Here is a 144179-nt window from a genome sequence, read left to right as displayed (position 1 = left end):
GGCCAGAAACCCCTTTCCCATGGATTTTGCAGTTTATAGACAGATCTATGATCAGACTCATCAATAGCAATATAGATATCTGTAAAAACAGCTTGGCCAAAGTTAATGACCAGTGTGGCAATTGTGGTAAGTGACCAAGGAACCTTGGAAAACATGTCCAACTTTGTTCCTCAGCATCTTATGGGAGGGTGAAAGAGCCCACTACCTCCCTAGGCTCTTGCGCTTTTAAAAATGTCTTGATTGTTGGGAAATGTTTCACTCTATTCAATTGAAATCTCCCTCTGTACCAAGTGTTAAGACTTGAAATTCATCTTTATTTTATCTTGTTAGATTTGACCTAGTCTATACATGAACTCTTTGGCAATCTAGTGAGACCTATAGCCCCTTCTCAATGTTAAATGCATAAAATGTGGAGAATTGAAAAGGAAGTCAATCAGTTATTTAATTATTTAAAAACAAATTCACATACTCTGAGATAGAGACTTCTCTACTAAAGCAATCAGTTTTTTGGTAACCTGAGACAAAAGGCAGGAAATAACACCAGAACAAATGCAATGACCAGTTTGGTACAGGCCTATACAGTTGTAGTCTTGTCCTTGTGATTAGCAATGTTAGAAGAATGTTAGTCTTCTCAGGAGGTGGAGGGACAAGTCCTCAAGAAGAGTTTTCCTTTGGATTTCTGTTCATGGGAAAAGAATACAAAACAGAAATGGGAAAATGGACAGGAGAAAGGGCAGAAGATCATTCGAACTGGCATGTCAGGTGAGAAATGATATTATCTTAGAAATCTTTCACTAGCACTTTATTTGTAGCCAGAAAGATGTATAACTTTTTTTGTTTTTTAGTTTTGTGGTATTGTGTTAGAAGTGGCAGAGAGAGCAAATTCACCTAGGTGACTTGAGTCACAGTCTTAAGTAAAGGATGCTGGCTCATACACCAGGCCCAGGTCACCTACCAGGTACTACTGCCTGTCTCAATCAGTTCCATCCTGCCAGCCCTAGGTAATGTTACAGGGGGGCAACCAAGGCTCCCTCTGAAAGGTCAGCTGCTGGGGCAACAGCCCATCCTGCCTCCTTTGTGCCATATACAAAGCTAGATACTGTTGAACTGGTTGCTGTAATAATGACAAATTACTACCCAGCTAGATAGCATAAAAAGCCTTTCTGTGTACTGTATAAACTTTGCTTAGATTTCAGCTAAGTGTTGGTCAGAACACATAATTAGAGCTTTAACCCTGCTCTGCTATAGAGCACCAGATCCTGATCACATGCTTCCTTTGTGCATGTGAGAGGAGACTGATTGGCTAAGGGTCACCTTTTTGTGATTTTAGTGATTAGGACTATGTTAAACCAATTGTTTTAGGACTGGGTTAAAAAACAAAACAAAAACCAAACAAAAAAAACACTAAGTTCTTTCTAAACTCCTGCGAAGGTGAGTAAAGAACCTTACTTAAAGGAGACAGTGTTTCCTAAACAACTGCAACTCTGTCCTCTCTAGCCTCTAGTCATTCAATAAATACCACTTTTCCAGTTTACTAATCACCTCCCTCCTTCAACCCCTTGAGGAAAAAGTATGATGCAAACATTTCCCCTTCCTTTGCAGTTCCAAACCTAAACTTGCATTTTAAGTGACTGAAGTGGGCTTCAAATTGAATCTTGTTCCTGGTGCAGGACTTTCTGGCAGTCTTCCAATTTTATCCTTTCTAGGGAAAATTCTGTTCTATGCCCACTATCTCTCCACAGGAAAGCATCAGCAAGACTGGACAAAGATGTAGGCTAAAGGGATTACAGAATACTGAAGAACCTACTCCTTTCACTTGGAGAAGGGTCTAGCTAACTCAGCTATTAAAGCCTCCCTTCATGATCTGGTAACATTCCAGGTATCTTCAGTGCAGAGGAGATTATAAAAATCAGTTCCCAATTTGTCTACAAGATTTAAACATTTTAACAATGCAGAAAAGATTTGTTTCTAATTGCAATTAATAATTCCCTGTATCACCTTAACCTCCCATAGATTGTAGATGTGGTCCTTGTCTTGGTTATCTTTCCTCAACCCCCCCCCCCCAACCTGGAAGACTATTGTCCACCAGATAGATAGAAACACTCCCCTGGTTGGTGCCACTTTTCAATGGACTTGAAAAATCCCATTCCTTGACTAAAAATCTTATTCTATCTATAGTGCCTGAAATTCCTTCTTTTGGGGGAAAAAAGTATTTTGTAGTTGAATTAAGACATAAACTGGGAGGGCCAAGAAATGAATCCTTATTTTAAAATCCTAATTTTAAAAAGTTCAGGTCATTGGACCTGATTGTGTGCAGGATATTTAACTTTGCTAGGGAAAAGGGCATCCTAGGAAAATAGGGTACAGGTGGAACATGGGGCAGATCAGGAGTAATCCTTCGATGTTTCATATACATATTCTTCCCCCCCCCCACCAAAAAAAAGTAATTCTGTATCCTAGGTGGTTGAAGTTATCTGTGAGATTCATAGAACTTTACACCAGGGAAGGATTTACAAGTGTTTGCCCAAATTGGTTTCCCAGGGCCCTTTTCATCCAGGGCCCTATTTCATCATTTTATCTGGACTCACACACAATAGTTTATCCACTAACTCTATCCTGCTTTCTCTCATCCCTCTGTCCCCCAGCTCTGCTAATTTCTTTTTTAATTTAAATTTATTTATTTGTTATTCCAACTACATACAAAGATAGTTTTCAACATTCACCTTTTTGAAGGATTTTAAGTTCCCACATTTTTCTTTCCCCCCCTTCCCCTTAACACCGAACAATCTGATATAAGTTATACGTGTATAACTATATTAAACATATTTTCATATTAGTAATGTGAAAGATGAATCAGAACAAAAGGGAACTACAAACCATGAGAGGGTAAAAAACAACCAAAAGTATAAAACATTTTAAAATGGAAAATAGTATGCTTTGATCTAGACTCCAAGGTTCATTCTCTGGATGTGGATGGTATTTTCTATCACAAGTCCTTTAGAATTGTCTTTGATTATTGTATTGGAGAGAATAACTAAGTCCATCCTAGTTAGTCATCACACAGTGTTGTGGTTAATGTGTACAGTGTTCTGGTTCTACTCACTTCACTCGGCATCAATTCATGGGAGTCTTTCTAGGTTTTTCTGAAGTCTCCCCATTCATGATTTCTTACAGAATAGCAGTTCTTTATCACATTCATATACCTCAATTTGATGGGCATCCCCTCAATTTCTAATTCTTTGCCACTACAAAGAGAACTGCTATAAATATTTTTATATATGAGTCTTTCCCCTTTTTTTATTATCTCTTTGGGATATAGCTCTAATAGTGGCATTGCTAGACCAAAAGGTTTGCAGAGTTTTATAGTCCTTGGACAAAGAACCAGATTGCTCTCCAGAAAGGTTGGACTAGTTCATGACTCCACCAACACTGCATTAGTGTCCCAATTTTCCCATATTCCCTCCACCATTTATCATTTTCCTTTCTTGTCATATTAGCCAATCTGATTGGTATGAGCTAGTACCTCAGAGGTGTTCTAATCTGCATTAACTTTAATTTATCTGAAAATTTCCTGTTCATATCCTTTGACCCTTTCTAATGGGAATCTTGATCCCTAGACAATTCAAGCAGCAGACTGGGAGAGTCCAGCTGTGTATATCACCTAGTGATGTGGAAAGTGAACTACAAAGTTAGCTATAGGCACATTAGTACCATGGCTAGAGAACTGACAACTGGCTCCCCTCATTCTCAGTTTTGCCAACTGAGCATTCTTTAGATTATAAACTCCCTGAGGACAGGGACCATCTCTTGCTTCTTTTTGTATAAATATTGATTGGTTGATTTGATGTTATAGTTTGTGCATGATTCATATATTCTTGGTAGGCTATGAGCTCCTGGAGAAAAGAGATTATTGCTTTCCAAACTTTGTATCTCCTGTTTTAAAAGCCTATCACTCAGAGATCATTTTATTCATTAGCTAATGTTTGGAGGAGGGGAGGGGAGAGGAGGAAAACCCAAAGATTAGATCTGGTAAACCTCCCCTTAAGGAGCTTAGTTCAGTAGAGGAATATTATACCTGTATAATAATTGTTATCACAGAATTAAAATAAGTATCATATGAGGTCCTCGTCAATGCTAGAAAGCAGAGAAAGTTTCAAAGGGGAGGTGACATCTGAATTGTACTTTAAAGAATGGGGTAGAATTCAACAGTGAGTCAAGTCACCAGACCTTGAGAACAGCAGGTATTTGGAAGGAGAAAAAACTCTAATTTTTTTGACTATTTTGTTTTTTAAATTAAATGCATTTATTTTTTTCAATTATATGCAAAGCTTCTTTTCAACATTCATTTTTTGTAAGATTTTGAATTCTACATTTTTCTCCCTCCCTCCCTGCCTCCTTTCTCTCCCCTTGAGAGTGAGCAATCTAATATAGGTAATATATGTATAACCATGTTAAACCTAGATCAGAACAAAAGGGGAAAAAATCATAAAAACAAAGCAAGTTTTTAAAATTGAAAATACTATACTTTGGTCTGCATTCAGACTGGTTTTTTTGCTGGATGTGGATGGCATTTCCCTTTTCAAATCTTTTAGAATTGTCTTTGATCAATGAGAAGAGCTAAGTCTATTATAGCTGATCATCACACAATGTTGCTATTACTGAGTACAATGATTTTTCCGGTCCTACTGACTTCACTCAGCATCAGTTCATACAAGTCTTTCCAGATTTTTCTGAAACTATCCTGATCATCATTTCGTCTAACTGACAATAATATTACATCATAATCATCTACCACAACTTGTTCAGCCAGTCCCCAATTGATGGACATCCCCTCAATTTCCAGTTCTTTGCTACCACAAAAAAAAAGAGTTACTATAAATATTTTTGTACATGAATGTTTGGGAACATCCATTTATAAAGTGCCTACTATGCGCTAAGTGCTTTGCAAATATTATCATATTTGATAATAAGACTGAGAAGACCAGGTAGGGCCAGATTTTTCATGGTCTTGAACTCCAAGCTAGGGAAGTAGAATTTGGCTCAGTAGACAAGAGAGGGTCAGTGACAATTTTTTAGAGCAGAGTAATGACCCAACTGGACATAAGCATTACAAAGACTCTCCTAGCAGGCATGAGAAGAAGTGAATTAGAGTGTGATGACAGTAAGGATTGTAAAGAAGTTATTTAGAAAAATTACATAATGAGATAACAAGTTTTCCCCCTGAAATTGAAGGTAATAAACTCTACATTTCTTTCTCTGGAGACTGATGGTATTCTCCATTGCAGACAGCCCAAAATTGTCCCTGATTGTTGCAATGATGGAATGAGCAAGTCCATCAAGGTTGATCATTACCCTTATGTTGCTGTTAAGGTATATAATGTTTTTCTGGTTCTGCTCATCTCACTCAGCATCAGTTCATGCAAATCCCTCCAGGCTTCCCTGAATTCCCGTCCCTCCTGGTTTCTAATAGATCAATAGTGTTCCATGACATACATATACCACAGTTTGTTAAGCCATTCCCTAAATGAAGGACATTCACTTAATTTCCAGTTCTTTGCCACCACAAATAGAACTGCTATGAATATTTTTGTACAAGTGATGTTTTTACCCTTATTCATCATCTCTTCAGGGTATAGACCCAGTTGTGGTATTACTGGACCAAAGGATATGCACATTTTTGTTGCCCTTTGGACATAGTTCCAAATTACTCTCCAGAAAGGTTGGATGAGTTCATAACTCCACCAATAATGTATGTGTCCCAGATTTCCCACAACCCTTCCAACATTGATCATTGTCCTTTCTGGTCATATTGGCCAGTCTGAGAGATGTGAGGTGGTACCTCAGAGATGCTTTAATTTGCATTTCTCTTCCTTAAGGATATGATTTTTCTCATCACATTCAACTTAGCTCAATGTATACCATGGAAACAACGTAAAGACCAACAGACTGCCTTCTGTGTGTGTGCGGGGAGCAAGAATGGGGGGAAAATTGTAAAACTCAAAATAAATAAAATCTTTCTTAAAAAAAGTTATTTAGAGCTGGAAGGGGTTCTTGTCTGGAGTAGGGATGAGGAAGATAAAGGTTTTTCCTGTCCATTTTCTACTCCTATCCTCTACTCAGAGCCGCAGTTTTGAAGGGGCCCTTGGGTTTCTCTTTCTGCCTATTTTTGGTTTTCTGTCTTCTTTGCCAGTCTACCACTGAGTCTGAAGAAATGGGCCCCTCAGTCCTTATCAGGATCCCTTTCTGCTATCTGCCTTGGCCAGCAGGCTGCCTACCCCACCCAGTGGTGTGAGGACCCTCCCTTCACCTTCCTGTGTTGTTCCACTGTTAGGTGTCTATACTGAGTTCTAAAGATCAATAGATCCAATTTTACTCAGGAACAAAGTTCTGGTGATGGTAGTAGTAGTGGTAAAAGTAATGATGGTAGTGGTGGTAGCAATGGTAGTAGTATTGATGGCAGTGGTGGTAGTGTTAGTAGCAACAGCAATAACAGGAAGCAGTGATAGTAACATGTGGTGTACAATTCTCCTTTAATGACTATAATTGCTATTTGGCAAACCTTGTATGATTTTTCTGTGTAGACTAACTTAGCAAGTCTACCTTTTTCATCTTGTTTGCTGAGTATTTTTTTCTTAGTAGACCTAAGAAACAGGTTAGCATGGTGTCTAGAGCAATGGGCTTGGAGTCAGAAAGATCTGAGTTTAAATCTTGCTTCAGATACTAACCAGGTGTGATCCTGGGCAAGTTGCTTTACCTCTTTCTGCCTCAGTTTCCTCATCTTGTTTGTAAGGATCAAATGAGAGAACTATGCTAGATAAATGTTAATTCTTCCCCCGCCATCTTTCATTGTTCTACCATTTAGTGACAATTCAAACCACCATCATTTTTTAAATTATCTCACTACATTGTCATCACAACCTTCTGAAATATGGAATATAAATATTATCTCTATTTTACAGTTTAGGCCACTGAAACCCAAACAGGGTAAGTGGCTTGTCTATGGTCACACAGCAAGATAGGGGGAAAGCCAGGACTTGCGTTTGGTCTCCTTACTGACAGTCCAGGGCTTTTTATTAGATTATTTAGAGATAATTTTATTTCATGTCAATTGATTAATATTTAATTTAGAGATTTATTAGAGATTATTTTATTTACCTCCCAGGGGTCTTTTTCTAATTATGAGATGTACCATCACCAACCTGTCATGCTCCCAGGGCACTGCTCAGAGCCAGAAAACAGAGTGGGGAGTCTGATACCCCCAGAAAAGACTCCCCAATAATTAGCAGCTCCCAACAATGAAGGGAACAACTTACCACATTTGAACTTGAAGTCAGAAGACTTGACTTCTCATCCTGGCTCTGCTACTAATGAGCTATTGGACCTTGGGCAAGTCCCTGAACATCGGCTGGTCCTCAGTTTTCTCATCTGTAAAATGGGAGTATTGGACTCATTGTAGGGCTAACGTTCATTCTTAATTTGAGCCTTCAGAAGCATGACCACTTCACCTTACCTCCAGCAAAGCAAAGAGACAGTTAACCAAATTCACAGTTAGTCATCTTCCCCATTCATGTAAATGGATCCTAGGCACAGACTCCTAGGAATTTTAGAAGACATCCGTCATACTCTCGCTGTACAGAGGAGAACTGAATACACTGTTTAATGATTGCTGAGACAAACCATTGGGTGAGCCCCAAACCCCTTGCTCTCCTGCAAAGGGAAATGTATAATACCCATATATTCTTGGATAATTTATTTGTCTTTATATGCATCATATCCCTCTGTTAGATTGTAAGCCCTATGAAGGCAGGAACTGTGAGCTTATTATATATGGGCATATGTGTATGGATATGTGTATAATACATACACACATTTCTAACAGGATTGGGTAGAAAAACCCCAATAGGAAGGAAATACCATTTCTAGAGGGGACCAATGGGTTGAACCTTGTGAGTCTGACTCATAGGCTAGGGAAGCCCAGACAAGGTCAAAATCAGGGGATTTTGATCCTGAGAAGGGTCATAGAGGTAGAGAGGAGGGTAGATTTACCACTCGGTAGTAAAACAGCCCCTGCTTTGTCTCTCTACTCCTGGTTATGTCTCCCTAGTGTGCTGTCCTAAAACCACATTGCAGTACTGAGGGGGGGGGGGGACCTACTCTGACTGTCTTCAATGTCCTCATTCCCTAAGAGTCTCTCTCAGTGGCAAACTGTTTGCTTCAGGTTCACAGGAAAGACAGATGCGGACAGGAGCTCCTTAAATTTGACCAGAAATGGTATCCAAATTGGTTTTAAAATAAAAAAAATAGAAGCTATTTAAGAATCTTAGAAATGGGATTTAGAGGAGGAAGAGATGTTGACTGATCATTGAATACAGGGATTCTGTCTTGGACCCCTTTGATGACATTGTGGAACCTTCAAATCCTTGGGAAAAAATGCTTTTAAATAATTGCAGGAAATGATCAATTTTAGTTAGAGATGAACGAAAATAATGATGTTATCCCCCCATCTATTAGTTAGTTTCTTGGGGTAAAAGCCCCTGATTTTGTCTAACCCCCTTATGTTTTACAAATGAGGAAACAGGTCTGTAAAGTGTAAGGAAGGTTATCTTCTATCCTTTGCAAGCTTGCTCGATCTGGGAAATGAAAGGGGAGCTGGAATGAGCCCCTTGACCTGGTTCTGTCCAGATTTCCCCACTTCAGACTGGTCCTGGCTGCAAATCCTTGCTGCTAGCCCCAGCTTGTCCCACATCCTTTGCTGAATGTCTCAGGAGCAGCCCCTGCCCAGACCTGACCCCTCTGGCTGGGCTTAATCCTTCTTGAAGCTGCCACCTCAGCCAACCTCATCCTTTTTTTCCTGTCGATCACAGCCAACCCTGGCCCCTGCCTCTGTCACCACCTCCTCACAAAGCTCCATGTGTCCTTAGCTTAACGGTGTAGCTCCTGCCAACACCCAACCCTTTCCTCTGTTGCCAGTCCCCTCCACCCCCAGTCCATCTGCTGCCAAGGCTAATGCCACCCCCTGAGGCTTGGCGTACTTCTGAGAATTCAGCCTCAGGACACCCAAGATCTAGAAAAACAGACAAAGAGCTCTGGAGAATAAGGCAAGATTCCCCTGAGAATGACTAGTTAGAGAGAGTAGTAGGCTCAGGAGAATGGTAGAGGGACTGAGGCTTTACCCAAGTTCCCTCACCCCATATTCTTCCCTCACATGCCTTCTGACTGTGACTACCATCTACCAACCAACCCTGAAGCAGACCTCACTATCTCACACCTGGACTATTGCTAAAATTTCTCCTCTATTCAGACATCAAATTGATATGTCCATGCCATTCCCCACAGCCTCTCTAGAAGCTCCAGGGGCTCCCTATCACTCTCGGATCAAATACACCTCCATTTGTTATTCAAGGCCCTTCATAACCTCCCCGCCACCCCCCACTATATTATGGTTTCACACCTAACACTTCTTTAGAGTTCTCCAACAGGCAGTAACACCCCCCCTCTTTGTTATTTGCCAGATAAGACCCTTCAACCCTCAGCTCCAGTCCTTTGCTTTGTCCATCCCCCTTGCCTGGAACTTTCTCCCTCCTCATCTCTGCTTCTTGGATTCTCTTATTTTTCAGTTGGGTCCAATTTTCTGTGACCCCATTTGGGATTTTCTTGACAGAGATCCTGTAGTGGTTTGACATTTCCTTCTCCAGCTCATTTTACAGGTGAGGAAACTGAGGGTTAAAGACTTGCCTGGGGTCACACTGCCAGTAGATGTCTGAGGTCATATTTGAACTCAGGAAGTTGAGTTCCTGCCCCAGGCCCAGGGCACCAAGCTGCCCAACTTACATTTATTGACTGGAAGTTGTTAATTAAGGATCTTTGAAAAGTCCCCCTTTCCACTCTTAATGATCCACTGACTTTGTGAAAGTAGATAGAATAAGACAGTCTCTGCCCTCAAGATGCTGATAGTCTAATCAAGAAAAGAGATGAAGGATTATTGGTTTTAGAGGCTGGGCTAGTAACTTTTTGCACACAAAGGTCTAATGAAATGCAAAATTAGAAAGAACAATGAAATACAAAGGTCTCTAGGGCAATTTAGAAATGGAGAGATAACTTTCAGTCTGGGGAAAAATCTGGCAGATGGATGCCAAGAGACCTGGATTCAAATCCAACTCAGATACATAGTAACTGGATGACCCTGGACAAATTGCTTAACCCAGTTTGCCTCAATTTCTTCATCTGTAAAATGAACCAGGGAAGGAAATGGCAAACTACTTCAGTATCTTTGCCAAGAAAATTCCCAAAAAGAGGTCACAAATAGTTAGACATGACTAAAAGTGACTAATCAAAAACAAACTGAAGATTCACTGGCGTTGGAAAAGGAAATTGTAAGAACTAGGAGGACTTTCCAGGCAAAAGAAATTATGTGAACAGAGGTAGGAAAGTGTGGACCCCTGGTGGATAAATGGTCCAAATTGGTTGGAGGAGAGGTCTATTTGAAGGTGACCTCTCTGATAAGGCTGGTCCCCAAAGGCTGATTTAAGGTTTAATTTGCTGTAGGTCCTTATGAAAATATGAATTTAATCCTGTGAAAGTATTTTAGAAACTTTGAAATGCCAGATTTATGCAAGGAAGCACTCTTGTCTGTGACTTGACTGGATGGAGTAGCACTCAGTTTCCCCTTCTGCAAAAGCTGGGGTTTAAATCTCAGTGACCTTCCTGTACTTGAAAGAGCACCATCCCCCTGGCTCTTGGACCTTTGCTCCTATTTCTTACCTGTGGGACCAAAGGAACAAAATCTAAATTGTCTTCCAAGTGATAACAATCAAAAATATTTGAAGTCTTATCTTCTCCATTCTAAAGGGTCCCAGTTCCTCCTACTCCTCCCCACCCTTCAGTATCTTGGCCATCCTCTTCCTTTTGTTCTCCGGCTGGGTGGTGTTAGGATTAGGGCATGGGACTGGTTAACCTTAACAAAAAAAAAAAATCTTAAAAAATATAGCAAAGACAGAAAATATAGTTTAGACCTGAAGTCTTATTTTCTGGGATTTACCATTAACTCCTAAGTGAAGGCCATTCTTAGTAATGACCACCCCAGGTTGAGGAAGATCAGAAAACTTATATGGCAGCAAGGAGAGGAGAACAGAATATATCTAACTAGAGGAGACAAAGCCTTAAATTTCTATTATTTGATATCAGAGAGAACCATCCTTCTACAATGTTATCTTACCTGAGGAAAGTAATATTTTTTATGAGTTTAAGGATCAATGGGGCTGGGCAAGTACTCCTTTCCAAGTTTAAAGGAGGAAAATTCTTCCCTGGACTAAAGGAGGACACATTCCATTGCTCACAATCACTAAGAAAATCAACCTTTGATCAGGAATATAGTTGTAAAAACTTAATTATTATTATTATTATTACACTTTGACAGAACTAGGAAGGGCTGAGTTCCAATTCCATCTCCAATATGTGTAACTCTGTGTGAATTGCTTAATTTCTCTCTGCTCAGTTTTTGCATCTGTAAAATAAAACTCATTCTACTGGCATTCTTTTAGCATTTTAGGGTCTTGTTCTCATTTTGCAGATGAGGAAACTGAGGTAGGTAGATTGATAGTACCCACTTCTTAGAGTTGTGGTAAAGATAAAATCATCTTAAAGTAGAGGTTATATTAAAGAAAAATGTTATGCCAAATATTATTTTCCTCTGTGTTAGCCATGCATAGCTTGTAGACGTCTGATTTCCAATCCTTTGTTATCTGGGTAAATGGTTTCCAAACTGGGAAACTATTCACTGAAAACTAGCCCCCCTAGAGAGGTAGAGTAGAGACACTAAGATGTAAATATCTCAGCTCCTTTGAGATGTAATCTCACTGATATGGTAAGACTTACCTCCCCAAAAAGAGGAAATGTAAAAAGATGTAAATACCCAGCTTCTTTCCAAAACTCACCATGAGAGCTATCCCACAGAAAAGGGGTGCTGGGATGTATGATGGGAATTATCTCAACCTCTTTCTCAAAACTGCCCAAGAATATACAAAATTCCTGGTTTTTTTTTCCTTAAAAGACATTCCCCACCAATTTTGCTAGATTTCCTTAAGGGATCTAACATTTATTACTAGTTAATTTAGTAACTTCTTTACTTGTTACCTTAATAGCTAGCAGGATATATAATAAACTTTGTTCCTATATCTCTGAGTCAAAAGTTGATGTGTGGAATTCATACCTGATTTTCTAAAGAACCTGGAGTTTTTTCTTGTCTCCATCAATCCTGTACCATCAAAATGAATCTATCATCATCCAGCAAGGTGGATCTCATATTCACTAATTCTCTGAAGCTATGCTCATTTAGAATTCTGGGATATGAGAACTGGAGGAATTCCTTAGAGGTCGAACCCAACTCATCTCCAATTAACAGACAACTCTATTTCCTGGGAACAGCTAGGTGGTGTAGTGAATAGAGTGTCCAATTTGGATCCAGGAAGACTTTTTTCGTAAGTTTAAATCTGACCTTACACACATACACACACTAGATTATGACCCTGGGCAAGTCACTTAATTTTTCTGCCTCAGTTTCCTCATCTATAAAATGAGTTGGAGAAAGAGATAGCAAAGCACTCCAATATCTTTGCCAAGAAAATCCCAAATGGGATCACAAAGAGTTGCATTCCAGAAAAGTGGTCATCCAGGTTCTCCTCGAAGAGCTTGTATGATGGAGAACTCATTACTGCTAGAGGCAGTCAATCCCACTTTTGGATAGTTGGAATTGTTAGAAAATTTTTCCTTATGTTGAGCTAAAATCTGCCACTCTGTAGCTTCTTCCCTTTGTTTCTAGCTTTCCTGCCCTGGCTAAAAACAACATTAGCACAAATACTTTAGAAATCATCTTCTCCCCCTTTTATTTTCCCCTTCTCCAGATTAAACTCATTCATTCAACAAACACTGTGTGGGGAACCACTGTGCCAGGGGATGAGTAAAACCCTCAGGTAGGATAGAGAAATCACATGTACACAGTCAAATGAATTCGAGGATCTCTCAATTGATTCTTTTCTAACACAACTGTCCTGGGAGCCTTCCTTCCAATGAAGGCATTTTTGTTCGTCAATATTCTCCCTAGGATGTGGTTCTCAGAATGGATCACAATAGTCAAAGGACAATCTGACCAGTTCAGAGTGAGTGCCCTGACCCTATGATCTCCCTTAGACACTATGATTGTTTGATTATAGCCAGAGGTGACACTGGGAATCCTCATGTCCTAATGGGTTTTCAGATTGGTACTAGGGGTCAAAGAGACTGCATTCAACCTCTGACTCTGATCTCAACCGTCTGTGTCCAGCTTGTAGACTCTTGACCCAGAAAAATTTAGGAGCAAAAAAAAAATTTTATTTACATATTGCTGTGGTTGGCAGAAGCTTAGGGGAGAGAGATTAGTGACAGCAGCAACAGCAACCTGCTGCCTTTATTAAGGGAATAAACAGAAAGGAAAGATATAGGGGCATGAGAGTTTATTTGGGGGATTGCACTCCCCAAGAGTGGACTGGCTTCTGAAAGGAAGATGAGGGACATATAGATGAGGGATAGTAACTCAAAGGGCTAAGATGAGGTACCTAAGGATCTGTAGAGCAAGTAACTCAAATCTTTTCAGACTAGGGCAGGAATCCATGGTTATGTTGATAGGGGCTTGTCTTGTACCGGGGGAGAACTTGCCAGTCTGCTCGACTTGGAGGGTCATATTCTCTGACAGCTCCACCATACTAGTTTCTCAAGATCTTTTTGAGTCCCAGTTGTGTTGTCTACTAGCTTTCCCTCTCAGCTTCCTGCTATTTGCATTTTTTTGGGCGGGAGGAAACAATGGGGTAAAGTGACTTGCCCAGAGTCACGCAGCAAATAAATTTGGGACTTGAACTCAGGTCTTCATGATTGTAGAGCCAGTGTTCTAAATGTCCCCATTTGCAAATTTGCTAAAGATTGTATCTATTCCAAATTGTGAACAAAGCTGTGGAACAGAATAATCAATGTCAATTGATAAACATTTATCTACTATGTCAAGCACTCTACTTAAGTGCTGGAGAAGTATATTTAGGGAGACAGCATGCCAACAACTACAGAATGAAGAGTTGAATTCTGTGATTCTGGAGAACTTTTTTTAATTTTTTTCCTGAATTGCCACAGATGTGATTTGATATGCTCAACCATGTATTTATTGCAAGGTTGTTGTTTTTCCTTTCTCTTTTATACTGGGAACTGGGGATGAGAGACAGGAAAAACAAATGTTTGTTAATTGAAAAAATAAAATGCAAATCAAATTGACATTGACCTATTAACAGCTACTCTTTGGGTCCAGGACTGAATTGACCAGTTGTCCTATCATCCATCTCACATCTTAGATAAGCAACTGATTAATCAATTGATGTTTCTTTAGTGTCTGCTATGCTAGGTGCTGGGGATAGACAAGACCAGACAGTTGCTGAGATCTTTTAATTTAGAATGGGGAGGGACATCTGAGATCATTGAATTCAGCTTCCTAATTTTGTGGATGAAGGAACTGGAGGTAGAGAGAGCTGAGGGTTTCTTCATTGCAAGGTTAATATATGAAACAGAGTTCGTCAAATGTTTTGAATCCAGGCATGCCTTGTTGAAAGCATTCCCCTTTCTTTTTTAGTCTAGTCTAGTTCAAATAAGGTGATCTGGCTTGCCCTCAGTCCCCAGACTAATTAATATAATTGCAATTAGGTAGCTGTGATTTAATATGGTATACTTTTCATGCAAGAGGCAACCATCCAAGTATGATAATAAAACATTTAAATTTTTTTTTTAGTTTTTGCAAGGCAAGGGGGTTAATTCACTTGCCCAAGGCCACACAGCTAGGTAATTATGAAGTGTCTGAGGTCGGATTTGAACTCAGGTACTCCTGACTCCAGGACTGGTGCTCTATCCACTGCACCACCTAGCCACCCCAAACATTTACTTTTAAACAAAAAAAATAAGAACACCGAGCCTACTTTTTTGATACCGAAGCATCTTGGTTGGTTGGCTGATTCTTGTCTTTTGTTACTGAAGGAGGTCAATGCATCTATATCTGGTTTGAAAGAGGTCTTAGCGATGAGAATATTTGTCGAAATTTTTGCATATTTTTCACTGTTTACATTGCTTTGTTCAGACAGTGTTTAAAGTGATTTAAGTAATTGTTCTTAATCTGAGATTGCCCCAATTTCAGTTTCATTTGGAGTGCTGTCTCTGAAACATATAATTTATTAGCTGATTTTCATCTTGGAGATGGGTGTTCAGTTCTTTTAAATGAGCAGTGATATCCACCAAATCAGCCAACCAATTCTCATTTCAGGTGCAGGTTTTCCTTTTAAAACTCTGAAACTGTACAATGTTAGTTATGTAGAAAAATTGAGCTGAATAAGTTAAAGGTTAAACTGCTCTGTAATGTTGCGATGTTGGTGAATGCCCTTAAACATTAGTTTCTTCATTTTCTAGTTCCAGATGTGAGCAGCATGCCTGGACTTTGACGGCCACATACAGGTTGGATACCCCTTCTCTGGATAATGAAGGGTGCTACTCCCTTAGATTAATTATCTATTGAGGTGATGTACTGTATAGAGTGCTGGATCTGGGATCATACAGTTCACATCAGATCTCTATCTGTCTCAGTTTCCTCAAGTGTAAGATGGAAGCAATGATAATTCACATGATTGTTGGAAAGGATAAATTAAATCATATTTATTAAATGCCTGGGCCATAATAGAGGTTTATTTATCTCCCTCTGCTTCCTACTTCTGACAGTTGGATGGTGGACTCAAGGAGAAGAACGGGTACATTTTCAGATGCTGTCAATTTATTTTACTTTACTAGAGATAATTGTTAAACGAGTTTTTTTCCCTTTAAAATAATGGTGGGAAAGGAGAATGTTACCTTAGTAAAGAAAAAAAGCAAAGAGGGTCATTGTAGTCATATTTAAAAGAATTCACAAAAGAGAACAGGAAGAAGGAAGCATAGAAAAGCAGGGCAATTTTGAAATGACACATTGAATTGATTAGGTATTTTTGTAATAGGGGCATGCCCAGACCTCTTATATGGAGGCCCTGCTTCTGAGAGAAGACAGCTGGCATTTTTCTACTATGTGAATGCAAACAGCCTCTTGTGGTTGGTTGCCTAGTCAGAAAAGGATGCCTCTTTAAAAACTGCAAGACTTGGCATCTAGTCAGTCTATCAAAAAATACTAAGCATCTACTAAGGGCCAGATCTTATGCAAATTACTGAAGGGACAAAGAAAGGCAAAAGACAATCTCTGCCCTCAAGAAGCTCCCAGTCTAAAGTGGGAGGCTATGAACAAACAAGATATCTATGAGATAAATAAGAAATAATCAATAGAGAAATGGCACTAGAATTCAAGGATTCAGAAAGACTTTTTAAAATTTCTTTTTCTTTTTTTGTATTTAATTTGTTTTTCCAACTTCATGCAAAGGTAGTTTTTAACCTGTTTTTTTTTGGCAAGATTTTGAGTTTCACATTTTCTTTCTTCCTCCCTTCCTTCCCCCCTCTCTCTGACAGAAAGAAAATTGATATACATTGTATATTTATAACTACGGTAAACAATAGATCCATACTGATCATGTTGTGAGAAAAGAATCAAATACAAACAGAAGAAAGAAAACATTAGAGAGAAAAAAATGACATAATATATAAGAAAACTTTTTAAAAATTGAAGATAATAAGCTTTTGGTCTTCATTCAAACTCCACAGTTTCTTCTCTGGATCATATTTTCCAGTCTTTTAAAGTTGTCTTTGATGATTGTACAGCTGAAATAAGTCCATCGTGGTTGATCATCACCCCATGTTGTTGTTAGTGTGTGTAATGTTCTTCTAGTTCTGCTCATTTCCTTCTGCATCAATTCATGCAGATTCTTCCAGGCTTTTCTGAAGTCCCCTCCTTCAAAATTTCTTATAAGACAATAATGTTCCATCACATGCCTATACCACAATTTGTTCAGCCATTCCCCAATGGATGGGCATCCCCTCAATTTCCAATTCTTTGCCACTACAAACAGAGCTTCTATGAATATTTTTGTACATGTGGGATTTTTATCCTCTTTCTTTATATCTTCAGGACACTGAATTGGTAGCGGATTGCTGGCTCAAAGGGTATTTATTGTTTTATTGTCTTTTGGGCATAATTAGAAAATACTTTTTAAAAAAAAAGTGTTTGCAAGCAATGGGGTTAAGTGACTTGCTGAAGGTCACATAGCTAGGTAATTTTTAAGTGTCTGAGGACAGATTTGAACTGAAGTCCTCCTGACTCCAGGGCTCTCTATTCACTGCACCACCTAAGCTGCCCCTAGAAAAGACTTTTTAAAGATGAGATTTAGCTAGAACTCAAAGGAGACTTGGATTCCTAAATCAAGATATATTTATTCAGACTTAGACCTGGCAAAAGATGAGCTGTGTGACTTTGAACAAGTAACATCATTTGTATTGTTTACTTCTTTTGGGTCCCAAAAATGGAATCCCTTCTTTAATCAAAACTCCCACACTTTGGTTTCAGATAGTTGGGGATGAGATGGGACTAGACCCATGATTTCATTGATAGAAAGACTCATGTTAAGGAAATTTCTCATGCCAATGTAGCATTTCACCCTCTCTGAAATGGATAGAGACTATTAGTGTTAAGCCAGAGAGATAAGACATGATCACTGGTTTTCTTGACTTCAATTGACTCTCTGTTCACTTGGCAATATTATTTCCCCTTCAAGTAGGTATTACAAATTAAACAATCTGGTTAAAACAATTAATATGTAAGTGTAAATGAAGCTTTGGTCTTCTCATAGATATTCACATTTTTAAGGAGAAAAAAATTTTTTGTTTGTTTTTTCAAGGCAATGGGGTTAAGTGATTTGCCCAAGATCACAGGTAGGTAATTGTTAAGTGTCTGAGGTCACATTTGAACTCGGGTCTTCCTGACTCCAGGGCTGGTGTTCTATCTACTGCACTCACTACCTAGCTAACCCAGGAGAAATTCTTTTTTTATTTTTTTAGGTTTTTGCAAGGCAATGGGGTTAAATGGCTTGCCTAAGGCCACACAGCTAGGTAATTATTAAGTGTCTGAGGCTGGATTTGAACTCAGGTACTCCTGACTCCAGGACCAGTGCTCTATTCACTGTGCCACTTAGCCGCCCCCTCCAGGAGAAATTCTTAATGAAGATTTAATTAGATTTATGCTAAGGATCTTTTTGGCCAGAGCCAAAACCAGGGTAGGCCACAAAGACTTTCTTCAAGTGCTCCATGATGGAAGCATGTACTATGGGGATCCCACTCCTCCAATGTCACCTTGCCACACATTTCTTCCACTTGGACTGTCCCTCAATTCCCTGCTGCTCCTCCTTATTCCATTTGAATTTACCCTGTAGTGGAAACTCCATCTGTCCTTGGCTCTCTACAGTCTCAATGTCCTCCTAGGTTAGAAGAAGAATTAGACTCAGCACCTGGACAACACTTTTCTGAAAGGTTGACAGTTTTAACTCTAAGCCAGGGTGGAAGAAGGCATGACAAAGCTAAGAAGTTTTGAGGGGTCATTAGCCAGATTCTTTATCTGGCCCTTTATTCAACCCATTCCAAAGAATGGATAAATTCTAATGGTGGGAGAAGCATGGATTTATTATGGTTGCACTGCTTATTCATTTGAAACATGAGGTTAATCACTCACATACCCATGGACCCACATATAATCCCTTGACACACTGAGATTCATGATAACTAGAAGGTAGGAATGCTGATAGGCACGGTTATTTTTGTTTCTTTAGAAATGCGAGACAGATAGGTCCTATCAACCTTCATTTCTCACCTCCTGCCTCCTCTTTTATCCCCTTCCCATTTGTTAGATGGCTATGGACACTGGCCAGATTAGAATTGGAGGGTTGGACTGGTCTTTGTCCTCTGGGTGAGTTTAGGATTCCATTTGGATGAGGTGGCAGATAATTCTGACTCAGGCTCTGTGCTAGCCTATGTTACAGGGCAAGGTTTGTTCCCTGCCAGTCCAAATCTTTTGTTTTTGTAGCCCTTGGCTTTTCCTCCAGGACTGTGTCACAGGATAAGGCTCTTTCCCTATTCCTCACTGCCCTTAGATCCAATTTCTCCTTCCTATCTCCCTCCAGTCCTCCCCCAAGTCTTAACACTTTCCTATGGAGAGTCTCCATGGGAAGGTTGCCATTATATCTACCATCTTGGAGGAATTTGAAAGACCTGAGCTGGAAGGGTTCTTAGAGACTATCTAGTCCCATCCTCTTATATTCCAGATGGGGAAACTGAGGCTCAAAGTAGCTAATTGTCTTGACCAGGACCACACAGTAACTTTTGGAATCTGATTAAGATCCATACCTTCCTCACTAGAAAACTGGCACTCTATCCACTAGGTGACATTGCCTCTGGGGATAGTTAGCTCTGAGAAAAGAAAAGGGTGGAGATTGAGATAGGCATGTTAAGATAGCTATTTCCAAGGAATGGAAGGACTGTCTGGTGCAAGAAATATTATATTTGTTTTGTTTGCCCCTCAGAGGAAAGAATGAGGAGCAATGGATGGGAACAATGGATGGGAGTGATAGAGAAGCAGATTATTTCAACTCAATATCAGAAAAATGTCTCAGAATAGAATGGGACTTCCTTGCAAACAAAGATTGGATGTCTACTTTGGAATGTTACAGGGGAGCTTTGAGATCAGGTATATGGTAGGTTGAATAGGTAATAAATGACATTCTGAAGTCTGAAATGCACTTTATATACATGATCCCTGTGAAGTAGCTACCATAACTATGATTATTAATGTTTGACATATGAAGACGATGCCCAATGAGATGAAGACACTTAACTGTGGGCATGCAACTAGTAAGAGAGAAAGGGAAGATTTGAGCCTGGCTTTTAAGTCTAGTGTACTTCCCACATGGCCATTGCCATTCCTTCCAGCTCTCTGATTCTGTGGCTCTTCCCAGATATCTCATTATTTGTCAGAATCCCAAGATTCCATCCACAAAGTCAGGTAAGTCAAGAGGCAAGGATCATTTGTTGAGTCACAAACTATGGAACAGACATGGACCCTGACCTTGAGGGGCTTACAATCTTAACACCATCCCAAGGATGTCATTTTTTCCAGAGGCATGACAGCAAACACATAAAGAGGGACACAGAAAACCAGACTAATGGGTGAGCAGAAAACAGATCTTTCCTTTTGTCCTTCAATCTGTCTAGCTCCTTCATTGACTCAGGGCTCACCTCATCTTTCCTTTATCCTTTCCTTATAGTCTGAAGCTAGATATTGGGACATTCTTCTGTGGAGAAGTCATCTTAACTTTTCAGATGGGTCTACCATTGGGAAAACTTTGGTTCCCCTTGGGGATGGGGTCATACTGAGGGCTCCCAGAGCCCTGGACTTAGAGGAAAGAAGTCCTAAGTTCAAATCTTGCTTCAGGTGCTTACCAACTGACTGTGTAAGCCTCTCTGAATCCCAGTTCCTTCATTGGTAAAGTGAGGCTATGAGTACTTTCATAAGATTGTTGTAAACTCTCCTCAAATTTTGAAGTTACATTAAATATGAGCTAGTATATTATCCATGTAAGGTGTGAATTAAGAAGGCACTGGTCTTTGTCCCCTTTGTTTCTGACTTCTTATGGAGGTGAAGAAGAAAGATGGGGGCTCATAAAAGAGAGAAGTGGATGTAGTCTTGGATGTGGAGTGCTCCTTTATTGCTTTCTGTGTTTATTTTTCTCAATTACATGTAAACAATCCACTAATTTGTGACTTAGAAAATATTCTCATCTCTTGATTCACTTGGCTTTGAGTTCAGGCCCTCATTTTACTAATTATATGATTATGGGTATGTTACTTAACCTACCTGAGCATCAATATTCTCTTCTGTAAAATGGGAAAATAGATGAAATGGAGGCCCTGGCCAACAAGGGCCTGGTCTATGGAATGTGCACAATAGTCTCTGCTTGTTGCTGTTTCACAGGGAGACTTGGAGAACCTGCTCTCAGAAATACAGGAGGGAAGGGTCCTTCCCCTGTTTTAGAACAGATACAGATATTCCCTGATATTTTTCCTTTTGTCCTACTGAGCTAATGAAAAACTCTTAAACTGGCTGCTGAGATGGAATGAGTATACAAATACTAGGTTACTCTGAGAACTCTCTCTTCCCTGGAGGCAAGTGAGGAAAGAATTCTGCTTACTGCCTTTTTTTTTTTCCACTTTGGTGACCATGAATGCATGGAGTCTCTATATTTTTCCTTTCTGTTGTGTTTATTTTTTTCTGATCTTAGGTGAATGAATATTGGAGGTGGAATGGACCAGTTATGACCTTGTGAGCTTCTAAAGGTCAGGAGAACCTTCAAAGGTCTCCTTAATTACCTAAGCTTGTGTAATGAGGACTCAGACCTGAAAAGTGACCTACTTCACCCAACCTAGCAGTCAATTGAACCAGCTTCCAAAGAAACATCACACTCAGAAAAAACTTGGGGGGAGAATGTTTTGTAGCAATCACTTTATATTGAATTTTTATTTATTTATTTTTCTCAATTACATGTAAACAAAAAAAATTTTTAGTTTGTAACTTTTGTTTATTTTATTTTAAAATTTTTCTCTCAGCTATGTGCAAAAATGCAAGTTTCAACATTTTCTTCTAAAATCTTGGGTTCCAAATTTCCTTATTCCTACCCTACTCTCCCCATTGAGAAAGCAAGTTACTTGCTGTAGTTTAAAAATGTGCAGTCATGAAAAATATTACTACAATAATTATGTTGTAAATGTAAATATAATCTCCCCACCCCCAAAGAAAGAGAAACTTCAAGAAGAATATAGTGAGGGAACAAAAAAAGTGTGCTTCAGTCTGTATTCAGATATTATCAACTTTATCTTTGGATTGGATAGCAATTTTATCATAAGTCCATCAGAGAAATTGTTTCAATATTTTTTTCCCCACAGTTTCTATTTCTAGCTGTATTTACCTCTATCCTATTCCCCCTCACCTATTCTATTCTCCCTCTCTTTGCACAATCCCTCCCCAAAAGTGTGACTATCCTTTTCCACAATCTTCCCTCTTTCCTTCTTTTTCTATTACCTACAACCCACCCCTTCATTCACTTTGTCCCCTTTCTCCCATCCCTTTCCTCTCCTATTTTCCTCTTGGGTAAGATATATTTCTATACCCAATTAAGTGCATGTTATTCCCTCTCTAAGCCACTTCCAATGAGAGTGAGGTTCACTCATTCTCCCTTATCTCCCCCCACTCCCATTCCACTGCATAAACTTTTTCTTTCCTCTTTTATGTAAAATGAGTTACCCTATTCTACTTCTTTTCCTTTCTCCCAGTGCATTCCTTTCTCTCCCATTAACTACATCTTTATAATATATTTTCAAATTCAACTCCCACCTGTGCTTTGTCTAATGTATGCTTGTTAGCTGCCCTAATAAATGAGAAAGTTCATAAGAGCTATCAGTATCATCTTCCCATGCAGGAATATAAGCAGTTCAAGATCATTAAGTCTCTTATGATTTGCCTTTCATGTTTACCTTTTTTTTTTTATGCTTGACTTGAGTCTTGTATTTGAAGATCATATTTTCTGTTCAGTTCTGGTCATTTCATCAGGAAAGTTTGAAAGTCCCTTATTTCACTGAGTGTCCATCTTTTCCCCTTAAAGAGTATATTCAGTTTTGCTTAGTTGTAATCCAAGCTCTTTTGCCTTTTGGAATATCATATCCCATATCCTACTAACCCTTAATGTAGAAGCTGCTAAATCTTGTGTTATCCTGACTGTAGCTCCACAATATTTGAATTTTTCTCTCTGGCTGCTTGCAATATTTTCTCCTTGACTTGAAGGTTGAAATTTGGTTATAACATTCCTGGCAAATTTTCACTTTAGGCTCTCTTTCAGGAGGTGATCAGTACATTATTTCAATTTCTATTTTACTCTCTGTTTTTGGGCTATCAGGGCAGTTTTCCTGGATTATTTCGTGAAAAAATGATGTCTAAGTTCTTCAGGTAGTCCAATAATTTTAAAATTATCTCTCTGGGATCTGTCTTCCAGATCAGTTATTTTGTTAATGAGATATTTCACATTTTCTTCTAGTTTTTCATTCTTTTGGTTTTGTTTTTATTGTTTCTTGATTTCTCACAAAGATATCAGCTTCCCTTAGCTCCGTTCTATGTTTTAAGATTTTTTTTTTCAGAGAGCTTTTGTATTTCCTTTTCCATTTGACCAATTCTGTTTTTTTTAAGCATTCTTCCCCTCATTGACCTTTTGGATCACTTTTTCTATTTGACCCAAACTAGAGCAAACAATTTAATATAGATTATTTTTTGTACAGTCATTCAAAGCATTTCCATATTAAACATGTTGCAAAAGAAAATACAAATAAATCCCCTCCAAGAATAATAAAGTAAAAAAAGATATGCTTCAATTTGCATTCAGACCCCATCAGTTCTTTCTCTGGAGATGGATAGAATTTTCATCATAAGTTCTTCAGAATTGTCTTGGATCATTGTTGCTGAGAACAGCTAAGCTATTCATAGTTGATCACTATACAATATTGCTATTATTGCTATTGTACATAATGTTCTGGTTCTGCTAATTTCATTTTACATCAGTTTATGTCTTTCCTGGTTTTTCTGCAAGTATCCCGCTCCTCATTTCTTATTTAACACAATGATATTCTATCATAATCATATACCACAACTTGTTCAGCCATTTCCCAATTGATGGGCATTCTTTCAGTTTCCAGTTCTTTGCCACCATAAAAAGAGTTGATATAAATATTTTGTGCATTTAGGTCCTTTTCCTATTTTCTTCTCTTTAATCTCTTTGGGATACAGACCTAACAGTAATATTGCTAGGTCAAAGGATATGATTATATGGTTCCAAATTGCTTTCTGAAATGGTAAAGCAAACACTTTAAGTTTCAGCCCAGAAACTGAGGTGGCAGAGGAGAGGGTCTCCAGGTTTGAAAGATTATTACATTTGAATTCTTACTCTATACATTCTAATTTTAATAAATATCCCTTGGTATTGGAGAGATTTTAACTGGGTGATTGATATGAGAGGACACACTGAATGGAGGTTCATGAGTGATAGTATTAAAAAAAAATTTAGATACCTTATCTTGGAGTGGAAACATCCTTGAGTTCTTGAAGGGTATGCCAGAGAGAGCAACCTGTAACAGATCTGACTTAAATGGAAAAGTTTTGAGTGCCCATCTAGTGATATCTGTCTTTTGCAGAAGGGTTTAGCTGAGAGGCTCATTCCCATATTGTGACAAAGTGACAGATGAATTTTTCACCTGGAACAATTTATTGAGCAAAGTTTACCTTCCATCTTCTCTATATGAAGTTTTAATGGATTTCTTACACAGAGCCTTCTCCATTAGGATGTAAGTTCCTTGAGCAGTAATCATCAAAACAATATGATTAATAATAGAGAGATGGATTAGTGGTACAAAAGCAAATAAGTAAGTACAGTAACCCAGAGTGGAATAAAACCAAAGATCCAAATTATTGGGGCAGGAATTCACTACCAAAATTGTTGGGAAAACTAGAAAGCAGTCTGGCAGAAACAAAGTACAGATCAAACATCTCACTCTGAAGAAGATAAACTCAAAAGAAGATAAACTTATATGACTTAATCATATCACCTATCTTACAGAGTCATAGTGCCAGATACATGGTACATCTGAGATAAACATTTATTCCCTTCTCTCCTCCTTCCCCCATAAAGCATAATATCATAAACAAATTAGAGGAACAATGAAGAAATGACCTTGGATCTATGGATAGAGGAAGTGTTCATACCAAATCAGAGATAAAGTGATTAACAGAAATGACAATGGGCAACATGAAAAGGTATTTCTACATACAAAAACAAATGCAGGTAAAAGTAAAAGAAAAGCAGGCAGATGGGGAAAAAAATCTTTGCAGCAAATCTCATTTCAAAGATATGTAGGAAACTGATTCATATGTATGAAGCAAAGATTAAAATATTGAGCAATATTTAATGAAATAAATAATAATAATAAAAATAAGCAAAGAATCATTTTCTAATTGATAAATGGTCAAAGAATGAGAAAAGTTAAGTTTCAGAGGAAGAATTCCAGGCTATCAATAGCCATATTTAAAAATGTTCTAAATCACTAACAATTAGAAAAATGCAAATCAAAACAACTATGAATTTCTACCTCCTATTCAGCAGGTAAAGCTTTAAAAAAAAGAAATGAAAATGACAATTGCTAGAGAAGCTATAGGGAACCATGCACATTAATTAATGCACTCGGTGGAGTTTTGAAATGGGTTTGCCATGCCAAAAATAATTTGGAACTATGGCCAGAACAGCCTAACAATGAAAAAACTTTGACCCAACTACACCACTTTTAGGTCTGCAGACCCTGAAGGAAATTAAAGAGGAAAAAGTGGGGAGGAAGGGAATTAATGTTTATTAAGGACCTGCTATGTACTTAATAATTATTGTTTATTTTGATTCTCTTTTTGATCTGTCACAGGGCTATCTTTCACAGGTGGATCTTTCACAGGTACTATCACTGTCCCCATTTACAGGTAAGGAAAGAGTTTAAGTGACTTGTTCAAGGTCTTGAAACTATAAATGTCTGAGGCCAGACCTTCCTGACTTTAGACCTACCTCCCTCTCTGCACCACCTAGCTTTCCCTATGTGCTTGTAGTACCTCAAAGCATAAAAATTCTTATAGCAGGCCTTTTTGAGGTTTCAAAGATTGGAATTCTAGGGAGGTGCTCATCAGTTGGGGAATGGATGAACAAGTTATGGTAGATGAATGTGATAGAATGTGATTTGGATGGTTTCAAAGAAATCTGAGCAGACAGATGTACTGATGCCCAGAAAAAGTGACAAGAATCAGAAAAATAATGCATATGATCACAACAATATTGCAATGGCAAAGAACTTTGAAAGGGAAGAACTCTGCTTAACACAATGACCAACAAAGATCCTAAAAGACTCATGGTAAAACATGAGACCCACCTCCTGATAGAGAGGGAAAATGGAAACATTTTTTTCACAGTTTTTTGGATATGACTGATGAGGAAATTTGCTTTGCTTGACTATTTACATTTTGGGTAGCTAAGTGGCCTGGTGGATAAAGTGTCAGACCTGGAGTCAAGAAGACTCATCTGCCTGAGTTCAAATCTTGTCTCAGATACTCATTAGTGACTCTATGCACTCAACCCTGTTTGCCTCATTTTTCTTATCTGTAAAATGAGCAGGAGAAGGAAATGGCAAACCATTTCAGTATCTTTGCTTAAGGAGATCCCAAAAGGGGTCATAAAGAAGTGGACTTGACTGAAACTAATGAACAACAGTAAGTTTCTAATCCTAGGTCCAGCAAGCTATCCATACCAAGGAAAATTATTCCAGAGTTTTTGGTCTAATGCAAGAAAAGGATCGTATACCATGTAACCATGGTCAGGATCACTCAAGATTATACAACAAACACAAGCAAAATAAATAAATAAAAATTGGAACACAATGTATCAAAAAGAGAAAAGATAAGGGGCGGCTAGGTGGTGAAGTGGATAGAGCACTGGCCCTGGAGTCAGGAGTACCTGAGTTCAAATCCGGCCTCAGACACTTAATCATTACCTAGCCATGTGGCCTTGGGCAAGCCACTTAACCCCATTTGCCTTGCAAAAAAAACAAACCTGAAAAGATAAATAAGTACAAACAAATATAATTTATCCTACCTGAGCATCATTTTATAGGGTCAGGGATCACTTTGCCTGTAGTACAGAGCAATAATAACAGAATAAAATAGTAATGAATGCCACTAAGCTGCATATTGATATAGAAAACTACATATTAATATTATCCATGTTCTATTTTATTTTTATTTATTTCATTAAATATTTCTCAATAATTTTAATCTAGTTTGGGCCCCACTTAGGAGTGTTATTGGCTGTAATGCCATTTATGGGAATTAAGTTTGATACTTCTAAGCAAACAATGTCCTTCTTTCTTGGGGATCTGGGGGATTGGAGGCTATAGGCACCAGTAAGCTGGAAATGCCAAAGAGACCTGTCAGAGGAGAAGACAGAAATAATGAAACTGTAGCTGAGTAAAGATTGAGGATGGGTGTGAAAGGAGGCAGATAGCATATGGCAGTTTTTAGGAAAAGAGAATATTAAAAAAAAGACAGAGAGAATATATCCCTTGAAGCTGACTCCTTTGATGAACAGATTCATGAGATGCTTAGGTTGTGATAAGACATATTTCACCATTCTATGATTTTGATATTTGGAGAGGGAGTGAACATTATTTGTCCTCTGCTAATGACTTCTAGTAGCATTCTTTCCTTTGTGAAAGCAAATGTATGGGTTTAACCATTAACTAGCTACTGGATGGTAGCTGCTGATGGATCTGGAAATGGCAGCTCCTTTACTTCATCAGTATGCTACCATTGACAATTTTATTATTGTCTTTAATTATAATTTTTTTCAGTAAAGATATTCAAAATGAAAATGGGGTGGGGAATGTTTCCTTTCAGGTCATGAGAAGTGAGAAAGAAGAAGATAAGAATCTTAATGAGAAATGAGGCACAAGCTATAGTTTTGGACATTTTCCTGTATTTCCAGATGGGGGCAAAGTAATGAGCCAATTGTGACAAATTTATGGATTCTTGGATGAGAATGAGATTACATTTTAAACCTCAGAATAGACAGAACTGAGTGGAACTCAGTCCAAGTTGGAGGAGGTAGGTGCTTATTGAAGTTAAGACAAATTCCTGAGATGATAGATTTAGACCTAGAAGGAAGACCATTTAGTAGTCTAACCCCCTCATTTTGCAGATGAGGAAAGTGAGGTGAAGTGAATTGCTATTGGTTACACAAGGTAATAAGTGTCAGAGCTGGGATTCAAACTGGGACTGTGACTCTGAATCCAATGCAGTTTCTCCCTTATGAATTCATATTCTTTGTAGTTCTAACAACAGTCTCTTACTTTTGGAGTTTCTTATATAACAAGGACTGGTTGCATGCTCAGATCATATCAGAATGCTCGAACTAATGCAAATTCATTGCTTATAAAAGTCTGGGGAGCTTGCTCCTGGGATAATCAGGATGACATGTAATGAATAGTTCCTTGGAGAGGCTTTGGATTATGCACAGAAAGATGTAACAGATCCCCTAATATATATTTAGGAGAACCTGGACCATTTTCATTTTATTTGGTTAATCAATCAATCACATCTCTTTGATCCCTTCATTTCCTCACAGTATTTAGGGAGAGACAAATATGGAAACCTTTTCTCCTCTGAGGTCCTGTGACTCTATGAACACAGTCTTGTCTCTCTCTACCTTGGCATTTCTTTCTTCTCATTTTAATAAAGGAATTGGAAAGTGATCTCATGAGTTCTGAAAGTTAAGTAGAGTTTGCTAAAAGTTTAGTATTGATGCCCAAAAGAATGAGAAATAATCTTCAGGACCCAATTCAGAGTGGCAACAAGAAGGGAAAGAACCTACTAGTCATGCTATATCTGAACTTTGAGTTTGGTGGGACCAATGTTAGATAGCAACTGAGCTAAGTCTGAGCCCACTCTAGACTCTGGGGTAATAAAGGAGAACCTCTACCATTAATTGTGTTGGGGAAAATGTTTGTACTTGGGTTCTTGGTTCATCTTTGGAACATGTCTCCCTTTATAAAAGCTAATTGATGTAAAGTAAAATAGAAATGGGGGGGGCTAGTTATTGGCATGTAACTATGTGGAAAGGGGAGAACAAAAATGGTGAGGGCTCAAGCCTTTGGTATCAGAGATGAGAAATTTCTGAGTCTCTCAGGGTACCCCTAAATCCTTGAGGAGGTAATGCAGTTTAACGAGGTGACTTTGGGATGTAGACCAGAGCATTCTTCCTATATTTCAATAATTTGAATTGGGGGTCAAGTAAAACTCAGATAGGGTATTCTTTACAATTTTATACTTTTAAGGATCTCTGTCACCATTTCACTAAAAAGTAGTGTCCAGAATGAACAGCATACTCTAGATATAATCTGATTGGGGAAAATGACTCTTTTTACTGAGAAACAAAATGAAAGATGGGAGTGTTGTGAGGTGATGGGGGAGATGGGAGGGTTTGGGTGTGGCCTCCTGGGTCAGTGTTTTCCAGTGTTTCTGATGGGGAACTGACCAGCTGGACCCTGCTGATAGTGTAGAGCTGGCAGGCAGAGGAGAAGGTCAATTTTTGTCTTGCCTCTGGTAGGAATGGCCGGTTTGGATCATGGAGAGCTCAGTCAAAAAACCGAAAGCCTGGTGTCTTCCTGGGGTCTAAAGAAGGACTGGAACAATCGGTGAGATGATGGATATATACGGGTTTGAGGTTGGAGCAGAGGGAGGGAAGTATATATACCTTCCACTTGAAAATGATACTCTCTGGCTTCTCCTCACATACTGGATCACACACACATATGCACACACATACATACACACACTCATCTCTCTTTTATCCACCTATACCTAGGTAAAGTCACACTCACACACAGATATCCCATGTACATTTCCAGCTTGCCACTTAAACTCCTGCAACACATAAATATAATAACAGCTAATTCGTAATTATAGACACTGACATATCCTAAGGGCTACACACCAGAATTTTACATTCATAGAGCCCTAGCAATAGTGATATGTACTGTCAACTGAGAAAGAGTGGAAGGGGTGGTCATTTTCTAGAATGACCTCCACTTTAAAGTTAAGAGGTAAGATCTTAGAGAATAGAAACTTAAAAAACCTAACCTATATTTTCTGCCATTTTATTTTAACTCTATATTTTAAGGTTTTTACAGTTTTAGGGTTGACACTACACATCATAAAGGTATAATAGCTGAGGACAGAAAAGGGGTTTCTAGATGGGACTAGACATCCTAGTCATCATGGCATAGAGAGTTGTGAGTCTAAGCTCTTTATTTTATGGAATTTTATTCAATCAATTAAAAAACATTAAAGGCTATCAGGAAACTTAAGATTCTCTTAGAGAAAGTATGTGTGTGTGCATGTTTGTGTATGTGTGCATGTGTGTAAGTCATCAGGGGCCAAAATACCAACCCAAAAATGTAAAGGGGGAAGTCATAAATTATAAGAGAGGGCTTCTAATAGGGATGGGAGGCTTGAAAACCCCAGTTCACACCAAAGATGCTACAAGCTCCAGGGTAAGGATTTGCATTTATGTCTTCATCCCCAGAGGCTCCTGGGAGGAGACTGAGAAGGAAAGTGATAAAATTAAAATTGATCAGGGAAAGGGACCAGGAGAAAGAGTCACCTTGGGAAGGAGCTTTTGAAGTCAGAAAGAGAGGACTTGGGAAGAGGTTTATCTCTTGCATTTGACTCCTTCTTCCAGATTCAAAAGGCTCAGAAGTCGGTGCTGCCTTTAGGGTGATTAGTTTTAATTTGCCAGGTTTACCTCCCTTCTTCCTTAGGGGATCTTGTAAGCAGTTGTTCCTCTAGGGACAAAGGGATAAGAGCATTCTATGCCCTAAAGGCAAGTCCTTTGGATTGTTGGTCTCTTGATGAGCAATTAAAATATTCCAGGTTGGGGAATGCTTAGGTAGACTTGAAACCTCTTATATATGGGGGTAGCTAGGTGGCAGCTAGGTGGCAGCTAGGTGGCGCAGTGGATAGAGCACTGTCCCTGGAGTCAGGAGGACCTGAGTTCAAATATGACCTAGCTGTGTGGCCTTGGGAAAGTCACTTAACCCCATTGCCTTGCAAAAACCAGAACCTGTTATATAGCAAATCTTCTGTCTTTTTAATCACCTCTTACCCCCTCCAAGTCCTTTTAATTTTTTTGCTGAAATTTCTCACCAGATACCTCCATTTGCAAAAATATAGATAGAATAAGTGCAAAATAAACAAATAAAAGGTAATTTGCAGTGGGAGGAGGCAGTAGCACTTAATGAATTTGAGGGAGAGCCTCTAGCTGAATTTTGAAGGAGGTGAGGGATTCTAAGGGGAGTAATGAATAGAGCTCTGGGCCTGGAATCCTGACTTGTCTCCCTAAGTTCAAATCTGGCCTCCGATGCTTACTAGCTGTGAGAACTTTGTTTGCCTTATTTTCCTCATCTGTAAAATTAGGAAATGGCAAACTAGTTGAGTATTTTTACCAAGAAAACTCCCAATGGGTTCATGAGGAGTGGGAAAGGACTGAAGAATGGGTGAATGGCGACAGATTGTGAGAGGAGGAGCTGAAGAAGAAATGCATTCAAGGGAGCCAGTCCAAAGGAAAGCTTGCACAAGTGAGGTAGGAAATGGAATATCACGTGTAATGAAGGAAATAAGGATTTCTTAAACACCTGCTGTGAACCAGGTACTCTGTTAAAGTCTTTTCAATTCTGATTTTCACAACAATCTGGGAAGGTGGGAGATGTGATTATTTCCTTTTTGCAATTAAGGCTACTAAGGCAGACTTGCCAGAGTCTCACAGCTAGGAGTGTCTGAGGCTAGTTTTGATTCCAGACTAGTGGGTATCATCTAACTATAGAAAGTGGACCATTTTAGCTGGACGGTGGAAATCATGAACAGGGACAATGTATGATAACCTTAGAAAGGTAAGGAAGGAAGGACAAGGCTGGTGCTCCTAGCTGACTTAGAGACAGCCTCCAGCTGTGGTCAAGAATCCACTCCCTAAAGGTGACACTCACTCTGTGGCTTCCTCCCACCCAATGTCCTGGATTCCTTCTACCATACATCCTTGTGTATCCAAGAAGCAGCACTCTGCTCCCCCAGCATTCCTGACTCATCTCAGGAGAGAAGGGGGGGATACGGGGAGGAAGTCACCAAGGGGAGAGCTGGTTGTTTGGTGGCAGCTGAGCACCCACACACTTCTTCTCCCCCAGGATATTTGTGAACCGCAGCCTGGCCCTGGGTAAGATCAGATGTTTTGGATTCGACATGGACTACACACTGGCTGGTAGGAACTCAGGGCTGGGTATTGGGGAGATTTAGAGATGCAAGAGACCTAAAGAGCCATCTAGTTCACTACTTTCATTTTATAGATGAAGAAATGGAGGCTCAGGAAAGTTAAGATTCCCCTTGTATTAAGTGGTGAGGGCAGAATTTGAATCCAGGGCCTCTGACTCTACATCTTTTCCCTATCTTATTCCTATTCCCACATTCTATTTTAAAAATTTATTTATTTATTTATTTTTCCAGCTACAGCATGGTGTCTTCCACACAGTAAAAGCTCAATAAACATTTATTGAATGAACATGACTGAGACATTATCCATTGGTCACAGGTAGCTACGACAAGAGGGCGGTCCAATGGATAGAAAACTGCTCTTGGAGCCACTTCAAGTGCAATCTCTGCCCTATGACCTAGGGGAATTCACTTAATTTCCCTGTTTTCTAGACAACTCTGTCATAAAACTCTTAAGTGCTAATCTGTCTTGGTGGAGGGAGTTTCCTGATCTGGGACTTCCCAATCCTAAGGAAATCACAGATCCATTCCCTATCTCTACATAAAGGCTGAATTAATTAAACCAACCAGCAGTTGGGTAGATGAATGAATCTCATGTGTGTGGTCTAGGGCATCAGCCAATTAACATTACTCTTCCATCTTGAGGGACTAGAGATATAATAAGTTCAGGCATAGAAAGGACACTAAGTAATTTCATCTACCAACCTCACCCATTTGTTGCTTCTCTTTCCTCACTGAGTATGTGCTGGGTGGAACCTGTGGACACCCATGATTTAGGGATGAAGACAAGGTGTGGATTGAGTCAGTAGGGTAGGGTAGAATAGTGACTGACCTTAGATCTCTGTGGATCCAGCATGAAAGGGGGGGGGGTGTTGGTCAAACCTTTGAGGGAGTCTAGCCCACCTCCTGTGTAGGGAGGAGTCAGGAGGAAGGGGTCAAGGAGTGACTCACCTGGACACACCTGGAGTCAGGCATCCACTTGGGTAGTTAAGAGCTAGGAAGGGGGCTGAGGTTACTTCCTATTAATTTGGTGAATTTACAGTTGAGAAGAGGAATAAACTGAACAATGGAGAGGAAGTCAGAGGCCCACAGAAATAGTTCTTCAATATTACAGGAAAGGCTAGACAAATATTTCTCTAATATTTCTCCTTCAACACTTCCATCCTTTCTTCTTTAGTGTACAAATCTCCTGATTATGAGGCCCTGGCATTTGAACTCCTTCTGGAAAGACTGGTCTGCATTGGCTACCCTCATGAGATCCTCCGCTATGTCTACAACCCCTCTTTCCCAACTAGGTACTGTTCTTCCTTGGTTTCAAGGTCCCCTTCTCCATCCTGGGCCCTTCAGACTTCTCACTACCTCCCCTAGGGAGGGGCAGAAAGGTTAGAAGGGGAGCAAGAAGAGGGAAAGACTTTGGTTTGGGGAGGGGAAAGAAGTAGGCCAGCTTTTCTATAAGGTCATCATCTCCTTTTAGGCTTATTCTATTTTTCTGTATCAAGCCCCATCCTCCCCCACCCTTTTCTCTTGCCCTCCATCTCTTTTCTTCATCTTTTCAGGGGTCTAATTTTTGATGTACTCTACGGCAACCTGTTGAAGGTGGACACCCATGGGAACGTGTTGCTGGCTTCTCATGGCTTTTCCTTCCTCACTGAGTATGTGCTGGGTGGAGCCTGTGGGGCTCTCATGATTTAGGGATGAGGAGAGCAAGGGATCCCAGGATGGTTCATGAGGGAGAAATCCCATTTTTTCCTCTAAGCTAAGGGGTGGAGAGCTCAGTAGGCCTTAGGGGAAAGCAGCTGGATATCTGTTCCATTTGCTCCCTTACTCTGTCCCTCACTTCCCTCAAACTCCACCCCCACCTCAGGGCTGAGATCTGGAGTTATTACCCCAGCAAATTCATTCATCGGGATGACCTGCAAAGATTCCATATTCTCAATACTCTCTTCAACCTTCCGGGTGAGTAGAAACAGGACTAAATCAATCATTCAGGCAACAAATTTGCTACTAGGCCAGACAGTCTAATAGACACTAGATTTATAGAGTCAAAAATGAACTAGGTTTAACTTTCAAGGAGTTCAGAGGGGAGGTAGCTGGGAGAGTCAGATAAACCTGGGCAGGGAAAATCAGAGCAGTGAGGGTGATCAAGTGATGGAAGAAGGATCAGAAAGCTGGGGAATCAGGAGAGAGGATGAGAGAGAAGTCAGAGGAAGAAGCTGAGAGTTTAGAAGAAGCTAGGGGAGTCAGAGGAGGGGCACTCCAAGAGGAGACAGCTGGGGAGATAATGAGAATGAAGAAAACCAAGATTCAGTCATTTAACAAGCACATATTAAATAGCACAGAGGGATCTGAGTAATGCAAGCACAAGTTGTTTGCCTCCTTCCTCCTTAGATGTCTGCTTTTCTTTCTGTCCTTGGTTTGAGTAAACTGGGGCCTGCCTCATCTCTCTCGGGTGTGAGTGTGGGGCGCTGCTCCATGTGAGGATAGGGGGCACAGGTTCCCAGATATGACCAATTCCTTTGTGCTCTCTCTGCAGAAACATATCTGTATGCCTGTCTTGTGGATTTTTTTACCAACTGCTCCAGATACACTAAGTGAGTCTCAGAATCTCTGAGTTTTTGTTTTGGGGCCTCAAATGATGTCACTGAATGACAATTCCTTGGGCCCCCTCCCTCAGCCCTAGTCAACCTTTCACCTTGTCCCCCTCTGTGAGGCATCAAGAGAGAAGCTCCCTATAACGTCTCTAATAACACAATCACTACTCATGGGTATGGTGGCTGAGAAGATAAGCTAGAGTGTAGCCTGCAGTATAGCCACCTCCATGTGTCCCACATTGCATGCCATGGTATAACTGTGTTGTACAGTCATGTCTGACTTTTTGTGACCCTATTTGGAATTTTCTTGGCACTAGGTTGCCATTTCCTTCTCCAGCTCATTTTACGGTTGAGAAAATTGAGGCAGATAAGGTAAAGTGACTTGCCCAAGATCACAAAGCTAGTAAACATCAGAGGTCAAATTTGAATTCTGGTCTTCATGACTCCAGGTCCAACTTTGATCGGCAGTACAATTCTATAAGCCCAGTATAACTTACTTTGCTGTAGTGGGCAACACCCTTTTCCTCTCTCTTCTTTCTTGAGAAAGTTGGAGGTTTCTTCATTTCCCCAGACTCTCTCTTGAATCCTCATTGATCAATAGTGTCATAATTCTAGAAAGACTGTCTGGGGCCTCTGATCCTATCTCCAGAATGTATCAGAGATAGGACTTGAACCCAGGTCTTAGGATCATGAGATCATTGATTAGAGGCCATCTAGTCGAAACCCTTCACTCTATAAATGGGAAAACTGAGGCCCAAGAAGATTATGACTTGTCCAAGGTCATGTAATGAAATCCAAGTGAATAAACAATTATTAAATGCTTAGCTAAATACTAGTAGCTCTACAAATAAAAAGAAAGACAGTTCCTGCCCTCGAGGAGCTTACATTCTAATAGGGGAGACAACACATAAAGGCTAGTCAGCATTAGACTCCACAGTCAGTCCTCTTAACCCTGTGACATGCTGTTGGTTCTCTATCTGCCTATTTTTCCTAGCTGTGACACAGGTTACCAGCATGGGAACCTCTTCATGTCCTTCCGTAGTCTCTTCCAGGATGTGTCTGATGCCATGGATAATGTCCATCAGTCGGTGAGCAGTCCCTGTGCCCCCTCCCACCCACCTTCCAGTTCTGTCTTCATTTCTCCTCTCTTGGATTTTTCATGTTTTTGAGAACCTTGAGTATCCTCTTCCTGTTTAAACCTTCTCTACTAGGCCTCTCCCCATCCAATATTTCTTCTGAAGAAGGGTCTGGCCTGGGTCTTATTGCCTTGCCTCCCTTCCTGTGACCTCCCTGCCTCTGGCCTCCCTTCACCTTCCCTCCTTTCCTCAATACATGTTCATTCCTCTTTTTCAGGGCTGCCTAAAGGAGAAGACCTTGGAGAACTTGGAGAAATATGTGGAGAAGGATGTGAGTGCTGACTCCTTTGTGCTTAGTTTTCTGGAGGTGGCTGTGGAGGGTGGGGAAGAGGACTTTTGCTCTTCCTCATTAGTCCCATCCTGTAGTCTGATACTTGTACTGATGAGGCTGAAGACTACCAATAGGGGCCCAGGGGAATCTAGAAGCCTTATCCTTTACACTGTACTTTCTCTCCGCCTTAGGCCTGCATTCCTCTCCTATTGGGAAAGATGAAGGAAGTTGGGAAAGTGTTTCTGGCCACCAACAGTGACTACAACTACACCAATGTGAGTATTGACTGCTGTAGAGGAGGGGGAGAAAGGCTGACCTCAGCCTCTCTGACTTTACAGGCCCATTTGTGTGGGTGGGGGAGATACGGAGTCAGGAAGACTGGTTCAATCCTTCTTCAGACACCAGGTAGTTTTGTGACTTTGAGGAAATCTCAGACTTAATTTACTCATCTATAAAATGGATATAATCATGATGATATTTGTCCTTCATTCTTTTTTTTTATTTAAGGCAATGGGGTTAAGTGACTTGCCCAAGGTAACACAGCCAGATAATTATTAAGTGTCTGAGGCCAGATTTGAACTCAGGTGCTCCCAACTCCAGGATTGGTGCTCTATCCACTGAACCAGCTAGCTGCCCCGTCCTCCATTCTTGAAGAAGACTATAATCTCAGGGAGGTGATGCCATGACAAGCAGATAAATTAGATTTGAGTGAGGGGTTTGCTGTGCTAAATCACCAACCTCACTTTCTCCTCCAGAGTCATCTGGGTCCAGAGGCCTGATATAAATCAGGCGGATGGACTAGAAGTCTCTGAAGTTGAATTCAAACTCCCCATCCTTCTGACTCCACGTCAGGGCTCTATCCATTGTGCCAACCTAGCTGCCCAATATAATCATAGCACCTATCTAAAGGAGGATCAAATGGGATAATATGTAAAGTCCTTTGGAAACCTTACAAAGCTCTATAAATGCCACTATTATTGTTGTTGCTATCATCATCATCATCATCATCATCATCATCATCATCACTGAATTTGTGAGGTATCATGACAGTTCAAAGAGAGTTGACTTCAGTACTGGCTCTGAAGTCAAAGGCTCCAGTATATACTAAATGTAGCCATTCTCCTTATCCCTGGGCCTCAATTTCCTCATCTGAAAATAAAAGCCCCCAAGGTCCTTTCAAACTCAAGATCTATAACTGAATGATTCTAAGCACTGAATTCAAACTGTACCTATGTCCCATACCGACCTTGTGACTCTAGGCAAGTCTCTAAGAGTTGATAGTAATCTATATTGGTCAAAGGGATTTCTTCACTGGGAATTCCTTAAATGGATGTGACCCCAAAAGAAACTGACCCAATTCTATTTTGCTGACTCTGCTTCTTGATGCATCATACCTGTCCTGAGGGTGCTTACCACCAACCCTATTAGACATTGATAGATCACTGGGAATGAGGTTCAAGTCTTAATGTGGTGCATCTATGTGCTGAGGTGTTTGTGGGAAGGCATATGTGTGGATGTGTCCCCAGGTGTGGAAGAAGGTCTTGAGTGGGATAGGAAGCATGGGGAGATAGTTTGGCAGAAAGGTTCCTAGATTGGGGTGGTCAGATGGGGTGAGGGGACCTGGCTATGTGCCTTGGGCTTTTGTTTCCTTCTCTATGAGGGGATTCATTAAGATGGGTTCTTTTAGGTCTCAAAGTCTGATTTTTGAGACATAATTTCCTGGAAGGATTGCAGGGAGGAGGCAGAGAGTAGGCTTGGGCTATGGTGGTTGTGGATTGCAGACTGACTGATTTACCTCTGGCACCCTGACTTTGCCTCTTGTCCCCTCCAGGCGATCATGACCTATCTGTTTGACTGTGATCAGGTGAGTGCTTCCTTCCTGGGGTGGGGCTAGGGCTGGTTGGGTGTGTTTTTGGGGAGGGAAGGGAGAGTGTAAGGCTCAGGACCTTCCCTCTGTGTTCACAGGTGATCAGCCAAAGGGAACATTCTTCTCAACACCCTAGTTAGAGCCCTCATGTGATGGGGGTGGCCAAGATGTGATGACAGATATGGTTTTATTGTAAGATTACTGGCTAATGAGAAAGAGGATTTAAGTTCAAAACTTTTTTTTTTTGTGAGGCAATGGAGTAAAAGTGACTTGTTCAAGGTCACACAGCTAGTAAGTATTAAGTATCTGGGATTGGATTTGACTCAAGGGCTGATGATTCTATCCACTGCACCACTCAGCTGCTTCTTGGGTTCAAATCTTAACCCTAACCCTAAATGCCTCTAACTCTACTCCTAAAACCCTACCCTGTATGACCTTGGATAAAATACTTGGCCTAAGTTTTCTCCCCTGTAAAATGAGAGGGTTGGATTACATGGAATCTGAGGTCCTTCTAGGTTCTAGGGCCAGGATCCTTTCCTTTCCCCTCTCTGCCAGGTCATGGGAAAGCAACCTGGTGGGGAAACGCCCATAATTGCCACCTCATAAAGTGATTTAAGTGTCAATGGGGCTTTTCTGAAATCCATGGGCACCATGATCCCATAAAACCAAGCAGAATTCGACACAGGTCCAAGGGAGGAGGCTTGACTTTCTAACTTCCTCCCAGACTGGCTAGCGTGGACATCAGAAAACCGGTGGAAAATTTGTAGGATTGTAAATGACCTTGTGGGTCCCTGTGTGTTTAATGGGTGTGTCTGTCTGACTGGACTTGTAGAAATGAGTGATAAAGACCTAATGACACTTTATGGATCATCCAAAGAAGCCTGGTCATTTAGAGTTGGAAGGGGTCTCAGAAACCTAGATCTAATCCAACCTTATCCCCTCCAACCCCCATTTTGCTGATGAGGAAACTGAGACTTAGGGAGGTATATGGATTTGTTCCAGAACAGGCATTAATGGTCACCTGGTTCAACCTCCTTATCTTACAGATAAGGAGACCGAGGTCCAGAAAAAGTCACTTATTAGTGCCAATTAAGGAGTCAGTTAAGATTTGAGCCTAGGATCTTTCATTCTAATTCCAATGCTCTCTCCACTGTATACCTAACCCTTGGGCCTCAATTTCCTCATCTAAAAATGAGAATACTATTACTCAAGACACCTATCTCATAGGCTAGTTGTGAGAGAAGAGCTTAGCAAAACTTAAGTTACGAATTTGGGACATAGCACAATCTAGGTGTTAGCATTAACTTCAGCAGCCTCCCTGGAAGCTGGGAGTGTGTGTGTGTGTGTGTGTGTGTGTGTGTGTGTGTGTGTGTGTGTGTGTGTGTGTGTCTGGGCTCTCTGAATCTGGGTCCCCAATATCTCCCCGCTACATAGGTGGAAGCCTTGCCTCAACCCTGGCAATCCTATTTTGACCTGATTGTGGTGGACACACAGAAACCGCGTTTCTTTGCAGAAGGGACAGTGCTGAGACAGGTCAACACGGTAATGAAGTGGGGACAGAGAATCGTGTCAAGGTGGGTGGGAAGAGTCTAGCTCCATCCACTGTGACTCTTGAGTCAGGGGATTATGATGACTATACTTCCTTTTGGGGAAGTCTTGGTTCCTGCTAATGATCCCCAAAGCTGCAGAGGGCTGATTTAGACCTCTCGTTTGGAGAGGAAGGGGTGAGGCTAAGAATTTGGAGCCCTTCATTCTGTCCAAATCTCCCCATCTTCTCTCTAGAGCTGCAGCTGAAGCTAACTTAATTCATTCTCTCTCTCTCTCTCTCTCTCTCTCTCTCTCTCTCTCTCTCTCTCTCTCTCTCTCTCCCTGTGTCTGTCTCTGTTTCTCTAAATTAATTTTTTTTACTAACAAGCATTTATTTTCTTTCCCTCTCACTAACAAGCATTTATTCATTCATTTCTTTCTTTCCCTCTCACTTTTCTATACCCTTTGATAAGGAGGAAAAATGGAAAAATAAAACCTTTGTAATAAATATGCATAGCCAAACAAAACAAAAAAAAGCAAAGGCCACCTTGGCCATGTGCACATATGTATGTCTCATTCTGCACCCTGAGTCCACCACCTCTCTATCAAGAGGTGGGTAGTAAGCTTCATCCTTGGTCCTCTTGGATTGCGGTTGGCCATTGAGTTGATCAGAGTTCTTACATCCTTCAAAGTTATTTGTTTATACAATGATCTTGCTTTTGTATAAATTAATTTCCTGATTCTGCTTATTCTTCTGCATCAGTTCATATTAATCTTCCCAGGTTTCTATGAAATTTTCTCTTTCATCATTTCTTATAGCAAAATAATTCCCCATTACATTCAGATCCCCCCCCTTTCAGATCTCCCCATCAGCAGGAGTATCTCTTACTTCCTCAGGGTTTGGGGCTCCTGGCTTTAATGACCACTTTGATTCCCCTGTCCAATCTCTACTAGGACTCAGGAAAGCTACGAATTGGGACCTACACTGGACCCCACCAACATTGTGCAGTCTACTCTGGAGGTCAGATTTCCTTCTCAGCCATAAGCCCCCTTGATCCCTTCCTCAGACACTGCTCCATAGCTTCTACCTTTATTGTCCTGGCTGGGGAGGCGGGGTGAGGTATGTGGGAGGAAATCTTTCTTTACAGACTGCCTCTTCACAATACTCAGAACTATGGAAAATTCCCATATGTTATAGGGTCTAAGGACCCCTTTGCAATTACATCAGTCCCAGAGAAGAAGGGTGCTAAGGGGAGGGAAGGTAACCTCTACTCCTTCTTTTGGGAACCAGGCTCATCAGATGTTGTATGTGATCTGCTTGGAGTAAGGGGGAAGGACATTTTATACATTGGAGACCACATCTTTGGTGATATTCTTAAGTCTAAGAAGCGGCAGGGCTGGCGTACCTTCCTCGTGGTACCTGAGCTGACCCGGGAGTTAACTGTCTGGGCCCAGGAGAATGGTGGGTAGAACTGGAGAAGGAAGATGGGGAGGAGAGAGTGAGATAAAGAGGAGCACTTAGCATTATTGAAGAGGGTGAAGGTTGGAGATTGGCCCTTGGACTTTGCTACAGGAAGTTGAGGGTGAACTGGTGAGGTTAGGGCCAGTATGACAAAGGACACCAGTGTATCTCATTTTCCAATATGCACCTGAAGGGTTGGGTGGCCAGAAGAGAAGGATCTGAGCACTCCAAGGGCTCAATTTATGATTCACCCTAGAGACATTTTTAAGAGGGGGAGAGGTGAGGAATTGAACACAGTATGAAAGATATGGCATTCCAATATTGTGAGATTATTTATTACTCATCTCCTTAGCTTCTCCTCTGACTAGGCAGACTGGTGGAAATGTAATGTTTCTGAGATGAGAAGTAGATAAAATTCACTATACAATTCAACAAACATTTAAATTTTTTTTAATAGTATTGATATCTATTGTTTTTACATCATCTTCTTTTGTCAATATCTCTCCCTCTCCTCAACTCTTTCCTTGAGTTCATCCTTTAAACAGAAGGTGTGTAATCTCCCCCTTGGAGGGGCTATAGATAGATAGACTTTAGGAAGGCTTGGTTTGGAAAAAAATTACAAAAGAAAAAAATTATAGTATTTTTATTTTTAGTTTTTGCAAGGCAATGGGGTTAAGTGGCTTGCCCAAGGCCACACAGCTAGGTCATTATTAAGTGTCTGAGGTCAAATTTGAACTCAGATCCTCCTGACTCCAGGGCCAGTGCTCTATTCACTGCACTACCTAGCTGCCCCAGAATGTTTTAATTTTCACTAAACTCTAACTAACACTTGGCATTTCCTTCAATTATTCAAAGCATTATTCTGAGAAGGGCCCCATAGCCTTGCCATGTTGCCAAAAGGGTCAGATCACAGAAAAGGTGAACTCCTTCTTCAAGCTAACGAATAAAAAAAGAAAACTGAAACAAGAAACAGTTCAACAAAATTAATTAGCACATCTGCTAAATGAGATGGTTCAAATTGCATCCCTTCTAATATCCCATAGAGATCCTGGGTGCTTCATTTTTACATTTACTCCTACCCCAAGGCAGTGAGCTGCAATGTGCAATGTGGAAGTCTGAGCACTTCCACAAGTATAAAGGGGTTGGAGGAGGGGTAGGGCTTAGACAGAGTTTGTTTGAAAAAGACCTGGGGTAGTTAGTAGATGGCAAGCTCCATAGGAACTGACTTGTGTTATTCAAGATAGATAATGAGATCTTGGTCTTCATTAGAGGTATAATGCAGGTCATAGGACCAAAGTCTCCTATCTATTGCACTGTGCTCAGGTCTAGGTATCACCCTTTACAAAGGAGGCTGATAAGCAGGCAGGCATGCAGAGGAGGGCAACCTGCAAAGTGAAGGGCCTGCAATCAATGACACATGAGGATTGATGTGATGGGAGAGCTGACTTTGAATAAGTGGCATAGGTTAGAACAATGCCTTGCCTTGGAAGGGAATGATTTTCCTCTTCCTGGAGGTCTTTGAGGAAAGGCTAATGGAATATGAGTTGGATGGGCTGTGTTAGGAATTCTTTTTCAGATATGGGTTGGATCAGATATGGGTTGGATCAGATATGGGATGGCTTGTTGAGGTCTCTCCCGACACTCAAGTTCAGTGATCTCGTCATTCTCCTGCAAGCAGAGTTGGCCTGAGGGCCAAGTTGGCCACAGCAGTAGCAGCAGGAAGAATAGGGGGTACTGGGAGGGTAATTGGGAGCTTCATCTGATCCCTACTGATTTCTTGTTATTTCCCAGAGCTGTTTGAGGAGCTGCAGAAGCTGGAGATGTCTTTGGCGGAGTTGTACCAGTGAGTGAGCTTCAAGGTCCTCCTTGGGGAGGAAGATAGATTGGATGGGGAAGAGATAAAGAAAGGACCGAAAGGGTTAAAGGGATAGTCTCCTGGGGATGCCCTGTCTTGCCCTGATCCTATCATAATCATGTTTTTAAAAGCATAAAATTTTGGGGGCAGCTAGGTGGCACAGTGAATAGAACACTGGCCCTGGAGTCAGGAGGACCTGGGTTCAAATCTGATCTCAGACACATAATAATTGCCTAGCTATGTGACCTTGGGCAAGTCACTTAACCCCACTGCCTTGTTAAAAAAAAGAAAAAGAAAGGAGGTGGGATTTTAGATTTATAAGGATCCTAGAATTTCAGACAGAGTGGGAACAACCCTTAGAAGTCATCCAACCCAATCTCATACCGCCATTTTATGGATGAGGAAATGAGGCTAGCCTTGTGAGGAAGCACCTAGACTCAGTTTAGGTTGCCTTCTCCCTCCACCCACTGATGAGGTCTCCACAGCCACCATTTTGGAGTTCAAGCCAGACCTTGGTGAGAAAACCAATTCTACTAAAATTCAAAGAAGGCAATGAGATCTTGGTCTGCACTAGAGGTGTAATGCAGACATGAGGAGGTAATATTCTCATAGGACTAAAGTCTCCTATCAGTAGCACAAAGCAGGGTGATAAACGGCAGGAGAAAGAAGAAAGCTGTACTTGATTTGGAAAAAAAAATACCAAAGAAAATTTGAGCGATCAGAGAAAAGCAATTCTACTAAATCACAATTCTCCAAATACTGATTGAAGGGCCCTTGCTCTAGTGTGAAGCCTTGAGTTTGCAAGATCAGGGACTAGGAGCTCCAAGCCCGCGTCTTCATTGTACAGAGCAAAGGGCAAGAGGATAGGAATGGATGATAATGGAGGTCCTAAATCGACTAGGAAATAGTATCTTCTCTGTCTTAAATGTGGTCAGTGAGCTTGAAGGGGAAAAATATCTTTATTTTCAATAACCTTGAATTGAAATTAAATATTTTCTTTAACTTTGGCTTGGGGGGAAACCCCCAACCCAACCCAACACTATTCAGAGAAGGGGTCCATGGGTTTCAGAAGATTGCCAAGTGGGTCTGTGACTTCAGAAAGATTAAGGACCTCATCCTAAAGAGAGTGCTGGAAAGTTAGATGTCCACCTGGGTCACGCAGACCCTTGTATCAGAGGTGAGACTTTCACTTAGCTATTCCTTGTTCAAAGACCTGATTGACTTCTCTATCTACTGTAATGAGCAGCCTCTTTGAACAGACACAGGCAATAATCAGAATAACTGACATTTTTACAATACTCTGATACCTGAAAAACCTTTAACTTAGGATAGTTTATTTGGACCTAACAACAGCAGAGATATTTTAAGTGTTATTCCCAATTTAGAGATGGAGAAACTGAGTCTCAGAAAGTTAAAAATGCATATGTATAGCCCACAGAATTCAGTCATACATAATGTGATTCTATGGGAATCAGGGAATGGAGAGGTGCTTCCAGGGGCCTTACTAACAGCTATTTGGGGGCAGTGATCTCTGAGACCCATGGTCACTGCCTTTCTTTCCTACTAAGGCACATGGACAAGAATTGCTGTGAGCAAGAGGACATCAGCTTCACCAAGAGAGAGATTCAGGTAACAGCCTGGGGGAGCAGTGTGTGTGTGTGTGTGTGTGTGTGTGTGTGTGTGTGTGTGTGTGTGTGCCCATGTGCTGATCTTCCCTTAAGCTTTCATTTTTCCTCCGGGGTAGGGGACCTTGCTGGTCAGGGAGTGAGGTTGCCATCTGCCTCTCCTTGACTGCCACTACCCCCTGCTGGCTCTATAGTCAAATAACTTCGAGCTTCAGACTGGTCAGGAGGTTCTAAGATTGAGACCTTGCTGTGTGGCAAGCCACTTAACCCCATTGCCTTGCAAAAACCTAAAAAAAAAAAAAGATTGAGACCTTGAAGGACCAAGAGGCCCCTGAACCCCTTACTAAAATTCAGCACACTTCTCACTCTGCCCCAGGTCCCAAAGTGGGACTCAGGGTCCACAACTGAGTGTGGCAAAGTGAGATTTTTGGCTCCATTTAGCTTCCTAACAGTCTTGGTTCAATGGCAAGAGTTTTTATAGCAGTTATAGTTTTTAAGATTTGTGAAATAATTTATCAATGTTTTCTTATTTGAGAGGTAGTGAGTGTGTTTGTACATCTATCAATCCATCCAATTGGTATATCCATCCATCTATCCATCCATCTATCCATCCATCCATCCATCCATCCAGCCATCCAGCCATCCCTCCATCCATAGCACTGGCCTTGGAGTCAGGAGGACTGGAGTTCAAGTCCAGCTTCAGATACTTTACTATCTGTGTGACCTTGGGCAAGTCACTTAACTCTGATTGCCTCACATTCTGAGTCATCCCCAATTGTCCTGATTCATATCTGGCCACTGGACTTAGATGACTATGGAGGAGAAAATTAGGCTGGTGACTTAGCACAGTACCCCCTCACTCAAGTTCAATTTATGTGTTTGTCATGGCATCACCTTCCTAACGTCAAGGTCTTTTTCAAGGTCTGGCTTGAACCCCAAAATGGTGGCTATGGAGACCTCATAAGTGGGTAGAGAGCGAAGGCAGCCAAAACTGAGTCTAGGTGCTTCCTCACAAGGCTAGCCTCATTTCCTCATCCATAAAATGGCGGTATGAGATTGGGTTGGATGACTTCTAAAGGTTGTTCCCACTCTGTCTGAAATTCTAGGATCCTTATAAATCTAAAATCCCACCTCCTTTCTTTTTTTTTTTTTAACAAGGCAGTGGGGTTAAGTGACTTGCCCAAGGTCACATAGCTAGGCAATTATTATGTGTCTGAGACCAAATTTGAACTCAGGTCCTCCTGACTTCAGGGCCAGTGTTCTATCCACTGTGCCACCTAGCTGCCCCCAAAATCCCACCTCCCACAGGAAGCCTCCCTAGCCCTTCTTCATTCTGAACCTTCCCTCTGTTATTTCCTGTCCTCTAGATGGCTTGTTTGTCCGTACCGGTTTGCTTGTTGTCTCCTCCATTAGATTATAAGCCCTTGAGGATAGGAACTGTCTTTTGCCCCTTTTCCTATCTTCAGTGCTTAGTACAGGCCTGGTATATAATAGATGTTTAATAAATGTGTATTAGTTGCTTGATGGATTGGTTGCTGTAGGTATTGTCATTCCCACTTTTTGGATGATGATGATACTGAGGCTAAGAAAGGATGAGTAAAATAGGCCACACACCCAGAAAGTATCTCAGGTGGGAGCTAAACCCAGCACCTTCTGACTCAGGGCTCAGCACAATGGGCCAAGGACTTGTGGGTTCAGGCTTAGGTAGGTAGATCCCCAGCAGGTAGCTGGTGCAGTGTATAGAGTCCTGAGAGCCAGGAAGATCTGACTTCAAATCCAACCTCAGACACTTGCTGGCTGGACAAGTTACTTCACCCTGTTTTCTTCCATTTTCTCATCTGTGAAATGGGAATAGCAGTGCCTGCGTCCCAAGGGTTGTTGTGAGGATCAAATGAGATCCTAGCTATAAAGTTACTCAGTGTAGTGTCTGACACATATTAGATGCTATACATACATGAGCTATTTCAGCAGCAGCAGCAGCAGCTTTATCACCAATACCACTATCACCACCACCATCTCTATCACCACCATCACCACCATCATCATCACCACCACCATCCTCATTGTTATAGGGACAGTCTCAACACCCTGTCTCATCATCCAATACCAGTTGCTACCACTGCTCATTCTAACTAGGCCTTAAAATAACAGGGGATTGAGAATGATGGTGATGTCTCAGAGTGAGATCCTGGCCCGGGAGCATGGTGCCCTGGGATTTCTTACCTGTGTCATTTTTCTCCCAGAGGGTAACCCGGGAGATGGACCTTTGTTACAGCAAGATGGGAAGCCTGTTCCGTTGTGGATTCCGCCTGACGCTGTTTGCCAGCCAGCTGATGCGTTATGCTGACCTCTACTCTTCGTCCATCCTTAACCTCCTGCATTATCCCCTCAGCAGCCTGTTCAGGGCTGCACCAGTGCTGGTGGGTGAACCTGTTGAGAGCCTTAACAGGGGAAGCTAAAATGGTGGACAATGAAGGGGGCTTGAAATGTCGAGTAGAAGAAAGGGATTCTAGTCAGACGGCAGCTAGAGGGGACCCTAGTGCACAGATAGCATAGACCTGAGTTCAAATGTGACCTCAGACACTTTCTAGCTGTGTGGCCCTGGGCAATTTACTTAATAATTCCATCTACCTCAGTTCCTCACCTATGAGAGGAATTGGAATGGAAATAGCAAAATGGTTATAGAGGATTTGGTTTCTAATCCTGCTTTTGACACTCCCTGTGTGACCTTAGACAAGTCACTTCCATTCCCTCTGGGTCTCAGTTTCTTCTCCTTTCCATGATCATGATGCTAATTTAAAGTCTAATAAGTGACCTCAGGTGAGGCCATGGCAAGGCTCTAGGACTGATGGCCTTTCCCATATCTTTTAGGAAGAGGTTATTCACTCTTTTAGGATAGCTAGGTGGTACCATAGTGTGCAGAATACCAGGCCTGGAGTTAGGAAGAAGCTGAGTTCATATACAACCTCAGACACTTCCTAACTGTGTGACCCTGGGCAAGTCACTTCACCCTGTTTGCCTCAGTTTCCTCATCTATCAAAAGAGTTGGAAAAGGAAATAAATCACTCTGTTGTCTTTTTTTTAAAAAATCAAGGCAGTGGGGATAAGTGACTTGCCTAGGGTCACACAGCCAGGCAATTATAAGTGTCTGAGGGCAGATTTGAACTCAGGTCCTCCTGACTCCAGGGCCAGTGCTTTATCCACTGTGCCACCTAGCTGCCCCCACACTCTAGTGTCTTTGTCAAGAAAACCCCAAATCAAGGCGTAAGGAGTTGCCACATCTCGTCCTTTCCTTCCTGAGGTCTTCCTGTGCTCTTCTCTCCTTCATAGTCCCTGTTGGGCATTGATCCCTTCTCTCTCTAGGGAGAGGTGGTGGCAGCATCAGCCACCATGGTGGTTGAGTTCCATCATTTTGAAGCTCCCTCGAGCTGTCGTACTATTCACCCAAGTGGCCACATATCCCATCTTCCTTCTCTTTCCTTTAGATACCTCATGAATCTGTGGTGGAGCTAGAGAGGGGTGCTCAGGACCCAGAGAAGAGCCAGAGGGTGAGTAGCCAGAGGTTTTAGCACTCAGAAGAGAAGCTGAGGAAGGAGGTGGTGAGGAAAGAGCAAGATGTTGCATTAAGATGGATCTGCGAACCCCCAAGCACTGGCTTAGTCATGGCGGTTGGATTGGCCTTGCCCACTGAGGAGCTTTCTTTCCAGCTGTATGTGTAGAACTTCGGGATGAAGTAGGACTAGCTTAGAGGATCAGCCTCTTGGCGGGGTGGCTCATGAATGGGAAGGGGCAGCGTAGATATGCAATCAGTATATGCTTAATCAATTATTTGAATAATTAACAACATAATTGAATCTTTAATTTTAATAATTTAAAATATATTATCTTTATATTCCTGGGTTCTCGAAATAGCCAATGAAAACAGTTGAAAACAAGCCTCCAGGGGTGACTAGGTGGTGTAGTGGATAGAGCAAAGGCCCTGGAGTCAGGAGGACCTGGGTTCAAATCCAGCCTCAGACACTTAATTACTTAGCTGTGTGGCCTTGGGCAAATCACTTAATCTCACTGTCTAGCACAAACTAAAACAAAACAAAAAAGAAAAGAAAACAAGCCTCCAGCGATTCAGAGAGAAAAACTCTGCCAAGCATGAGTTGAAGTGCATTTTGCCTCATGATGCTGACATGATCACTCCTAGGGAAATGCTTCCTCCTTGTGGACCACTCTTACCTATGGCATGGACACCTAAGTGTTATAGAGAAAATGCTAGGCTTGAAGTGAGGAAGACTGGGATTCCAATCCTACCCTAGATGTGTGATTGTGGAAATGTCACTTAAAAGTCCCTATGGCTCAGTTTTCTCATCTGTAAAATGGATTGGCTTGATGACATCTAAGGTCCCTTCCAGTTCCAAATCTAGGATTTTATGAATTGAACTTTGGTCCTCTGCCGCTACTTGCCCACGTGTAGCTTAATTCCCTCACCTGTTGCCATAGTGCTGCTTCTAACGTACCTCACCTTTTTCTTCTTTCTTCCCTCAGTAGTTTCCTCTTGCCCTGTAACTATACCTGAAGGGGAAATTGTAAAGTCCATCCTTGCTGCTCCCCCCTAGGGAAAATAGTCTTACTTATAGTCCATTGGATTGACTTAGGGTTAGATTGACCATAGATTGTTAATTTTGGGGGGGGCACAGTTCATTCTATTGTTGAAGAAAAAAATTTCTGTTTTAGGCACAAGTCTGCCAGAAATAATTTTATTTCTTTTAACATTAACCCAGTATCTAAATATTTCTACTTTGGAAAGAGAGATATCTCAATTGGTATAGTTGTCTCCCTCTCCCCCACATATTTCTCTAAACTAAGAAAATTTGAGCTAATTTAAGAATACTGAATAAAGGGCTAGAATATGTTAAAATACAGTTTGGGGTTAACATTCTATAACAATACTCCCAGGTCACTTCCTTTCTTAACTACTCTCTTCTTGCATACCCCTGGAATAAACAAAGGGATCACCTCCCAGTGGTGGTTCAGAATTGTTTTGGGAGATGAACAAAGGAAAGATTTGCCTACATGGCAGTCCATGGTCCAATCACTGGGTAGGGGGAGGCAATATTCTTACCATCTTTAATGGTGGGGACTCGTGCATTATTCCTTCAGAATCTATTCAACAGTGTCCAGTGCATAACAGACCTAAGAGGATGGAAACTGGACCTCTGCCACATAGTAGACACTTCATGTTTATCCACCTGTGATCACAGTGGTCACTAGGGCATTCCTTCCACTCTTCACAACAACCCCTATTTTGCCACTTATAAAGTGACCCAGAGAGAGCTTAAGTGACTTGGTTGGATTTATACAGATAGTATATATGAGGCCCAAGAGATAATTGTAAAATGAAACAGAACTTCTAGATGGCCTTCGGTGGAAATTTTCTAATATCTTATTTTCTGTCTCATCAGAATCTGCAGGGATTCATGGAGGGCAACGAGAGCTGTGAAGCCTGAGAAACTTAAGGATAACTGAGCCATCTGCTGGTTTACAAAAATTATGCCCAGATTTCCTCATCTGAGGCATTTCTGGATTATTTTCAGACTTGGGGGGCATGGGCGTGCATGTGCATGTGGAGGGTGGGTAGTCAAATTAAAATTTATTCACCACCTAAGACAAAGTAAAAAAATAAAATGGGACCTAGTCCTGAGACACACTCATTCTACTGAGGGATGGGGAAGATTATACCTATACAAGAATAAATAGATGAAATACAAAGTATTAGGGAAGGGGCAAACACTCACATGGGGAGGGGGTGCGAGGGGCTGGCTATTTAGTTGGAGCCTGGAGGCACCAGCAGACAGGACCGTGAAAGTTGCTTTTATTTCTAAACATTTATTTTGAGATATAATTTCTTTGCACTGATAGTCTGTTATTAGGATTAGAAGCATATGCTTTGTAATCTGCTCTTTCTAGATGATTATTGAAAACATTAGATGAGGCACTCTTAATCATACTTTTGAACTTATTAAAATCAAATCACAATCATTTTGAACTTGAACCTCATTCATCACTGGCGTGGAGTACTTTGGCCTGTGGACTCACAGATGTAATTTGGCTTAACTAAATCTGAAGAACTGGGAGGGGAGAGAATTCAATGGGCTGTAAACTCAACACTGAAATTATTAGGCAAGAAGCAAGGTAGTGTAGTGGGCAGAGTTGGAATAGCAAGTCCTGAAGATCTAGGTTCAGATCCTACCTTTGATACTCAATAGCAGCATGTCCCTAGTCAGGCACCTGATCTCTCTCAGGCTCAGTTTTCTCATGTATAAGATGGGGAGAATGCTACCTATTCACATAACTGCTTTTCAAAATCCGAAACTATCTGACAAAGTTTTCTTTGGGGAGAATTTAAAGGAAAAATCTGAACCAATGGTTTTCCTGGGTGGAAACTCTTTTGATTAACATTATTTTTAAACAGTTCAACTGGAAGGAATCTAGTCTAACCTTTGATTTATTCATTTTTGAAAAATAAATTTATCTTTCCAAATACATGTTTTCAACAATGGTATATTTTTTAAGGTTTCCAGTTCTCCATTTTTCTCTCTCACTCTCCTTTTCCTCCCCCTTCCCCTAGACAGAGTAATCTAATATAGGTCATACATTGTATTAACTATGTTACACCTATTTCCATATTAATCATGTTGTGAAAGAAGAATCAGAACAAAAAGGGAAAAAAACCATGAGGGGAACAAACATAAAATAAAATTTAAAAACTGAAAATAGAATACTTTGGTCTGCATGCAGACCTCGTAATTCCTTCTCTGGATGTGGATAGTATTTTCTATCACAAGACCTTAAGAATTGTCTTATTATGCTGCCAAGATGATCAAGTCCCTCACAGTTGATCATTAAAAGATGTAACTATGTCTATTATTCTGGTTTAGCTCACTTCACTTGGCATCAGTTCATGCAAATCTTCCTAGACTTTTCTCAAGTCCAGTCATTACATTCAAATACTACAATTTCTTCAGTCATTCCCCAACTGATGAACATCCCCTCAATTTTCAATTCTTGCCATTATAAAAAGAGCTGCTATATTTTTGTATATGTGAGCTTTTTACCCTTTCTTATCTCTTTGGGATACAGACCCGGTAATAAATTTTTGATTTTTGAATTTTATTGAATTTTAATATTTTTTTCTCTCAATTACATGGAAAGACAATTTTAAACCATTTTTAAAAACAATTTTCTCCCTTCTCTCTCTCTAACATCATTTGGGAAGGCAAATGATTTGATAAAAGTTATAAATGTGCAGTAATATAAAACAAATTTCCATAATAGTCATGTTGTAAAAATCCCAAGAAAGATACAAGTAAAAAATAGTATGCTTCAATAGGCACTGAGATTCTGTCAGTTCTCAGAAGTCCTTTAGAATTTTCTTGGATCATTGTAATGAATGGTTAAGTCGTTCACAGTTGATTATTGTACAATATTCTTACTGTGTATGATGTTGCCCTGGTTCTGCTTATTTCACTTCAAATAGGTTTTTCTGAAAACATCCCACTATCATCTACCACAATTTGTTCAGCCATTCTCCAAATGCACAGTATCCCTTCAATTTCCATTTTTTTTTTGCCTTCACAAAAAGAGCTGTTGTGTTTTTGTACAAATAGGTCTTTTTTTTAAAGGTTTTTGCAAGGCAATGGGGTTAAGTGGCTTGCCCAAGGCCACACAGCTAGGTAATTATGAAGTGTCTGAGGCTGGATTTGAACTCAGGTCCTCCTGACTCCAGGGCCGGTGCTTTATCCACTACACCACCTAGCTGCCCCTACAAATAGGTCTTTTAAAAATTTCTAACACCTTTATTTTATAGATGAGGAAACTGAGACCTATTTCAGTGACTTATAGCTGCTGGGTGTGATGGACCCAGAGACAGAAAGATCAATTCAGATCCTGATTCAGATCCTTAGTGACACAGGGCAAGTCATTTAACCTTCGTCTGCCTCAGTTTCTTCAAATGTAAAAAAATAGCATCTACCTTTCAGGGACACTATGAGGCTCAGATGAGATGATCTTGGTAATGTGCTTTGCAAACCTTATTAAAGTTAGCTATTATTCATCAAGGTCAGCTAGGTGGTGAAGTGAAAAGAGTGCTAGGCATAAGGTGAAAAAAAAAACCCTCATCTTCCCAAGTTCAAATTTGGCCTCAGACTGTCAAATGAGCTGGAGAATGAAAGGAAGAACCATTCTAGTGTCTCTGCTAAGAAAACTCCAAATGGGATCATGAAGGGCTGGGCACAAGTGAATAACAGCATTGGCTTGCTAGAGGAGAGTCAGATGGTAACTGCAATGATAAAAGGACTACCAATAGGTTCATACCTTGTAAGGCCAATTTGGGGGATATTGGAGACAAAATGAAGAAGAGGAGCACGCAGATGTCTAGGGTATTTTAAGGGTTTTTAACTTATTTTCTTTTTTTGGTCTTCAAGGTCAGAATTGAGAGTAATGGAAGTTCCAAAGACTTAGTGATATTTATATGGCATTTAGGTTCTATTTTTCTCATTTTCCTGAAATAGAGGCAGGTCAGATGACATGTTCATGTCCATACCTAGGGAATATCTGAAGTAGGCTTGGATCCACTGTGCCACCAGCTGCCTAACTAGAATTAGGCTTGAGGTAAGAAAGTGCCTCCTAAGAGAGCTGTCCCAAAATGCAGTGGGATGCTTTGGGAGATGGTGGGTTCCCCCTGGCTAGAAGCCTTTAAGGAGAGGTTGGATAAAGTATAGAACGAGGAATTCCTTTTCTGGTACTGGCTGGACCACCGTTAACCATTGAAGTCTGGATTCTTGTATCACCTTGATCTTCTCTTGGGGGTCATGAGTCCACTGAGCAACCTCTAGAATCTATCAAATTTTAAGTGAAATTCACAAAAAAATATATAATTTAGACTAGAGGAATGTGGGGTAGTAATTCTTTAGATCTTCCAGGCAAAAAAGATTCCGACAAAAAAAAAAAAAACTTTGACAATGCTAGTTCACCCCATTGATTTTGGCCTGGTTTTGATCTGCACATTAAGCCCCTTTGGTGAAATGAAGTCATTTCTTCCTTTACTCAGATTTCTCTGTCCAATCCCACTGAAAGATTGATAATAAAGGAACCCTTGTCTCTCCTCTACCTTTCCATCTCTTTTGGGGAAGATAAAACAAGATTTGCAAAAGGATTTAGGTATGTTTTTTACAACATTTATAAAGGTTGGGGGAAAGTGGAAGCCTGTTTTTATGAACCTGATATCTCCACTTCTCCTGATGAGGAAACAGAGGCTGAAAAAGATCAAGAAATTTGTCCAGGGGGAGGCTAGGTGTCATAGTGGATAAAGCACCGATCTTGGAGTCAGGAGTACCTGGGTTCAAATCCGGTCTCAGACACTTAATAATTACCTAGCTGTGTGGCCTTGGGCAAGCCACTTAACCCCATTTGCCTTGCAAAAACCTAAAAAAAAAAATTTGTCCAGGGTCATATAGTCAGTAAGTATGAAAAGGCAGACTGTAGGCCTTGGATGACATGGGAGCTAAAATTCCATCCTCTGGAGAGAATCACCAAATGTCAAAGGGTGAGGAAACTTCTTCCTCCCAGTGCACCAAGCCACATTTCTTGTAGCATTTTAGAGTCAGTCAACAAGTTTATTATCCCTAAAAAGACAGTTAGGTGGTACAATGGATAGATGGAATATTGGGCCTGGAGTCAGGTAAACTGTTGGTTGGTTCTCCCTGAGACACCCTGGGCAAGTTATCTTCTGACAGCCTCAGCTTCCTTATCTGTAAAATGATAATAGCATGTCTTCCAGGATTGTCGTGAGGACTGTCTGGCATTCAGTAGGCACTAAATGAATGTTTATTTCCTTCAACTTGAGTTTCATGCTTTCCAGCATCAATCTTGAAATTTTCCAAAGCTCCTAGTGTGTTTGTGTGCTTTCTGAATATTAGCTGATCTTGACTGCAATGTCATTTGAAGTCATAAAAATTCAAGATTGTCAATCATTAAAACAAGGTCTTACAAGAAATTGTAACTAAGCTAGAATAAGGAGAAAAATGAATACAATACAGGATACAGCAGCTCATAAACTACCTGCCCCCATCCTGGGCCAATTTTATTAATTTCAATTTCAAGTTAGTTCTTTAGCTTATTTCTAGCTTAGTTTGATTTTTATTAGAACAGTGATAAATTTTATCCAGAAGTCTTTCCAAATGATTGACCTGTCAACTTCAGACACAGAATTAAGTGATCGTGAGTGGTGATATAAACAGTAGCAAATGATTATTTTGGGAAAATTTTCTAGCTAGACTGTCTTCCTTGAACTGTATTAAGCACCATTAGAACAAACTACAATTAAGTTATTAAATATTATTAAAGTCACTATTTAAAGGTAAACAATGGTTTGAAAAGATTCTCTGCTGTGGCTGATACCAGTTCTTTTAATGAAACAAATACATTACCTGCTAGGAGCTGACTGAACTACTACACTGGCTATGTTTTAACAACTGGCTTGCAAAATTCCAGAAGATGTAACAATCAGTTCTCAGGAGCCAGTATGAATTAGTTTTAGTATACCATGGTAATATACTTTATAATTCCTGCCAGGAGGGGAAGCAGCAGGCCAAAATCTTGGCCACTCTAATCAGCTACAATTATGTTAATCTGTTCCCTTAAATATCATTTATTTAGGTGAAGTAATTCTATACATACATTTATATACACACACATACATATGCATGTACCTATAGTTATCTGTGTAAGTACATATATATGTATATATATATATATATATATATATATTCATCCATTCATCCACCCATCCATCCATTTGTCTATCCATCTACCCATCATCTGTCCGTCCATCCATCCATCCATCCATCCCATTCTATCCATCCATCCATCCATCCATCCAACCATCATCTGTCCATCCATCCATCCATCCATCCATCCATCCATCCACCCATCCATCATGGCAGTCTTGATGTGGCTTGCAGGGAGGCAAACCTATTTCTAGCCTCTCCTCCCTGTCACTTCCACAAGGGAATCTGATTCCTGCCAGGAGGGGAAGCAGGTCAAAATCTTGGCCATTCTACTCAACTACAATTATGTTAATCTGTTCCCTTAAATATCATTAATTTAGGTGAAGTAATTTTATTTTCAAGATAAACTTCTGAAAGTTTTCTTGATGAAGAAAGCAAGGCTTCTTCCCAGAGTGTCTTTCTCCAGCAACCTGAAGAACTAGACACTAGAACTATTCCAGATCTCTCTCTCTCTCTCTCTCTCTCTCTCTCTCTCTCTCTCTCTCTCTCTCTCTCTCCTCTCTCCTCCTCAGCCCCTCCATTTTCACCAGCTCTGGCACTACATCTCCACTCAATGCAGACAAATAATCCATCTTTACCACTGAAGAACAGGCTTACACAATTTGAGACATTGATGCTCTCCAAATCAAAACCCAAACCTTGCTCGCAAGGAACTCAGTCTAATGGGGAGACAACATGCTAACAGTCAATCTTCAACATCCTCATGTTTAACTTTCAGGTCTTTTATCATTAGCTTTTAATTAGTTACCTCATTTTCATTCTCATGTTGGCAATGACCATGCATTGTGGCTGTGCACAGTAAAGGAAAAAAAGAGGGGGGCTCTTTTTTTCCCCTAGGTGCTTCTTTGGACTTGTTTACTTGTTTTGTCTGCAAATTATGTCTCCAAAGTTTAGTATAAATTCTTTTGTCTCTAAGCTCAAGTGTGCAAAGTCAGTGATGTGACTTATTAAGATGTTAACTCTGCCAGAATGTCTGCAGCAGTGGTTGAGTTTTAACGGATTTTTATATTTACACAAAGGAGTAAAGTATTATGCTACTATAAATTTTATGGGTTATGAAAAGTATTTTTTTTGAGATGTTACCACAAAAGGTTAGTCCTAAAGACCTGCAAGAAAAAAAATGTTGTGCATATTTGTGTACTACATTTTATGGGCTATTTCATGGTTATTGTTTTAGGAAAAATGCATATTATCAGCATGAATATGTTATAAAGAATTATTTGTAGAAAAGTGTATTTTCAGTAGTTTCCTAGAAAAAAGTTTTGGGGGATCTTGGGGACCCAATCTCCATTTCCCATGGGTACAATATAAAAACCTTCATTTTTTTGCTCCATTTTCTAGGAATATTCCCCTATAAAAGTTGAAGACTGACTATATGTACAAACAAGATACAGTACAGGATAGATTGGATCTATTTAATAGAAGACACTTTTGTTATAGGCGATTGGAAAAGGAAGATGGGGTTTCATTTGGGATCTAAAGAAAGCCTGGAAATAGAGATGGTGGAAATTCCAGGTGTGGGGGTCAGGAATGTGTTGGGTAAAGATACTCCATACATTGTCACCATTTGTACCTGTCTCCCTGAGCCCTAGCATAGGGACCCAGTTCATAGGGAAATGCTTGCTGATCTTGACTGCATTGTCAATACTGTATTTCATTACAATAAGGTGTCAATGTAAGTCACCTGCAAGAGCATAGGAGTTGGAAGACACCTGACTTTGGCATTTTCTGGCTTCACAATCTGTGATCTCATTTTCTCATCTATAAAATGGAAATAATCTCACCTTACCTCAGTTTCCTCAAACTCCAAAAGGAAAACAGCTGTTAACATTCCTAGAACCTGACTCTTCCTCCTCAATAATCTGAAAAGTGCAATGAATTGAGGTCACCAAGAACTCTGATGCTCTGGAAGAATTACAGGCTAAGGGGCAGCTAGGTGGCGCAGTGGATAGATCACCAGTCCTGGAGTCAGGAGGACCTGAGTTCAAATCCAACCTCAGGCACTTAATAATTACCTAGCTGTGTGGCCTTGGGCAAGTCACTTAACCCCATTGCCTTGCAAAAACTAAAAAACAATCAAAAAAAGAATTTGGGGCTAAGCAAGATTGTAATGAAATATCCCAGGATCCTGAACATGGGTTTTGATCTAGTGAATAAGAAAGTTCTAGAGGTACTAGTTTTCAGGAATGAAGATTTGGAAATAACTGAGTTGTTTTAAGATTCTTGTGCCAAATGTACTTTTACCAGTTTGCCGCTGAAGGGTAGAGGGTGGGAAGGAAAGGTGGTAGAAATAAATAGTAGAAATAAATACACAAGTGGATGAATGTAATTGGAAAAATAAAATATTTAAAAATTATAGATTCTTGTGTCTATCTCACCTACGATATTTCCATCTTGGTGTCATGGGCAAGTTGCTCCATCTGACCTTCAGTTTTCTCATCTGCAAAATGAGTGGGTTGGTCTAGAAAGCCTTTAGGGGTCCTCCCAGTTCAAACTCTGATATAAGATTACACTTCCATTAAGACTGGTAAAATTGGTTAAGAGATATTTTTGAATGAGAATAGGGTTGTTTCAAATGTTTTGAGGGTTTTAACAATTTTTTCCCTTCTTCTAATACTACTTCATTTTAGCAATAAAGAGTAAATTTGCGGGGCGGCTAGGTGGTGCACCCGCCCTGGAGTCAGGAGTACCTGAGTTCAAATCCGGCCTCAGACACTTAATAATTACCTAGCTGTGTGGTCTTGGGCAAGCCACTTAACCCCATTGCCTTGCAAAAACTAAAAAAAAAAAAAAGAGTAAATTTGCCAACTACATTTTTGGGAAATATTTTATTGCTCTTTAAAAATTTTTTCCAGTGATTTTTTTCCCCTACCCTCAATAGAGATCTCTTTTATAAGCATAGTTCAGCAAATCCATTTGCCACATTTTCCCTTTATATTTACACTTTATTCCAGAGGAAGATATGTCAGTAAAGAGATTGCTATAAATGCTTGCCCCAAAGGATCCAGTAATAGCCTCTATATACTCATTACCATACCCTGTTTACTCCCATAGTTTGGCACTGGGGGAGGGGGTTAGGGTCAGGGACAGAATACCCCTGGCTGATCTGGCAGCTCACCAGGGTGAGCACAAAGACAAGGTTGTCTACCAGGGGATTACCATTGTCCCCATGTCACCCCACACTCCCTCCCCCCATTTTCTTGCTTTTACCCTTATTCAGTGATGCTCATATGGCATGCTCTCCATGGCTGCATTAAGCCCGTTATGTGGCACATCATCACATGCCCATTACAGGCCCCTATTTGTGGACAGCAGCAGCACCTGGATTGCTTTGGTCCCCGAGGGAAGTCTTCATTGAAGTCTTCTCTTCATCCCAGTTTATCCCAATCAGCCTGTGAGCACTTTGGCCAACCCTCTGTGGCTATCCTGGATGGGGGCCCAAGCCCACCTGGGGCTTTTTACTCATACAAAGAAATCTATCGAATCGGCCTCCTGACATAGGGAGGCCTTTGTACAAGGTGCAGGGATATAGTAAGGGAGCAAAAGTATCTATACATAGATATAGGTGCATGTGTATGTGTGGTGTGTGTTTGTTTTTATATATATATCTATATATGTATATATATATATATCTGATTTATACAATGTTTGGCTTGTGCCAGTATTTATGACTTCCTATCCAGGAAAAAGCTTGCAATTAGTTCTATCACCATTTGCTGGAACCTCACAACTCCCTCAGTCAGTCATTGGGATATAAGATTTGGGAGATAATCTTTCCTCCCTAATAAACCTATGAAAGGTTTCCTTAGACACCAGAGCCCAGAGGACTGAATGAAGCCAAGTCCCCAAATGATTGGCAACTGAATTTCATTGATAAAAGCAAAGCCAGACTTTGGGCCCAGCACTGCTGACCTTGAGTCCGGGCTTTGCTTTGCTTTGTCAGAGGATATGACCTTTTCAGGAGATGGGAGTGGTTGAATATTGGAGATTAAAAAACTACATTAGCCCTATTTTTTAAGCCTCTTGATAATTTCTGCCAACCTTGAAAAGAGAAACACAAGGTCCAGTGGCAGGAGGATTCAGATTATCTGGAATTTCATCTCTAGATTCACTACCATATGATTGTGGACAGACCACTTTATGCTTCAGCTTCCCTTACCAAAATGAAGCTACGCCTACCACCTTAGATGTGAGAATGCAGAGATAAGAAGGAAACGGTGAGCTCCCCAAGAGGCTGGATGACCTAAGAGAGCAAGAGAGATTTAAAGGTTCCCAAGAATGAAATTCTGAAGACACAAGCAGAGGGCAGCAGAGAGCTGCCAATATAGACAAATGGGCAAAAAGTGGGATCAAAGAAGGGACAGAGCTGATGGGAGGGTCAATGAGATGGCACCAACTAATGGACTCATATTCGGTTCTGGTTGAACTTCCAAGAAGCATGGTCATGGAAGGGGCAGACAAAACTCAAGTGAGATGGTATATCTAATTCTAAGTAGTTCAAGTATAACTGGGCCAAAATGAAAGCCTGCGTATTGGCAAAAATCAGCAGATGTGGTTGAAAGTTGATTTGATAGCTTTTGAAAGTTTCTGGAAAATGGGAGAGATACTTCAAAGCCGGAGGCAGCCAATCTCCTCAGGAAGAGATAAAGACAATGCTAGTTCACATGCAGTAAGTCCTCGAGACAAGGCTTCTTATGTAATCATGTGGACAAGACCAAGAACTGTGAACTCAAGGAGATTCCAGTTGGACAGATCTAGTCTGCTGGAACAATCAGGTCAAAAGGCCAGTCAGGAATGGATTCACAGTGACATGCTCCATTATGTTAGTGCTGGGCTGTTAGTTTATTTATCTGAGATTTGGATAAAGGCAGAGAAGTGAAGCTTTTCAAATATTCAGATACCACAAAGAAAGATGGAATAGGCGATGTGTAGGATGCCAGAACCCCAAAGATCCCAAAGAAGTTAGAACAAGTGATTGAGGTTTAGTCAGAATAAACAAAGTGCTACACTTTTTTAAAAACTTGTCACCCAATGAAAAGATCACCAACAATCGGGGACTAGGCAGCATCTGGGCATTTCAATGGTATCCAAGCTCAAGAGGGCCACAGTTTAACAGATATCACTTAAAAAATCCAGTGCCCTCAGGATGGGTCTAGCCCCATCTGAATGCCCTCTGAATACCCCCTTTCTCTCCCCTGGCTGTATGTTATTTACCATCTGTTTTTAATGACATTTACTGTTACTGTGTTAAAATCTGGATTTCTCATTTTAGATAAAGCATAGATCAACATGAATAGGAGTTCAATAAGGCTGATGGGTGGAAGGGAGAACATGCCATATGAGGATTGGTCAAAGGAACTGGGGATTCTCAAGTTGGAGGAGAGGAGGAACAATTATCTTCAAATATCTGAAGTGCCTACCACATAGGAAGTGGCTAGTGAATATCTGAATAGAGATTTTATAGACTTTTAAACACACCATCCTCCTCCTTGGGTTAATTCCAAGGAAATGCTAATGAGCCCCTTGTCTTTGATTCAATATGGGATCGGACTAGACAACCTCTCAAGTCCCTCCTAATTCTAGGATTGTGATACATGCTAAGAAAGTGCCTTTGGAAGTGCATTAGATATTTTCTGTGTGACCTCGGCCATACTGTTGCCTCAGTTTCTTCATCCATAAAATGGGAAGTGGGTTAGAAAGTCTCCAAGGTCTAGTCTAACTCAAAATTGAGGATCTTAAGTTATTCTAATATATCTTTGTTAATACAATGAAGGAGTTCACCTAGATGATTTATAGTTGACAGAAATGGAAGATCATAAAGTGATGATCAGTCCTATTCACAAGGAAATCGAGATGTGTTTTTTAAAGATTCTGGGGGGTCCAGAGCTTTCATCTCAGCTCCAACTTCTATACCTTTTACACTAAAGGACAAGATTACTAAGGTCTACACCATGCTAACAGTTTTATAATTTTCAGACCCCTGTGAGACTCATTTCTGCCTCACCCCCATGAGGTGAGGGAGCCTCTATCAAGGGCCTTAACTCAGGGCATAGTTCCTCCATAAATGGCACCCCCATGGTCCAGAAGTGGCTCTCTTTTTCTTCTGATATCCCAGGTGTCTAATGGAGCCATTTATACCCATTCTTCTCATTCTCAGGGTCTTTTTTTCCTCAGGGTCACATGTTTTCTTAATGTTGTCTTTTTGTCACCTCTTGGGCAAATGTTGCTGTTCTCCTGCCCTTTGTATTATTTGGAATTCTGATTCCTTCAGGTGGTGGTGGTGGAGTTTAAAGACCTTGAGGCAAGGTCTATTTTGTTTATGACTTTATATCTCTAGTGTTTGGCTGGTGCTTGGCCCATAGTAGATGCTAGCTAGACAGAAGGAAATAGTGCCATGGCCATGTAGCATGGTCAAGAGAATATATATATACTTTGGCCTTGGCCAGCAGACAGGGATCATGGAAAACACTGAAATCATGAAATGTCAGAAGGCACAATGGAGCCCAAGGATCAGCGCTGGAATCCTGGGTGCTGCCCCTGACTATATCACTTTAGGGAAATCCCTGGATGCAAGCCTGTTTTCTCATCTGTAAAATGGGTATAATCATTTGAGTGCTCTTTCCCTCCTGAAGCTGTTGTGAGAGCCAAATGACACAATTGAAGTGCAGGTCAAGCTTAAAGCGCCAACATCATCATCATCGTCAACAACAAAGATAAAATAAATACTGACTCCAAGGTCATCTCTTTTCCAATACTGCCTCATAAATCATTAACAAGTCGAAGCTTGGGGCATGGAACGTGCACAGGTAACAATACCCAGTGAACCCAGGACCCCAGAACCTGTGCTTCCTTGGCCAGGATGCTGTTCCCGCCCCCAAGCTGGGAGCGGGCACTCCCCACAGGGTTTTTAGAAGCATCAAGACCCTTTCCAGGAGAGCCAGGTGTTGGGTGTCCCAAAGATCTGAAGCTCACTCTCCTCGGGCAGAGCCTCGTTTCTACAGTAGATGAAGCAATTGTGCTCCGTCACCCTTGGCAGCTGGTCAAGGGAGGCCACCACTGTGCCGTGCTCCTGAAGTGTATTGGGGTGGGTTGGCCTCACATGCTCAATCCTCAAAGAGCGCCGCACAGGAGTGACAATATTCACTTGGTTCTCAGGTATTCCAGGTATTCTGTAGGGGAGGGAAGACAGGGAGTCCCTTGTGCTCAGGTCTGCTGCAATGGCAGGAGTGGAGATGAAGAGGGTAGTGAAACCCCTTCATCTGCTCATGGGCCCTCTGAAGCTCCCCCCACCTCCCAGGGTGCCCTGTAAGTGGATGTGGATGGGCCTGCTCAGATATTCTTAGGTGGGTTCTGAGAATGTTCTGACAACAGGGGCTTCTGGGTTGTACAATGGACAAACTACACTTGGGATGGAGAAGGACCAGCTGCTTGTCCCAGATAGTGAGGATGGGACATGTTTTTTAAGTTGGATTTCTCTTTTCAAAGGCCATAGGTAAGGAAAGAACAACTTCAATGAGAAAGGAGCTATCCTGCACTCACGTTTTGGAAACCTTTCCCCCTAAATTAGTCTGGATACCACCTTAAACTCTCTTAAAGGTCAATGACTGTCGTACACTTGGTCTCAAACTAATACTGAGCTTCTAGACTATGCCTCCCACCCTCCCAATTGAGCTGCCCCCATACATTCTCCTTTTTCTTCTCCTGTGCCCAACCTCTATCTAGGGCCTGATTCCCTAGCTCCATCCTCACTTTATCTCAGGGGCAGCTGGAAGCAGGGGATGAAATGTCAGTGGGACAACTGAGACCCCTCTTCTACTTGGAGGTTTAACTATCATTCCCTTGATGCAAGGCCAGGCTGAAAGGCAACAGATGAAGGAGAAAGGAGGGAAGCCGGTCTTCACTTCCCTTCCTGATCCTTGGCTTTACCTTACTTTCCTTCTCATACTGTCCAAGCTCCTGCCTGGTTCTCTATACACCCACTTCTCACCTTTTCCTTTAAATCCTGGAGCCCTGGGGTGTCCCACCTCAGACCCTACCCTCATTGACTTGGAGCTAGTAGGACTTTGTAGGGGGAGGGTATTTCTGGTTTTCCCTGTCACTATAAACATATTTTCTCAAAGAAACCTTATACAAAGTGTTTAAGTTCTGATCTATGTGAATATAGAATTTTGTCTCAGAAGCATGATGGATTAAAGAGGCTTTTGAGGGCTGGCCTAATAGCCTAAACATCATCTGTAACAATGGCTTCTAAGAATCACATTATAATTCTATAACAATAATAACTATTACAAATAATGGTCACCCCCAAGTGAACCAGGAGCTGATTCTACAAACCGCGCAGTTTCCATGACCCTCATAATCTGACCTTCTCTAGCAGTAAGGACAGGATCAGAGAAATCCTCACCTCTGCCACAATTGTGACATCTGGGAAAAAGGAGGGGGGGACAGGGGCACACTGAAGTAGGGTTGTCCTTACCTTGACATGGGGGTGATCTGCAGCTTGATACATGGCAATAAACAAAGGTCTTCACCCTTCCTGGCTATTTGAGGAGTGGCTCCAAATTGTACTGTCTCTCTGGGAAGGAGAAAATAGGCTTCTTTGGCCATCTCCTCCCTTGCCATCTCCTCCCTTGCCGTCTGCTCCCTTGCCGTCTCCTCCTCTTTTTCTGTCTCCTCTTCTTCCGTTTCCTCCTCTGCCATCTCTTCCTTTGCCACCTCTTCCACAGATGTATTAGTTTCAGTGGTAATTCCTAGGTGTGCAAGACCAAGAAGAAAGACAGAGTTCAAGAATAGTTTAAGCACAAAAAACCCCCAAAATCAAAAGGCAGTGAACAAATGCAGTTCTATGTGCATTAGATACCAAAATAGGAAATTCATAATGGTTGAATTAAATTGTTGTCTAAATCCATAATGGGAGTCCATTGCTTTGCTAAACTGGTCCTTCAAGAAAGCTTAGTTTTCTCCTAACTTCTAAATGGAGGTTCTTAACCTGAGGTCCATGAAAAATAATTCAATATAATTAACTTCCTTTGTAATCCAGCATTTTCTGTTTTATGCATTTAAAAACATTATTGTGAGTAGGGATCCGTGGTCTTCACCTTTTGGCAAACTGCCAAAAGGGATGAGGACACACAAACAGGTTAACTGGAGACCCTAAAAGAATTCAGTTTCCCCGGCCAGCCTGGCCCACTTCATCCACTTCATCCTCTGACTGGCCTTCCTGGCCCCCCAACAGCTCCTTGCTGGACAGCTCCCTGGCCACTCAACCTGTGCCTCAACTAGTTCTCCTCAGTGTTCACTGATCTGCTCCCTTGACCCACCTGATCAGTGTCCAAAACACAGAACATAGGTAGAGACTTTGAACTCAAGGTCCCTGATACAAAAATACAAATTTTGCTATTATCATTTTCACAGAATGGATAGTGCTGAGAAAAGAGAAAGGAGAATGATAGGAATCACTAAGTGGTTTAGTGAGCCTGGGAAGGGAAAGGAAGAGAAAATGAGCCAATGAAGAAGGGAGTGGAGGAGAGAAGAAGAAAGGGAGGAGAGTTTAGAGATCATCTTCCTTCTTTTGTTCCAAAAAGGAGATATTTAGTATGCTTCCTGCTCAACCCTGTCTGAGCTGGGACCCTGCTCTCACTCTCACAGGGTCTCTATTCACAGAGACTTTGCCTCTGCCCCATCTAATAGATCCTTTCCTTGGACAGCTGGGAAAATTCACTTCTTGTGAAGGAGTCAAGAATTTACAGTCGGGAGGCAGATAAACCGGACATCTGTTTCCAAAGCAAACACGCTGAACGAGGAGCCAGAAGAGTACAACTTTCTTTTTTCATTGTACTCTATGAAATGTGACCCTTGGACCAGAAGACCAGTTGAAGGCAGGAGAGGGCAGGAGAGAGCATCGGTTTCAAAGACCAAAAGACCTGGGTCCGGTCCCACCCTTGCCAGCTGATGACTAACTCTGGGCAAGGCCACAGAACCCTCCATATTGGAGGGGATGCTGATAGACATTGGCATGGTTGAGTTCCCAAGAGTCCCCTGCCCCTGGGGTGTTCCTCGGACTGAAGCGATATCTGACACTGATGCAAATGGAGTCAATGTTTCTGCCCTGGATAAGAGCACAGGGAGAGTGGAATCATCATCACCACTGATAAAGGCCAGCTGAGTAAAGGCAGGGCGCCTATGATCTGGGGGGCTGAAGGGGAGATGCTGAGAGACAAGGCAGCTCCCAAGAACTGGGAATATTAGTGGCAATATTAGTGAGGCTCTTTGGCAAATGTAATGAAATAATCAAGGTTGTTAGAAACACCTCTGAGGAGGAAGCATCAGGGTCTGGGCAGAAAAAACTAGACCATGGCTACTAAATTGCACCAGAGGGTAGGGGCAAAGGGCACCTGGAGAGAGGCAGACTGGGGCTCCTGGGTGTGGGGTGGTGCAGCAGCCCTGTCTGGAGGGGTCGACTGGACATAGCAGAGGCAGAGACAGGAGCTCCGATTCAGGGGCTCCCTCAATGCCTCTTCTATAGACTGGAGGCTCAGGGAGCTGTCTGTCACTCTGAGATGCCACTGACTTGCCCAGGGTTCCCCACAGACACCGTGTTTCTCAGATGGGTCTTGAACTCAGACCCTCCTGCTCCATGGTCATGAGGCCTCACTGATATCTCACAGGGAAAGGGGACAGAAACATCTCACACAGCATTACCTTCTATTGTCCTCTTGGCAGTTTTGAGAATGTTGAGGACGACTTCCCGCAACTCTTGTATTGGCTGTGGGGAAGGAACACACACACGGGCACACACAAACAATATCAGACAGGAATTGAATGGACTAGAGAGACAGTCCTGGGAATCAAATGATCTCTGCAGCAAATAAACAAACATACACATAGAGATGATGTGTTCTCACACATGTATTTTCACATGTCTATTACTATATCCAGAACAACAAAAAAATCCCACTTCCCTTCTTGCACGGGAATAATGAAGGAATAAATAGGAACCACCAGGTATACCCAAGACTCTGGAGTGATGTTCTCTCCAGAGGACACACTACCCTTTCTGGGCATTAGAAGTGGAGTTCTCACAGGGAGGTGGCTTCAGAAGTAGAATCTGAAGCTGGCTCTTCTGACTTCAGAGCCAACCCTTCATCCCCTCATTCCCATCACAGGGCAACAGGCCCCGAGGGGTGACTTGACCTGTCACCTAACCTCTGTCCTTATTGGATGCCAATTCCTTGGACAGGAGTGTAACATGATTTTTGTGGGAAACTGTATAACTGGGACTTGGGATGCAGGGTCTCAGTCTGCAGATTTAGCCTACTGTCCCAAAGGAAGATGCATCAACCATCTTGTGAATGGTCATTAAAGGCAAACAACCTTTTCTATCTCTGCATAAAAATTGCTTTTCAAGATTCTCAAAATTTCAATGGTTTCTCCTAATGGAGTCATTTCATGCTGCAGCTCTTAACTGTTCCTTTAGTCATGGTGGTTGATGTGTTTCTAAGTTCCCTCAAGTCCTCCTAGGCCAGTCCTGTATACCAGCTCTGGACAGCTGACCAAAGGGGAAGGATTTGGGGAATTTGTTGAGCAAAGGGCAGCCTAGCCAGAGTTGGAGTGTTTAATCTTCAGGTAATGGAATTTCAAAGACTATCCATAATGAAGAGGGGCAAGGATTTTTGGCTGAGGAAGTCATTATGGCTTCATGTATTAGTCTGTCTTTTATGGAACATGTTCTTTGAAGAGGTTTTTCCATATGGTACAATAGAAAGAACACAGGTTTTACAGTCAGAAAGATCTGAGTTCAAATCCCATCTGTAGGACAAATTGTATGAACCTGAGCAAGTCACTTAGTCTCGGTTTGCTTTAGTTTACTTCTCTATAAAATAAAAGGGTTGGAATAAATGTCCTCCAAGGTCCCTCCTTCCAACCCATGAGACTGTGAGATAGATTCCATTTTGCTCATTTTTATTATTTAATAATATTTTTTATATATATGTAATATTTAAATTTTATTTAATTCAAGATTATAATGTATAATTTTATATTTAAATATTTAAAATAGTCAATATTTAAATACATAATACTTGCAATTTAAATATTTATTTACAATATTAAAATAACACACATATTTAATACTTAAAATTATTTGTCATATTTAATTATTTTAAAATATATTAATAATATTTAAACACAATATTTCAAAATTTTATTTAAATATTTTTAAAATATTTATAATATTTAATATTTGTCATAACATCATGATAATTATTTATATGAAATTTAAATATACATATATATTTAATGTTTAAAAAACAAACCAAAAATACCTTTTCAGCAAAATTGTGAAGTCATAGTCTGACTCCACACAAATGCTGAACTGTGATATAAACATGTTTAATAAACATTACGCCAGATTGTGAGATATGACAAGTCACTTAAAATGTACAATATAGGGGACCTGATGAGGGTCCAGAGGGAGAGCACTCACCTGAGCCCCACAGCGAACAGCAGCTTCGTAGAGCTCTATTACCTCCGAACTGTCTTTATTTGCCAAGAGCTTGGCTTTGCAGATCCAGAATGCAGCAAACTTTTCAGCCTCCGGAAAATCGGAGAGGATTGACAGGATCTCATCAGACTTTGCACCCTGGGGGGGACACACAAATTTAAAACAATGCCAACTCTAGTAGTGATGGGATCACACAAGCAACTGCAACTACTTGCGAATGACAGGCAAAGTCATATTGCTCTCATTTCTGGATGGACTCCTTGCTCCCCACCTCTCCCCACACGGACATGGCAAGGTTCTGATGAAGACTTCCTAGTTCTTGGTAATCGTTGCTCCCTTTTCTACTTGTCCATTATTATTATTGTTTTTTGGCAAGGCAATTACCCAGCTAGGAAATGTCTGAGGCTGGATTTGATCTCAAGTTCTCCAGGCTTCGGGGCCAGTGCCACCTAGCTGACCCCATTAATTTTTTTTTGTTGTTGGTGACAATGGCATTAAATGACTTGCCCAAAGTGTCAAAGCTAGTTAAGTATTAAGTGTCTGAGGTTGGATTTGAACTTGGGTTCTCCTGACTCCAGGACTGGTGCTCTATCCACTTCATCTAATTTCCCCCATGAACTATTCTTTAATATGATATTCCAGAATGTTGGCAAGAATTGAAGTCAGTTCATTGACCTATAGTTTAGACTCCATTCTTTCCTCTCCTCTAAAGACTACCTATTCTTCCTTTTCTAGCTGTCTGTTAGCTCTCTCCTTATGGGTAATGGTTTTTTTTTTTTACATTTTTATTTTATTTTTTAAAAACATTTATTTACACACTACTAAAAATAGTCTTATTGACAAAGTAAACAATTCTCCCTCCTCCCACAAAGAGAGGGAAATTCTGCAAAAAATAAAGTGAGAAAAAGAAAAAAACACTTCTTCAGTCTGTGTTCAGATAATATTGGTTCTGTCACTGGGATGGAATGCATTCTTTATCATAAATCCATCAGAGAAGTTGCCACAATATTTCTACCCACAGTTGCTTTCGAGAACTATTGATAACTCCATCCATTCATTCTATTCTCTCTTGCCTTTCACTTTGTTCCTCTCCTCAAAAGTGTGTTGTGACACAGAGAAGCACTGGCCCTGGGGCCAGGAGGACCTGAGCCCAAATCTGGTCCAACAATGGACAGTTCTGCTACCCTGGACAAGCCACCCACTCCACTGCCCTGCAAAAGATATGTGCCTAACTACTCTCTCCCTACCTCTTTCACCTACTCCCATCCTCCCCTTCCCCCTTTCTCCCAACCCTTTCCTCTCGTTTTTCTCTAGGTTAAGATAGATTTCTATACTCTATTGAGTGTCTATGTTGCTTCCTCTCTGAACCACTTCTGATGAGAATGAAGGCTCACTCATTTCCCCTCACCTTCCCCACTTCTACTCCATGGCAAAAGCTTTTTCTTGAAATATCTTACCCCTTCTACCTCTCCTGTCCCTTTCTCCATCTTTATAATCTATCTTCATATTCAGCTCTCTCCTGAGCCTTATCTAGATATGCTCCTTCTGACTAGTCTAATAGATGAGAATGTTCATGAGTTATCAGTATTATTTTCCCATGGAGGATTACAAGCAGTTGACCTGTGCTTGGATCTGTGGACGACCACAAGCCCTTCCTTCTGCCCTGGGGCTGTGAGGAGGGTCCCTGCTTCTAGGCAACGGGGGCCCCAGGACTGTGACCAGGGTGTCCTGCCCCAGGGACAGAGGAAAGACCTCAGCAGTCTCCCCCCTGCCCCCTTCCTGCATGTGGGTTGAGCTTCGGCTGCCGGTGGCTCCCCTCTTTCCGGGGCTGGCTCTGTGCTCAGTCTGGCATTGCTTTCCCAGTTGTCTTTGGTGAACTCTGGGTTGGGAGGTCTGGAAGCCACTCCCACTGCCATGAGCTCTGGTGCCCTCGGGGCCCAGGTGCAGGAACTGTTCCTGGAAGGCTGGAGCTGGTTGTGCCACCTGGCTGCTTTTTCCAACCCCAGTCCGGGTTGACTAGACCCTTCCTGCAGCTCTACCTACTTGTCTTGGGCTGGGGAGTTGTTTCGCTTGGTCTTTCTATAGGTTTTTGCCCCTCTAGAAATTGGACAGAGTCATAATTTTACTGTATTTGGAGGTTTTTGGGGAAGAGTTTCTGGGAATTCCTGCTTTCATACTGTCATCTTCTTATAATGGTTTAAAAAACTCACCAAAATAATCCCAACCAACCTTATTTTTGTTGATGCTTTAAAATTTTTTGATACCCTTTGTCTTTATATTATCTTAATTTCTGAATACATCCCTTCCTAGTCAGCAACCCACTTTTTTGTAAAGAAGATAAAAAAACAGAGAATATAAAGTCAGCTGAGCACAACTAAGGAAGCACATATTGATGAAGTCTGATGATGTGTTGCATTCTGCCCCCCCTCTTCCTTCTGATGACCTGTCCCCTTGGGAGGCCAGGAAGGCTGTCAGCTGGCTCTCTGTCTCCTTATTCATCTTGGATATTGTTAACTGTGCATTAGCTATTTGAGTTCTGTCTTTAATATTCCAAAGAGCCTTTCCTTTGGTGGAACAACCAGAAGCAAAGCTCAAGTGACTCTCTCTGGTTGTCGTCATCATCATCATCATCATCAAGGGAGCACTAGCTCCCTCTCTGCTCTAACGCTCCCTTCCTCTAAGCTGAGTTGGTTGGAGTGGAGACCTTGCTTTTCTCACCAGCATCTCCACCCTGTTCAGAGTGGGGCCATGCTCCCATAGTCACTACTACCTACCCTGGTGCCATCTTTAGCACACCCCTTTAAAAACCAACTCAGCTGGTCACGTGGCTGTCTGAGCATCCATGCCAGTCTTTTGGAACCCTCCCCCTCTCCACTTTGAGCTCTTCCTTAGAATTACTTCCTTTGAGTCTTCAGAGCTTTCTCTTTCTCCTTGGGACCTCTTTCTCTGAACCTGGTGAAGATTGCTTTCCCCAGATCTTGGATTCTTGTCAAGACTACTTCATCACACAAAACAAGACCAGGGTAGAAACAGGAAAGGGGGGTTCTCAAGTTGGACTTAAAGGATGGGCAAAGTGGGGAGAAGTGAAATTCTGGACCGAGCCCAAGGATCCCGCTTGGGTGACCCTGGACAAGTCACTGCAGCTCTCTGCCTCAGTTAAAGCAGGGGGTCAGAAGAGATCCCACTTAGAGGGGGGAGCACACCTTTCAGGTGAGCAGTAGCAAGGGCCTGTAGCAATGCTGGAGGAAAGGTGAGAGGGATGGATACAAGATGGGTCACCACTTCCATAGTGATAGTCCATGAGATGAAAGACAAGGGAAATAATTTAGAAAGAGAGAGATGTTTTCTAGACAGCCCTTGCCTAGCAAGGTGGCTGAAATTTAGTCTGACAAAAGGAGGATTAAGTTAATTTTTTTAATTTGCTTTTTTTGGGCAAGGCAATGGGGTTAAGTGACTTGCCCAAGGTCATACATCTAGGCAATTATGAAGTGTCTGAGGCTGAATTTGAACTCAGGTCCTCCCGACTCCATAGCTGGTGCTCTATCCACTCCTAAATTTGCTGCTGGTCTCATCATGGTGTGGACCATCAGCCATGGTCAGTACCCAAAGGATATACTGTGGGCCCATAGTCACAGAATCATAGGATTGTAGATGTACAGTTGGCAGAGACACTGAATCCAAATGCCTCATGTTATAAATGAGGAAACTGAGGTATAGAAGGGTTCAGCCACCTGCCCAGGAACATACAAGCTTGTGGCTCAATTCTGTGTGGATTCTTCCTTTAGAGGAAGTTAGTGGAATGGTGCTTATCATCATGGGTGGGTTCAGAATTGGTGGGATTTGACATCAGTTTGGAAGGAGGTGGCTCAAGCATCTGGTCTTGACCCTGTGTTATTCATGGTTTCATTAATAAACGTAGAGAAAGGCATTGTTAGAAGACCTATCAAATTTACAGATGTACTTAGGGACAGTGAACATGCTGGATGATAGACCTAGGACTTAGAAATATTACAATAGGCAAGAAAACTGAGCTGACTCTAATAGCCTGAAATCTAATAGAAATATGTGTTGTCTTATCTATGGGTTCCACAAATCAATTGTCAAAGTCCCCAATGAGGGAAGCCTAAGCAGAAGGCACTTCATTTGAATGACTTGGGGATACAGGTAAACAGAACAAAGTGGCCTTGCCCAGCCCTTGGGAGTTTATGTGCTAATAGTTACAGAGATGTTTGGTCATAGGGGTGCCAGTGAGGGTGGGGGAGGAACACAGTGGGGGAAAGGGGGTCTTCTCTCAGGAAGGCTGGTTGACATACCATTGCAAGAAATAACAGTATTGACTCAATGACTATTCTTGGTGCTAGAGATTCGGGGTGGGGGGGCTCCCTGAGTGAGATAAAAAGATGGCCAGGAGGTAGCATGGGGAGCCTGGGCTCAGTTTAGACCTGAAAAAGAGTTTGGGGGCTAAGAACAGACCAGGCAGATAGAAAAGCAATTAAATCTAACTAGGAGGTCTGGATAGAAAGAGTCAATTATTCTGTTGCAGCTAGGTAGTATTTGGGCCCAGAGTCAGGAGGACTTGAAGTTCAAATCCGACCTTAGACATTCTACACATTCTATCTGACCCTGGGCAAGTGACTTCATTCCAATTTCAGCGCAAGCCTCCAGAGGCAGGCAGCTAGCCCTGAGAAGGGTTTAGTTCAGACAGGACTCAAAGGACAGAGAGGCACTGAGAGAGAGAGAGAGAGAGAGAGAGAGATTTAGCCTGATTTTGCTGTTGGAAAGGGGCCAAGAGAGGCCCATTGAGAACGGCTCTAAGGATGAGGACTGTGGCAGAAGGGACATCATCCAGGCCAGGGGCCCATCCTCGGCACACCTGCTGAGGTTGCCCCACTCTGGCGCCAGGGATGGGATCCTTGATCACCTGGGAACTAGGCTGGAGGGCCTTTGAGGACACATCTATGCCTGTTCTGATCACGTTCAGTATGAGGTCTACTGATTCTCTGGCAGAGCAGCTCAGGGAGCATGCTCGATACTGAGGCCAGATTAACCTGCATCGGGTCCCTCCTCCAACCTGCATCTCAGCCTCACAAAAAGCAAGGTCCTTTCTGACTTTGCCCCCATGCTGCCCCTCCATGGGAAGCTCTGGTCACCCCCAATCCTCTCCCTGCAGCTCAAGCCACAGCCACAAAGGCCTTTTCCTCATCTCATCCTAAACCAAGTTCTTCTGAGGCAGCCCCCCTGTTCTCAAGTGAGTTAATGCCATTTCAGGCCCTTTTCTACTCTTTTCTCTACCGGAGCTCTCTTGCTCATTATATGAACAATTCCCCCACCCCAAACCCAATGCCCAACATCTTGGCTGTAGTCACAGGAGGTGAAAGGGTAAAACTCTCATCACCAGGAAAAGGTAGAGACCCAATACAGACTCTACAGAGATTTGGGTTAGGTCCCACTAATAGTCATCACATGTGAATGGAGGAAGGACTCTGGCTAGGCAGTGTGGCCTAGCTCTAGCCTTGCCAGGCTGCTCTGCCCAAACACTGACTACAAACCAGGTTCTTCTGGTTTCTCTTAGAGCAACTGACATTTGCAGGTTAGAAATGGTGACCCCCCCGCCTTTCCTCCCCACCTTTTCCACTTCATCTCTGAGACACATGCTGACCTCCACCAGGCCAGACAGGTGGCTTCCACTCACCTCATCCACAAGCTTCAAGCACTCTTCGAGGGTGCTGTTAATTTTATTAGATAGGTCCAGCTCTGTTTTCCTTTTTTCCTCCTCTTCTTTCATGCTTTCCCAGAAGGAAAGATTGAATTTCTGCACTTTTTTATTTTGTGTCAGCAATTTCATAGGGGGTCGTTTATAGGTCTTCCCTTTGGAGGCCAGCCATTCTTCAAGTTTTTTCCTGTTGTGGGATTTAAAACAGAAGACTAAAGGAGGGCTCTCTTGGAAATGGAAAGGAGAAAGGGAGAAGGGGGAGACTGAGGTTGATGCAAAACCGGTAGCCTTCCCTGCCACCCCCCACTCCCCACAGATCTAAATCTTTGTGGGAAAATGCAGGAATTCTCTGGTCATAGTATTTGGTAACTGCATTTCAGTCCAATGATCCCAATGATTCCTGGTAGGCAGGGTCATATGCTCATTGCCACAAATATGTCAGGTTAAGATGTAAATTTTTCACATTCTCCCCTTTCCCTGAAGCTCCTCCACTCTGCCTCAAGGCCAAACTTGACCTGAGGCTCTAGAATGGGCCAAGCTCTTAGGTAACCAGCCTCCTTTTCCTGCCCCAGAGAACCTTGCCCTCTGCCCTTACCCATCACTCAGAGACTCCTAATTTGCCTCTCCTGACCAGTCTTCTTCCCCTCTCTCCTCCTGGGCCCAAGCCTGCCCAAGTCACCTTGTATTTGTAAAGACTGGGTTGGCTTTAACTCTTCCCTCTTTCACTCCCACTTCCATTGAGCCTCCAAAAAATCAAAAATTTCTCACTTTCCTAGTCTTCCTGACCTGGCCCTCAATACTAGCCATTATCATGGTGACTTAACAGGCCTTCTACCTCCAGTCTCAGCTTCCTCCAATAATAAGGATAAGAGTCATCATATTTCTCCAGGTTTGCAAAAACACTTTACAAATATCTTATTTGATTCTTACAACCACTCTGGGAAGGAGCTGCTATTCTCATCTCCATTTTACAGACAACAAACGGGCAGAGGTTAAGCTACTTGTCCAGAATCACACAGATGAAGCTGAATTTGAACTCAGTCTCCCTGATCCCAAATCTTGATCTCTTTCCATGATGCCACCTGACTGGCTGCCTCTAACCCACGCTTCAAATTAGTGCCAGACTCATCTTCCTTACACACAGGTCTGATTGTATCATTGCTGTCATCAACCCTTTCCCTTGCTGCCAAATAAAGCCCAAACTCTGTGCTCCAGCCTTCTGGGCTCTGCCCATTTCTGCCCTTGCCTGCCCTCTGAGCACGCCCACATTGTCCTGCCAGGATGCCTTCCCTGGCCCCCACGTCCCACCTCCTTCAGGCTCCTTCCCAGCCTGGCTTGCTGGTTGGAGGTAAGGAGGATCAGAGGGGCAGGGCATCTGCTCACACCCTTCTTCCTCCCAGGCTGCAGCCTTCTCCATTACCTCCCCTTCTTGCTCCTGTCAAGACTGCTTCAAGTCCATCCCTGTAGGAAGGTCTCCCCATTGCTGGAGACCTGGGGCTGCCTTCTTTGTGGGTCTTGTTCGCACCCAGGTTACCATGTTGGCAGCTGGGGGTGCCATGGTGCACAGAGCCCTGGACCTGTGTAGAAGGCTCATCTTCCCAAATTCAAATCCGGCCTCAAACACTTAATAGTTGTGTGACCTTGGGCAAATCCCTGCATCAGTTTGCTTCAGCTTCCTTATCGGTGAAATGAACTGGAGAAGTGGTGAACCCCTCCAATATCTCTAAGGAAACCCCAAAAGTTCACAAAGAGTTGGACATGCCTGAAAATGACTCAACTACCGCCACTCTGCGTGTCCTCGCCCCCAACACCATGTGCTCCTTCAAGGCAGGAATGAGTGGGAGATGTTCCTTGGTTCCTTCCTTCCTTCATGTGCTCAGCCCTTAGTAGGTGCTGGATTCCTGCTCATTGACTGACTCACTTCACCTGTCCCAATAGTGTCCAAACTCCCTAAGACAACTGCTAATTGATGTTTCTATTCAGGGCAGTACAGCCATTGTATTACCTTCTGCAACCTAAATGTATAAAGCACTACAGAGGAGATCAGTGTAAGATCTTCTCGACATCAAATGAACACATAGATGATGATGATATCTTTGTCCTTTGTTCTCAAAGACCAGGACATTAGGGAGGTGATGCCATGGCAAGCAAGTCACTTGGATTTGAGTGAGGGGGGCTGTGCTGAGTCAACTGCCTCACTTTCTCCTCTAGAGCCATCTGGGTCCAGTGGCCAGATAGGAATCAGGACTGGAGATGGCCCTGAGTGTGAGGCAATCACATGCCCAAGGTCACACAGCTAGTAAGTGCCTTAGACTGGATTTGAATTCAGATCCTCCTGACTTCAGGGCCGTTGCTCTACCCACTGCACCATCAGCTGCCTACAAATATGCATACACACACATATAAATGTACAGAGAGTTTTGGACCCTCTCCTGGACTCATTTCACATAACTCTTCTGAAAGTCTCCCTTATTCACTTTAAATCTCCTTCCCTACCATATTCTTTCATATCTCGTGCTTATGATCCTTACATGGTCAGCTGGGTCTTTTGCATTAGCAAATCCCTAATTTTTACCTGCTTGTGACATCAGAGATGGGAACTAAACAGATATGCCCAACCTTATACAACTCTTCACCTTGGGCTGCCTTGTTGTGGAAGCCATGGGAAGCCCAATGGCTTTCCTTTGGGTAGGACTAACAGGCTGGCATGATCAAGTACAAGGGCAGCTTTTCTGAAGGAATCCTGCTAACCTCCTTTCAATTCTTCTTTTAGTCTGAACTCTCACTGGAACAAGGGTTACCAGGTAACTAGAGTTAAACTAGGGTTTATCCCAAATCCTCTGGTGACTGAGTTCTGGTTGTTATCTACTTCTCACTGGTCCTGTTCCATACTGTTCCTGGTCCTCCCACTGAAATGTGCCACAATAAAAGATCTACTGCTTTATGCAATTCTGGACTGTTTTATTCTTTTATAAGACTCCCCCATAACCCCCTTAACTACTGATATAAATCTCACTGTACTATATCCCACAAATGTCCCATCAGAACCATATTATTTTATAAGGTAATGTATATCTTTGAAAAGTTAAAAATTTAAGAATTGGAAAGAAAAAAATTTGCTAAGTTCCAACCCCAAATCCCTCCCTGTCAACTCTTTTCTAGGGACCATATTATAGTCTGAGCAGTCAATCTTTCTAGAAGTAAATGTCATAAATGTAAACCATTGGTAGGCTTTAGGAATAGGAAGGGAAGAAATTGGGAAGAGAGGAGTAGAGAAAGAAACAAAAAGGGCAAAAGTATGTGATAGGGAAGAGTTTATCAATATTGGATCTAGGCCAGGTGGCCCTGTGGATAGAAGAGTAGAGTTCAAATTCTGCCTTGGATACTGACCTCTCCCAGCCTTGGTTTCCTCATCTATAAAATGGGAATAATAGCATTGATCTTGTAGGACTTGTAAGGCTCAGATGGGATGACATATATATGCGAAAGACTTTGTCCATGGCATAGGAGCACGTAAGAGTGGGCTATCATATCAACTAGTGGCAAAGGCACCAAATTGCATCCGAGGACAGATGGCCCCCAAGAGGTTCCTGGTGTTACAGGTGGATTATTTCAGCAGCTTGCTGAACTACTTTGCATATTTTTGTATAAAGTTTACACTAAGGCAATACATATTTTTGCATATAATGGAGAGCAGAGGGCCTGGCATTTAGTAGGTATGTAACAATGCTTATTGACCAACTGGGGCTTGTTCCTAAGGATCTTCCTAAACACTCTCAGCTGTGGTATGGCCATTCCTGGACTCAATCAGAACTTGCACCATGCTAACACAATTGGAGTGCCTGGGCACTAACATTCTTGCCAGGCTAGGAGCAGGACTTAAAAATCCTGGGATTCTGGGTCAGAGATGACAAGATGCTGAGAGAAGCCAACGTGGTAAACATTTATTAAGCACCTTCTATGTACTAGATACTAGTCCTGATGTAAGAGAGAGTAACTCCTGCAGGGGAGAATCCCCAGCAGAATGTCACAAGAAATGTTGTTGGGAGCCAGGGTCTCTAAGCTGTTTGACACAGTCGCAACAAGAAGACTTAAGGCAGCCCCACCACCTGATGGAACAACATTTCCTTGTTCAATATATGCATAGGGATTCCATGTATACCCATATTTATAGGTCTATTATTGATTGCAAAACTTACTCATCCTAATAGTGGAATGACTATAAAGGAAGGATGTCAGAGAAATTCCTTGAATAAAACAGATTGTGAACTCTGTCCAAATTTAACAGGACTACCTCTTCCTGAGGCATACAAAAGGCTTCAACATTATGAAATCTTTGGAAAATACAGCACTGGGAGTTCCAGGGAGACATCAGAATATATACAGGGAAAACAGATACAAGATGGGTCAGACAGAATTCCAGGGAAATTAACAGTTTTTCCCCCCTTATCATACACAGGAATATATGATAAAGATGCTGAGAGAATAGTTAGTATAGGTGACCAATATGTGAACTCTAACAACCTTGGTTTATTGGGAAAGAATAAAAAGTCAAAGAAACTGTAGCATCTACCAACAAGGGCTGAAAGGAAAATTGGTTACTGAAGGAGTCAATGTCTGGGTGGACAAACATAACTACCCTCACTATAGGTTGTCAAGGGAGCATATCGAAAAACATTACATATGCGGCACAAAAATATAAAAGCATTCCATTAAACAAATCAAAGATTATTATCAGGAAAGTTCTGCTTAATTAATAACTTTACTATGCAGCAACAAATTAGGCAACAAGCAGGTTGAGGTCATCATGGTCTGAGCAGGGACAAGAAAATTAACTACATGATCAGACTTGTAACCATATGAACTATATGATTAATGATGAAAATTGTACACTTTTGTAACCAAGGAAATGATTTTAGTTTGCTTGTTTGCTATGATCCTGAGACTATAAAAATAAATCTAAGCAACCTGCTCCTGCCTTTACCCCTTTGTTGACTCATTTTGCTGACTCTATCCCTCCTGTCAGGTTCCAAGGACCCCGTGGAGGCTGGACCCCCACAAAATGTGAAGCACAACAAAGTATTGGGGTCAAGCAGGCTCGGGGGGGGGGATAACCTAAATTGGCCCCAAGGGGACAGAGGGGTATCCTACGATCATAGGAGTTAGGATTCAAAGCATATCTTAACTCTCATATTTTACAGATGAGGAAATTAAGGCATGCAGGAAAAAAAACACTTAGCTAAATTTATTCAGGTGTAGATAAAGAACTAATGTTAATAACAGCTAACAAACATGCAAACATAAGGTTTGCAAAGTGATTTACAGATGTTTACAAGCGCTCTATGAGGTAGATGGACTTATTAGGTGAAGAAACTGAGGCCTGACGAACTTAAAGAAGTATGTCAGGAGGATTTGAACTCAGGCCTTACTGACTCCAAGTCTTGGATTTTATTTACTGAACTGGGATTTGAAAACAACTATTGATTGAGATGTGGGTTTGGAGTCAGATTTAATCTCCTGACTCCAAACAATGATTTTCCCCATATATTACAAACACTTCCTAGGAAAAAAAGATGACTGAAAATGAGAAAATTCTATTATGGATGTGGGAGAAGAAAAGGGCAAAGCTGTGGAGACAGAAGAGTGCTGGGCAAGGAGGGGAACCAAGAGTTTGATCTCACAGCATATGGGAAGGGGAGCAGTATGAGAAAACTGGAAAAGCATAATCAGGGTCTTCTGTGGGGTGCTTTAACTGCTGGGATCAGAACTTCTACCTTCATTGGGTAGGCCCTTGAGAGTGATAACTGTCAAAATAGGATCATGACTCAGGCAATGGTGGGTTGAACTGGAGACAGGAGGAACTTTACAATCATCTACTTGAAGCTATATTGTTCAGTTATTCCTGAAAAAGAGATGACAATATTCGTCACTCATACACAGGAAAAAAAAACCTCCAGTTATTTGTCTAGTTAACTGTATCATGACCACCCTATCTTTGTGTACAAATTGTTCATGAAAACAGTCAACTTTAATTTTTAGGAGAAAAAAAAATCAATTTTAATATTTATACCTACTATGTGAGTCAGTTTTCTCCACCCTGATTTAATTTCTGACCAATGGAAGGTAAGAGAAATAAAGATCTATTGTTATATGGATTATTATAAATATGGATTATGTATATTATTCCCCATTTTAAGAAGCTAATTTTTCAGAAGTCAAGCCCAATACCTTCGATCCTCCTTGACTCTCTTCTGCTGGGTGTTTGACTTGACTTGGGGAATGGATGCTTCCAGCAAAGCTGGTTCTTGCATTTCTACTTCACTCGTGGTTGGTTTTGTCCAGCTGACACAAGGCAGAGCTTTGGAATTCAAGCCTCTCACAGAACAATTCCAGGGTACAGTCCTTTTGATCTTGGATTCCAGAGTCTGTGGCTCTTTTTTCAAATTAAAATTATACTGACTCTTTCTAGGTTCATGTGTGTGACCTTTCGAGATGTCACCCATCAAAGGAGCTTGTTGTGTCATTGCTCTCGATGGTAGTCCCATTACAGATGGTTTCCTTTTGGTACAAGGCTGTATTAGTCTTGGATCTTGCTTACCATTATCGCTTCTATTGAACTTTCCCATCAGTGGCAACACTGATTTTGTTCTTGAGAGATTTCTTTCTATATTCTGTTTAATGACACCATTTTCTTGTAACTTTATTCCACCGTGACCTTTTTCATCTTTGTTGACCTTTCTATCCTCTCTCTTGATTACTAATTTCTTTGATTCTTGAGCCCTAGCAAGGTTGTGAACCGAATGAGAAAGAACCGTCTTTGGATTTTTGTCTTTTGGTCTTTCACAAACTGTCCCCTTGGGTAACTGCTGCTGGGATTTTTCTGTGGGAACCCAGACTTGAATCTTGTGAACAAATGGTCTGTTAACTTGGTATTTCAGAAGGTCATTCTTCTTGGCACCTTTGTCCACAGCTTGCTTTGAAATCAGATCTCTTTTGTTGGGATTACATGAATTGCTCTTTGATTTAACTGGGTTACAAAAACCAGTTTCCGGTTTCCTTTTTAATTCTACAATGGTTGGCAAAGGCTGGTTCTCTTTGTCTAGCTCCTTTGGAAAATCATACAAGAGTTGGTTTTTATCAGGGAGCTCAGTCATAGAGTTCATCCATCTGGCTGTTCTCTGATTTGTGGTTGTCTTCTGCTCTGCAGACTTCCTCAAGTACTGGGCCTTACTTGATAACATAGACTTTCTAGACATCTTATGCAAAGCAGATGATGCCATTTTCTGTAGCTGTTGATTTTGAGCATTTCCTGAAAGTTTATGGTCTGATTTGGAGGAAAGAGAGACTGCAATTGGTCCTTTCTTCGGAATTTTTGGTGCTTCTGGTTTTGGCCTTTGGGTTTTATCAACATTGGAAGATCCTGGCTGGAGTACATTACCAGTGGGTCTCCCAGCAGCACGTGACTGTGTCCATCTAGCTGTGTCATTTTTTGGTCTAGTAGACTGAAAAATAAAAAAGCACAATAGCAACAAATACTTTAAGTCAATCTGTTCAAAGACAAGCTTAAACAAATCCCCAGCTACATATTTAACTAGATTTATTTTTACTTGGAGAAAGCACCTACCTTTAGCTTAACTGGGACTGGGCAAAGATGACACCTATGCTGTTTGATGTAGAATCTACAGAAATGAAGCTGTCACCATAGTGATTCCTATATCTACAACACTCTAGGGGGCCACTGGAGGCCATGGGGACTGCTGATAGTTTCAGGGGCAGATCTGCCCTTATGCTTCTTATGCTTCCAAACTCAACACAGGGCTTGAGGGCAGAAATTCTGAATCTCCATCTCTGAGCAGTGGCTGCCTCATGGCAGGGAGCTTAACTAATGCAAGATGCCTAAACCTGATCTCACCATCTTGTTGCCATGACCACTGCTACATATTGGCTTTTCCCTCTCTTAATGGCATCACCTTGAGTCACTTAGGTTCAGCATCCCCTTTGACTTCCCTGTCTTTTTGCTCCATCCCTCCTTTACAATGTTTCTTGCAGTTTCTTCTCATTTCATAGTTACCACTCTTATTCATCACCTCACTACTACTAGATGATTGCAACAGTTTTTTTTTGGATTTTTTTTTTTTGGCAAGGCAGTGGGTTAAATGGCTTGCCCAAGGTCACACTAGGTAATTCTGAAGTGTCTGAGGGCACATTTGAACTCTGATCCTCCTGATTTCAGGGTCAGTGCTCTATCCACTGCACCACCTAGTTACCCCTTGTAACAGCTTTTTTTTTTTCTTAAAGTTTTTGTAAGGCAATGGGGTTAAGTAGCTTATCCAAGGCCACAAAGCTACGTAATTAAGTGTCTGAAGATGGATTTGAACTCAGGTACTCTTGACTCCAGGGCCAGTGCTCTATCCACTGCACCACCTAGTTGCCCCTTGCAACAGCTTTTTTTTTCTTTTAAAATTTTTGCAAGGCAAATAGGGTTAAGTGGCTTACCCAAGGCCACACAGCTAGGTATATTAAGTGTCTGAGGCCAAATCTGAACTCGGGTACTCCTGACTCCAGGGCTGGTGCTCTATGTACTGTGCCACCTAGCCACCCCTAAAGTACAATTTCTTTAGCAAGATTTCAGCCTTTCCATAGTCTGGCCCTCAAAGTTTCCAGTCTTATTCTCTATCATTCATTGATGTGAATTTTCTATTTTTACTCCAAATGGTCTACTTATAGCTACCAAGATTCCATGTGTTTTTCTGCCTTTGTGATATGCCTATAACAACAACTTCTAATTGTAGAGCACTTTACAAATGTCATATTTAATCCTCATCAACTGGGAGGTAAGTATTATATCCATTTTACAAATGAGGAAACTGAGGCAGAGGGTGACTTATCCAAGGTCACTCAGCTAATGAGCGAGGAGAGATGTGAAATCAGATCTTCCTGATTCTAAATCCATGGTTCTACCCACTATACAACAATGCCAATGCACTCTACCTATTTTATTCTTATTATCTTTTCAAGTTTGATATCTAATCTCATTGCAACCAGACATGATCTGTCATTTTCTCTGAATTTCCCTTCTCTGAACCATTCAATTGGCATTTATAATTTCCTGCCCTTTATTATTCCTTTTTGTGTGTCTGTCACACTTTTACTCAAGGGAGGAAACATGTCTTATTTTGAATTTAGTTCAATAAACCACTTCATCCACAATCTCATTACATAGAACAAATTAATTTAGAAGGTGTATATTAAGTGTTTTAGTGACTTGGAAATCCTAATCAGGAGCCCTTAGCTTTCTGTCATTGGTACAAAGCAAAGCTATTATGTTTCTATTAGCATTTGATATCAGTGCCAGGTATATCTGCAGCTAATTCATTTCTGCCACAAATTTTCTCCAGGCTGCTGAATATTTTGTACCAATGACCTTTAGGCCAATTACTTCTAGATTGAAGGAATCTCCTCTGTAGCTGAACAGATGGTCTCCAACTGCCACCAAGGCAGGAAGACAATAACATGGTGAGAAGCTCCAGGCATCTCAATGAGGCTGCTCCTTGCAACTGTCTTTAGTAACAAAGGAAGTACCAAGACAGTTAAGTAAACCACATCTTGGTCCATATATAAAGTCCTAAAGTGGATGTTTAAAAATTCTCTGCAATCTCATGTCTATGTACATATTTACAAAGTATGGAAATCACTCAGAGTCATCAACAGATCCTAATGGGGGCAGCTAGGTGGCAGTGGATAAAGCACCCGCCCTGGAGTCAGGAGTACCCGGGTTCAAATTCGGTCTCAGACACTTAATTACCTAGCTGTGTGGCCTTGGGCAAGCCACTTAACCCCGTTTGCCTTGCAAAAACCTAGGAAGGAGGCAAATTTAACTACATCAATGCTACTAGGGCTTGGGGGATGACTCATTTCACTGGACTTTGGCTTTGGAAGAGGGCATGCTATTCATGCGAGTAGGGGACAGGCACTGTCAAGATACTCATGTGAGGAAAACCAGGAATCAGAGGGGAAGAGTGAAAATTTGGAAGCAGTATAACACAATCTATCTTGCTGGGAAGTCTAGGAACCAGAGCAAGGAAACCTGATGTTTGGGTAAAGATGGATGGAAATACAAAGAGAAGCCATATTGACTATCTGACAGGTAGAGGAACTAGCTTAAGACACTGGAATCCATATCCCAAGCCAGGCCCAAGGGCATTATTTTATGGTGACCGGGTAGACATGTGTAAAACAAAGTGGAGCAGCTAATGATCTGACTTGTCTTCAAAGCATTTTCATCCTTCCAAAGGAGGAGGAATGAAGTCCCTATTTTGGGTTGATCTTCACCTATAAAGTTTCGGGACTGCAAATGGAAGGAAGGCTTTGGGTGATGGGGCCACACCTTCATAGAATCTGTGCCTCGACTGACCAGCTCTGGTGCCAATGAGTAAACAAAGCTTAGCGGGATTGCCAAATTACTCCAGCTATCCCTAAATGCTGGAAATGGACACTTTTGGAATGTGTACACATCTTCCTTGGTCTCCCATTTGTCTTATAGTTTCTCTCCTTTTACTCCCTTCCCCTCCTCCCCCAGGGTGAATGACCACTCCCTGAGGGCAGGGACTATTTTATTTTTGTTTGTTTTCCCAGGATCTAGTAAATTACCTCATATATAGTTAGTGCTTGAAAGAATGAAAAAGGCCAAGCACAGATTTTGGAAGAGCAGATTTGAAGGAGTTTAGAGCAGAGATTTCTAATTTGAGGTTTGTGATCTTAAAAAAATTTTTTTTAAATAATTTTTTTTTTTTTTTAGGTTTTTGCGAGGCAGTGGGGGTTAAGTGACTTGCCCAAGGCCAGACAGCCAGTTAAGTATTAAGTGTCTGAGGTCACATTTGAACTCAAGTCCCTGACTCCAGGGCTGGTGCTCTATCCACTGTGCCACCTAGCTGCCCCTAAAATAACATTTTTAAATATAATTGAATTTCTTTGAAATCTTAAATTTATTTTTGAATTTTACTGTTTTATTTTTCCCCAATCACATGTAAAAATTTTTAACCTTTGTCTTTTACAATTTTAAATTCCAAATTCTCTCCCATCCTCCCTCCCAAATTCCATCACTGAGAAGGCAATTAATATGATAAAGGTGATGCAGTCACGTTGTAAAAGAAAACACAGACAAAAACCCCGAAGAATATTAAATTTACAAAACAGAATGCTTTGATCTGCAGTCAGATTCTATCAATTCTCTCTCTGGAGGTAGATAGTTTTCATCATAGATTCTTCAGATTGTCTTGGATCTTTGTATTGTTGGGAATAGCTAAGTCATTTACCAATGATCATTGTACAATATCATGTATATTTTATTTTTTAACCATTTAAAAACCATTTTAACCATGTTAAAAACATGATTCTGAGAAGGGGGCTCCCCTAAGTGTCACCAGACTGTTGCCAAAGGGGTCTACTGCACTGAAAAGACTAAGACTCCTTGGTTTAGGAAAAGAAAGGTAGGATCCAAGGAAAGGAGGAAGTCAAACCAAGATGGATGGGACTCTCAGGAATGAAATTCTGAAGGCAGGGATGCAGGCACAGTGAACTGCCTTCCCAACTTCAGCTTTTAAAAATGCGTCCAGGAGCTGGAAGCAAGATTGGGAAATGGATGATGTTTGGCTTTTAATTTTTTGGTGGTGCTGGTGGTGGGGTTGTTTTTGCAAGGTGATGGGGTTAAGTGAATTGCCCAAGGTCACACAGCTAGGTAATTATTATTAAATGTCTGAGGCTGATTTGAACTCAGGTTTTCCTGACTCCAGGCTTGATGCTATATACACTTTGCCATCTAGCTGCCCCAGGGCAGTAGATGATGAATGAAAATCATGGTGTGATCTTACTGTAGCCAGATGAGTGATTCTAGAAACTAAGACTGAGCAGAGGCTGGTGAGGAAAGCGAAGATGGAGAGAAGCAATAGTACCCAGAGGGGTCTCCTCACCCAGGACAAGGAAGTAGCAGCCCCAGGAGTCACGGGGGACTGCGGGAGGTCCACTGTAGGACAGCCAGGCTATTGAAGAGTCATGATCACATGCTTAATGAGGCTCAGGAGGGAAGAGGGCAGATATCCATCATGTTTAAAGGTATATCATGTGGAAAAGGAATTTACCTTCTTTGGTTCTATCGTGGAAGGTAGAACCAGGACATGTGGGAAAGATGCAAAGAGGTTCAAGATCATCAGAGAAACTGTTCCCATCTGTCAGAGATATGCTGTCTTAAGGAGGGCTGGGCAGTGCCCAGAGGCCTCTCCCCACTTGAAATCTTCAAATAAAAGGATGGGTGACCATTCTGGGAGGAATCTTTTTTAGGTAGTAGTTGAACTATGTGGCAGAGATGGGAGGTAAGGGAGGGGAGAGTTTCTAATTCTGAAATATTGCAATTCATTTCTACTTACAGATCTAGAGGTTGGTGGCTTTGAACACTGTTTCTGATCTTTGAGATAAGGCCTATAGAAGAAAAAAAAATCAAGTCAATCTTGAGCTCACAAAGGAATAAAATGCAATATTCCTATTCAGATGTAGAGATGATCTAAAAATCATGTCTTATATCTTCATTCCTAAAGACTATCTTGCCCTATTAATAAGAGATTATCTTGTTCAAATATCACAATCACCCTAGGAGAGATGTGACCGTTTTACATGTTTAGAAATAGAGATAAGCAGAGGGTCCAGGGTCACACAGTCAGTAAGGATCTGAGACAGGATTTGAACTTGGGGTCTTCCTGCCAAGTCTATTGATCTGTCTACCCCAGTTCATGAACACTTATCAGTGTTTGGTCACATACAAAAGCAGTGATTGGTAGCTGATGCTCACATCTCCTTCCTCCTTTTCCACCATGATGCTCTGGAATTGCTCTGAGTTACTTAGGGCCTCTCCCTTATCTTCCTCATCTCCCTGCAGCACTGGTCACAATTGACTATCTCTTTTTCTTAGATATTTTCTCCTTTCAGGGTGTTTGGGGTCTGCCTCTTAACCTCAGTATTCTTTGTGGGCTCATCATCCACACTATGCCTCTTTCCTCCCACCTATCCTCCACATAGCTTTCTTTCTTTTTTTAAAAAATTTTTTGCAAGGCAATGGAGTTAAGTGACCTGCCCAAGATGACACAGCTTAAATATCATGTGTCTAAGGTTGGATTTGAACTCAGGTCCTCCCAACTCCAGGGTCAGTGGCTTTATCCACTGTACCCTAGCTGCCCCCAACCACCATGTTGCTTCCCTGGGCAGGGAACAAGACCCAAATTCTTATGTTTGTCTTATTTTTAAAGTTCTTTTCCCACCACCAAGTTGCCTATACTCCTTTCAAGCATCTTCTGGAAACCCTCCTGGGCTGTACCCCAGTGTCCATTTCTTAGCACTGACTGTCCTTCCCACCTGGAAGACACTCCCTCCCCTCCTCAACTTTTTCCAATCCCTACCAGGAGTCTATTCCTGTTAGGGTCTCACCAACCTTGGAAATTATCTTTGTGCATCTTTCCCATTGGGATTTCAGTGAATGGGCTGTTTCCTCCCAGTAGAAGGAAAGGACTGGTCTGTTTTCTATCCCTAATCCTCAGGACAAAGACACCTGATGACACCTTTTAACTGGAGTTCAGAGGTGAATTTGTAGTTTTGGGGAAGTCATCTGCATAGATATGTTCCAAGGCACCTTGTGGAGGCTGGGGGGGGGGGGGGGAGGAAGGAGAGAATAGAGAACCAAGGAGCCAGGAAGGAACTCAGGGAAACATACATGTAAGCTCTCAGAACGTGGTGGATTGAAGCAAAGGAGACTGGGAAGGAATGGCCTGAGGGGTAGGAGGAAATTGAGAGGGCAGTAGTAGCCCAAGCCATGCCAGACCAGAGGGTCCAGGAAGAAGCAATCTAATGGATTTAGAGGCAAAGGGCTCACCCAGGAGGGAGTATCTCAGTCAAGGGGTGGGGTGGGGAGGAGATCATTCTCTGCAGAATCTGGTAGAGAAAGGGAAGAGGCTGTTTTCTTAGGGGAAGCAAGGTCAAGAAAAGCAGCCTTGCTGAGGCCTAGATCATCCCATCCAATAGAGAGAAATGACTCTGGAGCTATGGGGGCAATACCCAGTTTTAAAATACCCAGTAACTAGAATGTTTAGGCCTTGGCAAAGGGCTCCAAATGACTAAGTGCAAATAACCAGAAGAGAGGAAAGCAAGTCTGTCTTTCTCTTGGCTGCACTGAGTCACCACAACACATAAGCCAACGTTTTGATGTTGGCAGACATCAACAGGAAAGGCAGTGGTTCAGAGGTGGGAATTTTAGGCAGTAAGGAATCAGTAGCGCCTGCAGATGTAAATGCAGACACACACATTCTCACTCACTTGGTATTAGGGCATTTTAGCTTCCCTTTGGCTGCTAAATACTCCTGGAGCCTTCTTTGCCGCTCTTCTGTAAGACCAAAAAACCCCCCCAAAACAAAAAAAAAAAACAAAAAAAGAAAAAAGTAAAAAAAAAAGTTAATTCTTAATTTCCCAGTCTTCTTCATTTCACATAGCTGTCACTTGTCATATTTCTGGGTTCCAACCTCATAACACCTGCCTGTTTTATATATAATATAATATTATATATATATATATATATATATATATATATATGAAGAATGTGAATTTATACTGAGAGGACCCAAGTTCAAATCCTGTTATTTATCCCCACCGAGACTCTGGGCAAGTGACAACCTTTTTTTTTTTTTTTTTTTTTTGCAAGGCAATGGGGTTAAGTGGCTTGCCCAAGGCCACACAGCTAGGTCATTATTAAGTGTCTGAGACCAGATTTGAAGGTCCTCCTGACTTCAGGGCCGGCGCTCTATGCGCCACCTGGCCGCCCCAAGTCACAACTTTTTTAACCTCAGTTCTAATCCTCTTGGGCAAGTCAATGAGCTTTCAAAGATCTCAGTTTCCTGATCAGTAAACAACAGCACCAGACTGTGTGCGAGGGTCGGGGGTCCGATGGATGCGGGGGTCCAGGGCCCAGGACTGTGTATAACCCGCTCCGCAGGGCCCTGGTAGCGCGGGCTCCGGTCAAGACCTGGAGGAAGGAATGCTTGTTACAAAGTATCAAGGCAACTAGACATCAGTCCGGCAGTAACGCCAGGGGGCTCGCTTCATGACGTCATCGGGGACGGAGCTTATTGTTATTGCGGGGCCCAGGCCCCGCCCCTTCCACCGCTCACACCTGCGCCCAGGTGAGCCTAGAGGCCCGGCCCCGGCCCCCCAGGGCCCGCGTAGGCCCGGCCCCGGCCCCCCAGGGCCCGCGTAGGCCCGGCTCCGGGCGAGAGTCAGAAGCGCCTTTTGAACCCAGATCCTCCGCCCTCCAGCTCTCTTCCGCCTCGCCCCGCGCCTCACCGCTCTGAACCTCAGTTTCCCCGCCTGCCAAAGGAGGTGGGGGCCCCGTGCCCCGCCCCCGGGCCGCGGCGTGGTGGGCGGGGGCACCCCCTGGGCGGGCACTCACCTACGGCCGCGGCGTGGGCCGCGGAGCCCACCATGATCCCGCTGCAGCCCGGGCTCCAGGCAGCTCAGCCGCTCCCGAAGTCTCCCCAACGCCCACCTCCTCTTCTCTTCGCTCATTGGCTACCGCTCTTTTAAAAACCGACCAATGGTATTTCGGGAAGAGATTCCGAGCTCCTGCGAGCGGACCGCTCGACGATTGGCTTTCTTGTCCCTTTGGCCCGCCCCCGGCCCTCGGTGATTGGAAGGGGCGGCCGTTCGGAGCGGGGCGGGGAGGCCGGGCCTGGCGCGGACGCGGGCCGTTGCTGTCGGTTAACGACAGCTGCGTGGGGCCGGGCGGGCTGTGGGACCGCGGCGCGCGGCGGCGCGGGGGGCGCTGTGTGAGGGCTCGGGGCGCCCGGGAGGGCCTGGGCGTCACGGAGATCTGGGACACGGGGGGTCGTGAGGACGTAGAGGGGCATCAGAGGGGCCCGGGGCGCGGGGGTCCGCGGGAAGTTGGGGCGCAGGGTGTGGCCACCGTGGGCGTCCGGAGATGTGGGGGGCGTGCAGGAGCCGGCCCGAGGCTGCCCCGGCTGTTCGCTAGGCGGGGGAGTCCTTGACTCGAGTTCAGTCATGTTGGTGACCCCGTGGGGGGGTCGTCATTGCCCGTACAGCTGAGGAAACTGAGGCAAGCAGACTAAAACATCTTGTCCAGGGGCACACAGTGAAAGTGTGAGCTCACATCTGAACCGGGGACACGAGGAGTCTAGCAGACTCCAACCGGCTCTCTGGGGTGCCACCCAGCTGCTTTTAGGTCAAAATGGCGTTAAATAAGTCAGTGGGAAGAAATTTCCAGCTGAAACTATAGTTTGGAAGCTCCAGTTTGGATTTGACCAAAAGCTCTCCCAGGCTCCTACCTACCCCCCATTGAACACTCCCACCCCAAAAGCCCCCTCCCCGAATAACCAGACATAATACAAAACCAAAAGTCCTTTATTCTCTATATCCATGACTGGCCCCGGGGTAAGAATGTTTCCTAGATACTAGATGAAGTCCCAAAGTTAGTAAACTATATATACTCTTTGGGAAAAGAACCCACAAAAGTATGATTGCAGCTCTTTTGGTAGTAGCTACGGGCCTCAGTGACTGGAAGAGGCGGCAGTTCGGGGATGGGCAGGGAGGCTTGGCCTGGAAGCCTAGGAGGTGCCTCCCTGACTAATTGTAGTGTGTAAATGTAGTAGAGTATTATTGTGTCATAAGAAATGACAAAAATGGACAGATTCAGGGGGAAACTACTGAGAAGTCCTCTGTGACCTGCTACAGAAGTGAGCACAACCAGAATAAGGTATATAGCATTATAGAAAAACTAACTTCAGAAGGCATTAAAATACTGATTAATGGGATGGTAAAATCTGAGATCAGAGTACTGAAGATGAATTCCAGCACCCTGCTTCCTGTCAGCTCCACAGCCATCTAGCTATATGGATCCATATCTATATAGATATATATCTACATAGATCCACATAGACATATATCTATAGAGAATATAGGCCTTTTGTTTTTGTATTACATCTGGTTATTGGGGGGGGCTTTTGAGGTGGGATTGTTCAATGGGGGTAGGCAGGATCATGGGAGAGAAAAGTTAGAAGATACTAGGAGAAGGTAGAGACAATTAAAATAATCTCTTGGTTCTAGGAACTTTCAGTCAATCAAGAAATTAAACTCTTTTTTTTTTTTAGGTTTTTTTCCAAGGCAAACGGGTTAAGTGGCTTGCCCAAGGCCACACAGCTAGGTAATTATTAAGTGTCTGAGACCAGATTTGAACCCAGGTACTCCTGACTCCAAGGCCGGTGCTTTATCCACTACACCACCTAGCTGCCCCAAGAAGGTAAACTCTTAACTGGACTTGGCCCTGTCTTGGGTGCTGGGGATACAAATACAAAGAATGCCATACTCCCAATTGCACTTGCCTTCTACTGTGAGGAAACATTTCCTGTTCTAAGCAAATAGTAAATTGTACCAGCTCTTATTAGGGTGGACTTTAGGGAAGAACTATGGCAAATTGAGAATGAATTTAGGCCCCAGATGCAGTTGGATAAACTCAGGTAGCGCTGGTAAGAAGCCTGGTCAGGTTCAGGGAGATAGATAATCTGGAACTCAAACCCAGACCCTTCTGTGTATGTGGACATCTGAACAGGAGAGGACTCTTCTGAAGGACTCCCAATTCAGGTCTTTGGAGTAGGTCAAAGCTAAGGGAAGTCACATTCAAATGTGCATTTTTGTATCTTAACTAAAGCATCCATCTGATTAAGATTACTGCAGCCTCTAGTGTTCCATTTATATCAGATTGAACTGAGCTCCTCCCTACATGGAGCTAACCCCAGACCTCTTTTAAACAGAATAAAACAAAACAAAAAACAAAGCTTTCAACGTGTTTTTATTTCCCAAATTCCTATGAAACAATTTATTCAAACATACAACATATAACCTTACATAGCCCTGAACCAGTACCTAGGAAAACTAATAAAACAGATTATGATGGTGTAGATTTTTATCAGAGAAAGGAGGCAGAATTTCCTTAGCCCCCAAGCTCAACTCTTCCAATAGACTCGTCCACTGGGGTTGTCTGCTCTGAAAAAGGGAAAGAAAATGAGTGGCATTCAAAGCCTTCTACCAGGGCAGCCAGGTGGCACAGTGGATAGAGCACTGGCCCTGGAGTCAGGGGGACCTGAGTTCAAATTCGACCTCAAACAATAATTGCCTAGCTGTGTGACTTTGGGCAAGTCATTTAACCTTGTTGCCTAAAGTAAAAATTTAAAGTCTTCTACCACAGAAAAGAATCACTCTAGAGGTACATGATAATAGTATATGGAATTGTAAAAGACTTTACACTTTTAAATAAAGACTTTGAATTTTACAATTGAGAAAAATGAGATCTAAACAAAACTCATGTTGGAAGAGACAGAACTGGGATTTCTCTAAAATTTCCCTAACTTTCAGTGTTCTCTCCACTGTTGAATTTTTTTTTGGCAAGGCAATGGGGTTAAGTGGCTTACCCAAGGCTACACAGGTAATTATTAAATGTCTGAGGCTGGATTTGAACTCAGGTACTCCTGACTCCAGGGCCTGTGCTCTATTCACAGCTCCACCTAGCCATCCCTCCCACTGTTGATTTTGGAGGGATTGGGTTCCTTCCTTTTAATATGCTAAAATATTTTGTGCACAACTGCTTAGATAATCCCTGAGTTGGATATGAAGAAGTTTGAACTATTGGAGGGAAACCTGGGCTAAGAAGAGACAGCTGCTGAGTGACTCATCACCAGTCACTTCCCTCTCTAGGCCCCAGTCTTCCCACTTTAAAATAAGGGAACGGGGGAAAAAGATTCCTAAAGTACCTTTCCAGATGTCATTCTCTGGCTATGACTATTCTGGCTATTTAGCATTAGGGTAATGTGAGGAAAGTTTTTATCTTGCCATATGAAAGGTGAGCTGACCCTACCAATCTCCATTTGTTAGAAAGGGAGCAGTAATTGCGAGGTGGCTTTCAGGGTGTTAGGTAGTTTTTTCCTGGCACTTGTGTGAAGATGCCCTGGAAATGGGCGTAATAGAATCTAACTCTTGCCTAATTCCGTAGACTCATTGAACCCCCCCCTCCTCCCTTCCCCCTTCCCCACCCCCCCAAGCTGTAAGGGTCTGTGGCTATCGGGTCCAACCAACACCAGAACTAAATATCACCACCAAGATCTCCAGAAGAGTGAAACAGTCAAGATAGCCATTTCCACTATGGGTTAGCGCCAATAGTTTGGCAGTTTCTCTTTAGGTTCAGCTATATGTCTCTACTTAAGTTTCCCAGAGCACCTCTAACCTGCTCTCTGGAGGCTGAGAGTTCCTTTCTACATTCCAGTAAGAGTGATTGATCCACAGAAAGATGCAGAGGACATAGATCTTGGGCTTGCCCCCAAGAACTAGTTTATATTCACTGTCCTCTGACTTAGCATTAGACCCCAGATATACCATGAACTCTTGGTGCTGAAAAAAATTTTTTCTTTTGTACCTCAGAGAGGCAATGTGGTGTGGGTTGAAGCCAAGAAGATAGATTCAGATCTTAGTTGATGTCATAACCTCTCTGATCCTCAATTTTCCTCATCTGGAAATAATTCCTTATATGAGTCTTTGAAGCCCTGCATAGAGCTGTACCAACATGAGCTTTTTTTCCCCCCAAGTATGGACATGTTACTAGAGGGTTAGCCACCAAGAATTGAATTTTTGGACAACTAATAACCATTAAGGCAGGTGTGGGAGTCAGGGAGAGAAGCAGAACAGCAAATTTTGAGTGAAGGGGCTTGGAATTGAATCCCAGTGTTGCTCCTTATTCACTTGTATGACCATTGGCAGTGTACAAGCTTTCTGGGCCTTTATTTGAGCTCTGTCATCTGTAAAAGATGACATGACTTCTGAAGTCTCTTCCAAGTGTAAATTTATGCTACCGTTCGTGCATTCAATCATGTCTGTCACTCTGTGACCCCCATTTGGGGTTTTTGTGGCAAAGAACTGGAATACTTTGCCATTTCCTTCTCCAGCTCATTTGACAGATGAGGAAATAAAGGCAAACAGGGCTAAGTGACTTGCCTAGGGTCACCCATCTAGGAAGTGTCTGAAACCACATTGGAGCTCAAGTCTTCCTACTCCAGGTCTGGTGCTGCATGCATTATGGTGCCTCCTAATTGCCTTACATTTATGCTATCATGACACTAAAGTGTGGAAGGGTCCCTATCTTGTTAGTGGAGGGAGGATGTACACTGAGGAATCATCAAGTCTTTTGAAAGACTGAAGAAAATGTTCAGTTTTTGTCTTCTAAGAGGCTCCTAGATGAATAATCAAGATAATGGAAGTCAGATTCTAAGAGCTAGAGGTGAGGAAGAAGTGTATTTATGGTCTTTGAAAATGAAGGACAAACATTATTATTATTAGTGAAGAGGACAACAGGGTCAAAGGATGGAATGGGAGATATCCAGAATATTCTATGGGAAGAAGAGGAAATAAATAGATCAGTTAAAAAAAAAGAGTTGTATGAGTCTTAAAAAACTTCCCACCTTAAAAGACAGAAATGAACATTTCTATTTGTACAGCAGAACAGAAGAAGAGAATTGTATATGAAATTGTGAATGGGAGCTAAATGTTAACAGGAAGGAGCCTTGGTATGAAAAACCTTAAATTTCTGAATAGAGAAATTTATATTTGATTCTGCAAGTAATAAATGAGGAAGCCCTGAAGTGTATTGAGGAGGGCTTTATGGTCAACTGTTGTAAGTACACAGACCATTTGGCAATTATATGAAAGATGGGTTGAAGGAAGGAAAGATTTGAGTCAGAGTCCAGTTTAGATTCTACTGCAATAGCCTAATTGAATGATAATGAGAGCCTGAAGTAGGACTGTGAGTTGCCAGTAGATGCACGTGAAATCCGAAGAGAGAAAGCAACAAGAAACTAGACCTCAGAATGACTTCTTTTCTCACATTCAATCCTTCAGTGTTAACCTTCCCATATACTGCTGATGACAGGATTCTCACATTCCCCTCTTTTATTTTTTCCTAGGATGGCACTTGGGAAAGCATGGGTTGTGGGTAAATGAGGACAAGAGGAAGAGTTTAGTGGATTTCTTATTCTGGAATGCAGGAAGTAGCCATTAAGTGTTGCTTATGAAAAAAATCTCACCATGTGCCCATCCGCTTCCCTGCACCCTAGCACCACTGCCTTTGGAATAAAGGGGGCCCTTCTATTCCAAGAAGGCATCCATAGAAAATCAGAAAAACAGTGCTCCTAAAAGATTATGGAGATTTACTCATGTACTATGATTACTACAGGATGCCCAGACGGGGAGTGGTTTAATAGCATTTCATAGTGCTCTGGTAATGTGGGGAGCATTTTTGGGTGGGATATTGGGGAATTTCTTTTGAGAAACCAACTCCTTTCAGGAGTCTAGAGTTTGCAGAGCTAGAATGAAACCCAAGACATAAAATAGTGATATGTGGTGAACGCCATGATAAGAGTTTCTCAAGATGGCCTAGGCCCACATCTGCTCTAATGGATATTTTGCATGAATTTTATATAGCTGATAATGAAAGTTACCTGTACTTCGACACTATGTCTACAGGAGTTTCCAAATGGTGAAAAAAGAGGTTTCTGACTTTGACGGAAAGACAAACCACTTAGGACTGGTCTAATTAACTCTATTTCCCCCTAAGTTGGCAGGACCCTAGGTGATTGTATCAATGGATAGAGTAACAACTGCCCCACAAAGGGTTTTTATTTAATCAATGCTTAATTGCAATAATGGCACCCTTGTGACACAGGTTTTTGATGGAGTGACTATTGCAAGACTACATTAGGTTCTCATGAAGAAACAGCTGGCGCGGGGGGAATAGAATGATTTTGTGAATAACAACTTGAAAGGAGAAAAAAGAGCTTTAGCAATCTGTATATCAACCCATAATTAAAAAAAATAACTCCCCAAAACCTTCTGAACAGAGTGGAGAAAAAACTCAATCTGACAAGGAACATGGATGCCTTCTGCCTGGCTTGCATATTAACCTGCCTTACCCTTTTGTCAAGAAACCCTGGTCATTTCCAAAATACGTATAGGATCTGCCAGTGCCTTGAGGACCTGCACTCTGGATTGGGTAGCGATGAATGTTTGGTCACCTTTCCAGGGTAGAAGCTTGATCTATAAGGACCTGCTCCTGGTCTAGTGAAGATGGTGCTCCTGAGATTTGTGGGAGATGGTGACTAAGGGGTCATTAAGCTAAAAAATTACTTCTATTTAAAATGCTAATTTTATAATACTGTACAGGTAATAAGCAGGTACTGATTAGACTTTCAAAGTCTGGTTTTTAAGATGGAGAATAAAGAGAGTTCAGGCTTAGTTCAGGCTTATTGGGGAGCATAGGAAGAATCATTTACTTGTGAATTTTGAAGAATATGACTACAATTACACTTTTTTAAGCTTTGAATTGTCTTTTACAGAAATTTATGGACGACTATATAAATCAAATTATAAAAATGTTTCATTAATGGCTTTTTTTAAAAAAAAGCATCACTATTGTTTTCATATTCCCCAAGAAAACAAAACAAATGACTCATTTTTAATAAATAAATCTGGTCAGACAAAACAGAGTCTCACTTTGGCTATGCCAGAAAATATATGTGCCTTTTGGAATTTTTTAAGTTGGGTCATTATTTGTTGATTAAATCAGGAGTGCTGAGGATAAAAATAACTAGTAATGTTGTGAAGAGGATCATGCATTGTTGGTGCTGTGAACTAGGCCAGTCATTCTGGAAAGGAATTCAGAGTGAGGTCTGCAAAGCTATTAAATTATGCACCTCCTTTGGCCCATTGATGATACTAGAAATATTAAGTAAAGAGAAAAAGGATCCATATTTACACAAATATAGTAAATCTTTTTGTAGTGGCAAAGAATTGGGAACTGGGGGGCGGTGCTCATCAATGGCTGAACAAGTTGTGGTATATGAATGTGATGAGATATTACTGAGCTGCAAGAAATGATGAAGGGGATGGTTTCAGAGAAACCTGGGAAGACTTGTATGAACTGATGTGGAGTAGAGTGAGAAGAACCAGGAGAATAATTTATGGAATTACAGAGTATTGTAAAGGTAGGCAGCTTGTGAAACTCTTAGTAAATCTGATCTACCAGAATTTCAAAGGACTCATGATGAAATGTGCTATCCACCTCCAGATGGAGAGTTGATGGACTCAGAGGACAACAAAAGGGTTATGTTTGTTTTGATTTTTGGCATTTTTGAGATTTTGGTTTGTTGGATTCTGCCTATTTGTGACAGAATCTTATTTTTTTTTTTTTGATTTCTCAGTTGGAGGGGAGTATATGGGAGGAAAATGATTTGGATCTGAAAATAGAATTTTAAAAAACATCATCGTGTGTGGCATGTTTCTGACTCTCATAGAAACCAACCTGAGGCCATAGGCTCTTGGCTATAGAAGTAGAAGAAAAGAAGAAAGGCAGGAAATAAGAACTAAGGATCTGCTGTGTGCTAGGCCTGTCTTAAGCACTTTGCAAATATTTTATCCTCACAGCAGCCCTGGGTGATAGGCACTATTTTTATCCTCATGTTACTTTTTGAAGCAACTGAGGCAAGCAGAGGTTAAAATGACCTTGCAAATCACCTAGTCCTAATAATCTCATGAAGGAACTGGGGCCAAGAGAATAATGCTTTACCTTGTGCGTGGCAGAGCAGTGATTTGAAATTAAGTCAAAGTACAGTGATTTTTCCATTTTTCCCTAATGTATCTTGGGCAGAAAGTACATGGATGCCATATTGATTGTTATTCATTATTGAGGCATTTCATAAAGTAGTGTTTTAGATGTTTACCTCATGATACTATGCTGAGAAAATGCTTTCCCTCAGTCCCCTGGGGGGCATCATAGAAGAGATTTATTCTCACATAAAATCTGGAGAACCTGGATAGCCCTCTGAAGAAAACAAAACAGGGAAGTCTTTCAAAATCTTGGAATATTCCTTAGAAAATCCCAATTTTTCTAATTTGTTCATCATTTAAAAGAAAATAATGCTGAGGACATTGTGGTTCACATAAATGGAGCAAGGGAAGCTCGGTTGTGATTAACATTTGTTAATATTTTTTTTAATCCTCATCACTCCTTTAAAGGTTATTCTGTAACTAGATTGTAAATGTGTATTCTGAATATGTCTATCAAACTTACAGGATGGTTGTGCAATTAGGAAGTGAAACTGTGTCTACCAAAGTCATCTCCACAAGGCTAGCAATTTTTCTCTCTCTATAGACATATCTCTTGGCAGGAATTTGATCAGTAGTTAATGTACTGTTAGTAACTGAAAATGAAATTATTTCTCCTGGACTTTACCTCTGGGTTAAATTGTCAGTTATTAATGACTTTTCCTCTCATATGTTCCACCACTCATCTTATCTCTTACCTTTATTAGACAAGCAAATAAAACATGAGTCATAGATAATGAAAATATTAGCAAATAGTGAGTCAATCCTTGCTCATGATTTTTCCCTCTTAGGTTGTACTTTTCCCATTGAGGTTGTTCCCACCTTGCAGTATAGCATCCTCTAGGGATGTATGGGAGATTTTGATTTGATTTTTTAGAATTGATTTCCAATTATTTTTCTGTGTAAAAATTGTGTTCATTTATTTCACCAACTTTAATTTCAAAAATGAAGCAAACAAATAGACCACATTATATAATTCCTGCTCCCTAGGCAGGGGAGAGGGTATGGAGCTGAGAACTATAGTTCTGCTCTTATACACTGGAGAATAGCAGAAAAAAATCCACTAGCCATTGGGTGGCAACTAGGTGGTGTAGTGGGTAGAACACCAGCCCCTGAGTCAGGAGGACCTGAATTCAAATTTGACTTAAGATACTTGACACTTACTAGCAGTGTGATCCTGGGCAAGTCCCTTAACCTGATTGCCTCCACATCCAGGGTCACCTCCTGGATCTGGCCACTGGACCCAGATATGCTTGTCATGACATCACCTCCTTGATGTCATCGTCTTCTTCGAGAATGAAGTCTAAACAACAAGAAGCTGCTGGCGGATGGAGCCAGATAGGATAGGGCCTCTGCCCCTATGGTGGGAAATACAGGAATTACACCACTTTTGAAATATACTCGAAGAAGTGTATATCCTTTTCTAACTAAATGTGTTCATGGGAAGTAGGGGTTGGTTCATTCTCTGTACTGTCTCCCAGCACAGTGTCTGGCAGGCAGAGTTGTATAAGGGAACCACTGACCTGAAGATCTTTGGTCCTCAAGGACCTGGGTCACCTGAAAGTCCAACCCCTACTTCCCATGAACTTATGTCCTGTTCTATAACTGCTGTCCAAATATTACCTCTCCTGTCTTCTTCCTTGTCTTCTCCACCTCCAATCCCCTCTCAGGCAGAATGATCAAGGACCATCGTCAGCGGACAGGGGTTCCAATCTTGCCCCTTCCAGTTCCTATTTGTGTATACTGTGGGCAATCCACTCAACTCCTCAGGGGTTCACTTTCCTCATGGGTAAAATGATAGATTCTAAGGTAGGGCCCCTTTTAGCTCTAGGTTAAAAACCAGTAAAGAACAACACGGTAGCTGCAATTCAGGGGTTCACCAGAAGAGAGTAGCAAAGAGCATCAGAACCCAGCAAGGGGTCCTTGGGCCATGATGTAGCATGATGACAGTAAGAACAGGGATCCCCATGGTTTCTAGGTTCCCTCTGAGTATTTCCTTTCTTAGAGGAGGAGGAAACTTCCCAAAGGGACTCTGCACCCATGGAAAGGGTGCAGTTTTATTTCTTATTGATTTTGTGATAACTGCTTAATGGATGTTTTATCATTTGGACTAATGTGTTGCTCTCTGGTTGGTAAAAAGTGTGTGTGTATATGTGTGTGTGTGTGTGTGTGTGTGTGTGTGTGTGTGTGTGTGTGTGGTGTGTGTGTGTGTGTGTATAGTGTATGTCTGTGTATAGTGTGTGTCTGTGTATGGTGTGTGAATGTGTGTGTGAGTATGTGAATGTGTATGGAGCTGGGGTTTTGGTGAGTTGCTAATCTTTCAGCAGCTTTCAGGAAGCCCCCAGCCATTGCCATCATCTGTCAACAAGTTCTGTTGGAAAAGGGGGAATGTTTGAAAGCTATCAGTGACCATCTGCTCATGGAAGCCACCAATCTTCTGACCTCTAGTGCCTTGGTTTCTGTCAGTCACCATTTCTATTGATATTCTGCTGAATGACTGTGCTGGTGGCAGCTGCTTTTTCAAAGTATTTGTTAAACACCAGCCTCTACAAACTGTCAGGACTGAACATTATGATTTCCCAAGTGATTCTTTTCACTTGGAGGATGGCCTTATTTATACCTTCCCAAAATCTTATTTAAACCCATATGATTTTAGATGAACTTAGGTGAATTCTATAGTACTTTTAGTGGCAGTTTGTTTTCAAGATGATCCAGGCATCCTTTAAAGTGGGAGTCCTTAATTTGTAGTCTATTGGCTTCCCGAATAATCCTTTGAGTTTTATTTTAAGAATCTAAAAATGGTATGACAAGGAGTGTATTGAAATTTCTAGACTGTCACCAGAGGGGTCCAAGACACACCAAAAAAATGTACAAGCTCTTGCCCTTGGAAAGATCTCAGTTTCCCTCTTTCCTGGTGAAAGTGAAATGTGGGGTTGAAGTAAAGAGAGCCCACCTATATATTAAGTTGGTTGTAAAACCAGCTAGGCTTATGTGGCAGGGGAGAGGATCATGAAGATGACTGTGTATTGACTCTTAGTGTGCTTCCAACAAAACGTAGTTGTTTCATCTATGAAGTCACAGTAGGAGATTTTGCAAGAACATGGAGATACCTTTGAAAGGTACAAAGTAGGGTGGCTAGGTGGCACAGTGGATAAAGCACCAGCCCTAGAGTCAGGAGTACCTGGGTTCAAATCTGGTCTCAGACACTTAATAATTACCTAGCTGTGTGGCCTTGCGCAAGCCACTTAACCCCATTGCCTTGCAAAAACCTAAAAAAAAAAAAAAAGTTCCAAAGTGAAGGACCTAGGGAGCTTTGCCAACTGCTTACATTTATACTCCAAAGAATTAAGCAATGACTCAGAATTCTGCCTCTTGAAATACAAGTGTCAAGCTTTCAGTTCTCCTTTCAGCCATAGTCCAGTTTATGTAGCATGCCTTAGGGTGGTGATTTGTACTGCCTGGGAAATTGGAAGTCTCCTGTTTCTAGTGCCAGGTGAAGGCTAGTAAAGTTCACTAAATACATTTGTGAAACCTCACACTTTATAAATCTTGGCAAATCTAAACATTTATTAAACACTTGTACTACAACTACCAGCAAAAATTTTTATGGTGTTTTAAGACTTGCAAAGTATTTAATATAGGCTATCCCATTTAATCCTCATGATCGCTCTGGGAGTAGGGGTTGATATTCCCATCTGACAGGGAGAGAAGCTGAGGCATGGTGAAATTTAATGATTTACCCAGGATCCATAGCTGGTCAGTGTCTGAGAAAGGCTTTGAACTCAAGTCTTACCAACTCCAAGTGTAGCTGTATGTACTTTATCACCTGGTTGACACATAATAGATGTATGATGATTGTTTTCCTTTCTCAAAGAAGATCATGGCATCTGGAGGTTATGGCATGACATGCAAGTGAATTGGATTTGAGTGAGGGGGTGCTGTACTAAGCCAATAGTCTCACTCTCCCTCCAGAACCATCTAGGTCCAGTGGTCAGATATGGATGAGGACAACTGGCTCTGGATGTGAGACAATCAAGGTTACGTGATTTGCCCAAGGTCACACAGCTAGTGAGTGTCAAGTGTCTGAGTCAAATTTGAATTCAGGTCTCCTGATTCCAGGGCTGAAGCTCTAACCACTGTACCACCTAACTGTTTGAATTGATCTGTTGACTAGTATGTTCATGCCCGTGAATGTTGAGGATACAAAAATGGGAAAAAAACCCAGCCCAATCCGTTCTCTCAGAGAGAGCTTCAATTCTAGTTGGGCAGACAATATGGAAATGACTAGGTATTTGCAGTAAGTTTTGAGCAGTAGAAAGTGGATCACCTTAGAGCAAAGACTGGAGTGGTCTGGGCACCAGGAAAGGCATCCTCCTGAAGTTTGAAAGGAAGTCAGGGCTTCCAAGAGGCAGAGGGGAGGAGGAAGAGCATTTCAGTCACGGTAGAGAGCCCATAAAGAGGCCTGAAGATTGAAGAGAGAGAGTTAGGGTAGCAGGGATAGACCAGAATGGGAGTCCAGGGCGTCATGTCAGAAGAATGGAAAATTAAGCCAGGTTGGGAAAAGATTTAAATGCCAAAACAAGCAAACAAACATTCAAAGGCTTGATTTTGGCTCCTACAGATAAAAGGGAGTCAATGAAGTTTGTTGAGTAAGAAGGAAGGGTATCAAGTCAGACCTGTACTTTAGGAAAATAACCGGCAGTTATGTGGAGGGCGGATTATAATGGGGAGGAGATACGGGCTTAACCAAGGGCAATGGCTGTGGAAAGAGAGAGAAGGGGAATAATATGAAAGACTTGGTGAAGGTAGAAAAAACAAAATTTGTGTGGAGAGGGAGAGAGGGAAACCAAGGCTGACTCAGGATCAAATTCTATCTCTTCTGATTCCAAATACAGTGTTCTCCCCAAAGGACTGTCTGATTGTTTCTTTAGTTCGTTGGGATATGTTATAATTGATATTTATCCATAAAAGCTTTTTCTTTCAGTAACTCACAATTTGAGTCTTTCAGATAATGTGGAATTCCATGATTTGTAATCATATAACAACATTAAAAAATGTTGATTTTTTCCTTAAATGGATCTTTCACACACACACACACACACACTCACTATGCACATACACAAATGTAAATACACACCCCCCAGAATTAAGAGTCAATAAAAACACTATTCAGTTTCCCAATGGCAACCCAACCTGTTCTATTCTCCATCTTCCACTCTGGTCCAATTTCAATGTCCATTCTCCACATCTGTTCAAAGTCTGCATATTAATGGACAAGCTTAATTGGTTGTCCCATCTAATTGCAAATTTGCCAGGATAATAGGTATTCTCCATCTATGATTTTGTCTGGTTAAGAATTCAGTCTCTATGACTGAAAACTCAACCAAATTCGTCTGAATGACTGTAGTTCTCATTTAGGAATCTCTACATAGTACCAAGGTTTTGGGTAATTAATATTTACTTGATATTAACTATTGAATAAAGTTTCTGCATGGTTATAATTTTCAATAATAATAGTTACATTTTTTAAAAGTAGGAAAGAGAAGATGGGTTGTTGGTCATGAGCATAATTCCCTTTCTTTGCTCAGGACTAGGTCCCAGAACACCATGGAGAGCCAGCATAATAAGGAAACTACTATTTGACTATGACTTTGGACACATCACTTAATTTTGAGCAAGATGTTTTTGCAAGTCCCTGATCAACTCAGAATAAAGTGACTTTCACAAATGGTCTTGTGATGAGGAGATTTGGTAACAAGGGCTTAGATCAGGTCAATAATACAAAATCATTGGAAAGGTAGAATTTAGAAAAATCAAAATTCTTGTTGGGGTCTTAAGTAAGATGCACTTATTAAGGGCAACTAGGTGACTCAGTGGATAGAGCACAGGATAGAGTCTGGAGGACCTGAGTTCAAATTTGACCTCAGGCACTTAATAATTTCTTATCTGTGTGACCTTGGGCAAGTCACTTAACCACATTGCCTTGCAAATCCCCCTCCCTCAATGAATAAAAAATGCACTTATTAAGTGCTTACTTTTTGCTAGGCACTGAGTTAGACTGTCTAGTTGTACGCCTTTGGGAAAGTCACAGGAGTGTGTTCATAAAATAAGGAGATTGGATTAAATAGTTTCTAGGGTCTTTACCAGTTCTTGGAATCAATCATGCTTACTTGGGGCAAAGTATTGATGATATTTGTATTTTCCAGCTGTAATCCAATATACAATCAGCTCCCTTCACCTTTCAAAACAAGATGGAGTACAGATTCATTTCCTTCCTGACCAATCAAAGACTGACTGACCAAAATGCTCGAGGCTTAAGATGAAGAGAAAATCAACTCACAGCTGTTCATATACAGGGCTCAAATCCTGAAGGTAAATTATACACCCTATTTGATTCTTTGGTTTGTCAAAGGAGAAAACTTTCTGGGTCCATGGCTTTGCCCACTGCTCATTTTCAAAGATAGAAGATATCATTCTGTTGCTCTGCAAAAATCCCAGGCAACATCTCATGCCAGGGATCTGATAGTATGCAAAATTAGGTAAATATTTTTGGATATGGTCAATGTGAGAACAGGTTCAACTGGGCTGTGATTTTATATTACAACAGGTTTGTATTTCCTTTTTTGGGGGTGGAGAGCCAGTAGGAAGGAGAAGAAATGACTGTCTGATTAGTGAAAAAAATATATACCATGTAATAATAGAAATTCTCATCAAACTGAGATTTCTAAGGACTGCACTTACATAGTGGACAGATCTTGGCTAGGTTGTACATCTAACAGAAAAAGGCATAGTCAACCTCAAGGTAAAGGAAGAAATTTGGCATAAACATCATCTCTTACTTTTCCTAAGGGACATGTTCAGTATATATACAATATTGTACATGTATAATAGAGAGATAGGTAGGTAGTGCAGTGGTTAGAACACCAGACCTAGAGTCAGGAATATCTGAGTTTAAATCCAGCCTCAGGCACTTGCTATTTATGTGACCCTAGGCAAGTCATTTAATCTCTATTTGCCTCAGTTTCTCATCTGTTAAAATGGAGTCGTGTTAATGGAGAAGGAAATGGCAGACCACTCCAGTACTTTTGCCAAGAAAACTCCAAATGGAGTCTTGAAAAGTCAGATACAACGAGGAACAAAATACCTTGGGGATAAAGAAAACCCAACTCCTTCTCTCTGGGAGTTTATAATCTACTTAGGAAGACAGCTCTACTTAGATTCTAACTCTATCGTGTGACTGGATGGATCAGCCAAGAATGGACTTGGAATCAAGACCTAATTTCAGGTCTGGTCTCTAAACTGCTCTGTAACCAGGGAAAGTTACTTAAACTCTTTCTGCCTCAGTTTCTTCATCTGCAAGATGGGGTTAATAATAGCATCTATTTAAGCAGTTATTATGAGGATCAAATGAAGGAACATTTCAGTGCTTTGTAAATCTTGAAGCTCTATAGAAATGCTGGCTATTACTTTGTTCAGTCATTTTTCACTAATGTTCCACTAGTATGACTCCACTTGAGGTCTTATTGGCAAAGATGCTGAAGTTGTTTGCCATTTCCTTCTCTGGTTCATTTACACATGAGGAACTGAGCCAAGTGGGATTAAGTAACTTTTTTCCCAGAGTCACACAGCTAGGAAGAGTCTGAGGCTGGATTTGAACTCAGGTCTTTCTAACTCCATCCTTCAATGCACTATGGTGCCACTTAGTGGTCTACCTGGCTTTTATAGATCTGTGTTTTTAAAAAGAAGCAACTAAATTTTGTTTTTCTTGTTCTCATTTTTTCCCAGTGCTATTCGACATAGGCAACTATGGCCACTTACCCCCTGTACCAACTAAGAAAAGGACTGTGACTTTAAAGGTCTCAAACACAGACTTGTATGTGACTGCCAGGAAGGAACATCAACCTGTACAGCTATAGGTGATCATCTTTAGTTTGCCCCTGAGATTTTGTATTCCTGAAATTATTCTTTTTTTTTTTTAGTTTTTTTTTTTTTTTGCAAGGCAAATGGGGTTAAATGGCTTGCCCAAGGCCACACAGCTAGGTAATTATTGAGTGTCTGAGACTGGATTTGAACCCAGGTACTCCTGACTCCAAGGCCAGTGCTTTATCCACTACACCACCTAGCTGCCCCTCTGAAATTATTCTTAAAAGGATGGAGGGGCAGTTAAATGGTGCAGTGGATAGAGTTACTAGTCCTGGAGACAAGAGAACCTAAGTTCAAATCCAGGCTCAGATACTAATTGTGTGACCCTGGAGAAGTCACCTAACCCCCGATTGGCTAAAATAACAATGTAAAAGAGGAATGGGGCATTCCTTTATAATCATCTTCAGTCTTCTTCCCTCTCCACATTATTCAAATCTGAAATGATTGAGTTCCCCATGAAGCCCCCTCAGTCTCTTTAGACCAAGGTTGGGCAGAATTAAGTTTCAAACTCTTTTATACTGAAGAATATCCAGATGTGGATTACTGAAGCAGTTTCAGATGTTAGGAAGCTCAACATGGGCCAGAAAGGTGACATGGGACTCAAAACAAATAAACCAAAAAACCACCCCCAATTCCTTTAATCAATACTCATATTCCATGGGCTCAAGTCCTTTTTGTATCCTGTCTTCCTCTGGATATTTATAACCAATGTCCTTATTAAATCTGAGAGCCCAGGCCAGTCCAAATGAAGTCTGGCTATAGTAGCTTCAGGGGTAGTAGCTACTCCTATTCCTGGAAGCTTTTTCTCTTCTCAATTTTTTGTGACTGCCTTATCATACCATAGGATCCTGGTGAACCTAAAGTTGGCTAAAGTTCTTAGATCTTTGTCAAAGTGGCTACTTGTCTAACTCTGCTTCTCCCATCTGCTACTTGGGAGTCAAGTTTATCCCCATGGAATGTTATTTATCCCCCTGAAATTTCATCTTATTGGGTTCAGCCCAATGCTCTAGCCTCTCAAGATCCCTTTGGATCTTGACTCCATCATCCTGAATCTATTTGGTTCTATTTTCATCTATTCCACATCCAGCCATCTCCTAACATAGATTCATAAAGAGATGGCTGATAAAGCTTTTGGTAAATAATTTAATTGAGTATAAGTTGGGGATTACCTATATATGGCAGGGTCTGACACTCAGTCTACAGAAGTTTTCTGCATTAAAGAAAGAATCACACAATCACCTAGACTGGGTATCAAGCCAACTTATGGTGACTGAGTTATTGCCCTGTTAACTGATGGAAAGAACTTATCCAGTTTACTTCTAAAGGAGCTAGAGGCTTAATATCTACTTCTCAGACCCCTAGAAGCTGTGTAAGCTACTAGACTAGAGGATGGCCTGCTGTACATAGAGAAATAAGGACTCTGCTAACTATATTACTCTCATATATTCAGTCATTTTGCAGTCATATCAGACTCTTCATGACCTTACTTGAAGTTTTCTTTGCAAAGATACTAGAGAAGTAGTCCATTGCTTGTTCCAGCTCATTTTACAGATGAGGAAACTGAGGCAAACAGGGTTAAGTGACTTGTCCAGGGTCACTAACTAGTAAGTGTCTGAGGCAAGATTTGTTTTTTTTTAAATTTTTTTAAATTTTTATTTTTTTTTGCAAGGCAAATGGGGTTAAGTGGCTTGCCCAAGGCCACACAGCTAGGTAATTATTAAATGTCTGAGGCCGGATTTGAACTCAGGTCCTTCTGACTCCAGGGCCAGTGCTCTATCCACTATGCCACCTAGCCACCCCTAGTCCTTGTAATTCTAAAAGAATGTCTGGATGGAGTTACAAGAGTCCAGTGGACTCAACATTAGCTCACAATTATGATTTGTTATTTGGAGAACACCCTATGTTTTTCAAAGAGCTCTTCATTTTAATTAATATTCTTCATTGCAGTTTTATGAGGCAGATTACTATTAATCATAGCCAGATAAAAACAGTATTATCAGAGATGATGGTATTAATTCTAGTTATATTATAAAGGCGTTAACTGAGTAATGAGAGAAACTGAGAAATACATACAATGAAATCAGTACCAGAGCCCACAATCCCCAAATCTTTTTTGCCTGTTGTTTGGAAAACATCCTGCTTATCTTTTCATCTTTGTTTGCTAAGAAGGTTTCAGATAGGTAATACACCTCAGTGCATCATCTTTAAGAAAGATCTCCTTCCCATCTCAAGGGGAACTGGTAGCAATAGGATTATTTTGATTGAACACACACACACACACACACACACACACACACACACACACACACACACACACCCCACTTGGAGAGAATCTGAACCATGGAATTACAGAATTCAGAGGAGTCCTTCAGCAGCCAACTAGTCTAATTTGTAGATGAAAGATTTCTGACTATACCCCAAAAGTGGTTAACTAGCCTCTGCTTAGAGATCTCTAGGAAAGGGAAAGCTATCTTCTCTAGAAGTTGTCCATTCCACTGTGGGTTAGCTTTAATTATTGGGAAGTTGTTAGTTTTTCCCTGATGTCAAGCCATAATTTTGATTAACATCCCATTGCTCCTGGTTCAGTCCTTTGGACAAAAGAGAAGAAGTCTAATCCTTCCCCCATGGAACAGCCTATCAAATACTTGGACCGAACTCTTATGCTCCCCTTTGAGTCTCCTGTTCTTCAGACTCAACATCCCTACTTCCTTCATCCTGTCTTGACTATATCCTGGACTCAAAGGCTATCACTCTCCTGACTGCACTCTTCTGAGAACTCTTATCGCTTTATCAGCATCCTTCTTATACTGTGGAGGCCAGAGCTGAACACAGTACTCCAGATGGGGACCGAGAGGTGCCATATGAATGCAAATTCTTTAAAACAATGCACATATTTGGACGATCCCTTTTTGCCCCACTGCAATTCCTGGGCCTTGGAAAACTGTATCTTAAGAGCAGAATAACAAAATGACCATCACCTACCTCACTCTGGTGTTCCAAAAAGCCAAGGCAGCTAAATGGCAAGAAGGAATCAAGGACTCCCCTATGCTGGGACCATTGTCTCTTCTCTGAAAAAGAGGTCTTGTCTAAACATAAGAATTGGATGGAGAATCCTCAAGCTGGAAAGGATCTCAGAGGACAGACTAATCCATCCCTTTTCCAAAGGATCAATCCTGTCTGCAGCATTTCCACAAGTAATCCAACTTCTACTTGATGCTCTCTGCTGCTGTGGGATTCTCCCTGCTGCCTATTTTTCCTTATGCCTCAGATGAAATCTGCCTTTTTGAACATTGAGATTAAGTGACAGATCTTACTTAAAGCTGACAAAGACAGGTCAAAAATGGTCAATGGGTTCAGGCAACTTTTAGGATTCTCTTTGAGAAATCTTATGAATGATGACAGTAGTTGTGATGTTAATAATTTAGATTTATTTAACACTTTGAGCTTATACAGTGACCCCCTTACAACAACTCTAGGAAAAGCACAAATATCCCTCATTATCTTTCTCATTTCCTCCTTATGGAGATCCCTTTTCTTTGAAGATGCAGCTCAGGCACCATTTTCTGTCTGGAGTCTTCCCTGATCCTCTGAGCTGCAGGTGCCCTTCCTCCCAAACTAACTTATAATTACCTACTTTAAATGGATTTGTGTTATTCACTGGATATTTATTCTTTATTTACTTTTAGAAATGCTCATGTTTTCTCTCCCATTATAATGTAAGCTCCTTGGGAGTAGGAATTATTTCAAAGACACAAATAGTGGGTGTTTAATAACTATTTATTAATGTGTATAGATATATGCATACATACATATTTAATGATCTATTATGATTACAATATTAAAAGGTTCAACAGATTTAAAGGTTTGGCTAAGTATATTTTGATTTATTTCCAAATATGCCTCAGTAAAATGATATGAGACTGACAGTCCCTTGCATTTGAAGATAATTCATTGGTTTTCCTTTGAATGAAGAACCAGTTTCTTTCAAATTGTGCTTCAGATGGGGCAGCTAGGTGGTGAAGTGGGTAGAACACCAGCCCTGGAGTCAGGAGGACCTGAGTTCAAATCTGACCTCAGATACTTAATTGCCTAGCTGTGTGACCCTGGGCAAGTCACTTAACCCCATTGCCTTAAATTTAAAAAGAAAGACACCAGAGTGATTTGTTATTTCCTTTTCTAGCTCATTTGACAGATGAGGAAACTGAAGCAAACAGGGTGAAGTGACTTGTCCAGGGTCACACAGTTAGGAAGTGTCTGAGGTTGAACTCAGGAAGATAAGGTCCTCCTCATCCACAATTAAAGCACAGTATTTGAGGTTTTTTTTGTGTGGATTATAGGACCATGGAGTCTAACTGTGCTTTAAAATTGTGTTAATGGGACTTAACTGTGTTGCTGTTAATTATATTTCATTGAATAATGAGCACAAATGATGTTTAGTTGTTTAATTCCATATGGCAGAGCCGGCCCTCAAGTCAGGAGGCCCCAAGTTACAATCTGACCTCAGACACTTGAGCACTTGTACTAGCTGTATGACCTTGGACAAGTCACTTATTCTTATTTGCCTTACATCCAGTCACTCTGATTCATATCTGCCTACTGGACCCAAATGACTCTGGAGGAGAAAGAGAAGTTGGTGACTTAGTACAGCATCCCATTCCTCCAACTGTTTATCAGCAGCAGCATCTTGTAGTCATGGTTTTCTTCAAGAATGAAGGGCAAACATCAGCATTAATGTACAAACACACATACTTATTGCTTCACTTCAAATTTACAAGCATTTATTGAACAACTAAGATAGGTCAGCCAGTGTGCTAAGTGCTGAGGATACAAAGAAAAGCAAAAAATAGTCACTGATCTCCAGAAGCTCATACACCATTTGTTATATAAGGAAGATTTTCCTGCCAATTAGAGAAGCCCCCAGAGAGAATGATTTTTTTTTTTGGTATGCCCAGTGTGTCCCCTCTGTAGCTGTCATTTTTAATAAATATTTGTTGAACTTTGCTTGTTTTGAAGATGAGTTCCCCATCAATGAATATTCAAGGACTTATTGTTGGACTATCTCTGGATTCCCTAGTAGTTAGTGCTCCATTTCTTCTCTGTTTACCTTATGCTTCCTCCCTGTGTTTATGTTTTTCCCAGTAAAATATTTCCCAGTAAAACTCCTTGAGCATAGGACTAAGTCAAATAGTAGGTAATGATGTTTGTCCTTCATTTTTGAGGAGGACCGCAACATCAGGGAGGTGATGCCATGACAAGTACATGGGTTGAATTTGAGTGAGGGGGATCCTGTGCTAAGCCACCAGCCTCACTTTCTCCTCCAGAACCATTTGAGTCCAGTGGCCAGATATGAATCAGGATGACTGGAGATGGCCCTGGATGGGAGGCAATCAGGGTTAGGTGACTTGCCCAAGGTCACACAGCTAGTAAGTGGCAAGTGTCTGAGGTCAAATTCGAACTCCTGTCCTCTTGACTCCAAGCTCAGTGTTCTATCCACTGTGCCATCTAGCTGCCCTCATATAGTGGTACTTAAGATTTGTTTATTGAATTTAATGTTTTAATTGCATTGAAGGTGTAGGAATAGATGATTTCCTTGTAAATTTTTTGATGTATTTTATTTTTCTATCACATTTATTTCCCAAAATCTTTCTTTCCCTCCTCTTCCCAAATAGTGATCCCTTATAAAGAGAATTAAAAAAAAGTCAGTTGAGTGAAATTAGCCAAGACATCAACCAACTTTTGCCAATATGAGTGGATTTCCCCTGCAAAGAAGAGAGGGAGATTCATTCTTCTATGTCTGTTGTGGACAAAGTCAGTTCTTATAACTGCACAGAATTCACTTTCATTTTCTATTGTTTTTTCCTATTTGCATATTGTGATTATAGTATAAATGTGTTTTCTGATGCTTAATTCACTTTCTATCAGTTCATTCAAGTCTTTCCATGCCCTCATAGCTACTATTCCTACAATTTTTTAACGTTTACAAAATCTTTATACACATTATCTCATTTAATCCTCACTACAAGCCTGGGAGGAAGGTACTATTATTATTAATGTTTTACAAACAAGGATACTGAGATGAAGTGACCTGTCTAGAATCATACAGCTAGTAAGTGACTGAGGCAGGGTTTGAGTTGAAATTTTTCTGATTCTGGGTCCAAAGCACAATGGGTCCAATAGCAACAATGACAACAAAAATAATAGTTACCATTTCTATAGCTCTTTATGGATATAAATATGATCTCATTTTTTTCCTCACATCAAATGCTGGGATGTATTATTATTAATAGCATTTTATAATGTATATATTATATAACATAAAATATATTATAATAACATAATTAAATATAATATGTAATAAATACAATAATGCTATTCTACACACTTTCTAGATGAGGAAACTATCTTCTGCACCATCTAGTGGCCATGTTAACCAGTTCTGAGGCACAGTACCACTTGATTCCATTCAGGCACCACAATATGTTTAGTCATTTACCAGTCATTGGGCATCTACTTTGTTTCTGGTTCATTGCTACTATAGAAAACACTGTTTATTAAATTTTTTTGTATATAGAAACTGTGTTAGTCATTGACCTCCTTGGTGAATTTGCCTAGTGGTGAGATCTTTGAGTCAATAGGTATGGACATTTTAGTCACTTTCTCATACTAGATGACCTCTAAAGTTCATTCTGATGCTTGGTTAAGAATTTATGATTTTATGATCTTTTTTTTTCACCTGCATCAGAGGTAGAAGTTATCTTCTGTGGAATAATATGGCATATTCTGAGAAAGGTGACTGGAAATTTTAGCATCACCAGACCAATAAGAACTTGGAGCATGAGCATATTTATTAAGATCTACTATGCATCAACCCTGTAACAAATAATAGAAATGTGGTAGTGGTGGTGGTGGTGGTGGTGGTAAGTACAAGCCCAGATTGGTTGAATCTTGTCCTTTGTTATCAAAGATGACCAAAATAACACCACCATGTTAAAGAGTCTTGATCAGACCAACACAAGCTCGGAATGCTCTGCCCCAGGTCAGGCATAAAAAGGCTCTATGAACACCTGGGCTGGGTTCTCTCAACTTGTGCAAGTCCAGGTAAGGATGAGGAGCCTAAAGAATGTGGACATTCAGAGTGGAGATAGGCATGTTGGCATGTAGGTTGAAAGGAGAGCAATCCATCTTTCTTTTCTCAGATCTGTTTCTTTGAGGGAGTGTCCTGATGGAAACCACAGGTAAGGCTGAATCTTACCCACTCCTATTACAGAACAGCAGGAAGATATAGGGTGGAGTTCCAGGAAGCAGAAGGCTCATTTAGCAAGTCATAGCTTTGGGAAAAGCCAGAGTTTACATGGCAGCTCCATGTGCTGAGCCGTCTTGTCCTCCTTGAGATCCCCCTTCCTCCATTCTATGTTGTGGTGATTGTGCTGTTGACCATTCACAGTCTCATGCCTCAATTTCTGAAACTTAAGTCCTTTGAGACCTAGGATAACTAGATTGAAACTGGGGGGGGGGGGGCAGAGATCAGTAAAACAGGATATTCAAAGACATTTTGAATGAATGCAGGAATAAAAAAGCATTTGTTAATTGGTTATGATGAGCCAAGCACTATACTCAGCATTCAGGATGCAAACAGAAAAAAAAATGAGATAGTCACTGTTTTCAAGGAGTCTACTCTTTAATTGGCATATAAAAGAATTCAGATGAAAGGTCACTGGAGTAGTCCAGAAGTGGCTGAAGAGCCCAGCAATGGAATGAAAGGTGTAACTCAGTCACTCTTAGGGTTTAGGCCAGATGACAATGCCCAGAAGTGAGGAGAGTGTTGTGGTGGTCATCTGTCTCCCCCAAAGCTTGTAGCTGGTGATTCACAGTGTGTTCAAGTGCTATGAACAGCCACGCCACTCTTCTAGTCAGCTACACATAGGATGTGGGCAGCCCAGGAGAGGCAGGGGAGAAAGGTGCCCCGATAATGTCAGTAGCAAAAATAATCAGCAGCACTTATACAGCGCCTACTAAATTCCTAGCTAAGTCCTTTATCTCGTTTGATTATTTTTAGGCTTTTGCAAGGCAAATGGGGTTAAGTGGCTTGTCCAAGGCCACACAGCTAGGTAATTATTAAGTGTCTGAGACCAGATTTGAACCCAGGTACTCCTCACTCCAGGGCCAGTGCTTTATCCACTGTGCCACCTAGCTGCCCCTAATCTCGTTTGATTTTCACACCAACCCTGGGAGGTAGGTGATAATAGTATTTTTGTTTCCACAGATGAGAAAACTAAGGTTATATATATATATATATATATGTATATATATATATATATATATATATATACATATATATATATATATATATATATGCAATTAAGTGACTTTTCCCTGGTTACACAACTACTAAGTATCTGAGGTCAAATTTGAACTTAGGTCTTCCTGACTCCAGTCTCAGAGCTCTCTTTACCATGGGTAGTTTTTCAGGATGGTTGTCCTCTGGACTCTAGGAAACCTGTAGTTCAATGGAGGATTATCAAAATGGAGGGAGATGGAAGGAGGGAGACTTAGAAGAATATAAAATATAGAAATACGAATTGAAACCCTATGCCATATTAAGTCAATGAATGTGTGTGGAAGAGGGAATAAGAAGAAATCTTATCTTCCAAGAATTAAGTCTTCAGAGAAAATAGATTTCTGTCTGTCTGTCTGTCTCTCTCTCTCACTCTCTCTCTCTCTCTGACAAAAAGATTAAACTAAATATAGACTAGAGTATTTTATTTAAAATCTTTTTGATTCCATAAAACTAATACTATAATAATTTATTCAATAGAGCAAATCATTGTTGAACACCTATTATGTTTGGGAGACTTCTAAGCCCTGCAAATATAAAGATGAAGTTAGGCGTTCTCTTTTTCTTCAAAGAACCAAGTGTGAATTGCTATCATTTTCCATCTAATTGCATGCAGAATAATTATAATCGCATATATATATATATAAACTCTAGAAAGACAATGTAGTTTGGTGGAATTAGCATTTGGTTTGGAGTCAGAAGCTTTTGTTTTAAATCCTGGCTCTGTCACTTAACTATGTAAATTTGGACCAATCCCTTAACCTCCTCCAGGTTTTTCCTTTTTGTTGACTTCAGGAGAGATGTTTAACAGGGAGACATGCTCATTGGAAGTATTTGTCTCCATTTGAAACATCTTGTGTAGAGATCAAATGAGAGATTTCCCCATTGATAATGAATTTTCACTGGAGTCCCAACCACAGTTGATTTTATTCTAATATCATCAAGCCTGAAAAATAGCAGAGGGCACTCCACAAAAATCACAGCAAAATCAGACATTGGTCTCAACATCCATGTTGGAAAAGTAAAGTGGAAGAAAAATACATTGCCTAGGCTGTGACAGACAATGAGATGAGCCCCCATTGAATTAATCTGACAGAATGTATGTCATAGACTGTCCATTGTCCATGGAGGAAAGTCACAGGGGTTCTTACATGAGCTTGTTGTTTGAAAGAATATTTTGAACAGGATATTTTAATATGATTGACTTCCTTTGAAAATCTAGACATTTTATTTTATGCATTAAACTCCCCCATTTCTGCCCAGGGCTCCAGAGGTCTCTTCAGCCTGCTAAAGAGGACCATGACATAAAAAGTTAAGAACCCTTGGACTAGATCCAGTTTTAGTTGGTATTGTTGTTGCCTTGTTTCAGTAGTGTCTGATGCCTTGTGATCCCATTTGGAGTTTCTTTCCTTCTCTAGCTCATTTTACAGATCATAAAACTGAGGCAATTCAGTGACTTGCTCAGGGTCACATAGGAAGTGCCTGAGACCAGATTTGAACTCAGAAAGATGAGTCTTCCTGATTCCAAGCTCAGTGCTCTTGTCTACTTCATCATTGAGCTGTCCCTTAGTTTTGAATAGACTGTAGCATATCTGAGAAATGGCACAACACTCTTAGTGATCCAGAATGGTCCATCACAGAGAACACCATTTAACACCAATATTTTCTTGGTTTGCTACATGTCTACCACCATTTCAGAATCAGATTTTACCTCCTGATTCAGATTGTGGCCCCTCCCTGTTTTAGTAGAGAATCCTCATGGGTTTTCATAGTAAAAAACCTTGATCAGCTTGTGATAAGTTAAGACACTTAGATACAAATTATTAGATGGTGCTATATTCAGACAGTCTAGCATGTTATAGAACCATTCAAAAGAATTAAAATTATAAATAGCTCAAAGGGTAATGAAAAGACAAAAGCATAGGCCACTAGTGACTTCTTCCATAAGTTCTGGAACTAAAGATATTGTCAAGAGCATGGGCGATGGGTGAAGGGTATTAGTGGGCTCTGTAGTAAGAATGAGAGACAGTAATAGTCTAAGTATGATGGATAAGTCTATTCTCCTCTGTGGAAGACTTTGGGGAAAAGATGGATACACTGGATCAAAATAATTGGATGGATACTACCTGCATTGTTGGAAAGAGCACTCCTCTACCAAAAATAGTACTGCTACTATCATGTTGTAGTTGTGAGGAAAGAACTTGGTCAATTGTAGTTTCTTAAACATACTACTGTTGATGTCACCTAAAATCAAATATAGATTTTGTCTCTTTTTATCTCTCTCCAATAACAAATCTGAATCTTTCCATTGTATCAACAGTCACTGGATGGTGCCCATATCCTGAAGGGGGAAGATTCACACGCTTTGTGGAATCTTCAGTATAACTCAAAAGGCACAAAAGCTGGGGGGGCACTCCTAAATGACATTCCTCCTGACCTAATGCCTGATAGGCCTAATGCCTAATGCCTAATGCCTGATATCATACCGAACTCCATCCTGAATTAAGAACCACTTTCTTGTTGGAAAAGCCAGAAGCAATTTTTTTTTTCAGATCTTACCTTCTGATACTGGATTTGCGTAAAAATCCCTTTCTAAGACTCTATTTTGGAGTTCAGTTTTCTAGCTGGGTCTTCACACATACCTGGGTAATCAGCAAACTTAGAGAAATTCAATAAACCTGTATGTTAACATCATTCTATTTGTTCTTTCTTGAGATCAGATTCTGGAGGTTAACAGCATATTTAATTTAATTCTTTATTAAGACCAAACTCATGGAGGTCATCTCTAAATAAATATGGGAGGATATTACCATTCTACTTGTAAATTTTTTTTAATCGCAAAATTAAACAATCATTTGTGCTCATTATTCAGTGAAATGTAATTAACAGCACCACAGATAAGTCCCATTAATATAGTTAAACCACACGGTCCTATAATCCACACACGAGAAAGTTTAACTGCTTTGCTTTGATTGTGGATAATAGTAAAAGATCAGAAAGCTCTATTAATTTCATTTTCATATGAATACTTAGAGGTTGCCCATTAGGGGCTTGAATAAAATATGCCTGGCTGCTCTGAAGAACAACTTCAAGGAAGCCGGTCCTGTTCTCATAATAGAATGGTCAGCTGGAAATGAACGATTCATCCAGAAGTGTCCAAGTGGTCCAAGAGCATTTGGACTAGTTCAGTCTATAATCTACATTCCTCATTCAAAGGAAAACCAATAAAAATCCCCAAATGCAAGGACTGTCAATTTCACATCAGTTTATTGAGGCATGTTTGAAAATAAATCAAAATTTACTTAAATCTATTGAATTTTTTAATAGTTGTAATAACAATAAATATGTTAATTTAAATATGTTAATAAATAAAAATAAATATATGTATGTGTATATCTACATACATTAATAAATATTAAGCACCCATTATGTGTCTCTGAAATAATTCCTACTCCCAAGGAGCTTACATTATAATGGGAGAGAAAACATGGGCATTTATAAAAGTAAATAAAGAATAAATATCCAGTGAATAACATAAATACATTCAAAGTAAGTAATTATAAGTTAGTTTGGGAGGAAGGGTACTTGTAGCTCAGAGTGTTGGGACTCTTGGCAGAAGATGGTGCCTGAGCTGCATCTTCAAAGAAAAGAGGGCTCCATAAAGGGGGCATGAGAAGGATAATGGGGGATATTTGTGCTTTCTTAGGGTTATTGTAAGGGGGTCACTTTGTAATGTCAAAGTGCTGAATAAATGTAAGTTATCACTACCACCTTCACCATTCATTTGATTTCTCCCATAGATTCCCAAAAGTTGCATGAGCCCACTAGCCATTTTTGACATTTCTTAGGAAGCTTTAAGTGAGATCTGTCAATCCCAATATTCAGGAAGGCAGTTTTCATCTGAGGCATAAGGAAAGACAGGCAGCAGCAGGGAGAATCCCACAGCAGCAGAGAGCATCAAATAGAAGTTGGATTACTTGTGGAAATGCTGCAGATGGGATTGATCCTTTGGAAAAGGGATGGATTAGTCTGTCCTCTGAGATCCTTTCCAACTTGAAGATTCTTGATCTAATTTTTTTTTTTTTTTTAGACAAAATCTCTTTTCAGAAAGGAGACAATGATCACAGCCTGGGGGAGTCCTTGATTCCTGCTTGTACTTAGCTGCCTTGGATTTTTGGTACCCCAGAACTGGGTAGGTGATGGTCATTTTGTTATTCTGCTCTTTCCATGTGCAAATGTCCAGGCATTGCAATGGGGCAATACATAGATGTTTGAATAATTTGCATTATTTTAAATATTTTGTATTCATATGGCACTTCTCCTTCCCCATCTGGAGTACTGTGTTCAGTTTTGGTCTCCACAGTATATGAAGGATGCTGATAAAGTGTTTTCAGAAGAGGGCAATCAGGATAGTGATGGCCCTTGAGTCCATGATTTATCAAGATGTTGAAGGAAATGGGGATGTTGAGTCTGAGGAACAGAAGGCTTAAAGGGGAACATAAGAGTTCTGCTCAAGTATTTGATGGGCTGTTCCATGAGGGGTAGGATTAGATTTTTTTCCCCTTTGATCCCAGAGAGATGAACCAGGAACAATGGAGTGGTAGTTGAAATTACAGTTTGACTTCAGGGGGAAAAAAAACTAACACAAACTTCCTAATAATTAAAGCTAACCCATAGTAAAATGGCTTTCCCTTTCTTGGAGATCTCCAAGCAGAGGTTAGTTAAACACTTGTTGAGTATAGCATGTTATAGTTAGAATTCTTTCACATACAAATTAGACTAGTTAGTTTCTAAGAGTCTCTTTTCTAAATTTTGTGATTTCAAAGGATTTTTTTAATCAAAATAATCATATTGTTACCAGTTCCCATCGAGAGGGAATATCTGCCATCTTAAAGATGGCTCACTGAGGTGTATTACCTATCTGAAATCTTAGCAAAGATGAGAAGATAAGCAGGATGTTTTCCCAGCAACTGGTAAAAAGATTCTGGGTTTGTGGGTTCTGATGCTGATTTCTATTTCTCAATTTCTCTCATTACTCACTTAAGCCCCTTCCCAATATAATTAGAATAATATCCACATCTCTGAGGATACTGCTTTCAGATGGCTATGAGCAGTAGTGATCTGCCTCATAAAACTGTAATGAAGAATGTTAATTAAACTGACTAGACCTTTAAAAAGTATAGGGTATTCTCCAAATCGTAAATCATAATTGTGAGCTAATCTTGAGTCCACTGGACTCTTGTAACTCCATCACAGGCATTCATTTAGAATTACAAAGACACCTCAAAGCCATATGCACAGCACATAACCAAGAGTAAAGGATTTGGTTTCATCTTGTACATAGTACATACCATCATTGTACAGATAGACTTGGCACTGTACGTAAGGTGTGAGTGCACATCCTGCCTTTGACACTCTCTGAATGACTTTGGGCAAGCCATGCCCTCACTTACAAAACAGGAAATTGAATAAGAAGGCCTTTGGGGTTTCTTCCAAGATCTAAAGACAATATCCTCTGACAAGAGAGCTATGGAGGGCCTTTCTTCTTCAAAAACACTATGCTTTTATGAGTCAGCATCTGTCACTAGGAAGTTAATGAGAGCAGGGTCTCCTGTGGCCATGAACACCAGCTGATCATCCTTGGAATGAGTGGCCAGAAACAGTTCTGGATGGGCAACGGAGGAAAAGGTACTGTAGTTCTGACTCTTTGTCCAGTAGAAGAGGATGGGACTTTGGGAAGGGTCAATCTTGGCAGGTGTCTGTGGAATTTTCTGCAGGAAAGAGAGTAGACCAGGATTGTTAAGTAAATTTAGAGAAAAACCAAATTTGCCCCCTGATAACTGGTCTACCAGACACAGTGCTCTCCTCTCTTCCTTAATAAAGGCCAATTGATTCTTTTTTTTTTTTTTTTTTGTAACGCAATGGGGTTAAGTGGCTTGCCCAAGGCCACACAGCTAGGTAATTATTAAGTGTCTGAGGTCGGATTTGAACTCAGGTACTCCTGACTCCAGGGCCGGTGCTTTATCCACTGCGCCACCTAGCCACCCCCGATTGATTCTTAATAATGGATTTGATTGGATGGCAGTGATAGCTGTCCCTCATCATGTTCCCCAGTAAAACAGAGAATGATGAAAGTGGCCATCAGGGGTCTGGTGGTGGGCAGGAGATAGTGCTTAGTGCTTTGTGACCAATTTTGGAACTTGTGGCTAGAATACCTCTAAAGATCTTAATCCTTAAATATATTGGGTAAAAATAAGTAGGAGGGGCAGCTAGGTGTCGCAGTGGATAGAGCACCGGCCCTGGAGTCAGGAGTACCTGAGTTCAAATGCGGCCTCAGACACTTAATAATTACTTAACTGTGTGGCCTTCGGCAAGCCAAACAAAGAAACAAAAAACCTAAAAAAACCCTAAAAACCTAAAAAACCTAAAAAAAAAATAAGTAGGAAAGAGGCCTAGCCCTCAGCTACTGAGGTTGTCTCTTTCTGTTCAGGGTCATCTTTTACCTGTAGGAATCGAAGGATGAGATCCTGGACTGCTCTCCCTCTTTATTTCTGCATCAAGACTTCCCTGGCTCCCTTCAGTGCTCGGCTCATCTTCTGCAAGAGACCTATTTTGTCCTTCCTAAATCCTAAGGCCTTCCTTTGAAGATTCTATCCAACTGACCCTGCATTTATCTGCTTGTATATTTTTTTTTTGCATGTTATCTCCTCTGATAAAATGTAAGCTCCTTGAGGACAGGATTAATTTTGACCTTCCTTTGTATCCCTAGCACTTAGCATAATTTCTATCAACTTGAAAGTTCTTAATAAAAGTTCTCTGACTTGACTGGAATGGTGTAACCACTTTTAATACTTTTGGAGATCAGGACTATAGGGTAGAAAAAAGGAAGTAGGATTGAGTTTGGGGGTTCAGTTATGAATTTGGGGTCTTCAACCTTACCTGGGGAGCATAACTTTATTCATTTATCAGCTATTTATTGAGAGGCTTCAGTGTGCACTGTGCAAACTCCCTCATGGAGTTTATAGTCTGGACAGCTTAGTCATTTTAAATAACGTTATCTCCCATTATTTCAGGCAACTACAAATCTTCCCCTAAATCGGGGTGAGGTTATTTGAGGGTAGGGGATGCTAGATGGTAGAATTAGGAACACTCATTTTTATGAGTTCAAATCTTGCTTCAGACACTTAGTAGCTGTGTGACCCTGGACAAGTCACTGTAAATAAACGGGGAAAAAATAATGGACAACTTCTCTAGTATCTTTGCAAAGAAAACTTCAAGTAAAGTCATGAAGAGCCAGATCTGACTGAGAAATGACTGAATATATGACAGTAATATTGTTAGTAGAGTCCTTAGCTCCCTATGTACAGCAGGTCAGCTTCTAGGCTAATGGTTTACACAACTTCTAGGGATGCTGGGAAGTATATGTTAAGTCATTCTCCTTTAGGTAAGTTCTTCCCATTCAGTAATAGGGCTCTAACTCAGTCACCATAAAGCTGAATTGAAGCCAAAGCTAAGTGCTTTGAGTGAATTTTTCTTTAATATAGAAAACCTCTGGTAGACTGGGTATTAGGCCCTGCCATATGCAGGCCATCCCCAACTGACATTGGACTAAATTATTTGCCAGAAGCTTTGCTAAACTCTAGTTAGGCCCTAATGGCAAAATTCTGCTCATCTACTATTTTAGGGAAAGGAAGGTCTGGCAAGGTGTCCTCCTGCTGGAGCCCTTCAGGTTCTTCCTATTGACTGCTCCCTTCTCTAGATATTCACCAACCATCTCTTTATTGGTTCCATGTTAGGAGATGGATGGATGTGGAACTCAGTAAGATGAAGTTTGACTCTCTCAAGCAGAAGATGGGAGAAACAGAAAACAGGTTGACAAAGATCTGAGAGCTTTAGTCGACTTTAGCTTTAAGACAAAGCTATTGTGTGATGAGGAAACCACAAAAAATTTAGAAGGGTGTGGCTAGGTTGTGCAGTGGTTAGAGCCCCAGCCCCGGAGTCAGGAGGATCTGATTTCAAATCCAGCCTTAGACACTTAGTGATTGCCTAGCTGTGTGACCTTGGGCAAGTCACTTGACCCCACTGCCTTGCCCCCAAAAAATTTAGAAAAGAAAAATCTTCCAGAAATAGGAGGAGCCACTATCCCTGAAGCTACAACAGCCAGACCATATTGGGACTGGCTCTGGGCTCCCAGATTTAACAAGGACACTGGCTATTTGGAAAGTAAGACAGGGTAGAAAAAATAACTTGAGCCCATGGAATATGAGGTTTGATTAAAGGAACTGGGGATGGTTTTTTGTTTGATGATGTTCATCCTTCATCCTTGAAGAATTCCATGACATCAGGAAGGTGTTGCCATGACAAGCTCATGAATTGGATTTGAGTGGGGGAGGGGGTGGGCTTTCTGTTTTTCCTCCAGAGTCCAATGACCAGATATGGATCAGGATGACTGGAGATGACCCTGGATGCAAGGCAATCAGGGTTCAGTGACTTGTCCAAGGTCACAAAGTTAGTATCAAGTGCCTAAGGTCAAATTTGAACTCAGGTCCTCTTGTCTCCACGATCAGGAGTTCTATCCCCTGCACCATCTAGCTTATCCTCAGTCCTTTTAAGAATAATGACAGGAATGCAATATCTCAAGGACAGACTAAAGATTGCTCACCTCTAGCTGTACAGGTTGATTTTCCTCCTTTGCGGTCACATACAGGTCTGTGTTTGAGATCTTTAAAGTCACAGCCATCCTATTATTTGGCGCAGAAGATAAGGTTATGTACTTGCCTATGTCGAACACCTCTGGGGAAAAATAAGGACAAGAAAAACAAATTGAAATCTCCTTAAAAAAACAAACAGATCCAATAAAAAGTTGGATAGACCCCTTGGTGGTGCCATAATAATTTCAAGGTTGGAATTAGAAGACCTGAGTTCAAATACAGACCCTTCCTAGCTGTGTGACTCTGGGAAAGTCATTTAATCCTGTTTGTCCCAGGTCCTCATGTGTAAAATGAACAAGAGAAAGAAATGGCAAATGACTCCAGTATTTTTGCCAACAAGACCTCAGGTGGAATCACAATTACTGAAAAATGACTGAACAAAATCATAGCTAGCATTTCTTAGAGCTTCAAGGTTGGCAAAGCACTTTGCATGTTATTTCATTTGATCCTCACATTAACTGCTTAAAGTAGATGCTACTATTACCCCCATCTTTGTAGTTGAAGAAACTGAGGTAGAAAGAGGTTATGCAACTTTCCCTGGTTAGCTTAAAGACCAGACTTGACATTTGGTGGTCTTTATTCCATGTCAGTCCTCGACTGATCCACAGAGCTGCTTAGCTGAGCTATAGAATCTAAGTAGAGCTGTCTTCCTGAGTAAATTATAAATTCCCAGAGAGAAGGGGATTAGTTTTCTTCATCCCCAAGGTACCTCGCTCCTTACTGGCAAGTCATTTCAATGGTATCTGACTCTTCAAAACCCCATTTGCAATTTTCTTGTCAAAGATACTGGAGTGGTTTGCCATTTCCTCCTCCACTATGACTCTATTTTTTTTTTTTTTTTACAGAGGACAAACTGAGGCAAATAGAGGTTAAATGACTTCCCCTTTGTCACATAGCTAACAAGTATCTGAAGCTGGCTTTGAACTCAGATATTCCTGACTCTAGGTCTGGTGCTCTAACCCCTCTGTACTACCAACTCACCTCTCTATTGTACATATTGAACATATATCCCTTAGGAAAAGTAAGAGATGATGTTGCTGTTTATTCCAAAGCTCTTCCTTTACCTTGAGATGTCTATGCCATTTTCTGTTAGATGGACAACCCAGCCAAGATACATCCACTTTGGGAGTGTGGAGTCCTTACAAGTCTCCAGTCAGATGGGGGTTTCTATGATTACCTGGCTTTTTTTTAGCTAATCATTCATTCATATCGTTTCCTTTCTATTGGCTCTCCACCCCCAAAGGGAAATACAAATCTGTTGTAACAAAAAAGCACAGTCCAGCTGAACCTGTTCTTACATTGACCATATCCAAAAATATTTAACCTGATTTTGCATACTGGTCTATCACTTCCCTGTCACGAGATGTTGTTGCCTGGGATTTTGCAGGACAGCAACATGATATCTTTTGTCATTGAAAATGGGCAGTGGGCAAAGCCAAGGTTCCCAGAAAGTTTTCTCCTTTGAAAAGAGAAGACAAACCAGAAGAAAAGAAGCAAGTAGGGTATATAATTTACCTTCAGAGTTTGGGCCTTGTATATGGAGAGCTTTAAGGTGGTTTTCACTTCGTTTTAAGCCTCGAGCATTTTGGTCAGTCAGTTTTTGGTTGGTCAGGAAGGAATTAAACATGTACTCCATCCTATTTTGAAAGGTGACGGTGGCTGTCATGCATTGGATTAGATCTGGAAAACACAAATATCATCAGTACTTTGCCCCAAGTAAGCCTCATTGATTCCAAGTATTTTAGAACTGGGAAGGATCCTAGAAACCATTTAATCCAGTCTCCTCATTTTACAAACAGTGTGACTTTCCCAAAGGCATACAACTGGACAGTCTTTAATTTAGTGCTAAGCAAACAGTAGGCACTTAATAAGTACATCTTGACTTGTTTGACAGTGACATAGCCACAGCAAGAATTTTTGGTTCTTCTGAATTCTACCTTTCCAATGATTTTGTATTATTGGCCTGGTTTTATTACCAGATCTCTTCAGTATGAGACCTTTTGTGAAAGTCACTTTATTCTGAGTTGATTAGGGACTTGCAAAAATATCTTGCTCAAAGTTAAGTGACATGTCCAAGGTCATACAGTCCAATAGTAGTTTCTCTATTATGCTGTCTTTCCATGGTGCTCTGGGACCTGGTCTTGATAAAAAAAAAAAAGGGAATGATGCTCATGGCTAACAACCCATCTTTTCTTTTCTATTAAAAAAATGGAACTATAATTATTGAAAATCGTAATAATAATGTAATTCAATGACTCTCTGATGGCTAATATCAAGAAAACATCTAAAAATCAAAAACACTGGTACTATGTCAGGAAAAATTGCAGATGGATAATGCCTATCATCCAGGCTGATTTACAATTAGACGGACAACTGATTAAACTTATCCATATACCTTGAACAGATGTTGAGAATGTACAATGAAATGGAACCAGAATGGAAGATAAAGGGTAGAAGAGATTGGGTTTCCTTCGGGAAACTGAACAGTGCTTTTATTGACCCTTCTTTGTGTGTGTGTGTGTGTGTGTCTGTGTGTGTGTGTGTGTGTGTGTGTGTGTCTGTGTGTGTGTGTGTGTGTGTCTGTGTGTGTGTGAAAGACCCATTTAAAGAAAAAAAATAAGCATTCTTCTAATGATGTTCTATGATTACAAATCATGAAATTCCCCATCTGAAAACTCAAATTGTGAGTCACTGAAAAAAAAGAAACTTTTATGGATAAATGTCAACCGTAATATATCACAATGGACTGGAGAAACAGTAAGACAGTCCTTTGGGGAGAATACTGTATTTGAAATCAGAAGAGGTAGAATTGGGTAGAATCTAAATCTGCTCATTATTACCACCTGTGTGGTGATGAGAGTCATTTTCCTTCTCTGGATCTGAGTTTCTCTATCCATAAAATGACAAGCTAGTGGTCTCTGGGGTTACCTCCCAATCCTAAAGCTATGATACCATGATGTTTACTTGATGTATGAAAGAAAACAAGAGTGGGTCCATCGGGTTCTGAGAATGAAGGATAGTTGATAGTCATCTGTGCAATGTTAAGAGATTTAGAAGAAAACTCCCATCATGTAGAGGAGAGCCCCCAAATGGGGCATCTCAGCTGACTTGGCCAAAGTCAGACAAAATATGGTGTAGATGATTTGCCACCCGAAGTTCACAAAGTCATCAGCAATGTTGAACTAGTATTTCCCAATGAATCTGCTCTGGAGAATTATTAATTATTCCAATTAGTGTCTTAAGAATATGAACATTTTCAAGGACATGCTGCTTTAAGTGGAATATAGCACACTAGCCACCAGGGAATTATTGCCTCCTTTTATGAAGTAGCCTCGGACAAGGTGAAAGTAATTTTTTTTTTTACAATTCAGTTCAATAAATGTTTATTAATGAATATTCATATTCTTGTATGAGGATTTTTTTTTTTTAGTTTTTGCAAGGTAATGGGGTTAAATGGCTTACCCAAGGCCACACAGCTAGGTAATTATTAAGTGTCTGAGGTTGGATTTGAACTCAGGTACTCCTGACTCCAGGGCCAGGGCTCTATCCACTGCACCACCTAGCTGCCTCTGTGGCTTTTCTAAATCATGGGGATACAAAGTCAAACATGAAAAAAACTCCTTCCCTGCTTAGTTTTTACTAGGGAGATACAAACAAATAGAAGATAATTTGATTAAAAATTAGAGGAATCAGGAAAGGTTTCCCCATCAGAAAGGGCACATGAGCAGTAACTATAAGGATGTATCGCATTCCTTGAATAGGTGACAGCTGAGGATGGTCTGAGCCTCAGGAAGGAAAGAAATCTCAGGAAGACACAAGGAGGGTGTGCATTCTAAGAATTGAAGACAAAGGTTTGGAAGTGGGAGATAGAAGAATGAATTTAGGAAATAGCGGGAAGGCCTATCTGGCTGGAATGTAAAGTACTTAAGAGCAGAACATTGTAAATTAAGGCCCAAAATTTAGGCTAGAACTTTAATGGCTAAGGAGCTGGTTTATAACCTGAAATAATAGGGAGCAGCTGAAACTGTGTGAAAATCGGAGTGACTTGTTAAAAGTTTTTATGCTTGTGGGAGATTATTTTGGCAATTGTATAGAGGACGGATTGAAAAATGGAGATATTGGAAACCAGGAATCTTGTTAGGAGACTCCTAATGGTCTGGGGATAAGGAGTTGAAAATCTGCGCTAGAATGTTGACTAATTGAGTGTAGTGAAGGGCATGGAGTGAGAGATATCTCAGAAGCAGAAGTAACTCAAATTGACAATTAATTGGATATACGGTTAAATGAAGGAGAATGAAATATAAAAGATAACTTAGAGGTGTGAACCTAGCTGATTAGACGGATGATGGTACACTCAGCAAAAATAGGAAGTTTGGAGAAGAGAAGGACTGCGGATGAGGGGAAGATGAGTTTTGTTTTGAACATTTTGAGTTTGAGATGACCATTGGATATTCAAGTGGAGAGATCAGAAGGTAGTGGTAGGGTGGGACTGCAACTCAGGAGAGAGAAATCTAGAGATATAGATTTGGGAGTTGTCTAAACAGAGTTGATTATTCAGTCCAAGGGAACTGATGGTATCAGAGCTTTAGTGGGACACCTACAATTTGGAAGTGGGACATGGATGAATATTCAGCCAAGGATACAGAAAGGGAGTAGTTAGACAGGTTGGAGGAGGAGAGAGCAGTACCACATAAGTGGAGGGACTGAAACAATTCTCAGAAGGCCAGGGCTTCTAGGCAAAGTACCTGTGCATGATTCAGGCCAACTCTACTCAGAAGAGAAGGGCAAATATAGGTTCTCATGATGTAGAAGCCATGAATGCTGTATTGTCCTTTAGGGGCACAAGATGCTCACATTCTTAAGAAACCTATTAAACTGAGTTAATTATTCCCCAGAGCAGGTTCAGCTGGAAACGTTATTTAAAATATTAATGACCATGATCTCATCTGTGAAGGTACTTTTTCCAAGGGTATATTGGCAACCCATCTATTGAATTTGGACTTAATTTCATTCATACTTTCTTTTTATTCATCCAAAATTGGAGGAAAGTACATTGGTATTTACCTTCATCTTCTTCTGGAATGCTGGCAGTGTTAGAGAGGTAATCATTGGCGATGGGATGGTTCTTTTCTGTTTTCCTTTGGACAAATTGTGTTGCCTTAGACTCATGGAAGGTGAGCTGGGACTTTTTAGAAATTTCAAATCTTGACCAGTTCTCCATGTGGTGTGGACTGGAGCTAGGGTAGAAGGATTCCTGTGAGAAAAGAGAGAGTATGGTTGAGATAATACCAAGAAAATAAGTTTTTTTTCTTTGAGATATTTTCTTCCTTCCTTCCTTCCTTCCTTCCTTCCTTCCTTCCTTCCTTCCTTCCTTCCTTCCTTCCTTCCTTCCTCTCCTTCCTTTCTCTCTCTCTCTCTCTCTCTCTCTCTCTTTCTTTCTCTCTCTTTTTCTTTCCTTCTTTCCTTTTGTATTGGAGCGGGTTATGTGCTAGTCCTATGCTGGCACATCTTTGACTCATTCTGTTTCATACCTGGGTCTGTTTGTCCCTCCCCATTCCTGGGAGCTTACTTTATTAATGCTGAGCATTTATCTCTACCTACCTTCCTATTTGCTTATCTACTTATCTATCTTTCTGTCTATATTTAGAAACCTGATTGACTTATCCCACCACAACTCAAAATTCCTAAACTAAAGAGATCCACTAACTTCTGATAGCTAGAAGAACCATGCTGTCTCTAGACCTTTTCAAATCTAATATCCCACCATAGATTCACTGAGAATTGAGTCATGAGTAGTAGCCCACAGCTCTCCAGAGTTCCCTTTATTCTTTTTTCAAAGTTGTCCTCATGGCTATTAAAACTTCTTTTTACCAGAATTTAGTAAGGGGTATTTTCTGGGGGTTTTTGAAAGACTTTGCCATGAAATTATTTAAAAGATCAGTAAGAGATAAAACAACCAACAAAAAAATGATAACTTGACATATAGCACTTTACGGTTTACAAAGCATTTTATGTATTTTTATCTCATTTGGTCCTTGCAGCAATCCCGAAATGCAGGTATTGTTATTATCCTCATTTTACTGATGAGGAAACTGAGGCAGACAGAGGTTTAATAATATAGCTAGTATGGGGCAGTACTCAAATTCAATCTTCTCCAGCACTCTAAGCACTAGTCTATAGAACTTATTCATACAAATGAGTATTGAGTCTCAAAGTATCACCTTGAGAAATTATGCATTGATTCCAGAAATTTTACTCTTGCTCAATGCACTTTAGGAGTTCCTGGGCTTTGGGTGTGTTGAATTGGAGGTTTGGAAGGACAATGTCCAAGTGGAAGTTTATATCAAATCATTGTAAATGCCCGTTGGGAAAGGGTCAGGATGAAAGATTGGAGAGTTATCTGTTTGGAGGTATAAGTTGAAATCTTGGAAGGTGAATGATGTTGCTATGGGAAAATAGAGAAAGAAGAGGTCCAGGGAGGACTCTTGGGGACTTCCCATATTAAGGGTTTGGAAAGAGGATAAGGAATCAAGTGATGGGGACAGAGTGGATAGAGAGGGAAGAGGAGAACTAGGAATGTGTGATACTTTGAAGCTAAAGTGAGAAGAAAGTAGACAAAATTATCCAAGGTGGCTAAAAATGTTAAAAATTTATAGAGAACTCAGGGTGGATGAGAACTAAAAAAAGAATCCAAAGGTCACTGGTGATATCAAAGCTGCTTCAGGAAAGTAGTGAGTGTTTTGGGGGGTAGAACCCAGAGTGCAAGGGTTGAAGAGAGTATAAGTGATGATTGTTGAGGTGCTTCATTGAAATGCTCCTCTAGATAATTGGAAGCCAACTATATGGAGTCATTAGGGAAGACACTGAAAGAGGACTTCAGAAGAAGAAACACAAACTATACAAAGATACTTGAGTTTGGTAAAGAAAGAAGAAACTGTTTGCTGAATGTCTGCTAAGAGTGATCCCTCCCAAAAGAATATAATTTCAAGGGTTTCTTTTTTTTTTCTTTTTAAACAAGATCATCTTGAGGGCATCTTGAGGAAACCCCTTCCTTAGTCGGTGACTGTGGTGGTGGCAGATAGGTTGCCAGGAGTCAGAAAGACTGTTGTTTTAACTGTTTTAGCTGTCTCAAAAAGAAGTTATTGGCTTAGAGTTATCACTCTTCCCACCACTGTTATTGTTGAGCCATTTTTTAGTTGTGTGCAACTCTATGACCCCATTTGGAGTTTTCTTGGCAGAATTACTGGAGTAGTTTGCCATTTTCTTCTCTACCTCATTTTACAGAGGAAGAAACAGAAGCAAACAGAGTTAATTGGCTTGATTAGGGTCACACAGATAAGTATCTGAAGCCAGATTTGAACTGAGGAAGATGAGCCTTACTGATTTCAAGTCCAGTGCTCCATCTACTTCATCACCTAGATTCATTTTACCTATGTATGTATGTATGTATGTATGTATGTATATCTATGAATATATACAGATATATGTGTATGAATGTATATTGTTAGTTAACCTTTTAAAACCTCAGTTTCCTCATTTTCAAATGATGGAATTGGGCTCATCTTCTGCATTCCCAATAAACTCTAAAATCTTATGATCCTTTGATAAACAGTTGTATTTATGACTCAGAAAGGTCCTTGATTTATTACTGTACTGTGTGAGAAAGGGACCTTTTACAAAGGAAATCAAGGGAAATGAAATGTAATCTGCTCTGACCCAACTTGGATTGGGAACTGCCTTTTACTACATCTGACTTCCTGTTATAGCTGACTGGCAAGGACAGAAAACCAAATTTCTAAAAGCACCAAAATCTTAGGAGGTTGACAATCACTGCCTTACCTGACTCAGGGAGACTTCATCAATGTCTGAAATAAATCTCTCATTTTCACTGTAAAAACAAAGCAAGAAGGAATGCTTTATTATGTTTGTTGTTCATCACTGCTCCTTGGCAACATACTTAATGATCACATTATTCCCTGATAGCATACGCCGACAGATTCTAATCACAATAACCCTAACGTCATCTCTGAAAATTACCTACAGCTCAACATGCCTATGTTTTCAAATGGAAAGCCCTTATTAACACAGATCCCTCTAATTCAGTCCAGTGATCTCTTGGGTAGCATCTGAGCTGGGAAAATAGATTACTAGACAAATCAAAGCAATTTTAAAAACAGAAATGTTTCATCTAGTGAAGAGAACAAATAGTTTAAAAATATTTTAGAATCACTTTTTACTCTTAAATATTGCACATCAATAACATTATTCATTTTTATTCATTAAACCAAATTTGAAAGTTTATCCTCAGCAAAATGTCCTTTCAACATTTTGCCACTTTGGTTTGTTGCTTTGAGAGTTATTAAAAAAGAATAAACTGTATTTCTTTTAAGTATTCTATAATTCTAGTTTCTCATTAATCCAGTTAATGACCTTCTACCCACTGAGGAAAGGAAAGGGAATATAAACATACACAGAAGCATGAACTTAAATATGCATACACACACAAAATCAATACATAGTCCTGATTGGTATTGGGTGGGTCTGTGTTTCCTTTCTCAGATAACTGCTCTCTTGGAGTTCAACAAAGGAACCCAAGGCTGAAATCACAGACTAATTCTTGTGCGTGCCTAGAAACAACTTTCTAAAATGTCATTCTTTTTTTTTTTCTGATGAAATTTCTTTGGACTTTGTCTAGATTTTGTTTTTTCCTAGACTTATACCCAAATTTTCCCTGATTCCAGATCTAACACCAATCTGTGTGGAATCTCCTATGACCTGTGGCCACACTGGTAATATTCTAATCATTGGAAGAATCAGTTTTATCTTCTCTCTGTAACTAGCCAGCTCTTGTGGAATTAAAACAAAGAAAATACCTGCTTACCTGAGGTTGGAATGGAGCATCTCAAACAAGTCAGGGACTCTGGCCATGATAGCTTCTGTGATGAGAAAAGCAAGAGACAAGGAATACATTTTTATTAATCATCTACTTTTGTCAGGTACTATGTTAAGCACTCTCCAATTATTATATCATTTCATCCCCCAAACAACCCTGGGATATATAGGCTTTTATTATCCTCATTTGACAGTTCAGGAAACTGCATTTAAATGACTTGCCCAGGATCACACAGCTAGTAAATTCATCTGAGACGGGTTAAATTTGAACTTAGACCCAATATCACTATAAGCAATAGTGTCAGTGGATCAAGTCCCCAATCCAAGAGGATGTGAAGGGACCTAAATCACAATTTTATACAATCAAAGAACATGGATTTAGAGGTCAGCAATTCAACCAGCAGGATAGAAGCTCCTATTATATTTCAGACATTTTCAGTTTTGTTTGACTCTCTGTGACCCTATTTGGGACAGCTGGAATGGTCTGTTATTTTCTCCTCCAACTCATTTTATAGATGAGGAAACTGAGGCAAAAAGGGTGAAATGACATACCCAGGGTCACACAACTAGGAAGTCTTTGAGACCAGATTTGAACTCAGAAAAAATCTGGTCTATCCACAATGTCACCTTGCTGCCCCAGGCAATGAGAATACAGAGCCAAAAATGAAGGCATCCTATCCTTTACCCAAATTACATTCTACCATATACTAATGCTGGATTGACCCTTTTTATTTTCTCTTTTAAAAAATTGAGAGAAAAAGCAGAATTAGAAAAAAAAGCAAAATTTGTTCCTGATCATTTTTGAAGGATTCCTCCCCCTCCCCCAAGCCCATCTCCCATCACACCACACACATATCTCAACATGCATATTGGCCTTAATCTTGAGATAAGGCAGTATATGTCAAGACCCTACAGGAAGGAAGATGATGAATCTGTAGCTTCAATCAGGGCAGTTTTAGAGATGGCAGCTAATTCCAAAATTTATATAGAGAGAGGTAATTCAAGGAGATAATGGATTGGCACCCTACCTGAAGCTCTGCTTGTCTCTTGGTGGAGGCTTGTGACTGATTTGAGCTTCCCCAAGTGCCTTTATATATATAGAGATATATTGCCTTAGGAGGTGTGGCTTGTATATGACTTACATAATATCAGAATTATTGTGAAATATTTTTGGTATGCATAGTAAAGCCAATTGACCTTGTCATTCTGGGGAGGAAGAGTGCTTCCAGGGTTTGATTTTCAAGAGATAGGGGCTCAGGTCTCAGTCCCACCTTTTACAAACTCTGAGGCTGGGGGCAAGTCATCCTCTCTTCTCAGGGTCTCACATCCCTCATCTGTATCATGGAGATAATCACATTCCTATTACTTTGGGATACTGTGAGGAAAGTGTTTTGCATACAATTAATGCCTTTGCATGAAGGTAATAGAGAAATAAGTGGGCATCATGTGACTTTGGGGACCTAGATGGGACAGGCCAGGGGACGGTCAGCCACTGCTGACATCAGGAGCCACTTTTTGGGCTTTGTTAAAAGTTCCCTTTTCAGGAACATGGTGGTAAGACCAATCAATAAGGAGGGCAGATTTATTAGCATTTGGAGTGAAGGGGAGGGTGGGGACTTTAGAAAGAACTTGGGCCCTTCATACCTCACATAAATTCCAATATGAGTATTCTGCAGTAGGACCCCTGAGAGTTCAGGGCCAGGTGATTTCCAGGTCAGCTCTTCCTTTGCTTTGGGCAGGATTAGGGGTGAGATGGATAGAATGATGCAAAGGATAGTTTGTGGGAGGACTCATCTTCCTGAGTTCAATTCTGGTCTCAGATACTTCCTAGCTGTGTGGACCCTGGGCAAATCATTTAAGCCTCTTTTACTTCAGTTCCTCAGCCATCAAATGAGTTGGAGAAGGAAATGGCAAAAACCACTCTAGGATCTTTGCCAAAGAAACCCTAAAGGGGGATCACAAAGAGTCAGACATGACTGAACAACAAAAGGGACATGCACTAGCAATTTCTATTGCTACCTTGGTTTCCCCATAGCAATGCATATATTTTGACATCAATTATCACCCTTCCTCCCGGTTCTAACTCAGGGGAAATGGCAAAGTCTCTGTAAACTTCAAGTGCCATAGAGGTTCAGCTAAATGAAAATAATAATTGTGAGTCAGGTCACATAGGAACATGTCTTTAAAGTTTCCTGAAATATATCTCTTATATTTCTTTCTTATGCCATTGTCCTCTTCACATACCCTGTTCACCTGTCAGATTGACTCCTTGTACCTAATATTTCATCACTTGCCCAGCATTAACCAAACCATTGCAGAGATTGAGCTCCAGGGCTGATGAATGTTTTTTCTCTTTGGTAATCTAGGAAAATCCCTGAGTTTCACTATCATTAGTTCCACTCGTTCTGATCTTTGGAGCTCTGACTCCTCCTCTGAAGAGAATTTCCCAGACGTCAAGAGGCAGTAGCCAACTAAAGTAGCTGTGTGGTCATTAGACTACTTCCTTCCTGTTGATGCTGAGAAAAGAAAAATTAAACAGGAAACCACTGATCCTTAATCAGCCCAAACAAGCCAAGCAACCAAAGGCACCATGAGAGTGGGCAGTAAGAAAAAATATAGAAGCAAGAGAAGTTATGTGGGGAATCACACTCTTGCAAGAGAGGTTATATTGGGGAATCACACTCCCCAAGCGCAGGTTAGCTTCACAGGAAGACAAGCATCAGGCAGTAAGGAAAGATAATAGAAGTGTGAGAGGTTATTTGAGGGACCACACTCCCCCAGAGCAGGTTGGAGGAAGGCAACAGAGGAATGAGGGAGTTTTTAAGGAAGTAATTTAGCTACATGTTGAAAGGGGCAGTAACTCAGAGAGCAGAGATGAGGTAATGAGGGGAAATGGAGGTGAGGGGTGGCAACTCAAAAAATTAACCCCTTAACCCTTCAGGCTAAGCAGGGATCCAATGTTTTTTTGATAGGGGCTTTTTTAGTGTGTGGGGACACGGATTTGCCTCGAGTCCTTCTCAGGGAGGGCAAGATACTCCCCCAAAAGTTCATTGACCTCATCTCATAGTTTGTACAATGGAATGGGGAGGGGGAGTCAGTATTAATGCAAGGTACATTGTTAGTGTAGAGGGATTAGATTAATTATAAAACATTTTTTCTGTCCATTATCTCCTCTACTTCATTGTGGCATTCTTTTGAAATGTTGAGGTAGGAGATGGTAAGTAGGGTAACAGTGTAAAAGACATTTGGGATGGTGGGAGACAGGCTGCGCTGGATTATAGGTGGGAGTGATTATAGGTAGGGAGGGATATAAGGGTGTGTTAGAAAAGTCAGGGTGGAAGGTGTAATTAATACAAGGGGCGTGAATTTATCTGGCATTCAGTTTTCACCCAAGCCTGGGATATTCTGAGAATGCCAAGTTATACATTACTTTAGGGGAAATTGTAGGGGAGACAGTTGCTGTCCTTAGAGTCAAGAAGACCCATGTTTAAATTTTGTCTAAGATTTTTAATTAGTTGTGTAATTCTGGACAAAGTCACATAGAACTTTTCTCAAACTGAGTTTCTTCCTATGTAAAATGAAGATAATAATAGCACCCACTTTATGCAGTTATTGTGAAGCTATAACGTAAATAATTATTTATGTCTGTACATATGTTCTGAACACAAGGATGTGACTTTCCAAAAATATATATACAGGATTCTTTTAAAGTTAATTTCCATTATTAACATTTTCTCCAACACTTTCTTAATAAATTAAACCCCAATTTGAGGCATTTCTACCTTTTGAGGCTTAAATACTAACCTTGGAAATTTAACAATTGACTCTCCTAAACCATCTCCATCTGGCTCTAGCACACTCCTGCTTTATCCTGAGTTAAATCACATACTTTTTTCCCTCCAATTGCATGCAAAGATAGATTTCAATATTCGTCATTTTGAAAGCTTTTGAGTTCCACATTTTTACTACCTTCCCTTCCCTTTCCTCCCCTCCCCCTCCCCCATGGCAGTGAGCAATCTAATAAAGGTTGTACATGAGCAATCATGTTTAACATATTTCCATATTAGTCATGTTGTTAAGAAGATTTAGAACTATGGGGGGAAATGTGAGAAAGAAAGAAAAAAAATTTTAAAAAGTAAACATAGTATGCTTTAGGTGGGGACTAGGGAAACAGTATATAGAATGAAAGTTCCATAATTCTAGTTCATTCAGAAAATATGTCTTAGATGTTCACCATGTGGAAAGCATCATGTTGAGCCCTTTATTAGAGACAAAAGTCTGGATAACCATTAGTCCAGTTCATGTTGTAGACAAGAATTTTTCTTCAGGTCTTGGTTATGAGGAGGACAATGAATTTCAATAAAGTATCCCCCGCCCCCCCAAGGATTCAGGATATTCCTATCCCTGGGCACAAGACAAACCTCAACCAAAAACAAAATTGATCCCTGCCCTAGCCTGAAAGGATTAAATCTTTGAGCTACAGCCCTTCAAGTACATATCCTTAATTACTTCATCTTTGCTCTTTGAGCTACACCCTCTCATCTACATATCTCTAATTACCTTATCTGAGCTCTGGGAGCTACTGAACCCTATCTACATATCTCTGATAAGCTCATCTCTACCCTCTCTTCCAGGGGTGGTGTCAAGATGGCAAAGGAAGCTCCAGGAGTTTTCCCCCAAACAATTTTTAAGGAAGCCTTTAAAAAGACCCTAAAGCAACCGAACCCACAAAAAAAGAGGGAAACAAATTCTCAATTCAAGATACCATGGAAGAACTTCAATAAAGTTCTGTCACATGTGGATAAAAGGGGAGTATAGCCTAGCATAGGCAGGAGAGCTGGAAAGCAATGGGAGGCGCTTAGCCACAGCACAGATCAGTTCTGGACTTAGCAAGTCAGCAGAGAGGTTTCCAATCCCAGTTTGAAGACAAAATTCGAGCCCCAGGATGCTGCAATAAGTGGGACTGTGTTGGACTACCCTAACATGGATCAAACTGTTAGCAACTGAAATGCCATAAGCAAGCAATAAGCCAGGAACCACATCCTTGGTCTCAGCACAAGAAAATTTTGGACTTCCCCATTTGCCCCTTGAGCAGAGTTAAACAATCAAAGTACATAAAACCAAAAAAGTGTTAACCATAAACAAGCTATTCTTCTGATAAGACAATAAAAATGTCTCAGAAGAGGAGAGCAATGTCAAAATGCCTACATGTGAAACCTCAGTGGGACTGAACTCAAATTTTTGAACTGAACTCAAATCCCAAATGATCTCTTGGAAGAGCTCAACAAGGATTTTAAACACTAAAGAAAAGAGGAAGAAGAAAAATGGAGAAAAGAAATGAGAGTCATGCAGGAGAATTATGAAAAATTGACTGAAGAGAATAATAACTTTAAAAGTAAAATTGGCCAGATGAAAAAAGAAATCAAATCCTCTAAAAGTAAAATTAACTAGTTGGAAAAAGAAAATACAAAAACCAATAGAAGGAAACAAAACCCTAAAAATGAGAATTGGGCAAATGGAAACTAAAAGTTCATCTTCTCCTCAGCTGAACTGTTGACATGTCAGAGTAAGGACAAATATGATTATGACATTTTACAATTTCCATCCAACTGATAAAAATAAGGGAAGTTTGTCTAGATCAGGGATTCTTAATCTTTTTTGTGTCCGGGATGTCCTGGATTCCTTTTGTCAATTTGATGAAGTTTAAGGACCTTTCTCAGAATCATGGATTTTTTTAAATGTAGAAAATAAAATACAATAATACAAAGGAAGTCAATTATATTGAAATATAATTACACTCAAGTATAAACCTAAGGGTTTGAAAGCAAAAGCTCCTGAAGTCCAATTAAGAACTTCTGTTCTAGGTCTTCGTGGTTCCTAAAGGTATTTTTCTCTTTATTGGCTCCTCTAAGTCTCACCCTGACCCTGTGACTTAGTTACTAACAGGTATTATTACCTTCATTCTACCACTGAAAAAAGAAGGGTTCATAGAAGTTGAGAGATTTACCCATGTCAACATAGCTGGTATATATCAAAAGGCAGAATTCAAAGCATTCCTGTTTCCAAGTCCTGTATTCCTCTATTAAAGATGTTTAATACACTAGATATTACATTTGACTGGGGGATTACAGGGACAAAGATGAAATCATCCTTGTTTTCAAGAAGCTTGCATAATGGATTCTTTTCTTCTTCTTTTTTTAAATATTGTGACATAAGCCTGCGGTTGACAAGTGAAAAAGGAATGGGGGTAGACAGGAAGTACATTGTTGCTTACTCCTCTTTCTAGTAACTGGACTGTGTATAGCTAGATTTAAAAAGTTTGAAGCAGTCGACTGTGGGGTGATCTGTATGCCTAGAGATGCCAGTTTACGTATCCTCAATGTTTATCAATAGATACCACAGTGGATAGCATGTAGGGGTCTGAAGTCAGGGAGACACACAGGATTTCTAAATTCTCATCTAACCTCAGACACTCACTAGTTGTGTGACCCTGAGTAAGTCACTTAACCCTGTTTAACCCAATTTCATTATCTGTAAAACAACCAAGAGAGGGAAATGGCAAACCACTCTAGTATCTTTGCTAAGAAAATCCCAAATGGGATCACAAAGAGCCAGACTTGACTGAAAAATAGTTACCATGGTGCCTGCAAAATATTGGACACTCAATAAAAGTTTATTGATTGATCATAGATGGAATAGGTTGATGCTTGTGATAGGTGACTGGTGATAATTAATGGTGGATGAAAGAAAGAACTACTTTACTCATTTTGCTTTTGTTTTCTCAATTAGCATAACGAGTTTTAAACTAGAAAGGATTAGAAAAAGAATGGTCACATGGAAGTCAATACCCCCAAATAAGGATGTAATATGAGACCACAAATTACCAGGTTTAATGAACTACTTAGGGTAGTGAAAGCACTCTGCAATGTAATTTGTGATCACCCTTAGTGATTTTGAAGATGGGGCAGAATGGAGAGATGCCAGAAGGATTGGAGAAAGCTAATGTTATCCCCATTTTTACAAAGAAGAAGAACACGGGCATTACAAATTATAGGACAATGAGCTTGATTTTAAATCTTGACAAAATTCAAGAATGCCTAATTATAGGGATGAACGGTTAGAAAAGGAAATAGTGATCCTCCAGATCCTGTTTGTCAGGATCCAGAACAGGTCAGGGCAGATTACCTTATTTCCAGTTTTTTTTTTTGCCAGATTCACCCTAGAGAGGTTACTTAACCTCATCAAAGCATCGGTCAAGTTTCTCATTTTATCCTCATGGCCAAAGTGTAGATATGGGAGTTAGATGATGGTACTTTTAGGGGGACTTTGATCTGATGAAATGGTCAGACCCAAAGAGTAATCATTATTGGATCAATGAATCTATTGGATCTTTGGAAGGAGAGCTCTAGTGGAATGCCCCAGAGGTTTTCCCTTGGATATGTTGTGATTTTTATTAATGACTTGGGGAAGGGTTAGATGTAACAAAACTGGGTAGGGGCAGATAGCTCATGGGATGACACAAGCTAATTTTGACTTTTTAGAACAATGGGGGGTGGCTAGGTGGTGTAGTGGATAAAGCCACCGGCCCTGGAGTCAGGAGTACCTGGGTTCAAATCCAGTCTCAGACACTTAATAATTACCTAGCTGTGTGGCCTTGGGAAAGCAACTTAACCCCATTTGCCTTGCAAAAAAAAAAAAAAAAGAACAAATGGACTAAATAAAAAATGATTAAATTTATAGAAATAAATGTAAATCTCAGAAATAGAAACCACAAATTTTCTCAGACACAAGATGAAAGACACATGATGCAGAACCATCTCTCTAATTTTCTCAATTTAGAGCACAATTCTGGTGGACTATCACTCTGTCAGTTCTCATATGTCCTTTTCTCTAGAAGTTACTTGATCAGTAAAATCACTTTTAGGCTCGTGCTGAAAGTTCTTGAAAATGAGAATCTAAGAGAATTGAAACTAAGAATCCCTTTGTCGGTCAAGAAATCACAAGTATGAGATAAAGGACAGACAATAGTCAGTCTGAAAAAAAGATCCATTTTTTAAATGGATTGTCAGTTTAATAGAGTCAATGTTGTAATTTTTGAAAGAACATGATTTTTTATATTTTATTTATTTTGAGTTTTACAATTTTTCTCCTGATTTTACTTCCCTCTCCCCACCTCCCCCACAGAAGGCAATTTGTCAGTCTTTACATTGTTTCCATGGTCTACATTGATCCAAATTGAATGTGATGAGAAGAGAAATCTTAAGTAAGAAACAAAGTATGAGATAGCAAGATCAGACAATAAGATATCAGTTTTTTCCCCTAAATTAAAGGTAATAGTCCTTGGTCTTTGTTCAAACTCCACAGATCTTTCTCTGGATACAGGTGGTATTTCTCCATTGCAGACAGCTCCAAATTGTTCCTGCTTGTTGCACTGATGGAATGAGCAAATCCATCAAGGATGATGATCACCCCTCTGTTGCTGTTAGACTGTCCAACATTTTTCTGGTTCTGCTCATCTTACTCAGCATCAGAAGAACATAATTTTTTGTATTCTCTTTGCTGATATTGTATTTCTTCATTTTTCTGTGTGACACTGTAGTTACCAAAAGAACTGCATAGGTCTTTGAATATTTTTCAGAAGTTACTCAGAACTCCTAATAGTAGGTATTTAACAAATGCAAATTACTGACTGTTTAAAAAAAGGTATCTTCTTTGTTGTTCAGTCCTGTCAGACTCTTCATGGCTCCATAATGGGGTATTTTTGACAGTGACACTGGATTGGTTTTCCTTTTTGTTCTCTAGTTTATTTGACAGATAAGGAAACAGAGGCAAATAGGGAGAAGTGATTTGCTCAGTCATACAGCTAGCAAGAGTCAGAGGTCAGATTTGAAGTTAGAAAGATGAGTCTTCCTGACTCCAGGCTCAGAGTTCTACAATTTATTGTGTTACCCTGGCTGTTCCTGTCTTCTTTTGTCTGCCCTTTGTAGTAGTTTAAACATCCTTTGTCTTTTTCTAAAAATGCATGTTCCCTACCTGCTCTTATCCAAACTCTGGAGGAGAGACAATATATATGTCATCTGTAGAATTGTGAGACATCCATCACCCACTAATCGTTTGTATCTTATTCTCGAAATGATAAAATGCAGTGTACTTGTCTATAACTTGAAAATTCTCTCAGTAATTCTAGTGGCCAACAAAGGGATTCTTAGTTTCAATTCTCTTAGATTCTCATTTTCAAGAACTTTCAGCACGAGCCTAAAAGTGATTTTACTGATCAAGTAACTTCTAGAGAAAAGGACATATGAGAACTGACAGAGTGATAGTCCACCAGAATTGTGCTCTAAATTGAGAAAACTAGAGAGATGGTTCTGCATCATGTGTCTTTCATCTGGGGTCTGAGAAAACTTGTGGTTTCTATTTCTGATTTTATTTTTTCTGATTCCAGTGTCCCTTCACTTTGTTTTTCAGGGGTAAATAAGCAAGCCTTGTGCATCCATCAGTTCATTCTTTCTGACTGCTGTATTGTTTCACCAATCTTTTCTGCCTACATTTTGTTTGATTTCTGAACTAGCATAAAATGTGACTAGTTAGTGGGATATAAAACTGATGTAAGCATCAATTCCAACTTGATTAGTAGTCTTCATTGTGAAATCTTCTGTATATATTCCCTTGCCAAAAAATGATATAAATTGACAATCAGATAATGACATAATTCTGACAGAAAATGGAGTAGAAGGAGGGCTCGGTGGTAATAAATGGAGTGATTAGAAGTCATTTTAAAAATCTAATCTGTTCTAGGGTCAAGCCAGTGGGACTTCTGTTGGAAAACTGGACAACAGAAAATCTCAGGAAGGACTAGTCTAAGTATTTGTTCAACTTTGTCAATCTAAATGTCCACTAACTGGTTGTTCAGTTGTGTTCCTATTCTTTGAGATCCCATTTGGGGTTTTCTTGAAAAAGATACTGGAGTGGTTGACCATTTCCTTTTCCAGCTCATTTTGTAGATGAGAAACAGAGGCAAACAGGGTTAAATGACTTGCCTGGAATCCCACAGTTACTAAGTGTCTGAGGTCTTTGAACTCAGGTCTTCCTTGATTCCAGGCTGGTGTGGTAGGTTCTATGGTGTCACTTAGCTATCTCCAATTCTAAATGGTACCTCTGAAAAGAGCCAATTGGGATACTAAATTCTCCTTTCCAATAAATAAGAATGTCAACTGACCCTTTGATCAAACTTTCAGTGGGAGATAAGTTTTAATATCAGATTGGAAAGAGGATCTATTAAAACTTCCAAAGCTTTTGTTAGATAGATTTTCTTTTAGGGAAGAGGCTGTCATGTTGCTTTTTTCCCTCCTTAGTTTTATTTAGTGCCTTCCACATGGTGGATATTTGATAAATGCTTATTGGCTGATTTTCTTTCAGTTCCCCATTCTGGTTATGTTGAGAAAACAAAGAGAGTGACACAGAGAAGAGTAAATGTTCTTATAAATGATGGAAATGGCCTACTGACTTTTGGGGGTTACAGCTTTCTTTCATTTCACTAGTGGAAGGTTCCTACACTCCTATCATTTTCTCTTTTCTGGAAGTGATAGCAAATGTTAAGCAGAACTGAAGCAAATACAAAAATTTTTATCTTCAACAAGTGGCTTTTCAGTTTGAAGTTTTGAAAGCTATTCTCTTGTCCAATTATTAACTCTTCTCACCAACCTAGAGGGAAAGAAGTTATTTTAATCAGGAAGAGAATGTTTTCCAAATTAGAGCTTAATGGTTTTGGTGAATTAGAAGCTGTCACCTAAAGGAAATGGAATGGACTATGTGGCTTAGTGGATAGAGTACTAGGCTTGAAGTCAGGAAAACTCATCTTTGGGAGTTCAAATCTGGCCTCAGATGCCTATTACCTGTGTGATCCTGGGTAAGTCACTAAAGTCTGTTTGCTTCAGTTTTCTCATCTGTAAAAATGAGCTGGAGAAGGAAATAGCAAACCACTCCTGTATCTTTGCCAAGAAAAACCCCAAATGAGGTCACACATGGTTGAACATTGATTTTTTTAAAAAAATTGTTTTGTTTAGGTTTTTTGCAAGGCAGTGGGGTTAAATGGCTTGCCCAAGGCCACATAGCTAGGTAAGTATTAAGTATCTGAGGTCAGATTTGAACTCAGGTACTCCTGACTCCAGGGCTGGCACTCTATCCACTGTGCCACCTAGCTGCCCCAATAACAGTGAATTTTGAAAAGTCTTAAGAACTCATATTGGCATAGTGGGGGTCATGTGGGAAAGTTCTCAGTCTCTCACTCAATTCCTCCTCTCTCTCCCTTCCCAGCACTCTCAGTTTCTCAATTCCCTCATCCTACATGGTACCTCAGACAATGAACTATTTCCCAATATGGCTCAAGCAGATTCAACAGAAATACTAAAAAAACCCCAACTTGTACAAAAAAAGAAATGAAGACTGAAACAGACACTTTTCCTAACAAGCTATTAGGATGTATGGGGTTTCAGGAAACACTTATTTTTATTCTGTTCCCTTTTGGGCTTCATGCAAAGATGATTCTGTATAAATGTACAGTCTGGCCCTGATTTGGAAATCCTGAAAATCGTCCAACCTTATAAATTTTTTTATGTTCATAATGTGTAAGTTAATTTATTTAAAAAAGTAGTTTATATATAATAGGATAAATGCTTGTACAGTTTCCACCTTTACACATCTGCCTTAAAATCTAATGAAGTCAAGGGGCAGATGAGTGGTGTAGTGGCCTTGGAGAGTCTGGAGTACCTGAGTTCAGATTTGACCTCAGATACTTGATACTTACTAGCTTTGGGCAATTCCCTTAACCCTATGGCCCCACCAAAAAAAAATTAATGTAAAACAAGTCTAATGCAGAATTTTAAATGCTTTACTTCTGCCCCTATTTGATGGTTATTCAAGCTAAAACAGACTCATTCAATACATGTATTTCTATTTTATTATTTAAGATAGACAGCTAATGAAGAAGAAACCTTGATTAACTGCTATCATTACAAACTTGGTAAATAAATTTATTTCATAGGTTCCTTTAGTAAAATGCCTTAAGAAATATGTGCCATTCCCCTTTCTTAAGTTGTGCCTGTATTGGGTATGAAATATTGAAAACATTTTGGGACAGGTTCCGAGAAGGGAATTGCAAATTTGACAAAATTATCCTCTTCTTGCCCGCCCTCAATTGAATATAAATTAAATTACTGGTTAAAGAACAGCCTTCAAGTAGTAAAACATATTATAGTCAAATCTTATAGATCCCAGATTTAGTCCTGTTTTAATTGTTATTACATGTTCTTCCTATGGTTTTGTGCCATCTATTACAATACTGTTTAAAATGAGGTTTTAAGGGGAAAGAACATCTGATGATCTGTTTGAGATAGTTCATAAGAAAACTCTTATTATTCACCTGAACAAATGAAAATCTTTTAGTACCCATTTCCATTTCTTAAATGTTACATGGCTATTGACTTATGGTATTTTGATATTTATTTACCAGAATGCTAGAATTCTGCCCATATTCATCTGCTCTTTAATACTCTGGTTAATTTCAGTTAAAAGAAAGTATTTTAAGTATATATTTTTTTCAATGTTAGTTAAGTTTTTCATCTTAAAATGATCATCTTTGAATTTCAGCTTTTCTTTCAATTGCCTTACAAATTGCATAATTTTTTAAATAAAAAGTTTTTAAGTTTGTGTTCAATTCATTATGAGAAGCTAAAGAACCACAGTTAAAACTGCATCACAGTGACAGAAAAAAATAGCTGTATTTATCTTGCATAAAATCTATTATTCTCAGACATAAAATGTGATTTGTTCTATCAGTTACTCTTTTTTTCTTTTTGGTTGTTGTGGTGAGTTAAATCTTCAATGGTGAAAATTTTTAAATTTCAGAATCCTAACTAAATTTTTTTTATAATTTGAAGATTCTATAATAGATCTAATTGTTATAGCTTCAAAAAGCTTAATAAAATATATTGAGGATTTTTTTAAAATTATAGGTAGATATCAGTTGCTAGTGGGGTTGACAGCAAATTTGTTTCCACTCTTTTATTCGACTGTACCTACCCCCTGTTACCTGACACACTGGAGGCTCAGTTGTGTGATGTAATATTTTATTAAGGAAAATTTTATAGGGAAAAAAAGAACACATTGGTAAAATTTTACCTGACAAGATGAGAAAATGCCTGGACAACTTGAAAGTTTCAATTTTGATCAAATAA

The 144179-nt window shown here is 40.7% G+C and overlaps 3 protein-coding genes and 1 long non-coding RNA gene across 7 annotated transcripts; 2 read left to right on the top strand and 2 right to left on the bottom strand.

The window, feature by feature from the left end:
- Positions 1 to 27649: 27649 nt before the first annotated feature.
- On the top strand, positions 27650 to 49977 carry NT5DC4 (5'-nucleotidase domain containing 4). Its single transcript, XM_074222727.1, has 19 exons — positions 27650 to 27739; positions 29241 to 29328; positions 31870 to 31943; positions 33129 to 33246; positions 33508 to 33603; positions 33816 to 33907; positions 34485 to 34542; positions 35537 to 35630; positions 35896 to 35949; positions 36141 to 36224; positions 37781 to 37813; positions 39251 to 39358; positions 40298 to 40364; positions 40635 to 40805; positions 42597 to 42648; positions 44229 to 44289; positions 46529 to 46705; positions 47771 to 47833; positions 49739 to 49977. Exons 2-19 carry the CDS (start codon positions 29243 to 29245, stop codon positions 49781 to 49783), a joined length of 1533 nt encoding a protein of 510 aa, XP_074078828.1. The 5' UTR covers positions 27650 to 27739; positions 29241 to 29242; the 3' UTR covers positions 49784 to 49977.
- A 5665-nt stretch (positions 49978 to 55642) lies between these two features.
- Positions 55643 to 89215, bottom strand: CKAP2L (cytoskeleton associated protein 2 like). Of its 2 annotated transcripts, none has more exons than XM_074198342.1 (9): positions 88820 to 89215; positions 87694 to 87760; positions 85761 to 85812; positions 79567 to 80840; positions 73318 to 73525; positions 67608 to 67763; positions 65825 to 65888; positions 63600 to 63873; positions 55643 to 57563 (listed from the first exon to the last, which is right to left on the bottom strand). In XM_074198342.1, the coding sequence occupies exons 1-9, from the start codon at positions 88851 to 88853 to the stop codon at positions 57560 to 57562; spliced, it is 2133 nt and encodes a 710-aa protein (XP_074054443.1). In that variant the 5' UTR covers positions 88854 to 89215; the 3' UTR covers positions 55643 to 57559. The 2 variants fall into 2 exon arrangements, with proteins under 2 accessions (XP_074054443.1, XP_074054432.1); XM_074198331.1 differs by lacking the exon at positions 55643 to 57563 and adding an exon at positions 61861 to 62292.
- LOC141496149 (uncharacterized) lies at positions 88547 to 117673 on the top strand. 2 transcript variants are annotated; one of them, XR_012470954.1, is made up of 4 exons: positions 88547 to 89052; positions 103290 to 103455; positions 104869 to 104999; positions 117432 to 117673. It is a non-coding gene; the product is annotated as an uncharacterized LOC141496149 (long non-coding RNA). The 2 variants fall into 2 exon arrangements; XR_012470958.1 differs by lacking the exon at positions 88547 to 89052 and adding an exon at positions 89315 to 90139.
- Positions 116622 to 132032, bottom strand: IL1A (interleukin 1 alpha). Of its 2 annotated transcripts, XM_074198363.1 has the most exons (7): positions 131973 to 132032; positions 130934 to 130988; positions 129892 to 129940; positions 127117 to 127306; positions 123568 to 123732; positions 122004 to 122134; positions 116622 to 119112 (listed from the first exon to the last, which is right to left on the bottom strand). In XM_074198363.1, the coding sequence occupies exons 2-7, from the start codon at positions 130978 to 130980 to the stop codon at positions 118906 to 118908; spliced, it is 789 nt and encodes a 262-aa protein (XP_074054464.1). In that variant the 5' UTR covers positions 130981 to 130988; positions 131973 to 132032; the 3' UTR covers positions 116622 to 118905. The 2 variants fall into 2 exon arrangements, with proteins under 2 accessions (XP_074054464.1, XP_074054454.1); XM_074198353.1 differs by lacking the exon at positions 131973 to 132032 and having other exon boundaries at positions 130934 to 131708.
- Between the last annotated feature and the right edge of the window lie 12147 nt (positions 132033 to 144179).

The sequence above is a fragment of the Macrotis lagotis genome, chromosome 1, assembly GCF_037893015.1.
Source record: "Macrotis lagotis isolate mMagLag1 chromosome 1, bilby.v1.9.chrom.fasta, whole genome shotgun sequence".
Taxonomy (NCBI): domain Eukaryota; kingdom Metazoa; phylum Chordata; class Mammalia; order Peramelemorphia; family Peramelidae; genus Macrotis; species Macrotis lagotis.
This window is presented reverse-complemented; position numbering and strand designations above follow the sequence as displayed.

What these genes read in the sequence shown, in the direction of transcription:
- NT5DC4 (XM_074222727.1), top strand. Translation starts at nt 29,243, where the DNA reads ATGGCCGGTTTGGATCATGGAGAGCTCAGTCAAAAAACCGAAAGCCTG. An exon ending in AACCCCTCTTTCCCAACTAG is followed by an intron (nt 33,247 to 33,507) that starts GTACTGTTCTTC and finishes TCATCTTTTCAG; the next exon opens with GGGTCTAATTTTTGATGTAC. An exon ending in AGAAATATGTGGAGAAGGAT is followed by an intron (nt 35,950 to 36,140) that starts GTGAGTGCTGAC and finishes TCTCCGCCTTAG; the next exon opens with GCCTGCATTCCTCTCCTATT.
- CKAP2L (XM_074198331.1), bottom strand. Translation starts at nt 88,853, where the DNA reads ATGGTGGGCTCCGCGGCCCACGCCGCGGCCGTAG. An exon ending in GGCCCACGCCGCGGCCGTAG is followed by an intron (nt 87,761 to 88,819) that starts GTGAGTGCCCGC and finishes TTGGTCTTACAG; the next exon opens with AAGAGCGGCAAAGAAGGCTC. An exon ending in CAGATCACCCCCATGTCAAG is followed by an intron (nt 62,293 to 63,599) that starts GTAAGGACAACC and finishes CCTCCCCTACAG; the next exon opens with AATACCTGGAATACCTGAGA.
- IL1A (XM_074198353.1), bottom strand. Translation starts at nt 131,022, where the DNA reads ATGTATTCCTTGTCTCTTGCTTTTCTCATCACAGAAGCTATCATGGCC. An exon ending in ATGAAGTCTCCCTGAGTCAG is followed by an intron (nt 127,307 to 129,891) that starts GTAAGGCAGTGA and finishes CTTTTCTCACAG; the next exon opens with GAATCCTTCTACCCTAGCTC. An exon ending in CATTCCAGAAGAAGATGAAG is followed by an intron (nt 123,733 to 127,116) that starts GTAAATACCAAT and finishes TGTGTTTTCCAG; the next exon opens with ATCTAATCCAATGCATGACA.